The 144,179-nt window shown below is 48.4% G+C and overlaps 1 protein-coding gene and 1 pseudogene across 1 annotated transcript; one reads left to right on the forward strand and one right to left on the reverse strand.

The window, feature by feature from the left end:
* The first annotated feature begins 5,346 nt into the window (after nt 1–5,346).
* LOC125535664 (equilibrative nucleotide transporter 3-like) lies at nt 5,347–92,409 on the forward strand. Its single transcript, XM_087541129.1, has 10 exons — nt 5,347–5,409; nt 5,545–5,649; nt 71,152–71,307; nt 71,384–71,527; nt 71,633–71,730; nt 71,802–71,982; nt 80,404–80,409; nt 85,770–85,924; nt 86,005–86,244; nt 92,016–92,409. Exons 1-10 carry the CDS (start codon nt 5,362–5,364, stop codon nt 92,407–92,409), a joined length of 1,527 nt encoding a protein of 508 aa, XP_087397255.1. The 5' UTR covers nt 5,347–5,361.
* LOC147984504 (uncharacterized) lies at nt 34,626–35,669 on the reverse strand (annotated as a pseudogene).
* Nucleotides 92,410–144,179: the final 51,770 nt, after the last annotated feature.

Raw genomic sequence — 144,179 nt, forward strand, 5'->3', positions numbered from 1 at the left:
AATATCTTAGCTAGTGAGCATGTGCACAGAATATCTGGGTACTACAATCGCTTGAATCAAGTGGGTGTTAATCTTCCAGATAAGATAGTGATTGATAGAGTTCTCTAGGCACTATCACCAAGTTACTAGAACTTCATGGTGAACTACAATATGCAAGGGATAACGAAAATGATTCCCAAGCTCTTCGAGATGTTGAAATCGGTGAAGGTAGAAATCAAGAAATAGCATCAAGTGTTGATGGTTAACAAGACCATTAGTTTCAAGAAAAAGGGCAAGGGATAGAAAGGGAACTTCAAGAAGAATGGTAAGCAAGTTGCCACTCCCGTGACGAAGCCCAAAGCTATACCCAAACCTGAAACTAAGTGCTTCTACTATAAAGTAAAAGGTCACTGGAAGTGGAATTGCCCCAAAAACTTGGCGGATAAGAAGGATGGCAAAGTGAACAAAGGTATATTTGATGTACATGTTATTAATGTGTTCTTTACTAGTGTTCATAGTAGTCCATGGGTATTTGACACCGGTTTAGTTGCTAAGATTTGTAACTCGAAACGGGAGTTGCAAAATGAACATATACTAGTTAAGGGCGAAGTGACGATGTGTGTTGAAAGTGATTTCAAGGTTGATAAGATCACCATCACACACTCCCTATACCTTCTGGATTAGTGTTGGACCTAAATAAATGTTATTTGGTGTTTGCGTTGAGCATGAATATGATTGAATCATGTTTATTGCGATATGGTTATTCATGTAAGTCAGAAAATAATTGTTGTTGTGTTTACATGAATGAAACCTTCTATGGTCATACACTCAATATAAATGGTTTATTGAATCTCGATCATAGTGATACACATATTCATAATATTGATGCCAAAAGATGCAAAGTTGATAATCATAGTGCAACATATTTGTGGCACTGCCATTTATGTCATATTGGTGTAAAACGCATGAAGAAACTCCATGCAGATGGGCTTTTGGAATCACTTGATTATGAATCATTTGATGCTTGCAAACCATGCCTCATGGGCAAGATAACTAAAACTCCGTTCTCCAGAACAATGGAGCGAGCCACTGACTTATTGGAAATAATACATACCAATGTATGAGGTCTGATGAGTATTGAGGCTTGCGGCGAGTATCGTTATTTTCCGACCTTCACAAATGATTTGAGCAGATATGGGTATATCTACTTAATGAAACACAAGTCTGAAACATTTGAAAACTTCAAAGAATTTCAGAGTGAAGTGGATAATCATTGTAACAAGAAAATAATGTTTCTATGATCTGATCACGAAGGCGAATATTTAAGTTATGATTTTGGCCTTCATTTAAAACAATGTGAAATAGTTTCACAACTTGCGCCACCTGGAACACCACAGCATAATGGTATGTCCGAACGTCGTAACTGTACTTTATTGGATATGGTGCGATCTATGATGTCTCTTACCGATTTACCACTATCGTTTTGGGGTTATGCTTTAGAGACGGCTGCATTCACATTAAATAGGGCACCATCTAAATCCGTTGAGACGACACCATATGAACTGTGGTTTAGCAAGAAACCTAAGCTGTCATTTCTTAAAGTTTGGGGTTGCGATGCTTATGTGAAAAACCTTCAGCCTGATAAGCTCGAACCCAAATCGGAGAAATGTGTCTTCATAAGATACCCAAAAGAAACTGTTGGGTACACCTTCTATCACAGATCCGAGGGCAAGATATTTGTTCCTAAAAATGGATCCTTTCTATAGAAGGCGTTTCTCTCGAAAGAAGTGAGTGGGAGGAAAGTAGAACTTGATGAGGTAATTGTACCTTCTCTCGAATTGGAAAGTAGCTCATCACAGAAAACCGTTCCCATGATGCCTACACCCACTAGTGAGGAAGCTAATGATAATGATAATGAAACTTCGTATAAAGTTACTACTAAACCTCGTAGGGCAACTAGAGCACGTTCAACACCAGAGTGGTGCGGTAATCCTGTTCTGGAAGTCATGTTACTAGACCATGACAAACCTACGAACTATGAAGAAGTGATGATGAGCCCAGATTCCGATAAATGGATTGAGGCCATGAAATCTAAGATAGGATCCATGTATGAGAACAAAGTGTGGAATTTGATGGACTTGCCCGATGATGGGCAATCCATAGAGAATAAATGGATCTTCAATAACAAGACTGACGCTGATGGTAATATTACTGTCTACAAAGCTCGATTTGTTGTGAAAGGGTTTCAACAAGTTCAAGGAGTTGACTACGATGAGACCTTCTCCTCTGTAGCGATGCTTAAGTCTGTCCGAATCATGTTAGCAATTGCCGCATTTTATGATTATGAAATCTGGCAAATGGATGTCAAAACTGCATTCCTTAATGGATTTCTTAAAGAAGAGTTTTATATGATGCAACCAGAAGATTTTGTCGATCCTAAAGGTGCTAACAAAGTGTGTAAGCTCCAGGATCCATTTATGGACTGGTGCAAGCATCTCGAAGTTGGAATATACGCTTTAATGAAGTGATCAAAGCATATGGTTTTATACAAACTTTTGGACAAACCTGTATTTACAAGAAAGTGTGTGGAAGCTCTGTAGCATTTCTGATATTATATGTGGATGACATAATGTTGATCGGGAATGGTATAGAATTTCTGGATAGCATAAAAGGATAATTAAATAAGAATTTTTCAATGAAAGACCTCGGTGAAGCTGCTTATATATTGAGCATCAAGATCTATAGAGATGGATCAAGACGCTTGATAGGACTTTCAAAAAGCACATACCTTGACAAGATTTGAAGGAGTTCAAAATGGATCAATCAAATAAAGGATTCTTACCCGTGTTACAGGTGTGAAGTTGAGCAAGACTCAAAACCCAACCACGGCAGAATATATAGAGAGAATGAAAGTCATTCCCTATGCCTCAGCCATAGGTTCTATAAATTATGCTATGTTGTGTACCAGACCTATTGTGTACCTTACCACGAGTTTGGAAAGGGGGTACGATAGTGATCCAGGAGTGGATCACTGGACAACGGTCAAATTTATCATTAGTTACCTAAGAGGACTAAGGAAATATTTCTCGGTTATGGAGGTGATAAAGAGTTCATTGTAAAGAGTTACGTCGATGCAAGCTTTGACACTAATCCAGATGACTCTGAGTCTCGATCTGGATACATATTGAAAGTGGGAGAAATTAGCTAGATTAGCTCCGTGCAGAGCATTGTAGACATAGAAATTTGCAAAATACATATGTATCTAAATGTGGCAGACCCGCTGACTAAACCTCTCTCATAAGCAAAACATGATCACACCTTAGTAATCTTTGGGTGTTAATCACATGGCGATGTGAACTAGATTACTGACTCTAGTAAACCCTTTGGGTGTTGGTCACATAGCGCTGTGAACTATGGGTGTTAATCACATGGTGATGTGAACCGTTGGTGTTAAATCACATGGCAATGTGAACTAGATCAATGACTCTTGTGCAAGTGGGAGACTGAAGGAAATATGCCCTAGAGGCAATAATAAAGTTGTTATTTATTTTTCCTTATATCATGATAAATGTTTATTATTCATGCTAGAATTGTATTAACCAGAAACTTGATACATGTGTGGATACATAAACAAAACACAGTGTCCCTAGTATGCCTCTAGCAGACTAGCTCATTAATCAAAGATGGTTAAGTTTCCTAACCATAGACATGTGTTGTCATTTTACGAACGGGATAACATCATTAGGAGAATGATGTGATGGACAAGACCCATTCATTAGCTTAGCATAATGATCGTTAAGTTTTATTGCTATTGCTTTCTTCATGACTTATACATATTCCTTTGACTATGAGATTATGCGAGTTAGTTGTGGGATGATGCATTACGGAACGAGAAAGAGACTTGCCGGTAACGAGATTGAACTAGGTATGAGGATACCGACAATCGAATATCAGGCGAGTAACATACCGATGACAAAGGGAATAACGTATGTTGTCATTGCGGTTTGACCAATAAAGATCTTCGTAGAATATGTAGGAACCAATATGAGCATCCAGGTTCCATTGTTGGTTATTGACCGGAGATATGTCTCGGTCATGTCTACATAGTTCTCGAACCCATAGGGTCCGCACACTTAATGTTCGATGACGATTTGTATTATGAGTTATGTGTTTTGGTGACCAAAGATTGTTTAGAGTCCCGGATGAGATCACGGACATGACAAGGAGTCTTGAAATGGCCGAGAGGTAAACATTGATATATTGGACAATGGTATTCGGACACCGGAACAGTTCCAGATCGTTTCAGGTATTTTTCAGAGTACCAGGAGGTTACCGGAACCCCTGGGGAAAGTATTGGGCCACTATGGGCCATAGGGGGGAGAGAAGGCATCCCACAAGGGGTGGCCAAATTGGACTAGGGAAGGGGGCGGGGGCCCCCTTTCCTTCTCCTTCTCACTCTCCTGCCCCTTTTCCCCCTCCATGAGAAGGAATAAGAGGGGGGCGAATCCTACTAGGACTGGGAGTCCAAGTAGGACTCCCCCCACTTGGCGCGCCCCCTAGGGCCGGCCTCCTCCCTCTCCCTCCTTTATATAGATGGGCAGGTCACCCCTTGGTGACACACCAATTGTTCCAAGCCGTGTGCGGTGTCTCCCTCCACGGTTTACTCCTCTGGTCATATTCATGTAGTGCTTAGGCGAAGCCCTGCGCGGATCACATCACCATCACCGTCACCACGTCGTCGTTCTGAGGAAACTCTCCCTCGACACTTTCCTGGATCAAGAGTTCGAGGGACGTCATCGAGCTGAATGTGTCCTGAACTCGGAGGTGTCGTACGTTCGGTACTTGATCGGTTGGATCACGAAGACGTTCGACTACATCAACCGTGTTAACCTAATGCTTCCGCTTTTGGTCTACAAGGGTATGTGGACACACTATTCCCCTCTTGTTGCTATGCATCTCCTAGATAGATCATTAGTGATTGTAGGATTTTTTTTGAAATTGCATGCTACATTCCTCAACAGTTGGGTAGCAATTTTGTAACCGGTTATTGATCGGGTTGTTCACCTAAATGTATATAGGGGGATTTGAGGGTTCAGTTGTAGATACTCTTACAAGAAAGAAAAAATACGTTAAGGGTTAGATTACATGTGTGCTTAGCGTAGCAGTTACTTTCACGAACTAGTACTTCTGCCCTGGATGTTCTATTCTAACCGAGAAAGAGGCGTAGTTGTGTCGTCTGATTATCCTAAGCGTATATGCTAGCTAGGGACTTTTATTAGTATGTTCTTTCATGACGCTTTCGATGCTAGCCGTCCCAAAGTCTTTCTTTTCACATTTGTGTTGCTTGTTCTCGTGCTACAGGGCCACCAAAGCGAACTAAGCATGGCGCACGACGAAGTTGATCATCACGGAGTGCACACAACTCAGGAGGTTTGTTACATCATGGATCACCATTTTCCTCCTGAGATAATTTTGTGCTTGATTTCTCTCTCCCTTGAATCACCTCAAACATCTATTTATTTCTGCAAGCACATACAATATATATGATATGCATGCGTTGATCAGGGAAAGAGTTTGGGCGTTTTCATCTGCTGGCTTCTGGGCAACGGATGCCTCTTCGGGTACAACAGCATGCTCACCATCGAAGATTACTTCGTCCACCTCTTTCCAGTATAACAAACTTTTACCAGTATATGAATGTTTTTCTTCTTCCACTTTGAGTATGCCACACACACACGCACACACAAAACTAACTTTTGACACTTGTAAATTCAGAACTACACTACAAAAAAAAGACACATCCGTGACATTTTGGCCGAACGAAAAAAAATTCTGTCATACATATGAAACTTCTATGACGATAATTGTGACAAAACCCGGTTTCATCATAGATGTGGTGGGCTCCTACTTCTATGACAAAAAATCATGACAGAAAATGGGCTTTTCGTCCTGGGCGGGATGGAGACGCAGCTGCATGACATTCTTTGGGACGTCCATGACGGAAAAAACCATGGTAGAAGCGAGGGGGAGGAAAATTTTGCGGAGTTCCCAGTTACGGTGGGCGGTCGGGGGCCGATCGATGCGCGTTTCTCTCGTACACGTACGCGCGTGTGTGCGAGGCGTTGGCTCTAACTGAACCTGAGCAAGGCGTTGGGCTCTAACTGAACCCGAGTGATTGCACTGCAGGCTACGCGTTACTGAACCCGAGCGATCGATCGATGGATGTTAACTGAACCCGATCGAGCGATTCCTTCGCTGATGCTGCTAACTGAAGCCGATCGATGCTGCCTCTGGGATGAACAGTGAGCGTTGCGGGGGGGGGGGGGGGTTTAGATGAATAGTGAGCGGTGGTGTTGCCTCTGGATGAACTGGACCCCGTGGTGTGGTGGGGGGCTGGATGAACAGTAGACGGTGGAGGGGTGCCCGTGGAGGGGTGGTTGAACAGGACCCCGTGGTGTGGAGGGCTGGATGAACAGTAGACGATGGAGGTGTCGGGGGTTAGGTGCGACATATGCCAAAGGATGGCTTATCATGGTGGGGGCGAGTAGAACGTCGCCGGTGCCTGGAAACGGGATTAGGCAAAGGCATGCACATCGGCGAATCTTACCCAGCTTCGGGGCTCTCCGGGGAGATAATACCCCTACTGCTGCTCTGCGGGGTCTCTGCATGATCACTATGGCAAAGGGTTTACACGATTGCTCCTTGAGCTGTTTCCTCGAGGTAGGAGAAGGCAAGGCTAGCTCTCTCCTCCCTATATGGTCTGGTCTAGTGCTAATGGATTCGAACCCTTTACATGGGTGCCCTGGGGGGTTTATATAGGCCTACCCCCAAGGGTACAATGGTAATCCGGATGGGCGCGGGACTAGCCGTCGGTTTCTCCGGCCTCCGTCTTCTCCGCCGACTGCTGGGGCCCGCCGACTGGCGAGCCCTGGTGACCGGCCCGGTACGGCGCCGACAGGCCATGTCCGCCGCTGGCGGGTCTTGCCGGCTGCTGATTAGTGTAGCCGTGCTTCTAATGACGCGGGCTTGGTCATGGGGTCGTGGCAACAGCCCTGCCGCCTGGCGGGCGATCACTATTGCCACTCCCCGTCACATCTGGTTAATGGCGCGTGGGCCCCGAGGGAGGGGCTGGCCGACTCTCGAGGGCCGACTCCCAACGGGTCCGACTGGGGGCACTCTCGCTGTCTTCTGGAGTCCCGCTGATTGGTGGGGCCCGCCGCCTCAGGGTCATACAGACAAGCCGTCGTGGGTACAGGATCCTGCACACTGGTGCTGATGTCAGGGCTGGCATGGCAACAGTGCCGCGCCGGACGGAGAACTCCGCGGGTACGGCGTACTGTGGCCATGCCTGCCTTTGGAAAGGGGTGGGAGTGAGCTTCACTGGAGCCACTCCCCGTCCCGTCCCTCTTGATGAGGGCATGGGGCTTGTTGGCGTTGCGGGCTGACTCTCCATGGCCGGCTTCTCTGGAAGTCGTCAGTCAGGAGTCGGCTCCTCCTAAAGTCATCCTTGGGACTCGGCCGCGAGTGGGCAGTCGGTTGCCTTGCCGCCGACTTCTCAAAAGGCGGCTCTTCATCCCGGGGTCTTGAGGGGCGCAGCCTGCCCCAATGTCTTGAAAGGTTCTGGGACCCGGGTTAGCCTACCCGTGGCCCATTACTCCGACAGTAGTCCCCGAAGCTGATGAGGCGCCATGGACGATCGGCCTTGGAGCCTCAGCAGTTTCTCTTTCCGGGTGCCTGAGACATGAATCTTGCTTGACTTCTACCGGGCCGACTAGAAGGAGTCGGACTCGCTCAACTCTGATTTTACGCAACATTCCAGACGCCGCGGCGGGATCTAAATGGCGTGCTGGCTAAGCTTCCAGGCCGCCGCCTGTTCCGGGCCTGTCACGTGGCAACACGCGGCCGGGCCAGTCTGCCTGCCCACGCGCGTGACGGGACATGCCCACAGGCGGGGCCCGCCACTACCACGCCTCGGCGCACGAGCGGATCCGCTGCGGCCCGAGCAGACGGTTGGGATTCCCAAAAAGTTACTGCGCGCAGTAACTTTGGCGTGGGAACGTGGGGGTCGTGGGGTCGTGGGCATAGTAAATCCCACGACCGCCCCCTCGGCTTCGCAGCCCATGAGGCTATAAGTAGGGGGAGGAGGGGGCGCGACAGAGCACGCGCGCCCCTCCTCCACGCTACTCCTTGCTCTGCTTCTTGCTCTTCTCCGCACTGCCGCGCGCCCAAGCTTTGCCGAACGCCGTAGCGATCCGCTCACGATGAGCTCTTCCTCCGCCGCCGTGCCTCCCTCGATGCATTCCGGCACCTGGGACGGCTCGGAGGTCCATGACGACCACATCGAGTTCCTCCGCCAGACTCGTCGGCTCCCCGACGAGAATTACGTGTGGGTACGCCTTGCACCGAAGGGGGAGATCTCTCCGGCGCCGGAGGAGGGCGAGCGGGTCGTCTTCCGCTCGCACTGCCTGTGCGGCCTGGGGCTGCCGACGAGCAGCTTCTTCCGCTCCTTTCAGGAGTTCTACGGCCTCCAGCCGCACCACCTCACGCCCAACACAGTGGTGCTGCTGTCCGCCTTCGTCGCCCTGTGCAAAGGCTTCCTCGGAGTCCTCCCCACCATCGAGCTCTGGGGGGAGTTCTTCTACTCCAAGCTCGACACCCAGGCCGCCGGCGTGCCGGCTCAGTGCGGTGCGTTTATCGCCGTGCGGAGGTCGGGAGCCGACAACCCCTTCCCCACCATCAAACTGATAAAGTTGGTGAAGATGTGGCAGCGATCGTACTTCTACGAGAAGAGTGTCTTCGCGGAGGGCGATTGGGTCAATCTACCGGCTGGGAGGCTGCCCAACTGGTCATACCGGGCCAAGTCGCTGACACTTGCGGGAGCCGGCGCCGTCACGTGACTCCGAGTGTTGACGCAGTCGGAGGGCTTGACTGGTCCGGATCTGCTGGCCGCCTTCATGACGTGCCGAGTTCTCCCGCTCCAAGGTCGCCCCCACATGATATGCCAAATGAGCGGGCACCGTGACCCGAGTCGGATGTGCACCAAGGACGTGCCTCACGAGGAGGTGGCCTACATGGTGAACTACCTCTCGGACAACAAGCTCCTGGAGGATTGGCGGTTCGGCAAGGAGTCGTACTCTCACGCCAACCCCCCGCCCGTAGTGAGTTGCCCTTTTCCTTTTTCTTTGAGTTGTCTTCTTTCTTGCCGAGTTTGCCTTGTCCGACCTGACCAGTTGGCTTTGGTCAGAATCCCCTCCTCCATCCATCAGCTGGCACCGCGGGGCCGGCTCGCGAGTTCCTCACCGACCGGGCGGAGAGCGACGTCGACGACCCCGATCTGGGGGCAGCGGCTTTGGAAGACGACGCCGAGGGTGGAGGTGGCCCGCGGCTCGGAGCCAGTCTAGAGGACTGGCCTGATGATGATGAGGAGGTCGTCCCCCGCCACCGGCCAGGAGCCGGTCATCCCGGCGCGGCCTCTTTTGCCGCGCTGGGTGCTCCAGGCGGCGGGAAGAAGCACAGGGCTGTGCCGACGTTGTTCGGTAGTGTGCCGAAGAAGCCCAAGAGCTCAGCTGCGGCGACCAAGCGGGACGAGGCGGCCACGAAGGCCATCCACTTCCGCAAGGAAGTAAAGAAGCCGCCACTGGTCTACGTGTGAGCATTCTATCTTTACGCTTTTATTCCTTTTTTGTGGCCTTTGTCTGAGATTTTACTTGCTCCTCATGCTTCAGGGCTCCCCTTACTCTTGAGAGGGTCGTCGCCGCCTCCGTTATGGGGTCGGCGAAGACGTCCGCCACCACTCGGCGGATTGACCCCGCCGATGACCTCCGGGAGGCGACGGAGCGGAACGCGCGGGAGAAGCGCGACGAGGAAGAAGCCGCCTGCCGGGAGAAAGCGGAGGCCGAGAAGGCGGAGGCCTCCGCCCTGAAGAAGCTGGAGGTGGCCGAGGCCGCCGCTGCGGCAAAGTGGCCAGCTGAGGAGGCCGCGCACCGCCAATCGGTGGTGTTCGTCATCTCGCTGAACTCTGCGCCACCACCTCCGGAGTTCACGGGGCAGACTGGGAAGCCGGTGGCGAGAACCCCATCATGTAACGGGAAGGCGGCGACGCCTCCACGCCGGACGTGATCGTTCCGCCGCCGCCTCCACCGCCGTCTGGGAGCGCGCAAGGCAAACAGCCGGCGGACCCGCCGGTGCCGCCGACTGAAGATGAGGCCGTGGCAAGGCTGCTCCTTCAAGTCGGCTCGCCAACGCGTCGTTGTCTTGAGAAGGCGACTTCGGCACCACGCCCCTTGGAGACCGGCACCGCTAGCTTGACGATTCCAGATGCCGAAGCGACGAGCACCGCGCCCATTGGGTGGGTGCGAGGAGGCGGCACGGGCCCGCTGAACCAGGCGCTTCTGGATGTCCAGACGAAGTTGCGAGCCGAGAGTGACGCCATCCAAAACTGCACCAAGGCGCACCTGGCATCGCGGGCAGCCATCCGGGTATGTTTTCTCTTTTGACTCTGTTTTCTTGTTCATCTCTGTGGGGGCGCGCCAGCACACCCACTGGGTGTAGTCCTCGAGTTTCAGGCCGGCTGCTGAGCAGGCGGCCCGGAACTCCAATTGGTGAGTTCCGGGTACTAACTTTGTCTGAAATACTTGTTGCAGGACTATCACAACCTCCGTGTCACCGCCTTCAACCGCAACGTTGAAGAGACAGGCAAGCGGACCGCCGACTTGTCGGAGAGCTGGAGTGAGTTCTTTTTCTTCTTTGCGTGGGCGCGTTGGCGCACCCGCGGGCTGTAGTCCCCGAGATTCGGGCCGACTACTGAGCAGTCGGGCCAGATCTCCCCGGCGACCTTCTTTGTTGATGACTTAACGCCTTCTTTCTTCTTTCTCTTCAGGGGCCAACGCCACTCTTCAACAGCAGCTGAGCGAAGCCAACTCTGCGTTGCGTGCTAAGGGGGAGGAGTGCAGCAAGCTCGCCACCGAGCGCGATGTGCTGGCCACACAATTGGCAGAGCAGAAGGAGCTGCTCAAGAAGACGCAGAAGGAGGCGGAAGAGGCGGAGGCCACCCTCCTGGCCGAGTTCGCGAGCGAGCGCTCCTCCTGGTCTGACAAGGAGGCATTGCTGACCTCCGGCTTCCACGAGATTGAGGACACCGTTGATGGTGAGTTTCTTTACTTTCTTTCTTCGAGCTGCCGACTGTAAGTCGAGCCGTCTCCTGGTTTTTGACTTGTTCTTCATTCTTTCCGTCTTGGCAGACTTCTTCCTCGGCCACTCGTAGGCCGCCATTCGAGCTATCGAGGCTGACCGTGAGGAGCGGAGGGCGGATGGCATGGAGATCGTCGCTGATGCCCCTCGGACCCTTGACGAGCATATCCTGAGCATCGGGGCTCGCCTTCGGCTGGCTCACCGGATGTTGTGCCGGCTTCAACGTGTCGGCACCCAGGCGATCGCTGCCCTGTGGCCAGACATGCAGGCTCCGTGCACCCTCAGTCGGACCGCCGACTAGCTAGAGGTCGCGGCTGGCCGTCTTGAGGCCTGGAAAGGTTCCTCGGCCCGGGCCGGAGTGCGCCGCGCCCTGGAATTCGTCAAGGTGTGGTATCCAGGGCTGGACCTAGACCGACTAGCCACACTCCGGCCAGAGGCCCAGCCGGAGCTGGCAGCCGCGGAAGACGCTGTCGTCAAGCGCGCCGCGGCGATCGCCGAGTACACCGACACCAGCATCTTCGTCCCCGAGCAGGCTGAGGACGGCGAGGAGGTACCGCCGGAGTGGTTTGGGATGAACCCAGACTATGGCGAGGACTCGACGGAGGTGATCGGCTCCAGCGTCGAGGAGGAAGGCGAGGCGGAGGACGGAGGCGAGACGGAGGCACCAGAAGATGGAGCGGACGGCCAGCCTCAGCTCGACTGTGCCTCCAGCAATGAGCCGCGTGCGACCGAGCCGACTGCCACCGGAGGCGATCAAGGCGAGACTGCCCAGCCGGCCGCCCCAATGCCTGACACCGCCGTCTCCTCCGACCCTCTGAATCCGTCTGCCGCCTCCTAGGCTACCGCCTTATCTTTATTTTACCTGTTTTAGTAGTCTTTGAAGAACTTTGTTAATTCGCACAATTCCACTCGCGGGGTGTATTTTGAACTTTTGCTCGAAGATTCGGCCAAGGGCCTCTGTTATGTAAATATTTATCCGAGTTCTATCTTTTCTTGCACATTGCTCTTTTGGCTTTTTCCTTTGCCTCCTTCCCTCAGTTGCTGTCTTTGTCAGTCGAACAGCCGCTCTGCGGACTGCCGCTGGATCAAATGCTTGGCTACTTTTGGGAAGGCAAGTACTTCGCCGTTTTCAGAGTTTTTTAGCAAGTTGAATAGAAGGCGGCGAGCCGACTGCTCAATAGTCGGTTTGTGAAAAGAAAAAAAAGGCTGGAAGCCGGCCTTAAGCTATGTTTATGCTTTGAGTCCTTAGCCATTTTTCATGTGGACGCCCATTCTTCCTTACTCCTGCCCACCAGACAGTCGCTCTGCGAGCTGCAGCTCCTGGCAGGAGACGGCTTACACGCCACACACTACTTGTCCGGCCGCAGGAAGCATTTCATAGCGCAGGACGGCAAGTCCCCGGGCCGACTACTCGAACCCGGTGTCAAGCGGCGTAACAAAGAGTAACATACTCGTAGGCATAATTCTTATCATATAGATAAAAGAGGGCAGTCCCCGAGTTCGTCTTGGGGGGCCCAAAGTCTTGGTACTTTAATACAAAAGGTAGCGTGGTACATACTGCATCAACTGTAAAATTTCCGGAGGAGATTTGCATTCCATGGCCGCTCCGTTTCTTTGCCGGAATCGTCCCTCTTACGTGATCGGGGCTTCTGAGCGTCGATCAGGTAGTAGGAGTCATTGCCCAGCACTTTGCTGATGATGAAGGGGCCTTCCCAAGGCGCCGACAGCTTGTGCTGGCCGGCTGTTCGCTGGACCAGTCGGAGCACAAGGTCACCTGTTGGAAAGATCTTGGCCTGACCTTCCCGTTGTAGTATCTGCGCAGGCTCTGCTGGTAGATGCTGGACCGGCTGAGTGCCAGCAGCCGGCCCTCTTCCAGCAGATCGACACCGTCTTGACGTGCTTCTTCTGCTTCCTCCTTGGTGTACATGGTGACTCGCGGGGAATCGAACTCTATGTCCGTTGGGATGACGGCTTCAGCACTGTAGACGAGGAAGAAAGGCGTGAAGCTGGTTGACTTGTTTGGGGTTGTGCGCAGACTCCAGAGGACGGCTGGCAACTCGTCAAGCCAACAGCCGACCGAACGCTCCAGCGGTTCGATCAGTCGAGGTTTGATACCAGACAGGATGAGGCCATTTGCCCACTCCACTTGGCCGTTTGACTGCGGATGGGAAACAGACGCTAAGTCCAGTCGGATGCCCTGTGTCGCGCAGAAACGGGCCAAGGCGCCTTTGGCAAAATTTGTGCCATTGTCGGTGATGATGTTGTGTGGTACGCCATACCGAATTGTGATGTCGGAGATGAAAGTCACGGCAGTCGGACCATTCAGTTTCTTAATTGGCTTCGCTTCTATCCACTTGGTGAACTTGTCCACCGTGACAAGTAAGTGAGTTAAGCCACCTCGTGCCATCTTGAATGGTCCCACCATGTCTAGGCCCCAAACTGCGAAGGGCCAGGCAATGGGGATGGTCTTGAGTGCAGAAGCCGGCTGATGCGGCTTGGAGCTGAACTTCTGGCACCCTTTGCATTTTTTGACCAATTCCTTGGCCTCTTCCAAGGCCGTTGGCCAAAATAAACCGTGTCGGAAGGCTTTGGCGACGAGTGCTCTTGAAGCCGCATGGTGGCCGCACTCGCCTTGATGGATGTCTTTGAGAATTGCTTGGCCTTGCTCTGGCTCTACGCAGCGCTGGTAGAGACCAGTGACGCTGCGCCTGACCAGCTCTCTGTTGACTATGGTGTAGGCTGCCGCTCGGCGTTGTACTTGCCGAGCTAAGGTCTCATCAGTCGGTAGCTCTTTGCTCACCAGGAATTTGAGGATGGGCTGGGCCCATGAAGGTGCTGCTATTTCTTCGACTGCCAGAACTGCAACTTGGATGAGGCGGCGGGCTAGAGTCAGCAACTGCTTGTTGGATTCATGAAGTCCCCGGGCCAGCTGGCGTAGCCCTCAGGTCGAGTTCTGGAGTCTTCGGGCTGGCCGCCGTAGTCCCCGGGCCGGGCTCTGCAGTCCCTGGGCTGGCTTCGACTGTGGCGGCTTTGGAGCCATCTGCCAAAATCCTCGTACCGTCTGCCGGAGCTCTGGAGTCAGATCCGACTTCTTCGAGGGGAGCCGGCACAAAGATGGAGTCTGATTCTGGTGAAGGCTTGATAGACGGCTTGAGGAGGCACTGAAGGGCGACGCCGGATGGTATTGCTTGGCGGGTAGAGCCGATTCATGCCAGGGCATCTTCTTGGTCGTTGTCGTTTCTTGGCACATGGAGGAACTCGCACCCCTCGAAATATCCACTGAGTTGTTGCACGAGGAATTGGTAACTCGCCATGTTTGCATCTTTGGCATCCCAGTCGCCAGACGACTGCTGGACCACCAAATCCGAGTCGCCATAACACAGGATCCGGCGAATGCCAAGCTCTTTGGCAAGCCGGAGCCCGTGAATGAGTGCCTCGTATTCGGCGACGTTGTTGGAGGCGGCAAAGTGGATCTGCAGTGCATATTTGAGTTTTTCGCCTTTAGGAGAAGTGAGGACAACGCCGGCTCCCAAGCCGGTACGCATCTTGGAGCCGTCGAAATGCATCCGCCAATGGGTGGAGTCGGGCGCTGGAGGTAGGTACTGTGTCTCGGCCCAGTCGACGAGGAAGTCGGCCAGTGCTTGTGACTTGATGGCGGTGCGGGGCTGGTAGTGGATGGTGTAGGGAGCCAGCTCTATGGCCCATTTGGCCACTCGGCCAGAAGCATCTCGGCTTCCGATGATCTCGGCAAGTGGGGCCGTGCAGACCACAGTGATTGGATGCTCTTGAAAGTAAGGCTTCAATTTCTTGGCAGCAAAGTGCACGCCATAGCACATCTTCTAGTAGTGGGGGTAGTTCTGCTTGGAGGTCCACAGCACTTCGCTCAGGTAGTATACCGGTCTCTGGACAGGTAGCGCCTTGCCTTCCTCCTTGCGTTCCACTATAATGACTGTGCTGAGTACTCGGTTGGTGGCGGCGATGTACAGGAGCATAGGCTCCTTAGGAGTCAGGGCCGCCAGAACAGGTGGAGTAGTCAACATCTTCTTCAACTGGAGAAAAGCTTCATCCGCCTTGTGGTTCCACTCGAAAAAAGTGGTCTTCTTCATGAGCTGGTATAAGGGGAGAGCTTTCTCGCCCAGCCGACTGATGAATCGGCTGATGGACGCCAAGCAGCCAGTGAACTTTTGCACGTCCAGCAGTCGGCTGGGTACCTCCATCCTCTCAATGGACTTGATTTTTATAGGATTGCACTCTATGCCGCGTTCAGAGACCAGGAAACCAAGGAGTTGGCCGGCTGGTACTCCGAAGACGCACTTCTCAGGGTTGAGCTTGATCTGGAATCGGCGCAGGTTCTCAAAGGTCTCCTTGAGGTCTTCCAGCAGTGTTCCACGTTTCTCCGTCTTCACCACCACATCATCCACGTAGACGTGGGCGTTTCTGCCGAGTTGCTTGAGGAGACACTTCTGCATGCAATGCTGAAAGGTGGCGCAGGCATTCCTCAAGCCAAACGTCATGGTGAGGCAGCAGAAGGCTCCACACGGTGTGATGAAGGCGGTCTTCAGTCTGTCAGCCAGGTTCAGCTTGATCTGGTGATACCCCAAATATGCATCCAAGCAGCTCAACAGCTCGCAACCGGCTGTGGAGTCTATCACCTGATCAATTCTCGACAAAGCAAACGGGTCCTTGGGGCAAGCCGTCAATACACATTCGCCACTGCTTGTTCTTCTTCAGTACCAGGACCAGGTTGGCTAGCCACTCTGGAAAGAATACTTCCATAATGAAGCCGGCTGCTAGGAGTTGGGCTATCTCTTCTCCGACAACTCTTCTCTTCTCTTCTGATAGGCGGCGTATGGGCTGCCTGATGGGCTTTGCATCAGATCGGACATGTAACTTGTGCTCGGCGAATTCCGTCGGTACACCTGGCATGTCTTTGGGGGACCATGCGAAGATGTCCCGATTCTCACGGAGGAAATCAACGAGCTTGCCTTCCTATTTGCTATCGAGGTTTGCGCCTACGACAGCGTACCTCTCTGGGTGCTCCGGATCCAAGGGTATCTTCTTTGTCTCTTTGGCCGGCTTGAACGAACCCTCAGCCTCCGACTCCTTGGGGTTAGGCAACACCTCTAGCTGCTTGTCGGCCAATGCCACAACCCGGTCAAGAAGCCGCTTCTCGGCCGCGATCACCAGGGACTCGGCCAACCGACTACTCTCAGCCGCACAGGCAGACGACTGCCGGTAGTCGCCGGCTACGGTCAGAACCCCCTTGGAACTAGGCATCTTCATCTTGAGGTAGGCGTAGTGGGGGATTGCCATGAACTTGGCCAGGGCAGGTCGGCCAAGTAACGCATGGTATGGGCTCTCGAGATCCACCATCTCAAACCAAACTAACTCTCGGCAGAAGTGATCTTTGTCTCCAAAGAGGACGTCCATTAGGATCTTGCCAATTGGTGAGCAGGAAAGGCTAGGAACAATGCCGTGGAACACAGTCCGGCTGTTCTGGAGCTGTCTTTGCTTGATTCCTAACTTCTCCATGGTGTCTTTGTACAGGAAGTTGATGCTGCTGCCTCCGTCTATCAGGACTCGCGAGAAACGAGCAGCTCGTCTATCCGTGGCGAAGGTGGCATCCAAGACCAAGGCATAAGAGCCCGGACTCGGCATCACCTCTGGGTGATCAGCTCTGCTCCAGCTGATAGGCTTCTCGGACTAGTGCATGAATTCTGGTGTCTCTGATGCTACTGCATTCACCTCTTGCTGCTGCAGCCGCCTGCTGCGTCGATCATCAGCCATGCTGGTAAATATCACGTAGGCTCCATGTTCTTCGGGGTACTCGTCTTGTACTGCACCGACTGGCCTGACAGCCGGCTGCTGCCCAGCAAGCAGGGGAGGCTGGAGGCCGTCTCCTTTGGCGATCCTGGTGAGCCAGTGGCACTTCCGGGTGGTGTGGTTCGACGGCTTCGCGCCGCTGTGGAATTTGCAAGGACCATCCAGAGTCCGCTCGTATGAGAATGCCGGCTACCAGTTGGGCTTGCCGCCTTTCTATCGCTTGGGTGGAGGCAGCCCTTCCGGCTGCTGATCTTCGACTGTCGCCACCTGCCGGCTGCTGGAAGCTGGCTGTGGGACCTTGCGCTTGTGGTCGCTCTGCTGTTGTCACCGACTGGCGTCTCCAGCCGGAGTTCTAGGAGCCTAAGGGGCCACTTTTCCAGTCGCACTAACTTGAATCTCCGCCTTCATGGAGGAGTCGGCCATGGCATACTTGTCTGCTATGACTAGCAATTCGTCGAGGGTTTCTGGCTCGTCGCAGAGGAGCTTGTGCTTGAGGAGGGTGCCTTCTCTGCACCCGGCGGTGAAGTACTCGATAGCCTGCACCTCATGCACGCCCTCGCAGGAGTTCCGAAGCTCAGCCCAACGCATGAGGTAGTCGCGAGTCGACTCGTTGGGGCCTTGAACGCACAAGGAAAGTTGACGAGGCTTGGGAGGACACTTGTACGTGCTTGTGAAGTTGCGAACGAATGCATCGGTGAAGTCGACCCAGTTGTTGATGCTAAGGGGCTTCAGGCTGTTTAGCCATGTCCGGGCCGTGCCCTGGAGCATGAGCGGAACGTATTTTACGGCAACACGCTTGTTGCCATTCGCTATGCTGACGGCTGTGGAGTATTCAACCAGCCAATCCTCTGGCTTCACGGAGCCGGTGTACTTGGGCATGTCTCTTGGGAGCGTGAAGCCTTTGGGAAAGGGCTTGTCTCGAATGTGGGGCCCGAAACAAGGCGGACCCAACTCGTCTTCTTCTTCCAGCGCCAGGGATCGGTGAAGTCGGTCGATCCGGTGGCGGGTGTCGTTTTCTCCGACTCCCTCTCGGCGGCCAAGGCGGTCGCCGAGAGTCGGGTGGTCAACAGGCAGCAGGGAGACTCGCCTTTCCTTGCGAGGAGGAGGAGGCGGACAGTCATCCCGTTGTTCCACTGTTCTCGGGCGGCTGTCTTGGTTGCGCTCTATGGTAATGCGAGTCCAACTGTAGCTGACAGCCGGATCCTTGTCTTTTCTTCCTCGGGCGCCGCCAGTCGGCGTACGAGACGTCGCGCCTTGGTCTCGGCATGGAGGCGGGTTGTCATTTTGTCGCTGCGGCGCCTCCGTGCGGCAGCCGGCCTCGTTCTGTGCGGCAGCCGCGTCGAGGAGCCGCTGGACTCGCTCCATCATCAGGCGGCGGTCTTCGCCCTCGAAGTTGTCCAGCTCGTCCGCCGCCGCCTGGGCGGCTCGAATGTTCTCCGCAGGCGTGGCGTACACAGGGCGATTTGCCCCGAACAGGTTGGCGATGGCCACACCGCGCTGCTGGACCGCGCATAGGTGGCTGGGCCCAGCTGGGGCTGGCGAGCCACCCACAGCGCGATCCATCTCACGCTGGTAGGCTTCTGACAAGCGTCTCATGCTTGACAGCTTCTTCGCGCCTTCGACGAGCTGAAGGTGGCGCGCCTCCAACGTCTCCACGCCAGCGTCTTCCGGAATGGGCGCAGTCAGGTCTTGCAGTGCCGCGCCAAGGGGGTCATGCGCTCCTCCGCCAGGAGGCTCGTCATGGCCGATGACGAGCACCTCGGTGACGGTGCTTCCGTCGCTCTTCGCACGAGGGAGCGGCTCGTCGTAGACCACCACATTGGTGGGGAACGCGTCGAGCGACGCGGTGTCGGAGTCGACCAGCATCGGGTTGGTGGAGCCTACAGACTCCAAGTCCACGACAGGCTCACCGGTGACGTGGAGTTGGTCAAGGAGACCCGCGAGGAGGCTCTTGGGGCCGCCCGTGCCTGCGTCGGATGCAGGCTCGTCGGAGAGGCGAACCTCACCAACAAGATCGACGAGGCAGCTGGCTGCGCAGGCAATCTCGGCGCCGTTCAGCGCGTCAGTGCAAACTCCGTCTGGCGTGCCGGGCTGGCTGCGCTCGCCAGGGAGGAAAAGGGTTCCCGTCCAGAGCAGGTCTCCAGACGACGGTGCACCAGGCCCCACGGTGGGCGCCAAATGTCGGGGGTTGGGTGCGACATATGCCAAAGGATGGCTTATCATGGTGGGGGCGAGTAGAACGTCGTCGGTGCCTGGAAACGGGATAAGGCGAAGGCATGCACGCCGGCGAATCCTACCCAGCTTCGGGGCTCTCCGGGGAGATAATACCCCTACTGCTGCTCTGCGGGGTCTCTGCATGATCACTATGGCAAAGGGTTTACACGATTGCTCCTTGAGCTATTTCCTGGAGGTAGGAGAAGGCAAGGCTAGCTCTCTCCTCCCTATATGGTCTGGTCTAGTGCTAATGGATTCGAACCCTTTGCATGGGTGCCCTGGGGGTTTATATAGGCCTACCCCCCAAGGCTACAATGGTAATCCGGCTGGGTGCGGGCCCAGCAGTCAGTTTCTCCAGCCTCCGTCTTCTCCGCCGACTGCTGGGGCCCGCCGACTGGCGGGCCTCGCCGACCGGCCCGGTACGGCGCCGACAGGCCGTGTCCGCCGCTGGCGGGGTCTTGCCGGCTGCTGATTACTGTAGCCGTGCTTCTAATGACACGGGCTTGGTCATGGGGTCATGGCAACAGCCCTGCCGCTTGGCGGGCGATCACTATTGCCACTCCCCGTCACATCTGGTTAATGGCGCGTGGGCCCCGAGGGAGGGGCGGGCTGACTCTCGGGGGCCGACTCCCAACGGGTCCGACTGGGGGCACTCTCGCCATCTTCTGGAGTCCCGCTGATTGGTGGGGCCCGCCGCCTCAGGGTCGTACAGACAAGCCGTCGTGGGTACAGGATCCTGCACACTGGTGCTGATGTCAGGGCTGGCATGGCAACAGTGCCGCGCCGGACGGAGAACTTCGCGGGTACGGCATACTGTGGCCATGCCTGCCCTTGGAAAGGGGTGGGAGTGAGCTTCACCGTAGCCACTCCCTGTCCCATCCCTCTTGATGAGGGCATGGGGCTTGTTGGCGTCGCGGGCCGACTCCCCATGGTCGGCTTCTCTGGAAGTCGTCAGTCAGGAGTCGGCTCCTCCTGAAGTCGTCCCTGGGACTCGGCCGCGAGTGGGCAGTCGGTTGCCTTGCCGCTGACTTCTTATAAGGCGGCCCTTCGTCCTGGGGTCTTGAGGGGCGCAGCCTACCCCGATGTCTTGAAAGGTTCTGGGACCCGGGTTAGCCTACCCGTGGCCCATTACTCCGACAGGAGGGGTGCCCGTGGAGGGGTGGTTGAACAGGACCTGGTGGTGTGGAGGGCTGGATGAACAGTAGACGGTGGAGGGGTGGTTGAACAGTAGCCGGTGGAGTAGCGCGCGGTGGAGGCTGGATGAATAGGAGCCCATGGAGGCTGGATGAATAGGAGCCCGTGGAGGCTGGAGGAGGTCGATGGTGGAGATGAACAGTATCCAGTGGAGTCCCGTTTTGCGGTACGCCACACCCCTCCCGATGAACAGGACCCCCGTTTCGACCGTCGCGCTCTAGCACAAGTCCGTTTCCTCCGTTTTGCGGTACGCCACACCCCTCCCGATCAACAGGACCCCCGTTTCGACCGTAGGAGGTCCGTTTCCTCCGTTTTGCGGTACGCCACACCCCTCCCGATCAACAGGACCCCCGTTTCGACCGTAGGAGGTCCGTTTCCTCCATTTTGCGGTACGCCACACCCCTCCCGATGAACAGGATCCTGTTTTGAACGTGGCCGGTCGAACACAAGGCCGTTTCCTCCGTTCCGCGGTACACCAGGCATCGTTTCCATCGCCAGTTCCGTCCAAGCCCTCCCGATGAACACGACACACTCCGTTGCCTCCCCATGAACACGACGCATTCTGTTGCCTCCCCATGAACACGACGATGACGCTGTTTCTCCGTTCCGACCCAGCCATGTACACGAGCCCTCGCCGTACGTATGCGCGAGTAGGCGTTCGAGACCCCGCCCGTATGTACACATACGTGGCCGTATTTTCTTTCTTGCACACTGACCGTTGTACGTATGTGTACATGCTACGTGCGTGCCTCTACTATGACACATGCGCGCCTCTACATCGACCAGTATATATCTACGTACACTTTCGCGACCAGAATGACAACGCTACGTACGCTTCGACCGGGTGGGTCCCGACTGTCAGGCACTTCCTTGAGTACGAAGATGTAGCTGGTGGGTCCCAGTAGTCAGGGGGCGAATCGATTTGTTTTTTTTTGCCCGGACGCACTTCCTTGCATGTGAAGGTGTAGCTGGTGGGTCCCAGCAGTCAGGGGGGAAACGTTTTTTTCGTGAAATACGGTGGCCCGTCCGGTGGGTCCCCGCTGTCAGGTGGAGGAATAATTATTTTGCACGTAATAAGGAGGCACTTCCTTACTGCGGCCGTGGACCCAGCTGTCAGCCTCTCCACGTACAGTCCACGTCCGATGGAAGTCATTCCTTGACCACGTTGACCACGCCGTGCCGAGAGCACCAGGACGGTGGACGACGGCAAGGCCTAGGAAGGGGACGAAGGGGAGCTGGGGAACACGCGACAGTGGAAGCCCGCGCGGAGAGGAGTACGAGGGTTCACTGGTTCGGCTGCGGTGTGAGGCTGCCGTCGCCGCAGGGCCTGGCCAGCGGTGGGAATAGTAGGGGGCGGTGAGGCCTCCGCGGCAACACAGCCGGCCACGGGAGGCAGGAGCATGTGGCACGACCGGCGCTGCTTTGGGCGGCTGGAGCAAGAAGACAAGAGGTCGAAGAAGCACTACGGCCGTTGGATGTACATCGTACGGTCACTGGATCTAGAATCATTCATATTGACTAAAGTTGACAAAGGCCCCCGTCCCAGTCAACTTAGTAGGCCCACAAGTCAGCCTCCCACCATGGTGGGTCCCATCTAGCAGGGGGAGTATTCATTTTTTTGTGCGTAATAAGGAGGCACTTCTGGTGGGTCCGAGCTGACAGCAGGGGGAACCTTTTTTCACGAAATACGCTAGCCCGTCAGGTGGGTCCGAGCAGTCAGGGGGGAAACGTTTTTTCGTGAAATAAGGTGGCCCGTCCGGTGGGTCCCTGCTGTAAGGTGGAGGAATAATTATTTTGCGCGTAATAAGGAGGCACTTCCTTGCGGCCGCCTGGACCCAGCTGTCAGCCTCTCCACGTACAGTACTCTTCTGATGGAAGTTGGTTGTTGACCACGTTGACCATGCCGCGCCGAGAGCACCAGGGCGGTGGTCTGGACGACGGCGAGGCCTAGGAAGGGGACGACGCGGAGCCAGGGAAGACGCAACAGTGGAAGCCCGCGCGGAGAGGAGTACGAGGGTTCACTGGTTCGGCTGCGGTGTGAGGCTGCCGTCGCCGCAGAATAACAGGGGGTGTGGGTGAGTGGAGGGATGGCCTGGCCAGCGGTGGGAGTAGTATGGGGGCGGTGAGGCCTCCACGGCAGCACAGCCGGCCACTGGAGGCAGGACCAGGCGGCACGGCCGGCGCTGCTTTGGGCGGCTGGACCAAGAAGACCAGAGGTTGAAGAAGCAGTACGGCCGTTGGATGGACATCGTACGGTCACTGAAGCTAGAAACGTTTATTATTGACTAAGTTGACAAAGCCCTTGGTACGCTCCAACTTAGTAGGCCCACAGGTCAGCCTCCGAAACGGTGCGCCCCAGATGTTAGGGGGGAATCATTTTTTGGGCGGTCGAAGCTAAGAATATTCGAGATTGAAGAAGAAGCACGACATCCGTTGGACAGACATCCAACGGCCACTGCTGCTAGAACCGTGTGTTGACTATAATAAGTTGGCAAAGCCTTGCATACGCGTCAACTTATTTTTTTAGGGGACGCGTCACTTAGTAGGCCCACAAGTGTGTGGCAGAGAACTTATAGCCCATTTGCGTTTTATAAGAATGTACAACCCATTTTGGAATTCTAATGGAATTCACAACAGCCCATTTACAGTTTGTTAAAAGTACAACCCATTTTCTAGCTAGGGCAATGATTAATAATTTCAACCAACCGTTGAAGACAGAATTCAATAAAATTTCCCACATTTTGATGGGCTCCGAAATATTTTTATCCCGAAATTTCTAGTCAGATTAAATATAAATTGTATTATGTAAAAATCCAACGAAACATTACGCGTGCAACAATGAAAATTTAAGATTTTCAAAATCCATAAATAATATTTTATAAACTAATTTCGTGTTTGGTGCATTTTTTATAGTTACTGCCCAGTTTTTATAATTACATCCCATTTATTTATTTTTAAATCCCATTTTCCTGTTAAGCCTAATGCATCCCTCCTAGGAAAGATTTGCAGCCTGGCGGGGCGGAGAATAACAAGTGACCTTGCCTGGGTATTCCTCAAAAAGACGTATAGCTGGGCTAGCCATTTTCATCTTGAAAAAATTAGTATCTGGGCTGGATATCTGGCCTGGGCTAGATGGGCCACAGCCCGCCCAGTTAATACCCTGCTCTCCTCTGAACAACAACAAAATCATCGCCAAGAAAAACTCTGCAGTGCTCATGCCTCAAAAACACAAATACTGCTCGAGCTGCTTGGTCCCAGCTGTCGGCCGCACCTTGTGCAATTCTCTCGTTTATATTGACTACATAGGTTGACAATGGATTGGGACTGTGATGTCAGGAAACCACGAGAAAGCAAAAAAAATATAGTTGTACATAATAAGGAGGCACTTGCGTACGTACGGCTATGGCCCTAGTGGGTCCCTAGTGTCATCCAGTCAAAATAAAGCCATCTCCTAAATCCTCATGTTCGTTGACGATGTTAACAATTCTCGGCGCCACGGCGAGCGCAACAACTCGAAGGACAATGGAGAGGGCCTCGCGGGACCTACGGATGGTCTGTTACAACGCCCGCTACGCATTCAGGAAGCCAGGATCATCGGACACCTATGAGCACCTTCGAGAAACTGAGACGGCATGAAACGGTAAAGCCGCGCTTGGGAGCTCTGGTTTATTTCAAACCTATATTAACATACAAGTGTAATTTACTCGTCATCGAAAACAACGCGTAAAATACAGGCGTAATGAAACCGAGGGCCCGAGGTCTCTAAGTAAAACCGGCGGGTTACGCGTGTAATTTGAGAGACCAGTGTATATTTTACAAGCACTGTTATATGGACGACATTACCAGACGATACATGCACGACGTGCGTATCATGCCATCCATGGGAAAGGCTGAAATGACAGCTAACGGCTGGATTAGCAATCATCCGAGTGTCGTTCAGCGTTTTTATCGTGTGTCAAGTACTTCTGATATTTTACTAGTCAAAATCGACCAACCAAGCGCCTTCGCCCGAGACCATCTGCTTTAATTTACAAGCGCCAGTTTTCAAGCGGTTTTGGATGGAAAACGATGATCCAATCACGGCCTAATATCATGAGTTGGTCGGAAGATCATATGGTTTCACGTCTAACCTACCCGACTTGTCGTATAGGCTATGAATGAAACATCAGACGATGAACTTCTTAAGCACGGAAACAACAAAAGAGGATGATCTTCTTAACTAGCAAATCACTGGCATTAGATCGACATGCAAAACAATACGAAGCATTATTCTCAGGAGGCACGGTGAATAGCTCGTGATGCCGCATGCCCCAACATTCCAAGCTCAACTTTGCAATCAAACACAAGGCCTGGCATTACATAGACAATATTCAAAACAAACTCTTAACACAGGAATATCTTAGCGGAGTAACTATTTACTTCTAAACTAAACACAGGAATAGGAAAAAAAACTCGACACTGCTCACAGCAAGGGCGTCCCACTCAAAAATATCAAATGCATGTCTTCTGGCTAACATCAATGAGCAAATTTTGACAAGGTTTTCCAATTCCAATATATTAAACTAATGTCTTCTTGCTAACATCAATGATTAAACTTTGACAAGCTTTTCCCATTCAAAATATGTAATGCCTATGATCGTGGAGTCCTGTCGCTTCTTGCTAACATCAATGATTAAACTTTGACAAGCTTTTCCCATTCAAAATATGTAATGCCTATGATCGTGGAGTCCTGTCGCTTCTTGTAGTTGTTTGGGCACTTCTTGCCCAGGGTACTCCACGTGTTGTTAAAGTGCCAATGGTCTCTGCAGACTAGTCATGTCACCGGTGTCTAATATTTATGGCACCGGCTGTAGCAATGGAGGGATACGGTGCCAAACTAAGAAAAGGTGAAATTGGCACCTGTTTTGGCCTACATAGTGGAAGGCCTAATACTCTGTAAAGCTTCTCGGTCATTCCTTCTGTAATGTAGCGCAAACAATGACTGCTTCTTTCTGCAAAGTGGAACGACCAACTGGACCCAGTAATGCAGCAGTTTTCCTTGGACACATTGGCTCCTTTTGTGTAGTTGAACTAAAATCAAAGTTGGAATAAAAACGAGCTTTAATTTTGATATCCCTGTAAGCAATAAAAGGTATAAGGGAAACAATTACTGAGAAATAACGGTTGATGACTTGTACTCCCAGAAGAAAAACATCTACTGATCTACCTTATCTTAATGGGAAACAAAGCAGGAGAGTAGCAATTCTCAATCAGTGTGATTCATTCATATTAACTGAGACATTATCTTAACAATGCCTTGTTTCAAGATGTATAAAGAACGAAAAAGTAGAAAAGTATCATTCCTAAAACAATGCTACTAATTCATTTTAACAGAGACATTATCTTAACAATACCTTGGTTAAACATGTAGAAAGAACTACAAAGAAGGATAGTACCATTTGTAAAACACTGTAAGTTTGTAACTGATATATAATAACAAAGACATTATCTGAACAATACATTTCTTAAACATGTACTCCGGCCGATCCCTAACAGAAATGGTACTCCTGCCGATCCCTAACAAGTGTTTGCAGTTTTGAACTAAGATTCAGTTCCAGGGTAGAGTGGGCGCAACAACAGTATGTGCTTCCATATACTTATAAAGGGGGTGATGCAGAGTTTGTTGTAACAAAGCAACAAGCATCATGTCTGGGTTGGTTCCATTTTTGTTCACTACTTAATGGGAAAAGACAGCAATACAATAGCTTCAATTCAACATTTATTTAAAACAATACCAATACAAGTAGCACAATGTCTCAAAGCACACTGCACAATCATGTGGATGAAGGCCTGTACTGACCTTTCATGAGACCGACAACGATAAAATACGAATCTGCCAACACGAATAGGAAATCCAATCTCGTTTTGTGCAGTTGCACTGAAATCAAGAAAAGTGTTTCAGGTGGCGAAGCAAAATGTTGCAATAGCAACAAGTTGAATAGATATCCCTGTATAAACGGAGGCAAAAAAGGAGTCAATTACTGGCTAATAAAGGAGGATGAAACATGCGGCCACAAAAATGGTAATCCCGCCAATCCCTAACAAGTGTTGCAGTTTTGAAATAAGATTCAGTAGTTAATTCTGAGAGTGGCATCAATTACTGGCTTATAAAGGGGGTGATGCTGAATTTGTTGTAACAAAGCAACAAGCATCATGTCTGGGTTGGTCCCATTTTTGTTCACTACTTAATGGGAAAAGACAGCAATACAATAGCTTCAATTCAACATTTATTTAAAACAATACTAATACAAGTAGCACAATGTCTCAAAGCACACTGCACAATCATGTGGATGAAGGCCTGTACTGACCTTTCATGAGACCGACAACGATAAAATACGAATCTGCCAACACGAATAGGAAATCCAATCTCGTTTTGTGCAGTTGCACTGAAATCAAGAAAAGTGTTTCACGTGGCGAAGCAAAATGTTGCAATAGCAACAAGTTGAATAGATATCCCTGTATAAACGGAGGCAAAAAAGGAGTCAATTACTGGCTAATAAAGGAGGATGAAACATGCGGCCACAAAAATGGTAATCCCGCCAATCCCTAACAAGTGTTGCAGTTTTGAAATAAGATTCAGTAGTTAATTCTGAGAGTGGCATCAATTACTGGCTTATAAAGGGGGTGATGCTGAATTTGTTGTAACAAAGCAACAAGCATCATGTCTGGGTTGGTCCCATTTTTGTTCACTACTTAATGGGAAAAGACAGCAATAAAATAGCTTCAATTCATCATTTATTTAAAACAGTACCAATACAAGTAGCACAACATCTCAAAGCACACTGCACAATCATGTGGATGAAGTCCTGTACTGACCTTTCATGAGACGACCAACATAAAATATGAATCTACCAACACGAATAGGAAATCCAATCAAGTTTTGTGTAGTTGCACTGAAATCAAGAAAAGTTGCCGGTGTGATATTTAAGTTTTCTATAGCAACAAGTTGAATAGATATCCATGTTTTAAGAGGCAAAAAAGAAAACAATTACCGGCCAATAAAGGAGGATGAAACATGCAGCCACAAAAAGAAGCATCTACCTTATCTTGATGGAAAACAAAGTATAGGACAATAGCATTTCTAGAACGGTTGCATTAATTCATATTAATAGAGAAATTATTTTAAAATAGATCAGTAGTTAATTCTGAGATTAACAAAAGCAAAATAGATGCCTGGGACATGCCAGCACCATGTGCGTCCACACGTATAAATGGGTGATTCAGAGTATGTAGCCAAGCAGCATATATGCGCTGGTCCCATATTTGTTCTCTTTGAACCTTCTTCTTATGTGAGGGCAGCAAATCTAGTTGTGCACAAACTACCCGACCCCCTAGTTTCTTTCCCTTTTCAACAAAGAGATCGGTTCCTTACAGATGTGTGTACTGGGTTACCCCCTTTTTCCCTTTTCGACCTACAAAGCGGCTGGATAGCTAGTCTATACTACTTTCCGCCCCTCCTTTCCTCATTGAACAACGTCCTAGATTCTTGCTCCAGCCCACTGCACCCTTCTTTCCTCTTTGAACCAAGACCTAGATTCGACTACAGATCGAAAAAGATCCACATGCAGCTAGAGCAACGACGGTTTCAAAGAAACTTATACCGTAGGGTCGTCGGGATGTGGCAAGGCGTGCGGCGGGAGGCCGGATCTGCCCACACTACGTACGACAACGAGGAAGAAGGGGTCGGTGGCCCTCCCGCACAGGCGCTGGGTGAAAGAGAGTAGCGCAGCCGGCAGTGGATTGCCTCCCTCGCCGAAGGCGATAGAGTGAACGCTGCACCTCCTCCCCTTCCTGGTGCGACGGGATAGGGACGCCTCCTTCACCCGCTGTGAGGGGGGAGAGAGAGAGAGACAAGAGGCCAATGCAGTCTTGTTTAGATCTGGTGAAGAGAGGGTGAGAGCCTGTGAATATAGCAAACCCTAGCAAATGAACGCTGAGCCTCCAGCGTGTAACATATATGTAGTGCGGCGAGCGTGTGGAGAGTGCAAATCCTAGCGAACAAGCACTGAGGCTCCCGCTTATATATATACTACTGTAGTACGGACTGAGCTCCGGTGCCTTCACTGCACCTGCTTTTGGCTGTATGACAGGTGAGCCAGCCACATTTTGGGCCCACCTGTCGTAAATCCAAAGGCAGGTGCACTAAGTCAATGAAGCTGCGTCCATATAGTACTCTCATGTATACGACTAAAATATAGTGGAGTGGTTTTCTTATTCTCTCCATAACAATCATTTTAAATTGTGTAAGTATGAAATGAAACTCTTTATTTAATATACAGTGAAGAAAACTGGTACTACTTCCAATGAACTAACGACCCACGCCCACGCGTCCTGGTCGCACTTCATCTCCTTCACATGTGGTACACTACCCTCCCTTAAGAAAATTCGACCAAAAACACACACCCACTTCCAGGTCACGAGAGTCGTCGCGCACACACACATAGACATAGACATGCATAACCGTGTTTACGTAAAATTCCATTTCCATCTCCATCTCCAATCATATTTTTCCAACTGGCACATTATTTACATTGTTAATTATATACGCAGCAATATTAACGTACATCATCTCTTGTTTGCGCACGTCGGGACCGCTGCCACGGCCGGTCCTGACCAACCCGAACCCTCTTCATCACTCGCGCGTGCTTCCCGCCCGAAACGGTCAGTGCCGCATTCATGCCCGGCCAGAGCGAACGCGACCTCTCACTAGCGCCGGCATTGAAGCGGCGCGCCGGTCGAGAGAGCGTCGCCCGCACCGCTTCCAGGTGCACGTGGCTGCTCCGCGTTCAAAGGTCGCAATAGCCGGCTACAACATGCGCGATCTCTTCCAGTAGTAAGTTCTTGGGAGTCTGTGCTATAGCTAGCTGTCCTCCCCCAACTCGTCAATCTCTTCCAGTAGTGCTAGTACTCCATGGTGCGATCCATCGACAAGCAGGCGGGAAAGTTATGGTATACTACTCGGTTTGCGGTGAGTGGCATGCCGAGCGACTGTGTGGGGTCGAGCCGTGGAGGAGGGTGAGACACGAACATGCCAGACGTGATTTAAACGTTGGTTTTGCTCGATGGCGCGATCCAACGAAATGAAACGTTGGTTTCTCTCCGTTTCCATTTTTTCTCCGGAAAAACGGAAACTATTCCACTCCATTTTCATTCCTATTCCAAGGTTGCCCTGTTACAACATTCCATCAAATACAAAGGAAACCTAACAGCATGCTGATGCATCTCAATGATTCACAGATCATAGCCAATATTTACTTCACAACTAAATAAAAAAGTTGTGAGAGCGTGTACGATAGAAAAACTACTGATGGGGTCACTACGACTTAAACCCTAAACCCTAAACATGATATAATTTCCTGGGCAGGTAGAACCTGTTGAAGGAAAGACGGCTGGCACCCTCGGATCATACAATGCTTTTGTGCAGTTCCACTAAAATCGACCTGAGCATCCCTCATGGCAAAGATATTGAAGAAGTGTGATTAGAATAATAGTACTGGCACTAGTTCATGAGACATAAACTCATCACAAGTAGAAGCCGGTAGAAGTAGAGAAAGATCGACATGGAGATGGAGCTACAGCAGTGGAGCAAGCCGGCTCCAAAAGGAAGATAGACTACCTGGGACGTCGGGCTGTAGCTAGAAGGGCGGTTGGGACGCGGCATCAGCCCATACCGCGGTGACCCCCGATTGGGACGCACCGACTGTGGGTTTTCTCCCTCGCCGATGTCGACCGCGTCTACACAGAACATTGTTCCCTTCCCCCAGCTGCGGGATCTGGCCCGTCGTTCTATGCTTGTGAAGAGAGCAACCTAAGCAAGCAGGCTTGTAGCTTAGGCTCCTGCTAGTGTATATATAGTGGTTTTATTTTTCTCTCCATATCAACCATTTTATATTGTGTACGTGTCATTCAAGAGTGAAATGATGGTTGCTTCTTCCGACTAACTTACTGTGTGATTTGTCTGCTCCTTAGTGGCCCCTACACGTACTCCCCCTACGTGTATGCCACAGTCACACGTACACATGGACGCAAAAACGCGCGCGATGCCCTAATGCATGCATGTCCGAACACACGACGGAACACACACGGTCACGCTCAAGTGCTCAACCTACATGTGCATGCACACACATACTCAGTCAGGGTGAGCTAGTGACCGTATGAACACCGGAATATATATATATATATATATATATATATATATATATTGAGCGCAATGAGCGTATTATGAAGTCCACTGACCATATTTTTACAAATATACAGTGACAGACAGTGTATTTATCTCGTTTGAAATTAAGCCATATTAACCGGAGAGGAGGCAGCATGGACTAGCATTACTTTGATGTGTCCCGTCAACTTGCCGAACGAGGAGAAGGTTGTAGGATGGGAGAAGCTTGCACGCGGTGGCTCATAGGACAAGGAGAAACTTTTGACTAATGCAAGCTCTCCCTCGCTCAGGCGGTGGACGTGCAACAGTTAATTCGGTGTCAGATTTCTAGAAGCATACACTATACTACTAGTGCTATTATTGTTCGACTTCCCGAATAGCCAAGCACAAAATTTACTAGTAATACTACTATAGTCCATAAAGGTACGTACTATACTAGTACTAGGAACCGGATGGAGGAGCGTCTGCACTCTTATTATAATTTTAAAATGTGATAAAGCAATCTTCAACACATTTGGTTCTCTTCGAGGGTTCTCGCATGTGATAATGGAAGTTGATTGCATGGAACACTCGCCACAATTCTCGCTTAATTCTGGCTCATATCCTGTTACAAATAGTAGCGCTCAGTAATATTTCCTCTTTTTTTGTTATTCACCATGTAAACAGGTCAGCAAACCTTGCGGCGCATCTTCGTGCGAACCGTGCTTGCTGCACTTTGAATGTGGCCGAGAGCTGGCTTGATGAAACACCTCGCTTCCTACTTCTTTTTTTGCGGGGTACCTCGCTTCCTAGTGACCAGTGTCTTGGCTGATCGTCCTAAGAATGCTTATATATGAATAAAGCTCTCTCATTTACCCGCAAAAAAGATTAAGCCATATTAACCGGAAAGGAGGGTGTATGGACTAGCACTACTTTTTGGTGTGTCCCGTCAACTCATAGAACAAGGAGAAGCTTGCAGGACAAGGTGAAGCTCGCTTATGCCTTTTAACTAATGCAACCTACCCTCGGTGGACATGCATCAGTCCATTCGGTGTCAGATTGTTAGAGTCATACACTGTAGTATGCGGAGTACCATCATTGTTTGACTTCACGAAGGGGCGAAGAGCCAAGCGCAGTAGTACGCGTACTTGGTTTTGCACCGTCATACTACTCCACCATCCGTCACAGTTTACAGGGCGCGCTTTATTATGATGCATTTCTCTCAATGCATTTCGACCACCAGAGACACTTTAGACGCGTTTGGTTTAATGCTCAATTAATTAGGGCGTGGTAACCGCAATCAAGTCCACAATTTTCTCTCCATGTACTAATCATTTGTAGGTGTGGTGGGATATTTCGCCCAAATCACGAGTGTCTTGTTCCCCACAGGGACTAGGCGACGACAACTATGCTCGGCTAAATCTAGGTAACACAATTCCGATTATGAAATGCAAGAAAATGAACCTAAACTAAACAAGGTTGTTCCCGAAGATCGTCAAAAAAGGAAATACAAACAGAAAAGGAAGATACAGAACATACTCACTATCTTTTTGCTATTTTTATTAGGCTTCAGAAATTAAAACACTAACACAGACAAACATCAATGACGAAAGGGAATCAACAGGACATGAACACTTTTAACTATTGACATGCAAAAGAGAGAAGAAACAAAATTATAGGACAGAATAGAAATGTTTCACATCACATTCACAGGCACATATTCATATATCACAAGTACTTGAGCAACAGTCTATAGTAAACTGGACACTAATTAGCAAGTGCAGTACATTATTAATCTATTTAACTAGTTCTCATACATAGAAATGAGTGTCACAATGCAATAGTACAAACTCTACTTATCAACAAAGTAAGTAAGAACAACAAATGTCTTCGGACTGAACAAATATCATCTTCACACAACAATATTTCTTTATGAATCACACAAACACACACACACAAATAGAACAACAGCAGGTTTGGTTTGGTGGAGAAGAACAGCAGATTTGTGGTTCAGAAATACTAGGAGCAGCAGCAAGAGGTGTGGGGAGAAAAGAAGCAGCAGCGGGTGTGAGGAGAAGGCTTTAGAAGAAGTGCAGCAGCAGCGCTAGGAGAGATGGGACATCAGCAAGGTACATAGAGAAAGAGAAGAACAACAACAAGGTAAGGGAAGAAGTAGCAGCAGCAGGGTCACAAGAAGAGCATCAGCAGGAAGAGTAGAAGGGCAGCAGGGAGCGGTGAAAGAAGAAAGGAGCAGCAGCAGGAGGCGTTGAGAGAGGGAGCAGTAGCAGAAGGCGTTGAGGTTCAGAAAAGAAGGGAAGCGGAGGAAGTGGAGTAATGGCGCTGGTGGTGAGGGGTGCTGGTGATGTGATGGCGTGGTGGATGGATAGATGGATGGATTCGGGGAGGAGAAGGAGATGGTGCTGGTGGTGCGCGGTGCGTGGTGGAGATGGAATGGATGGATGGCTGGGTGGCGCACCGCTACACTGGCCTCGCCGCGACGGCGGCCGGTGGTGGAGAGGAAGGGGTGAGGGAGAGGAAGAGAGATGCCAGGCCCGATTGGCAATGAGGTGCGGCTAGGGATTTCATTCCCCTCTCTGATCTGCCATACTTGCACATTAGCCCTCCTCTTCTCTTCATTTCTGCCCAAGAAGATCCTCCTCTTCTTTTAGTTTGCTCCCCTACATTACTTCTTTCCTTCACGCTCAGGCCTTGACGCATTTCTTTCATAACCTTCTCTCTTCTCGTTAGCCACATAGTAGAAGTCTTGACGATTATAGTGCCTTTGCGCACTTTTCTACAAAATAAACAATTCACTAGTCAACATTCTCTTTTATGATTATCATTCGAATATTCAACAAGTCATAGCAAGAATGGATGGATATATTTCAATAAATGGTGAATTTGTGTGCCCAAATTGTATATAAGAAATGTGCTTATCAAGTTCCCCCACACTTAAACTTTTGCTTGTCCTCAAGCAAAGGAATATGACAAGAGCTAGATAATGAACAGTGAGCTGACTGGAGAATGTCCCAGTGAAGTAGATCTCCAAACAAAGCATGCTTTGGAATTAGCTAATCAAAATCAATGGTTAAGAGTGCTACAAAGCAATAGGATACTAGTAGACTCAATTATTTTAAACCTTTACAATGATAAAAGTAGATCAACAAGTTCAAATGCTACTTGTGCCAAAGGATTCCTAAAGAGAGCATGATCCCAAAAAATAACTTATTACCAGGAACATAGCATTATGGTTGAAGCACTTATTGAATTTGAAGGAAGTAATGATAATATTTTATCGGTCTCACCAAAGGAACATACCACCGATCCCGAGAACATGGTATACACCTAGCTCGACCAATTATTAGTTTTTTTTGTTTGTCTCCCCAAAGGAACATACCACCGATCCCGAGAACATGGTATACACCTGGTTCGACAATTACAATTTTTTATAATATAATTAACTCCTATCCGATCCAACCAGATTTCACAAGCCACCGATCCAGGGAACATGACATGCTACTGTTAGGTAAGATCAGATTATTATTCATTATAAGAAATACCTTTTTTTAATGAACAACACATAAGCACAAAAACAGGAATCCTCACTTCTCCATGTCTAGTTCACATGCTACCAATCCAGGGAACATAGCATGCTAATCCATAGTGGTTAGGTGATTGCTCTCAATGGGAACACACTTAGAACAAATTCAGCATCTAAACATGGTGATCTAGGTGTATCATAGTAAATGCAGAAAATGACGAAGTTTTCTCGTGTACTAGGGATTTGAGCTCTCAAAACTAATAGTTCTCACTAATTTCAGCAAAGCACGCATGGTGTAGATCACTAGTTTACAAGGCATTCAGAAATCAAGTTCATAAATTTACATCAAGCACGATGCCAAAGGTGAATTTCAGCTTGACAACAAGTAATAACTGGCTCAAGCAACCCAACTAGCAATTGAATTCAGCATGTATTTATGATGTTCAGAATGGGTCATGAAACAGCTCACCGGAAACTATGAAGTAGCACTCGCTTGATCACTCTCTAAGCTGCAGCTCTTCTCCTTTGCTTCTCTATCCTCATGCCTACTCCAGCTTCACTCTTCTTCGTGTGTGCTCCTTGCTTCTCCTCATCACCATGCCGTGAATCCACCGGGGTCCCAAGGAATGTCACCTCGAACCTGGTCAGCATGTATTGATTCGTGCACAAGCAAAAACCTGAAAGAACACTCCACAAAAGAGACAATGCAAGCGGTAGGGATAATACCCTTCAAGTCATCAATCGAGTATCCAATTACATAAGCATAGCTATAAAGCACATGTTTAGGATGGTAGAAATCAGCAAAGTCAACACTAACATGAGGATGATATTTATCATTAAGCTCAAGACTAGCATGGGAATGATATGTTTCATTAAGCATAGGGCTATCATGAGGAAAGTAATTGTGATCATCATGAATGAGCAATGCCACCAACAGTGTATGTATCATCATATCCAAGCAAATGATTTTTCAAATCAATCTTAAGTGATGGCATCATGTAATGCAAGGTAGAAGCAAATAAATCATACAGACTCATGTCATCAAGAGGATTGGGTAAACCTGACACATCATGCTCATTTATGACAGTAGGCCAATGAATCTCAGGTTCTTCATCTTCATCTACAGCAGCTTCTTGTACTTCTTCAGGAGTAGTAGATGATGAGTCTTCAACTTGATCACTTGGGAATTGCAGCTCTTGATCATCTTGTTTCTTGTCTTCTAGTTCATCTTCTTCAATCTGAGGTATCTCTTACTCAAGGTACTTGCTATCTTGCTCAGCTAGATGTGATGGTATTGGAACCTCACATGCCTCAAGGGATATCCCGGAACACTCAGCTCAAGGAGGGAAGAGATAGTACTTCCAGCGTTGATGTTCTTCTCAATCTTCCTTACTTCTTCCACTAGCTCCTTTCCACTCTTAATCTTCCTCATTTCCTCAAGTATCACCTTCCTAATAGGATCATCCTCGGAACTCCAAGTGAACTCGAGACTCAAAAGTGTGAGCTTGTCTATGTCATCGAACTCATCTTGTGTGGGCACTTGCACATGAGATTGCACAACAGGTGCATGAGTTGTTGGTTGACCAAGTGGAGGACCATTTAACTCCATTGGACACATCTCCTGGTGCTGCGGTATATGAGTAGGAGGTGAATAAATCTGTTGTGGAGCATAGTTGTTGCTCTCCTCATTGTACCTAATTCCCAGGGTTGTTGCTCCTATATGACATATTCTGGTTTTCAGGCCACCCATATGAGTAATTGTTTTGGTATGAGCTAGGCTATGGGGCGAAGCTCATGCCATAACAATCGGGAGAGTGAGAGTAACCACGCTGACATTCAGCGGGTGAATGGCCCTAAAATCCACAAATATGGCATGTAGGAGCAACATAAGGATGACCTCTAGAATAAGGATCATAATAGCTAGCCCTATCCTCAAAAACTACTTCTCGTTGCCGAGCTAAATCATCTAATCGATGGGAAATCTTACTTATCAGTTCTTGAATAGTTTCTGTGTTGTTTGTAGTGTTCCTCGCATCTCCGAGACAATCTGAATAATATGCCATAACTGAGTAGATAGCTCTAACCTGCAAAAGGAAAAGAAAACAAAAAGATACTAACTAGAACAGGGGTTAGTGGTTAGAGATATATCACAAATATATGGCACAAACTAGAAAAAGAAGAAAAACCTAGTCTATAGCCTGACACAATCGCTCGACGCTAGTCCCCGGCAACGGTGCCAAAATGATCATTTGTAGGTGCGGTGGGATATTTCGCCCAAATCGCGAGTGTCGTGTTCCCCACAGGGACTAGGCGATGACAACTATGCTCGGCTAAATCTAGGTAACACAATTCCTATCATGAATGCAAGAAAATAAACCTAAACTAAACAAGGTTGTTCCCAAAGATCGTCAAAAAAGGAAATACAAACAGAAAAGGAAGATACAGAACATACTCACTATCTTTTTGCTATTTTTATTAGGCTTAAGAAATTAAAACACTAACACAGACAAACACCAATGACGAAAGGGAATCAACAGGACATGAACACTTTTAACTATTGACAAGCAAAAGAGGGAAGAAACAAAATTATAGGACAGAATAGAAATGTTTCACATCACATTCACACGCACATATTCATATATCACAAGTACTTGAGCAACAGTCTACAGTAAACTAGACACTAATTAGCAAGTGCAGTACATTATTAATATATTTAACTAGTTCTCATACATAGAAATGAGTGTCACAATGAAACAGTACAAACTCTACTGATCAACAAAGTAAGTAAGAACAACACATGTCTTCGGACTAAACAAATATCATCTTCACACAACAATATTTCCCCTATAACTGTGCACGGACAGTCTGAGCCACGGGCACCACCACACTAAGCAAGGCAAGGGAGGTGAGCCAAGGTAAGGCCGAAGCTCAGGAGAAGCAGAACGACGCCAAGACCAAGACCACAAAGAGCAAAGGGGACGAAGCGGACCCCCCGGCAAGATCCTTGCCGGGAGGCGGTTTTAGCAAACCCGACAAGACCCTAGTCGTGGCAGCTCGCCCCACACCTATGGAGTGAGTCACCCTTGAGTCCACTGCCACCATGGGGCAAGGATTCGGGAGACATCCCCGTGGTGGCATGCGGATCTTTGTGAAGACATTCAAGATCAGATACACCCTTTAGAAGATGATGATCCTTGGCGGGATCCCAGCCAAGGAGGACCACAAGGCCCCCGGCAAGAGCCTTGCCGGGGATGACAGCAGGCGCCATGGCAAGACCCTTGCCGGGGCTCCGGCAAGGCCCTTGCCAAGAACACCCGTTGGGCCACCATCAGGCCCACGCCAGTCAAACCTCCACCGCTGTTCGCATGCAGCTGCCGACCCAACCAGCTGGGCAAGCACCTGCGTGGCGGCATGCGGATCTTCATGGAGACCCACCACTGCGCCACCTCAGCTGCCTGCCTGCGTACATGGCATCGTGGGCGCCACTGGCCAGGGCGCGTGTCGACTTGAGAGGGAGCGGCGACGGACGAGACAGGGCTCTCCCCCATCCCCGATAAAGCAAGGACACCTGGGCAAGACGCATTAAATGCGCCTTGTCATGTAATGCAAGGGATAACCTCACATCACTGTACCCTTTCCACCTCCTGTGTGCCACTGTGGCAACCCCTTTCCTATAAAAGGAGGCCCGAGGCGACCAGGAGGAGGATTCGGCTTTTTGGAGCTCCTCACGCCCCATAGCTAGCTCAAGAACACAGATATACAATCCACCAAAGCAGGAGTAGGGTTTTACGCATCCTCGCGGCCCGAACCTGGATAAACGAACCGTGTGCTATCTGTTTGATCCGCTCTTCTCACAACCCCGCGCCCCACAACCGTAGTAGAGATTCTTGTGATCCCATAGGTGTCGTTCCCACCGACATCTTTGGCGCGCCAGGTAGGGGGCGCAGTTGTGAGAATCGGCTTTACCAGTTAGTTCGATGCTTCTTCATCATCATGGCGCCCAAGAAGAAGACGACGGTGGTGGTTGGCCTGTCGGAAGCCGGACATCCCGTCCCGACGGGGGCGAGCAGCGGACCGGTCGCAGAAAGGACCTGGGGCGTCGTTCGCGAACACCAACACCGTCCCAGCAGCTGGAGTTTGCGAGGCGGCGATTTTCGTGTGCTTGGTAACGGGCCGCACGCCGCCAAATCCAAAGACGGAGCCAGGCCCTCCGCGGGTGGCGCGGGGCCTTCCAAGATCGCTGCCACCCCGCCCGAAGGCGATGCGAGGGCCTCCAAGACTCCCACGCCGGCGCCGACGGCGCGCTCCTCTCAAGCGGCGCACGACGAACGGCATAATCACGCCGAAGACCCCGGGCATCGCCGCAGGAAGAGCCCCGAGCGCCACTCCCGGGAGGTAGAAGACCTGCCCGCTCGCTGAGGCGCTGGTGAAGATGGCATGCGACCACGGGGTCGTGATAGAGCTCCTTCTGACATGGTCAGAAGTCGAAGCGCGTCGCGATCCGTGCAGGTTTCGCTGCCACCAACGCCAACAGAAGCCCTGGCACGCGCGCAGTTGCTCCTTGATTTTCCTCCCACTACGGGGAAACTCGACGAATGGAGAGCCACTATCTGAAGCCTTGTTGCGGTGGCCAAGAAAGACGAACCGAGTCCGGTGGAGCCCCCGGGTCGACGCTCCGACCGAGTCCCGCGCACCAGTGGCAGGAAAGCCGGCAGCTCCACGACCACGGTGCACTCGCCTCCTCCTCGCCCGGTACCACGAACGCCAGCCCATCGCGACGTTACGTGCGATGAAATCTCCATAGTGTCGTCCGATCCGCGGACCCACTGTGACCAGCGCCAAGTCCTTCGGGAACGAGAACATGAAGACGCTCGAACCACTATCGAGCGCCGGCGCGGAGCGCGCCACCAGTCAGACAGGCGAGCAGGGCCTGCTGTGAACCACCCGGCACCGAAGAGCCCTGGAGGCCTACCTTACGAGGTAGGCTGTCCGGCTTTTACCCATGAGCTGCGGCAGTTCCAGTGGCCCACTCACCGCACCTTCAAACCTGACATGGGCGAAAAGTACAGCGGCAAGACCCACCCGTCCGAGTTCCTCAGCATCTACACCATTGGGATGCAAGCTGGCGGAGCCCGCGATGATAAGGTTCTTGCGAATTACTTTCCGTTGGTTCTTAAACCCAACGCCATGTCATGGTTGATGCACTTGCCGGTAGACTCTATTTCCTCCTGGTCGGATTTGTGCCATGAGTTTGTGGGCGCCTTTATTGGAGGCCACCAAGCCCATGGCCAAGCGAGCGACCTGCACGTCATTCCTCAGAAGGGAGGCGAGAGTCTCCGCAAGTATATACAGAGGTTCAGCCGGATACAGTACAATATCCCTGATGTTCACCCTGCCGCCATCATCAGCGTGTTCCATCAGAACGTGCGTAACCGCAAGATGCGCGAAGAGCTGGCAATGAACAAGGTGAAAGATGTAACAGAACAATATGTTCTTGCTGACAGATGTCCCCGGCTGAAGAGGGAAGGAAGTACCCCCGCGAAGACGCCGGCGTGGAAACCGACTCCTCAGATGAAGATACTGCCGCCCCGGCGAAGAAGGGCCGGCGCCGCAACAGGAAGCGCAAAGGTAAAGCCGTGCTTGCCGTCGAGGGATCTGATGACACCGGCTCCACCAAGAAAACCAAGGCAGATGACCCCGGTAAGGAAATTGCCGGATATATCGCCTGCCGGGCCTTGGCGGTTGCTGAGAAGCTAGGAAACTCCGACAAGCGATACTGCAAGATCCATCGCACCAAAGGCCATGCTCTCCAAGACTGCCGACAGGTTGAGCTCCTCGCTGAGAAGGAGAGTGCTGAATATGAGAGGCGGGACAAGGAGAAGGGCCAAGACGGTGCTAAGGGGTCCGGCAAGAAGCGTGACGGCCAGGCGGGCCGTCGCGGCAAGGATAAACAACAGGAGAGGCCCACCCGGGGCCGTGACAAAAAGCCAGAAGACGACGATCACGAAGAGGACGACGAATCCGATGACCAAGAGTTTCAGAAAGCTACAGAGGCCATGTGCATCGACGGCGGCGCCTCGCTGCATACTTCTCACCGCCAGCTTAAACAGTGGGCGCGAGAGATTACAGCGACAGAGCCATCGTTTGATGCCCAAAGGCCGCTGAAGTGGTCCAGCACACGTATCATTTTTGACACTGAGGATCACCCTGATCGCACTACTGCAGTCGGGTGCTTGCCATTGTTTTTTTCACCAACAATACGCAACCTCAAGGTGACAAAGATGCTAGTCGATGGCGGGGCCGGTCTGAACTTGATCTCGCCTGCCGTGATCGAGAAACTGCAGATTCCTGATGGAGACCTCGAAGAGACGGGCATGTTTCAGGCGGTCAACCCGGGAAGAAGCCAACCTAAGGGAAAGGTCACGCTGCCCATGACTTTTGGAAGCAATCTAAACTACAGGACGGAGAGGATCGTGTTTGATCTTGCCAAGATCCCCTTGCCTTACAACGGGATCCTTGGCCGCCTAGCGCTGGCCAAGTTCATGGCGGTGTCACACTACGCCTACAACACCCTGAAGATGCCAGGACCTGTGACGATCATTACCATCCCCTCCGATAAGAAAGATGCGCTAATTTGCGCTGACCAACTATACCAGCAAGGAGTTGCAGCAGCTGCCGCCACTAGGGCACTTGCTCCTGCCGCTGGGACCCCGGGAGGGAAGAAGAAGAAGAAGAAGAAGAAGAAGAAGAAGAAGAAGAAGAAGAAGACCGGTGGGACCTCGGACACCCACTCCGGCAAGCGCACCTCTTCGGAGGGTAGCACTCCCATCGAGGACGTGCCAGAGAGCTCCACTGGCGGAAACAAGAAGCCCAGGGCCATACCGCCGGGAACCAAGAAGGTTTCTGTCAATGAGGACGGCACGGGAGGGGCGTTCACCATAAGCTCCACCCTTGACGACAAATAGGAAGACGCGCTCGTCACCTTCCTGCGGGCGAATGTCGATGTGTTTGCATGGCAAGCTTCCGACATCCCCGACGTTCCCAGGGAGGTGATTGAGCACCACCTTGCTGTCTGTCCTCATGCGCGGCCCGTCAAGCAGAAGGTCAGAAAGCAAGCTTTGGAACGACAAGAGTTCATCACAGAGGAGATCCGGAAACTGGAAGCAACGGGTTTGGTAAGAGGAGTGCTCCATCCAATGTGGTTGGCCAATCCGGTCGTAGTGCGCAAGGCTAATGGGAAGTGGAGGCTGTGTATTGATTACACAGATATCAATAAGTCTTGTCCTAAGGACCCCTTCCCGTTGCCGCGCATCGACCAGATTGTCGACTCCACAGCTGGGTGTGATCTGTTGTCATTCCTCGATGCCTACTCCGGCTACCACCAGATCATCATGACAAGAGAAGACGAAGAGAAAACAGCATTCATCACCCCATGTGGTACGTATTGTTTCATGCGGATGCCTTTTGGGCTGAAGAGTGCTGGTTTGACGTTTGCAAGGGCGGTCCAGATTGGTTTTGAACCCCAGCTCCAAAGAAATATGGAAGCTTATATGGATGACATAGTGGTCAAAACCAAGGACAGGGCAACCCTCATACCGGATTTGCAAGAAACATTTGCAAACCTGCGCAAGATCAATCTCAAGCTAAACCCTGAGAAGTGCGTCTTTGGCGTCCCGTCCGGCAAGCTTCTCGGGTTCTTTGTATCACAGCGTGGGATAGAGGCCAATCCGGATAAGATGAAAGCTATAGAGCAGATTGAAGCACCCAAGCGAATCAAGGATGTGTGTCGGCTTGCTGGTTGCGTCGCCGCCATGGGCAGATTCATTTCCAAGTCTGTCGAGCGCGCCCTTCCCTTTTTCAAGATCCTGAAAAAGGCGGGCCCGATGGAGTGGACGCCAGAAGCCGAAGCAGCATTGCAAGATTTGAAGAAGTACCTCTCCTCCGCGCCAATACTAGTTGCACCTAGGCCACAGGAGCCAGTTGCTGCTATACCTGGCGGCAATGAACCAGGTGGTCAGCGCCGCACTAGTGGCGCAGAGAGAGGTTGACGACGAGGTAATGGCAGCGACAGCGCCCGACACCACCAATGCAGAGATGACACAGCCAGTTGAAGTGCCGCCGAAGAAGAAAATGATGCAGCACCCGGTCTACTTTGTTAGTTCCCTCCTGCAGGGAGCTAGATCAAGGTACTCCGGCGGGCAGAAACTGCTCTTCGACCTTCTTATGGCCTCGAGGAAGCTGCGTCACTACTTCCAGGCACATGAGATCACTGTCGTCACTCGCCTCCCTCTGCAATGGATATTGCACAATCCAGATGCAACGGGAAGAATTGTGGAATGGGCACTGGAGCTGTCCAGCTTTGGCCTCAAGTTTGAAAGTACTTCGACGATTCAAAGCCGAGTCCTGGCGGAGTTCATTGCAGAATCAAGAAGCACATCGTCAGGGGCGACTCGCAACTCGTCGTCAAGCAAGTCAACAAGGACTACCAGAGCCTGTTTATGAAGGCCTATGTCGATGAAGTGAGAAAGCTGGAAGAGCGTTTCGACGGTATACAGGCTGAATACGTTCCCCGAGCGGAGAACGATATTGCCGATTACCTGTCAAAACGCGCTGCCCTCGAGCTACCTGTGGAACCAGGTACCTTTGTGCTCCAGCTAACTCAACCATCCGTTGATCCATCAATAGAGCAGAACAAGAGGAGGAAATCAGGACCTGGAAAGTACTTTCCCGCCGAGCTCCCCGGAGCCGCCGGCAAGGATGTTGCCGGGGACGCTGAACCTGCCACGGGACGGCTAGCTCCGGCGGAGCGTCAAGCTCTTGCCGTCGAGACAGCCGCTCCCATAGCGGAGGAAATGCCTTTAGTCCTCGCTGTCGAGCCCCAGGCTCCAGCGTGGGCACAACATACCGTCGATTCCTCCAAATAGGGGAACTTCCTGAAGAGCAGGAAGAAGCGGAAAAAGTAGCCCGTTACTCTACCATGTACCAGTTCGTCGATGACGTCCTGTACAGAAAGAGGCCGAACGGTGTGAAATTGAAGTGTATCCCTCGGGAGGAAGGACTGGAGCTGTTGGCAGAGATACATGGAGGCATATGTGGATCCCACATCGGGTCAAGGGCCCTTGCCGGCAAGGCATTTGGGCAAGGCTTCTTCTGGCCCACCGCCCTCCAGGATGTGACGACACTAGTCACCAGGTGTGAAGCGTGTCAGTTCCATTCAAAGAAGCTTCATCAGCCAGCTCAAGCCCTTCAAACCATTCCTCTCTCCTGGCCCTTCTCGATCTGGGGGCTCGACATACTGGGCCTTTTCCCCCGCGCTATCGGGGGCTTTGAGTACTTGTACGTTGCAATCGACAAGTTCACAAAGTGGCCGGAGGTGGAGGCAGTGAGGAAGGTCACAGCTCAGTCACCGTCAAGTTCTTCAAGGGACTAGTGTGCCGTTTTGGTGTACCCAACAGGGTCATCACCGACAACGGCACACAGTTCACAAGCCGCACCTTCATGCAATATATCCAAGACCTCGGCAGCAAAGTCTGTTTCGCTTCCATTGCTCACCCACGAAGCAATGGTCAAGATGAGAGGGAAAATGCTGAAGTACTGCGAGGCTTAAGGACCAAGACCTTTGACAGGCTGCACAAGAGTGGAAGGCGCTAGATTGATGAGTTGCCGACGGTTCTTTGGTCGATCAGGACGACGCCAAATCGAGCCACCGGCCAGACACCCTTTGCCCTAGTATACGGGGCAGAAGCAGTTCTCCCCACTGAAATCATATACGGGTCACCTTGAGTGCTCGCTTATGATGAGCTTGAGCAAGAGCAACTGCGGCAAGATGACACAATGCTCCTTGAGGAAGATCGTCTTCAGGCGGCTGTGAGAGCAGCACGCTACCAGCAAGCCTTGCGCTGCTACCATAGTCGCAAGGTTCATGCCCGAAGCCTTGAGGAAGGCGACCTTGTCCTTCGGCGCGTTCAATCGTCCAAGAATTCCAACAAGTTGACGCCAAAGTGGGAAGGCCCTTATCGGGTAATACGAGTCACCAGGGCCGGCGCTGTCCGCCTGGAGACCGAAGATGCCGTTCCGGTGAGTAACTACTGGAACATTGAGCATCTTCACAAGTTTTACCCGTGAGGCACGGCTTGCCGGGCCCCCCGGCAAGCCACCTTTTGTACAAGCATTGCCGATGAGGCATGTAACCCTTTGTACAAAGCCAGGCGCAGACCCTGAGCATAGATAAATGAAGCGCTGGCGCCCTAAGTTATAGCATGCATGCTAGGTCGAGTCTCGTCCTTGGTTAGGGTTGATAGTGCTTAGCGGCGACTAACCCGTAGCTTAGAGGTCGAGTGTGCATCTCTTTGTCTTTCTTTTTTCTTATTTGGTTCACAGGACACATGGATATCTGTGCTGAACCACTTGGGGAGGAAAAGAAGATGAACAGACCAGCATCTAGCCCCCGGCAAGCCAGCATTGCCGGGGGCTGCAAGAGCAAAGATTCACCCACGGCGAACCAGGGTTGCCGGGGGCTGCATCTTCAGATAAGTTCTCCATCCCTTATCATGCATTCCATTATGGACTGAGGTATGTGAAACCTCGTTTTCGCCTAAGCTACCATGATCCCATAACTCTAGGCCCTAGGGCTCGTTCCTGGGGCCAAGTTTGGTCGTAGTCGCGACAGCGCAAGGATGAAACAAGGAGCTAGAACCCGCCTCATCCCTGCCTCCGCGAAAGGCGTGAGGAAGGTCGAGCGAAGTGGGGAGACGGCAAGGCATGCTGCCGGGCAAGGAAATGTTTATCTTGAAGATATCAAGGATTTAATCCTTGTCATGGGTTCCACCCGCAAACAAATGACCCGGCAAGCATCCCTTTTTCATTAAAAACATTCCACTCAGGTACAGTCCATAGGGAATGAAAAACATGAATGATGGGATTACAAGTTTTAAATTCAACAAAGGCCCGAAGGCTTACAAACTAAAAAGAGATAAGGTGCCTGTAATCCCTTTCTTGTCCCTCTCCTCAGGAGGTAGGTCAAGGAGGCGAAAGAGACAAAAGGAGCGCCTAGGTGAGCTACGGGTGGCAGAAGACACCAAGAGAACATCTTGGTGGCCGTCCAAAGGATGGATGGTGATGGCGGCACCGGAAGCAGAGCTCGAAGACGAGGCGGCAGGACGTCAGCACGCGTCGAAGCCGTCGGTGCCCGCGTACTCCGACTTGACGGCCTTGCCGCCCGCCCTCTTCCTCTTCCGCAGCCTCCCAACGCCGGCCGCCCAAGGAGACGATCCCGAGAAGTTCAGGGAGCCGGCGACACAGATGATGGGGTCGCCGGTGCCGCACGGAGCGGCGCCCGACACCTAATCGGACCCGTCATCCTGCCGCCTACTACCCTCGTCGTCGCTGCCGCTGTCCTCCTTGTCACTCCCGCCCGCGGAGGAGTCTTCACTATCAGAAGAGCTCTCCACGCAGCACCTTGCACGGGTCCCAAAATACCCGAAGACCTTGACGGAGAGAAGGCCACCCTCCATCAGCTTAAAATGGAGAGTGAGCCCCTCTGTCAAGCGGTGGATATGAGCAAACGTGTTCCATCCCCGACAAAGATACATCACATGAGGGGCGGGGAAGTCGACACGGACCCGCGTGCCGCTGATCCCACAGCCCCTCATGTGCAGCTACAGCGACTCCGGCAGATCCAGCTCCATCTCCCGTGCGAATGGAGTCGGGAGGCGAAGGCGACGGCGAGGCGGCCGGTGTAGCCTGACGAATAACTCGCAAGGGTCATCCCCAATGTGGCCCTCCCTGGGGGGAGGAACTGCTGGCGGAGGCGAGGCCGGCGCGCCGCCCCGTCCTCCTCTTCCCCGAGCGCCTCGGCCTCGCCCACGGCCTCGCCCCCTCCCCCTTCCCCTCGCGGCTGGCTTTGCCACCGCGGGTGCAGGAGAAGGAGGGACGCGTTGTCGAGCGGCGACCCTCACCGCCACCGTTGAAGGACCAGGATTCCCTCTCTCCATGGCGGATGGAAGGGGGGAGCAGAAGCTGAAGGAAGGAGGAGATGAAATGAATGCGGGACGCCATCCCCCTCCCGCTCTTTATAAAGGAACGGGGTGGGGGCTCGGCCGCCCCGCTCAGCAAATCAAGACGCGAAAGGCGCAGGGAACTGGGACCGACCCGCCGTCCCAGCCCGCGGCGGCCCAGTTTCCCGCCTCCACCGTTCGCCACCCCAAGCGCATGAGAGCCACATGGCAGGCGTGCAGGACCGAGGCAGCGGGTGAGGCGACCTCTCCCCACCCCGTGATCGTGGGAGTGGACGCCTTGAAGACCATGCCTCGGCCCCGTTCAGTAAATGGGCCGCGCCTCCACGCCTCCCTCCGTTTATGGGGAAGGCGCGAACCGCCCCCTTTACTATGACGTGACGCATGCATGCAGAGCTCAGCCCCACGCATGCCGCCCACGTCACACACGCCTCCCCATGCCGTGCCACGTGCGGGAAGCATGGGAAGCGCAACGCGCGAAGAGACTTACCACGGTAAACACCGCCCTGCCTGCCCGCGCACCATTTTGGCCCTAGCCCAACAACGCGATTGCGCTTACGTGTGGCCCAGGCCCGGGGGCTCCTGTCAGTGTACAAAAAGAGGGGTACACTTTTTGTACCCGTATAACTGTGCACGGACAGTCTGAGCCACGGGCACCACCACACTGAGCAAGGCAAGGGAGGTGAGCCAAGGTAAGGCCGAAGCTCAGGAGAAGCAGAATGATGCCAAGACCAAGACCACAAAGAGCAAAGGGGACAAAGCGGACCCCCCCCGGCAAGATCCTTGCCGGGAGGCGGTTTTAGCAAACCCAGCAAGACCCTTGCCGTGGCAGCTCGCCCCACACCTACGGAGTGAGTCACCCTTGAGTTGTCGGGACCCCGATCCTAAGTCACACCGATCTAGCATGTAACACATCATATCACTTTGCAGCCTCACGCACGGTATTCCCACGGGTGCCACCTTACCTGGCCCGGGACCGTTTGCGCCTTTTGGCTCACATATATGATAGTGTCACTAGCATCCATATGACAAAGAACCCGGGCCGACATGTCTAGTCGTGAACCCAAAGCGGTGCTAACCTATGGGGACAGGCATACATGAATCACATCGAGCATGTCGGTCAACAGCATATGAATCCGGGCTGTAGCACTGGGCTAACAGGACTCCGGAAGTCACCGCATGACATTTCCCCGAAGGGACAGACATAGGAACGAAGTGAAACACATGCCGGCCAGTCAAGTGTCCTGAGCAGTAGTGCTCGGCTAGCAGGACTCCGGTGAACCGGGCTGTAGCGGACTACTATGGCTCAAGGAAGCACTAGACTACATTTCCCCATAAGAGAGGCTGCCAAGGATAAACAACCAGATTGTCGGATCCCACACATAGCAATACACGTTACACGTACGCATAACATGCAAGTATGTGCTGTACAACATGGCATCACAACATAACGCAAACTCATATAGATAAAGGCCCAAAAGAGCCACATAGCATTAAGTACAAGCAAGGGTCACATGACCCATCATTCGGAGCATACAAGCAACAAGCGGAAGCATTACATGTCTGAGTACAGACAACTACAAATGAAAAAGGCTGAGGAGCCTGACTATCTACAACATCCGATCAAGATCGTAGCTGAGGTACAAGCTACTTGTCGAAGTCCATGTAAACTAGTAAGACCGAAGTCTCCGCTGCAAAAACATAAATAAAGCAACATGAGTACAAAGGTACTCATCAAGACTTACATCAGATCCTATAATACCTGCACTTGTATCAAGAAGGTAATGTGGAGTTTAGTTGCAGCAAGCCAGCTTTGACTCAGTGGCTATCCTGTACTACGACTGCTGGTAACTCTTTTGAGGTGGCGCACACGAGTCCACTAATCACCACGTCAATACACTACTATGGATTCATTCCCGTCTTCCTACGAGAAGGCCATCAATAGCACTCACACTTGTCTTGAGCATTTTAGAGTATCCACTTCAAGTTGTCTATGTACCACGTAAGCATCCAAGAAGTCCGTAACCGAGGACACGGCTATTCGAATAGATCATGATAACCCTGCAGGGGTGTACTTCTTCACACACGCTCTCACCACTTATCACCATGTACACGTCATGTACCTTGGCAACCTTCAAGCGGAAGCCTGGCGAGGGTGTCGGCCATGACCTGACTAACCACACAGGACTCTAGTCCAGGTTTATCGCCTATTCGGGTTCCATCCGTAAGGAGATCCGGCCGGGGTGTCGCTCACGGCCCCAAACGATGTGTGCAGGGTTCCCAAGCCCACCTCGCCGGATGGATCTATGCTTGGTACATCGTGCCACTTGTGCCTAGTCTGTCCCAAGCCCACCTGGCCGGGTGCCACTTTGTAGACTACTAACACTACCTACAAACACCAGAAACTAATTGCAACTCCTGGACAAAGATCAAGTTGGTTAATAAGTCGAGAGAGCTTGGAGTTCCCGGAGCCCAATGTGTGGTAGTAGCTAGTCATTGGACAACATACACAGAACTCAGTGCTTAAGGACGGTTCCAGTGAGACAACCCACCATGTACTCCTACATGGCCTCTCACTGCTACCTTTACCAAATCGTGTTCACACGCTTAACTCTCAGCACCAGAACATATCGTACCACTCCAATTCATTCCCGATGAATCAGACCTGACACAACTCTAAGCAATAGCAGGCATGGCATGGCAAGAAAACAACATGTCTCAATCAACTCCTACACATGCTAGTGGGTTTTAACTATTTACTGTGGCAATGACAGGTCATGCAGAGGAATGGGTTCAACTACCGCAGCATAAAGTAGCAGTTGAATCGTTGTTGTCCTAATGCAATAATGAGAGCAGGAGCGAGAGAGTAGGATTGTATCGGAATGAACAAGGGGGTTTGCTTGCCTGGTAGATCAACAGGGGGGCACTGCTCCACTGATAGGTACTATCGAACACTTCCCGGAGTAGGACCTATCGAGAAGGAACGGTGTTGGAAATCAAACACAAGCATATGCAGCATTATGATGCATGAACATGGCATGAGTATGTGATGTTGTTTGAGCTAATGCAACTAGCATTCATTTGGTTAAAGTCCATTTGAACTAAAGATTCAAATGCACCTTTAACATAAGCTCTTAGATATGCCATAAGTGTGTTTTCATATATACAGCATGTTTAGATAGTTTGTCATGCATGAAAATGGTACAGATGGATAGATTGAATTTTTCTAATAATTTTTCATATATAAATTATTTCAATCTGAGCTACGGTTGAATTTCTATGAATTTTTGAAGTTTATATCATTTTTTGGAATTTCCTGATTTATTTTAATACCAGAAAATGATATATTGCGTCAGCATGACGGCAGCATTGCGTCAGCAGGTCAAAGGAGCTGTCCGAGTCAAACCTGACATGTGGGATCCACACGTCAGTGACTCAGTTAGTTAACACGGGGTTTATTTAGGCTAATTAGGATTAGTGGGCGCCGGGCCCACTGGTCAGTGACTAACTAGGTAACTAACCTAGGTTAATTAGTGCTAATCTAATACTAACTAAATGTCAGGGGGTGGCCCACGCATCAGTGACACAAGGGGGAGGTCAAACTAGGCCCACCCAGTCAACGGTCAGCGGGGTCAAAGCCACCGGCGGCTTGACGCCGGCGAGCCAGACACGGCGGAGGGCCTCGGATTTCGCCCTCCGGCGACCATTTGGATGGCGGAGACCACCGGCGAGGAGCCAGCGCTCGTCCGCATCATCCGGAGCAAGTGGGAGAGGCGAGGACGGCCGGAGCTCGCCGGAGCGGAGCTCGGGGCGGCGGGTGGAGCACGGGCTTCAAGCGGAAGCGGCTGTGGGGCACGGGGAGGCCACCCGAGGGGCTCTGCGGCACCCTCGTGGCACCAGGAGCACGGTGACGTGCTCGGTTGCGGCTGGCTCGGCCCCTGGCCGCGGTGGCGCCATGGCCGGCGGCGAGGTGCTACGGCTTCGGTCGAAACGGCGGCTGCGATGATCGAGAAGCAAGGGGAAAAGGGGCAAACGACGATGGAGCTCACAGCGGTCGCAGAGGGCGTCGAAGCGGGCTCGGGGAAGCGTTGGTTGCCGCGAATTCGACGGCGGCGATCCACGGCGGCCGAGGCCAAAGACGAGCGCGATGAGGACGCTACGGTGCATCCCGGCTTGCCTGGGTCGGTGGAGAAGACGAGGACGACGTCGCAGAGCTCGTAGACACGTCAGAGGGATGAGGCGGAGACGGTGGCCGCGGCAGCAGCGATCGGCGGTGACGAGCTCGCTCGGATGCGAGGAAAGGGAGAGATCTAGGGGAGGAGGGAGAGCGAGAGAGAGTGCGAGAGGTCCGGGGGAAGTGCGTGGCGTCGTCGGGGGCCTCCAGCAGCGAGCGGGGAAGCAGGAGGTGGCCGGCGCGTGCTCGCGCGCGTCGGGCACATGCGCGCCGTCCTCCTGGCAGGAGGTAGGCGACGACTGGCGTCGCCAGTCGGCTGGGCCAGCTAGAGGAGCTGGGCCGCCAGCTGGGCTGCCGGGCAAGTAAGGCCAGGTGAGCTTTCTCCATTTTGTTTTCTTTTCTATTTTCTGACCTTTGTTTTGATTTAATAAAAATACTAAATCAAGTTATTTTCTTCTGAAATTTTTTGCAGGGGCCTAAAGGATTATTCCAAAGCCCCTCACCAAAATTCAGAATTATTGGACAATATTACATATATATAAAAATATTTATCCAACGCAAATAATTACGAGATTAATTCCAAATGGCCAAAATAAATATTTATGAGCTCCTAAACATATTGGTTTGAAATTTTACCTCTGCCCAATATTTTCAGAGAGAGACATGAACATTTTCTTGGACCCTTTTGGAGCAATTTTTATCTGGGTCATTTCGAGAAATGATTTCTGAGGGTTTTACAAATCCCCATTTCAAATTTAAATGAAATTTAAACGTGATGCACACATGACTAGCTAGCCTAGGTCATACCAGAACTAGGGATGTGACAACTCGCCCCCACTCGGAAGAATCTCGTCCCGAGATTCAGGAGTCGGCGGGAAGGAAGCGGGGTACTCAAGTCGAAGACGATCTTCACGCTCCCAAGTAGCTTCTCTCTCAGAATGATGAGACCATTGAACCTTGAGAAACATGATGTTATGACGTCGGGTGACATGCTCTGCTTGATCAAGGATGCAAACAGGGTACTCTCGATAAGTGAGGTTATCTTGGAGATCAAGCGTTTCGTGGTCCACTCCGCGGATGGGATCCGAGAAGCAACGCCTGAGTTGAGAGATGTGGAAGACATCATGTACTCGAGAAATATGTGAGGGTAGTTCCAACTGGTAGGCAACCTCTCCTCGTTTAGCGAGAATGCGAAAAGGACCAATGTAACGAGGAGCCAACTTGCCTTTGATACCGAAACGATGGGTACCCTTCAAGGGAGTAACCCGAAGATAAACCTTGTCGCCAACTTCATAAGCCACTTCCTTATGACGACGGTCATACTGGCTCTTTTGACAAGATTGGGCTGTTTTCAAATTCTCACGAATGATGCGAACTTGCTCTTCTGCCTCCTGGATCATATCCGGTCCAAAGAATTGTCTTTCACCGGTTTCTGACCAGTTCAAAGGTGTTCGACATCTTCGTCCATACAGAATCTCAAAAGGAGCTTTCTTGAGGCTGGTTTGGTAGCTGTTGTTATAAGCAAACTCGGCGAAGGGAAGACACTTCTCCCAATCCATACCTAATGAGATAACACAAGCTCTAAGCATGTCTTCAAGAATCTGGTTGACCCTTTCCACCTGACCACTTGATTGAGGGTGGAAAGCGGTACTGAAGGAAAGATGGGTGCCCATGGCAGTTTGGAAACTCTCCTAGAAATGAGAAGTGAAAAGACTACCACGGTCTGAATTGATCTCTAGTGGAACACCATGAAGTGATACTATTCGAGAAATATATAAGTCAGCGAGCTGACTAGCAGTGATACTCTCTCGAACGGGTAGGAAGTGAGCCACTTTGGAAAGATGATCAATGACTACGAAGATAGCATTATTCCCTCTCTTGGTCCTGGGAAAGCCAGTGATGAAGTCCATACCAACTTTATCCCATTTCCACTCAGGAAAAGCTAAAGGTTGAAGAGTGCCAGCAGGTCTCTGATGCTCTGCCTTCATGCGACGACAAACGTCACAGTTAGCAATAAATTGAGCAATTTCTCTCTTCATCCTAGTCCACCAGAACCTCTGGCGTAGGTCCTGATACATCTTAGTACTACCAGGATGAATCGTGAGAGGAGATTCATGCGCCTCCTTAAGGATTAATTATCAAAGATGTTGATTCTTGGGAACCACCAAGCGACTCTCAAAGAAAACAACACCACGATCATCTATAGAGAAACTACCACCAACTCCCTTGTTAATGTTTCTCTTGATCCGGGAAATTCCCGTATCCTGCTGCTGAGCAGAGATGATTTGATCCACAAGAGTAGGTTTCGCCACCAAGGTAGAAAGGAATCCGTGAGGAGCAAGGTGGAGGTTAAGCTTACATAATTCCTCATGGAGAAGTGGTTCGCCCTGCTGCAACATGAGATTGTTGCAATAGGACTTACGACTTAGTGCATCAGCCATGACATTCCCCTTACCTGGGGTGTAGGTAATCCCTAAGTCATAATCTGAGATCAACTCCAACCAACGTCTTTGCCTAAGGTTCAAATCTGGTTGGGTGAAGATATACTTGAGACTCTGGTGATCGGTGTAAATCTCGCAACGTTTACCGAGAAGGTAATGTCGCCATGTCTTAAGTGCATAGACTACGGCTGCAAGCTCTAGATCATGTGTAGGATAATTCTCCTCATGTGGATGCAACTGTCGAGATGCATAGGCAATCACATGGCGATCTTGCATAAGAATGCAACCTAGTCCCTGTCGTGAGGCATCACAATAGATAACAAAGTCCTTAGTGAAGTCCGGTGGCACAAGTATGGGAGCAAAAGTCAGGCGTCTTTTCAGTTCCTGAAAACTGTGCTCACACTATGGGGACCACTCAAACTTTTTATCTTTCTTGAGAAGTTCCGTGAGAGGTTTGGCCACTTTGGAGAAGTTATCAACGAATCGGCGACAATAACTGGCTAGACCAAGGAAACTCCTAACTTGCTTAACTATTTCAGGCGGAGTCCAATCAAGAACGGCCTGAACTCTTTCGGGATTGACAGCAATGCCCTTACCAAAGATTACGTGGCCGAGATAGGTCACTTCTGGCAACCAAAATTCGCACTTGGAGAACTTGGCATAAAGGTGGTGCTCTCTGAGTTTTTCTAACACAAGTCTAAGATGTTCGGCATGCTCTTCCTCGTTCTTCGAGTAAATAAGGATATCATCGAGGTAAACCACGACGAACTTATCTAAATACTCCATGAAGATCGAGTTCATCAAGCGAGAGAAAGTAGCTGGAGCGTTGGTTAGACCAAAGGACATGACGGTGTAATCGTACTGACTATAACGAGTGACAAAAGCCGTCTTAGGAATATCCCCATTTCTGATCTTGATTTGGTGGTAGCCTAACCTCAAATCCATCGTGGAGAAGACTGAGGATCCAGCGAGCTGATCATACAGATCGTTGATCCTGGGGAGCGGATACTTGTTCTTTATCGTGACCAAATTAACTGGACGATAATCTACAACCATTCGGTCTGTACCGTCCTTCTTCTTGACAAAGAGGACGGGGCAAGCCAGGGAGAAGAACTAGGACGTATGAAACCCTTTTGCAAGGATTCATCGAGTTGTTTCTTAAGCTCGGCTAGTTCTAAGGGTGCCATCTTGTAAGGTCTCCTAGAAATTGGGGCGGTTCTGGGGATAAGATCTATAACAAACTCTACATCTCTGTCAGGTGGAATACCTGGCAGTTCTTCTGGAAAGACATTCGGAAAGTCGTGGACTACCGGAATATCTTCAAGGTCGGGAAGAGGGCTGGCATTTAGAGAATATAGTTGACGCCTTGCAATTTTGGTGGAGACAGTGACTACCTTGCCAGAGGGGTGTGTGAGCTGAACAGACCTGGTGTAACAGTCAATCTTGGCATAATGAGCTTTCATCCAGTCCATACCCAAAATGATGTTAATATCTGAAGACTTGAGGGATATTAAGGAAGCTAGAAATACAAGTCTGTCAGCATGTATTTCATTGCCATAACTTATCCTAGAAGTTTGCCACTTGGATCCAGGAGTTTGAATGAGTAGTGGGGAGGGCATATCACAAAATGACATGTCGTGCAAACGGGCATAACTTTCGGAAATGAAGGAGTGAGATGCCCCGGTATCGAATAGAACCGAAGCTAGGTGACAGTTGACAAGGAGTGTACCAAGAACGACATCTGGATCATCATGAGCGTCTTTAGCTGAGACGTGATGCACACGTCCAAGTTCAGTGGGAGCTGACTTGGCACTGATCATCTGGTATGAAGGCTTACTACCACGGCCAACAGACTTCTCGGGCTGGGGTGGAGCAACACGAGTCTGGGTGCAAATACGGGCAATGTGGCCTGGCTCTCCGCACTTGTAACAAATCTTGGAGGTAGGACAAGGACCCGCATTGACAAGTGGTCTACCAATAGGCATGGGTGTAGCATATGGTTGAACTGGGTGAGGTGCCACACAAGAAGGCCTTGGTGTATAACCGGGTGGAAGAGCGGAGTTCGAAACCCAAATCCGGCGCTTCTGAGAACTAGAACCGGAGGAAGAACCCAAATCACGGGTGTGCTTACGAGATTCCTGTAGGTGAGTTGAGTTGTCTCTACATTAATGGCCTTGTTCACAAGAGCGTGGAATGTATTGCAACAATGCAAGTGGAGATCACGACGCAACTTGGGGTTGAGACCCTTCCGGAACCTAGTCTGCTTCTTGGCATCTGTGGACACTTCTTCTGTAGCATAGTGGGCAAGGTTCTCAAACTCTCTACTGTAAGCATCAACAGCCATCTTACCCTGGGTGAAACTGCAGAACTCTTCTCTCTTGCGATCGATGAGGGCTTCAGGAATGTGATGCTCGTGAAAAGCCTCAGTGAAATCTCTCCAGGTAGGAATTTGACCAGCTGGAAGCATAGCCTCATAGTTCTACCACCAGAGACTAGCAGGACCTTCCAGGTGATATGCAGCATAAGTGACCTTGTCACTTTCAGCTACGTTCACAGAACGCATCTTGTGTGTGATACTATGGAGCCAGTCATCTGCATCGAGTGGCTCAATGGAATGATGGAAGGTGGGTGGTTTTAGATCAATGAAATCCTGGATGGTCGCTGACTCTTTGCACCGATGTGCGGTGTTCTCCTCGATACGTGCCAACAAGCGGTTAGACTCACGCTTGTTCCTCCCCATCTCTATCATGAACTCTGCCAATGAAGGTTGGTCGGGAGGATCCTCCTCATCCCTACCACCTCCGTGGTTTAGGCAACGAGCAACAGAACTTCGGTTAACTGATGACATCCTGAGAAGCGGAACCAAGGACGAGGTCAACAACAACTATAGGATGCAACATGTAGCACAAGGAAATTTAGTATCTCTCAAACTCCCAGGACAATTCCGGCAGCATAACGGCAGTAAAATGCTCAGAATGAGACATTCTGCGAAAGACGGGGTAGCACCATACTCAACATCATCACTCAAGGTTCTGAGATATTACTAAACAGGCTACACCAGAGGTACTCGAACTGGGATATGACTTTGATCAACCAATCCTAAGAGACTATGGAGTAGTAACACGTGATCCTGATAGACAGAAAAGAAAGCCTAGTTCCTTAACCCCGTAGGAAAGATAGGATGACTCAGATCAGAAGGGCATGAGATATAAGGAGTAAAAAGAGCCTTATGTTCCCTTCCACAATCAATTCCCTTACATAACTAAAGAATTTCTAGACTCAACTTCGACCAGGTTGGCTTGGAAATCCTACAAGCAGTCAGGCTCTGATACCAAAGCTGTCGGGACCCCGATCCTAAGTCACACCGATCTAGCATGTAACACATCATATCACTTTGCGGCCTCACGCACGGTATTCCCACGGGTGCCACCTTACCTGGCCCGGGATCGTTTGCGCCTTTTGGCTCACGTATATGATAGTGTCGCTAGCATCCATATGACAAAGAACCCGGGCCAAGATGGCTAGTCGTGAACCCAAAGCGGTGCTAACCTATGGGGACAGGCATACATGAATCACATCGAGCATGTCGGTCAACAACATATGAATCCGAGCTGTAGCACTGGGCTAACAGGACTCCGGAAGTCACCGCGTGACATTTCCCCGAAGGGACAGACATAGGAACGAAGTGAAACACATGCCGGCCAGTCAAGTGTCCTGAGCAGTAGTGCTGGGCTAGCAGGACTCCGGTGAACCGGGCTATAGCGGACTACTATGGCTCAAGGAAGCACTAGACTACATTTCCCCATAAGAGAGGCTGCCAAGGATAAACAACCAGATTGTCGGATCCCACACATAGCAATACACGTTACACGTACGCATAACATGCAAGTATGTGCTGTACAACATGGCATCACAACATAACGCAAACTCATATAGATAAAGGCCCAAAAGAGCCACATAGCATTAAGTACAAGCAAGGGTCACATGACCCATCATTCGGAGCATACAAGCAACAAGCGGAAGCATTACATGTCTGAGTACAAACAACTACAAATGAAAAAGGCTGAGGAGCCTGACTATCTACAACATCCGATCAAGATCGTAGCTGAGGTACAAGCTACTTGTCGAAGTCCACGTAAACTAGTAAGACCGAAGTCTCCGCTGCAAAAACATAAATAAAGCAACATGAGTACAAAGGTACTCATCAAGACTTACATCAGATCCTATCATACCTGCACTTGTATCAAGAAGGTAATGTGGAGTTTAGTTGCAGCAAGCCAGCTTTGACTCAGTGGCTATCCTGTACTACGACTACTGGTAACTCTTTTGAGGTGGCGCACACGAGTCCACTAATCACCACGTCAATACACTACTATGGATTCATTCCCGTCTTCCTACGAGAAGGCCATCCATAGAACTCACACTTGTCTTGAGCATTTTAGAGTATCCACTTCAAGTTGTCTATGTACCACGTAAGCATCCAAGAAGTCCGTAACCGAGGACACGGCTATTCGAATAGATCATGATAACCCTGCAGGGGTGTACTTCTTCACACACGCTCTCACCACTTATCACCACGTACACGTCATGTACCTCGGCAACCTTCAAGCGGAAGCCTGGCGAGGGTGTCATCCACGACCTGACTAACCACACAGGACTCTAGTCTAGGTTTATCGCCTATTCGGGTTCCATCCGTAAGGAGATCCGGCCGGGGTGTCGCTCACGGCCCCAAACGATGTGTGCAGGGTTCCCAAGCCCACCTTGCCGGATGGATCTACGCTTCGTACACCGTGCCACTTGTGCCTAGTCTGTCCCAAGCCCACCTGGCCGGGTGCCACTTGGTAGACTACTAACACTACCTACAAACACCAGAAACTAATTGCAACTCCTGGAAAAAGATCAAGTTTGTTAATAAGTCGAGAGAGCTTGGAGTGCCCGGAGCCCAATGTGTGGTAGTAGCTAGTCATTGGACAACATACACAAAACTTAGTGCTTAAGGACGGTTCCAGTGAGACAACCCACCATGTACTCCTACATGGCCTCTCACCGCTACCTTTACCAAATCGTGTTCACACGCTTAACTCTCAGCACCAGAACATATCGTACCACTCCAATTCATTCCCAATGAATCAGACCTGACCCAACTCTAAGCAATAGCAGGCATGGCATGGCAAGAACACAACATGGCTCAATCAACTCCTACACATGCTAGTGGGTTTTAACTATTTACTGTGGCAATGACAGGTCATGCAGAGGAATGGGTTCAACTATCGCAGCATAAAGTAGCAGTTGAATCATTGTTGTCCTAATGCAATAATGAGAGCAGGAGCGAGAGAGTAGGATTGTATAGGAATGAACAAGGGGGTTTGCTTGCCTGGTAGATCAACAGGGGGGCACTGCTCCACTAATAGGTACTCTCGAACACTTTCCGGAGCAGGACCTATCGAGAAGGAATGGTGTCGGAAATCAAACACAAGCATATGCAACATTATGATGCATGAACATGGCATGAGTATGTGATGTTGTTTGAGCTAATGCAACTAGCATTCATTTGGTTAAAGTCCATTTGAACTAAAGATTCAAATGCACCTTTAACATAAGCTCTTAGATATGCCATAATTGTGTTTTCATATATATAGCATGTATAGATGGTTTGTCATGCATGAAAATGGTCAAATGGATATATTGAATTTTTCTGATAATTTTTCATATATAAATTATTTCAATCTGAGCTACGGTTGAATTTCTATGAATTTTTTAAGTTTATATCATTTTCTGGAATTTCCTGATTTATTTTAATACCAGAAAATGATATATTGCGTCAGCATGACGGCAGCATTGCGTCAGCAGGTCAAAGGAGCTGTCCGAGTCAAACCTGACGTGTGGGATCCACACGTCAGTGACTCAGTTAGTTAACACGGGGTTTATTTAGGCTAATTAGGATTAGTGGGCGCCGGGCCCACTGGTCAGTGACTAACTAGGTAACTAACCTAGGTTAATTAGTGCTAATCTAATACTAACTAAATGTCAGGGGGTGGCCCACGCGTCAGTGACACAAGGGGGAGGTCAAACTGGGCCCACCCAGTCAACGGTCTGCGGGGTCAAAGCCACCGGCGGCTTGACGCCGGCGAGCCAGACGCGGCGGAGGGCCTCGGATTTTGCCCTCCGGCGACCATTTGGACGGCGGAGACCACTGGCGAGGAGCCAGCGCTCGTCCGCATCATCTGGAGCAAGTGGGAGAGGCGGGGACGGCCGGAGCTCGCCGGAGCGGAGCTCGGGGCGGCGGCCGGAGCACGGGCTTCAAGAGGAAGCGGCTGTGGGGCATGGGGAGGCCACTCGAGGGGCTCTGCAGCACCCTCGTGGCACCAGGAGCACGGTGCCGTGCTCGGTTGCGGCTGGCTCGGCCCCTGGCCGCGGTGGCGCCATGGCCGGCGGCGAGGTGCTACGGCTTCGGTCGAAACGGCGGCTGCGTTGATCGAGAAGCAAGGGGAAAAGGGGCAAACGACGATGGAACTCACAGCGGTCGCAGAGGGCGTCGAAGCGGGCTCGGGGAAGCGTTGGTTGCCGCGAATTCGACGGCGGCGATCCACGGTGGCCGAGGCCGAAGACGAGCACGATGAGGACGCTACGGTGCGTGCCGGCTTGCCTGGGTCGGTGGAGAAGACGAGGACGACGTCGCATAGCTCGTAGACACGTCAGAGGGACGAGGCGGAGACGGTGGCCGCGGCAGCAGCGATCGGCGGTGATGAGCTCGCTCGGATGCGAGGAAAGGGAGAGATCCAGGGGAGGAGGGAGAGTGAGAGAGAGTGCGAGAGGTCCGAGGGAAGTGCGTGGCATCGTCGGGGGCCTCCAGGAGCGAGCGGGGAAGCAGGAGGTGGCCGGCGCGTGCTCGCGCGTGTCGAGCACACACGCGCTGTCCTCCTGGCAGGAGGTAGGCGACGACTGGTGTCGCCAGTCGGCTGGGCCGGCTAGAGGAGCTGGGCCGCCAGCTGGGCTGCCAGGCAAGTAAGGCCAGGTGAGCTTTCTCCATTTTGTTTTCTTTTCTATTTTCTGACCTTTGTTTTGATTTAATAAAAATACTAAATCAAGTTATTTTCTTCTGAAAATTTTGGCAGGGGCCTAAAGGATTATTCCAAAGCCCCTCACCAAAATTCAGAATTATTGGACAATATTTTATATATATAAAAATATTTATCCAATGCAAATAATTACTGGATTAATTCCAAATGGCCAAAATAAATATTTATGAGCTCCTAAAAATATTGGTTTGAAATTTTACCTCTGCCCAATATTTTCAAAGAGACATGAACATTTTCTTGGACCCTTTTGGAGCAATTTTTATCTGGGTCATTTCCAGAAATGATTTCTGAGGGTTTTACAAATCCCCATTTCAAATTTAAATGAAATTTAAACGTGATGCACACATGACTAGCTAGCCTAGGTCATACCAAAACTAGGGATGTGACATGAGTCCACTGCCCCCATGGGGCAAGGATTCGGGAGACATCCCCGTGGTGGCACGCGGATCTTTGTGAAGACATTCAAGATCAGATACACCCTTTAGAAGATGATGATCCTTGGCGGGATCCCGGCCAAGGAGGACCACAAGGCCCCCGGCAAGAGCCTTGTGGGGGATGACAGCAGGCGCCATGGCAAGACTGTTGCCGGGGACCCGGCAAGGCCCTTGCCAAGAACACCCGTAGGGCCACCATCAGGCCCACGCCAGTCAAACCTCCACCATCGTTCGCATGCAGCTGCCGACCCAACCAGCTAGGCAGGCACCTGCATGGCGGCATGCGGATCTTCGTGGAGACCCACCACTGCGCCACCTCAGCTACCTACCTGCCTACATGGCACCGCGGGCGCCGCTGGCCAGGGCGCGTGTCGACTCGAGAGGGAGCGGCGACGGACGAGACAGGGATCTCCCCCGTCCCCGATAAAGCAAGGACACCTGGGCAAGACGCATTAAATGCGCCTTGTCATGTAATGCAAGGGATAACCTCACATCACTGTACCCTTTCCACCTCCTATGTGCCACTGTGGTAACCCCTTTCCTATAAAAGGAGGCCCTAGGCGACCAGGAGGAGGATTCAGCTTTTTGGAGCTCCTCACGCCCCATAGCTAGCTCAAGAACACAGATATACAATCCACCAAAGCAGGAGTAGGGTTTTACGCATCCTCGCGGCCCGAACCTGTATAAACGAACCATGTGCTATCTGTTTGATCCGCTCTTCTCACGACACCGCGCCCCGCAACCGTAGTAGGGATTCTTGTGATCCCATAGGTGTCGTTCCCACCGACAATTTCTTTATGAATCACACAAACACACACACACAAAGAGAACAACAGCAGGTTTGGTTTGGTGGAGAAGAATGGCAGATTTGTGGTTCAGAAATACTAGGAGCAGCAGCAAGAGGTGTGGGGAGAAAAGAAGCAGTAGCGGGTGTGAGGAGAGGGCTTCAGAAGAAGTGCAGCAGCAGCGCTAGGAGAGATGGGACATCAGCAAGGTACAGAGAGAAAGAGAAGAACAGCAACAAGGTAAGGGAAGAAGGAGCAGCAGCAGGGTCACAAGAAGAGCAGCAGCAGGAAGAGTAGAAGGGCAGCAGGGAGCGGTGAAAGAAGAAAGGAGCAGCAGTAGGAGGCGTTGAGAGAGGGAGCAGCAGCAGAAGGCGTTGAGGTTCAGGAAAGAACGGAAGCGGAGGAAGTGGAGTAATGGCGCTGGTGGTGAGGGGTGTTGGTGATGTGATGGCGTGGTGGATGGATAGATGGATGGATTTGGGGAGGAGAAGGAGATGGTGCTGGTGGTGTGTGGTGGGTGGTGGAGATGGAATGGATGGATGGCTGGGTGGCGCACCGCTACACTAGCCAGGCCGATGCGGCGGCCGGTGGTGGAGAGGAAGGGGTGAGGGAGAGGAAGAGAGATGCCAGGCCCGATTTGCAATGAGGTGCGGCTAGGGATTTCATTCCCCTCTCTGATCTGCCACATTTGCACATTAGCCCTCCTCTTCTCTTCATTTCTGCCCAAGAAGATCCTCCTCTTCTTTTAGTTTGCTCCCCTACATTACTTCTTTCCTTCATGCTCAGGCCTTGACGTATTTCTTTCATAACATTCTCTCTTCTTGTTAGCCACATAGTAGAAGTCTTGACGATTATAGTGCCTTTGCGCACTTTTCTGCAAAATAAACAATTCACTAGTCAACATTCTCTTTTATGATTATCATTCGAATATTCAACAAGTCGTAGCAAGAATGGATGGATATATTTCAATAAATGGTGAATTTGTGTGCCCGAATTATATATAAGAAATGTGCTTATCAAGTACTGTACTACTACGGAGTGCCTGCACGTGTGTACCCGGGGTGGAAGCACTGCATGCATGTGTGTACGCATTATTCCCTCTAGTAATAGATGCCGTGCTATAACTACCAATGCTATTTTTCAGGCCGATCGCTAGTCGCCTTGGTCCCGCGGATTTTTTTTATTTTTTCTGAAGCGCGCTGTATAATCAGTGACTGATGGAGTAGTATGAGCGGATTCAAAGAAGAGCGTATTGATGGTTGCTTCTTCAAAGCAACTTACAGTGGGAAAGGTGGGGCTTTTGATTTGACTGCTCATTACTCACTATTAATGTGGCGCAACGACTGGGCTGAGTCTCCCATGCGGTTGTGCACTACCCCCTCGGTTCTTAAATATACTCCGGAGTATTTGTCTTTCTAGAGATTTCAATGAGTGACTACTCAAATATTTGTCTTTTTAGAGATTTCAAATGGACTGGCACATACGGATGTATATAGACATATTTTAGAGTGTAGATACACTCATTTTGCTCCATATGTAGTCACTTGTTGAAATCTCTGTTAAGACGAATAGAATATTTAGGAACGGAGGGAGTACACATATGAAGCAAAATGAGTGAATCTAAACTCTAAAATATGCCCGTTTGAAATCTGTAAAAAGACAAATATTTAGGAACGAAGGAGTATAATTTTGTGCATGGCACATGGACCCGGATGATGAAGGGGCTTCTGGCAATGCTATCAAGCTTCCATCATTTGTTTACATAATTGACGTACTATACAAATAATTTTCCAGCGACATGAAATTGTACAATGGTGTGAGCTTTCAGCTTTTGTTTCGCGTGTCTTGCCATCGATGCTCTTTCAGAAACAATACAAAACTAACTTTCTTGCTAATGCATGTCAATTATTAGCAGATCAGAGCTAATAATTACATCACAACTGAAGACAAAGTTGTGAGAAGGTGTTAAACTAAAATTGATCCATGCTTTCATTGGCAGCAACGTCCCCCCAGCTCTGTCTAAATCAACAAGGCATGTTGGGAAAAAAAGTAGCTGTCTGGAGCATGCAACATTCCGATCATTTTGTGCAGTTCCACTAAAATAGAGCTGAGCGTCCCTGTTCCAAAGATATCAAGTGTGATTACGATAATAGAGGAGTGCTGATGAAGCAATAAACACACGAATAGAAGCCGGTCACCTTTGCAGTCTCTCTTAAGACTAACTAGTTGGAGAAGATTAGGCTCGGAGTTGGATGAGGAGGATAGAGCAAAACCAATCTCCCTTTGTGCAGTCGCACTGAAATGTAGAGACGTTGCACGTGTGACATTTTAGTACAACTGCACAAAACACTCTTAAGAAAAAAGTGGTTTGTGCAGTTCACCAAAAGGTCGCAATAGCAACGAGGTGAAATGGATAGCCCTGTTTGCAAAAAAGAGGTAGAAAGGAAACAATTACTGGCCAATAACAGTTGATGACACATGCGACGACAAAAAGAAGCATATTCCTTGTCCTAAGGGAAGATAACAACACGGTTGTGTTTGTCTAAAACGGTGTGAGGACGATAATGCAATATGGAAAGTACACCGGACGAGCTACGTTTTGGGCAAAGAACTATGGAAGATCCACATGCAGCGACGTGGGAAAACGGGCAGTGGAGCAAGGCCGGAGGGGATACCTGGAGGTCGTCGGGATGTAACTAGGTGAGCGGCGGCGGGCGGAATCTGCGAGCAGGTGGCGTAGGCCCTGCCGCGCCGGAGCTTGGTCAGAGAGAATGGCGTGTACCGCAGATCGGGACGTGCTGCCTCGGCGCCGTCGAACAGAGAAATGATGCACTTCCTCCCTTTCCCCCGCCGGACGGGATGCGGCCGGATCAGTGACCAACGGTGAGAGAGAGAGAGGCCACCACACTCCCTTTCCCCCAGCGGACGGGATGCGGCCGGATCAGTGACCAATGGTGAGAGAGAGAGAGAGGCCACCGGAGACTTGTGTGAGATACTCTGAAGAGCGGACTACCTTTTCCTCCATAAAAATCATTTTATATTCTGTGTATGTGCCATTGAGCGCAATAACTTTATTTAAAAATAACGCGGCAACGCGTCAAGTCAAACTTTGTGTGCGGTAAAGAAGGAGCTGGGGGGCCTACACACACCGTGGGTGAACGACCTAAAGTGAAAAGACGAATTTGCGCGATGGAGCTAGAGAATGCTGAGGGAGGGTGAGAGGGATGCGGGCGTGTGCATGCACAAGAGCAAGTTAGCGCTAGCTACAAAGATAAGAGAGTTGTGTGGGTGTAAAAGACGAATATATATCATATATACTTCATTATAAAAAGTGAATTCAGATATTTGAAGAATTTATCATAGTGTTTCAGACCGACGGATGTGTGAACATATATAACGGTGATACACATGGTGTGGTTATGAACATGGTATACTACATTTAATATATTTTATCTCTACTCTTATAAAAAACGGAGTTGTTGATGATGGTGTGCCTGCCATCCTGCATTATAGGTCGTCTGATTTATATCTGGCGGATAGCAAGGAAACTATGATGGTTGAAGTTGGCAACAATCATAATTGTAGATTCTTATTGAAATAGAGAAACGAATTCAAATTTAGTTCGAATTGCAACGGTAGTATAGACATTTGGAATGCACTAAAATGTTGGTATGAGTAGGTTACATGCATTATACAGCAAGCGAAAAAATTTAATCGGACATAACATGGATTCATACTCCCTCCTTACATGCATTATATAGGGCGTAATGAGATTTTTAAGACCGCCTTTGACTATTGACAAGATTAATAGTACATGACATGCACAATGTGAAAATTATATCATTGAAAGAACCTTTCACAGACGAATTTAAAGGTGTGCTTTGTGTAAGTTGCATGTCATATATCATTGCTCTAATATTTGGTCAAAGTTAGCATCGAAAAACGCATTAGGCCCTATATAGATGGAAGGAGGGAGTAGCTTTGAATAGCATTTGTATAGTAAAACGGGGCAAGACTCTCTCTTTGTGTGGTGTGAATAGTTTTATTTTTTCGTTTTCTTTTTGGTTGAGGGAAGTGTGAATTGATTTGGTACGTACAAGTACAATTTTACTAGACATTAGGCTTGTCCCTAAAATTCAACCGGCGTCTTGTTATATCCCGAAAATTCAGATATCGTGCTCCCAAAACTGGCGCCTTCACAACCCGTGCCTTGCTATCCCGAAATTACAACGTGCGCGAAAACTCCCTCCAGCTGCCAAATCCCGACATGCGAAATCCCCCTTCTAACCCTGGGCCGAAAGGGCCGCTAGTTCAAATTAGTGGGGGGTACTTTTGTAACACACCCTACATTTTGGACAAGCGCGTTCCTAAGTCATGCTTGACCCCCTCCCATCGCCCCCTTTTCGCCATTCAAAATCCCAGGCTGCCATAACCTCTCCGCTCCAGCCGCGAAACCCCACCCTCCTCCGTCCACCACGTCACCGCTGCCCAGCCGAAGCCTCTTGCCTGACGACGTCATCCACTGCAACAGCTCGATGTCCCTTGTCCACCTCCCCGGATGAGGATCCGTCGTCCATCTCACCGTCCCGCCAGTTCAGCCGCCCCGTCCTCCACCTCCAAGGAGCTGCTCCGACAATCGCCTCGTCTATCGCGGCTACTCCATCCCCACAGCGCCGCCTTAACCTGCTCCACCGGAACCGCAGCATCCTCACCGACTCCTCGGACGAAGCCGAGGCCTACTCGGCGCCACCAAAGAGGTAGTACACTCATCGCATCGCACCTTCTCCTTAACTCGACCTCCCGGCACCGATGGTACTCCATCCCGCACCCCCATGGAGCGGCTACCTTGAAGCCGGCGCCGCGGGCGACATCTCCATGGCGGCTCTCCCCCAGTGCGAGGCCCATTCGGCGGCGGCGGCCATACCAGTCAGATCTGTTGCTGCTGCTTCGGCTCTCGCTCGATCGCTCGCTCGCCCAGCTACTGCTGCTGCTCTCCCCCTCGCTCGTGCTGCTGCTCTGCTCCGATTAAGCCACACTTCAGTCGACTGAATCGACTTTTGGGTCAGTCAATTTTCAGGGGTTGGGGGGGCTCGCCGGAGTTAAGGAAGAACCACCCGTAGCAGGGACGGGGGCTCGCCGGAGAGGTATCCCACTATCTATCTTAGGGATCAGGGTGGGGGCGGGGGGCCTAGAGGGCTGGCCGGGGCGGCGGTGGCGAGTTGTTTCGGGGCGGCGAGGCAGCGCCGGGGCCGGCGGCGAGGCCGGTGGTGGCTGGCGGCTCAGGGGGTGCAGGTTGAAGATGAACTACAGGCCCTCCCTAAACTACATGTCATGTGCCTCTCTTCTACCACTGCGTTCAGTTTCGACAGTAGCATTCAGATTCCACAGTAAATTTCAGTTTCGACAGTTAAGTTTGGAGTCAACAGTTTTTACCTCATCTGTTGTAGTCAGGTGGTTTTTGGTGATGTTAATTTTACATCCATTTTACATCATCTATTGGAGATGCTATTAGAATCCCACTTGAGATTGACGATGTATGTCTTGTGCTCCTTCAGCCTTGACGTCTTACGGCTCACTGGAGCTGCTCCAACGATAGAATGATCCATCACAATAGAGCAGTGCCCTGGACGCCGTCTACAGATTCCTCAGATCTCCCTACACACCTCTGACAGCCACCTCTGCCTCAACTTCTTCAGCGACCAACCCAATGATGCTGAGGTCGACATGGCTACGGCAAAGAGGTTGTACACTTGTTGCATCACTTATTACTATACATTCACATCGATCCATTAGGGCTATTTTGGCTCAACGGAAAAACATCGATCCACTGGTTGTTACCATCACTCTAAATTTTTGCATGCCCTCCTTACATAATCTCACCATATTTTTTTTGTATGCATGTCAGATATTGTACACAGTAATGCTGAACATGTAGAGAAAAATAGAAGAGTTTTGCGTGGCAATACAATGTCATGCAGACATCGCTCCATGGTGGGTTCAATGGCAAACCCTCCCCACCCCTCTCCAGATTGTAATCCAGAGGAAGATATCTGTTCTGAGGCGGATTCGAACGCCGCTGACCACTCCTATTTACCCCCAAGGTGTTTGCTCTACCTTGGCATGATGATGTTAGTCATATCATGCATATGTTGCCTTGTAGTGCCTACTTTTGACATCATATATGTCATCTGCTTAGTTTAGACATGTTTTGTAATGCCACCTGTTTAGTTTCTATATCATATATGGGAATTATGCAGTCTCATGTCTTTTAGCCAGCTATAATATATGTGAAATGTGCAATGCCATCCTGTTTAACCAGGCATCATATATTTGAATGATATCTTGCCCATTATTTTCTTCATTACATTTCCATTTGTCGACAATGTTTGTACATTAAACTACTCTTCCTGTGAATCAGCCATTTGGGTGGGAGATGGAAAAATCTGGAGTGAAAACAAGGCCTTCAGAGCAGACAGTGCTACCTGTCGAAGCAGATCTCTTGTTGGGTCCCGATAGCTCCTCGGAGATGGATTAAGAGATAGATGACCAGTCCTATTCCCCCACTGAGGTGTATGCTCTAACTTGGCACGGTTATACTGCTCATATCATGCATACGGTGTCTTGCATTGCATAGTTTAGACATCATATACACAATATTCAACACCATGTTCTTAGTTCAGACATCATATCGAATGCCCTCTGTTTAGCATATAAATCACATATGTGAATTAAATGATGCGATCCTAATTACTTAGATAACATGTAGGTGAATTATGTCATGCAATCTTGTTTAGTTATTCATCATATCTTTGAATTATGTTATGCTATGCTATCCAGTTTAGATAGACATCATATATGTGAAATTACGTCATGCTATCCATTTTAGTTAAACAATATACATGTCAACTACTTCATGCCCTCTTTTTTCCACACTATCTATTGCATCTGTCTCTCATACAATGTTTGTACATTCAACTATGTTTCCTGTTTATCAGCCATTTGAATTGGAGCGGGTGATGTCAGTATCTAGCGGACTAAAAACACGGTCTTCAAATAAAACAGTGCTACCTCTTGGTGGAGATAGCACCCTGGTTGTACATGCAGAAGAACCAGCCCTACCACACATAACCCAAACTCTCGCAGATTGTACCCCTACTACGATGCACAGAGAACCAGCTTCACCCAATCTAACCCCAACCCCAGCCGATAGTAACCCAGTTCCTGTTGACACAGCACCATCTCCACCACAGAGCTCCCAAACAAGAGCATTTAGTAAGGTAGCTCCAGTGCCCAAAGGGTAGTACTATCACGGCGAACCCCAACTCCACCAGTTAGTACGCCTATTCCTGTGGAGGAAGCACAACCAGCTAGTCTTAGTTTAGCATCTATCACATTTGATGTTGTTAAATCATATGTGTGTATCTTCCCATCTTGGAAATATTATACTGAAGATGAAGGAAAATGCCAGTTGCAGGTGTTTTTCCAGGAGTTATGTGTAAGTAATGTTATTCATGGAAATTACTTTGCTTCGTCCCATACATCCTTCCTCCATGATGGTTATAATACAGCAAATTTTCCCATTTTTCTCTATAGAGAAGGACCGATTTGGAAACTCAGGATGAGGTAACCTGTGCTCATACCTCTGCTATCTTTAAGAATGCTTGGTGGCAGTATCGGAATTACCCGGAGAAAACGTACTTCACCAGCAAAGAAACTCATCAAATTCCCTTACGTTCTCCTGAGACACATTTACTGGACGATGACTGGGAACGCCTTGTTCTGTACTGGTCCCGAACCAAGAATGTGGTAAGGTCTATGAGCTCATTTTCTATTTTTAAGTATTATATTCTTGCGTCTTACTATACTCTGTTCATGTAGAACAAGTGCCTAAACCTGAAGAACAAATGTTCTAATTTAAGATTCCATTGCTACCATACGACATAGATATATGTTTGTTTGATGCTTTTATTATGTACTAGTACTTGGCAATAGAAGACTTGGTAGTTTAATCCTGTCCACCTTACTAATGAACTGGTTCACCGAAATGAGTTTCATATACTAGTACATGCTAAACTTGTTATGTGTCTGCTTGTTTCTTCTTTTAGAATGCTGACAGAATATTGGGGAAGAGTGCCTTATTAAGCAACGATAAAGGAAGTAATGCAGATAAGGTTCAGGATAGTGACACATCATGTCTTGGTTTAGTGTTGGAGTTACTGGCCACTACCGATTGCACAAGCTATTCAAACTCACTATCTGAATCAGTTCGGTTTCTTGAGTCTCAACTACAAGCTGAAAGACATCGATCAGCTGTGCTGCGACAAGAAGCGGAAGGACTGCGAAAGTCCCTGGAGCATTCAGATGCATACTTTCTGGTGCAACAGCAAGCGTTGGAGGATTTTAGCACCAAATAGGACAAAGCTAATCAACTTGCTAAGCTTATTGCCAGCATGGTGGATACCCAGGATAACGTTTCTTGAGCTCTTCTGAAGTTGTTTCAGATATGCTCTTGTTTTGCTGCCGCATTTATTTGCACTGGTGGCCAATTTTGATGGCCAGTGTATATGATATGCTGCTTTGTTCCCTATATTTGCACTGGTGGCAAACTTTGATGCCCAGTGGATGTAATATGTGTAATAGCCGTGATAGCCTAGCGTTAGTTGCTTGCTTATTTATTTCCTTGTTGTCTTGTTTATTTGTTTGCTTGTAGTCATTGCAGTTCTTTTTCCGCGGTTAACTAGTGGCTGCGATAACCTATTTTTTAAAACTAGGCCACAATAACCATGGGCTAATATTTACTGTAGTGACACTGGGCCTCCTACGGGCCTTAGAAACAGTGGGCCTTCTACAGGCCGTAGAAACAGTAGGCCTTCTACGGGCCGTAGAAACGATGGGCCTTCTACAGGCCGTAGAAACAGTAGGCCTTCTACGGGCCGTAGAAACGATGGGCCTTCTACGGGCCGTATCATCAATGGGCCTTATACGGGCCGTATGATCGATTGGCCAAACATGGGCCAATAACAGGCCGCATTATGGCCGTAAACGGGCTAGAGTTGGAATCGTCCATTCATGGGCCGGCCGTAATGGGCCATCGTTAATAGGCCGTATTTGATGACGCTATGAAAACGGCCCAACGTATTAATGAACCACAAACGGGCCGACTGTAACCACGGGCTGAAATTGGCCCACAAGCAGAAAATGACAGTAACGGGCCGTAAGTAAACGAATGCTGAAAATGAGCCCAAGAATAAATGGGCTCTGAGAAGGCCGAAAGATAACATGGGCTGGAAACGGCCCAACGGAATAACGGGCCGTTAATGGGTATAAAGTGATACACTGTTCATTACGGGCCAGTTTCACCACAGGCCGTTAATGGGTGTAAAGTGATACACTGTTCATTACGGGCCAGTTTCACCATGGGCTGTTAATAGGCCAAGAGTTACATAGGGCCTCATATGGGTCGAAAGACATCATGGGCCATACATGGGCCAGAAGTGAAAACGGGCTGGAATCATATTGGATGGCCCAGATGACGCTACTGGGCCTAATTCGGATAGGGCGTAACGGGCCTTGGGTTAGCGGGCTGTAAATGGGCTATATGCGAATAGGCCGTTAACAGGCTTTCCATGGGCCGGCCCGCCACCTTTTGACTAAGTCAAACGGGCCGAACTTTTCACAGGAATGGGCCTCTGTTGGGCTGTGCCACATGTCGACGTATCATAGGCGCCTATCTGACCCACTGACGAGCTGACATGTGTTTCGTCCGGCCAATAAGAATTTTACATGTGGAAATTTCCCATTGGTCGGGGTTGTTAACGGGTTATCGGATCCAAAACTCGACCCGATAGCTTAATGGCGTTCCGTTACGGTGGATGCCACGTGCCGGTCACCCTTGACAAAAGCACTTCTGTGACACGCGATTTATCGTCATGGAAGTGGACACTTCCTGATGATAATTTTGGTAATGTCATGGAACACTTGTATGACAGCACAGGTATGACTATCTTGATTCTGTCATAAATTTGTCATGGATGTACAAGCATGACAAAAAAAGCGACCTACTGTGACAAACACGTATCATCACAGAAGTGTATTTTTTGTAGTGCTACCATCCGGTTAGAGCTATCACTCTCACCTATCAGCCGTTTGTGCTCGTGGTAGTTTTGGTGTTTTCCTACCACGAGGTGAATGTAAACACCAGGGTGCACAACTTGGTGGGGTACTCACTCTTCTTCCTCGGCTCAGTCGCACTCATCATCATAAGCACATCTTCAGAAACTCAGTGGTTTGAACCATTAAACATTGACTGCTCGATTCCTCTCCCCTACGTCGTAGCTGGATCTTGCGACGTTGGGAAGAGGTGGAATCACAACTTTCACCGGTGTGTGTACGATTGTCGCGGTGTTCGGCGTCGCGGAAGGTCACGTCGAAGGTGCCATGACCGGGGACCTATGCTTGATGTGCCCGGAGTTCATGCAGGTGCACATATAGGGTTTTTGTACTAGCGAGGCAGTTTGTTTTTGTGTAGGAAACATTTCTTTTTCTTTGAGAAATAGTAAATTGATATAACTTGTTTGGATCTAGTCATTTTCTGCTGGCATGGCTGCATCAGGCGCAATAATGTCGGCAAGGCTCGTTACGAAAGCAGCCTTTGAGAAATCCAGAGACAACCTTCGCAGGGGAGCTAGTATGTCGCATCAAACCACCAATTCATTCTGAGTTTTTGCTTATTCATGCTCATATCTTACTATATTGCAATGTTGTTCTTCGCTACATCATGCTTCTTCGAGATGATGTGTGTCGTGTTGTATGCCCACGTCTTCCCCAAGCGGCCAATAGTGAAATTCTACCATGCAAAGGCGGCTTCCAAGGGATCTCTGACGGTCGCCGCCGACCTTGCTGCCGCCGGCCCCCAAAGACACCCAAAACCATCGGTACCCCCCTCAACGCCAGTTGAAAACTGTAATCTAGCTCCCGGCAGACGGCAAATGAAAGATCCATACGTACATTCCAGGCCGAGGACGTGAAGGAAATATGCCCTAGAGGCAATAATAAAGTTGTTATTTATATTTCCTTATATCATTATAAATGTTTATTATTCATGCTAGAATTGTATTAACCGGAAACTTAGTACATGTGTGAATACATAGACAAAACAGAGTGTCGCTAGTATGCCTCTACTTGAATAGATCGTTAATCAAAGATGGTTAGGTTTCCTGACCATAGACATGTGTTGTCATTTGATGTGATGGACATCATTAGAGAATGATGTTAATCAAAGATGGTTTGGTTTAGCCCACTATGTCCAGGAGGAAGGAGAATCAACAACCCACTGGGTGTGTCGGGTTTTGAAGATTTTGCATTCGTCAAACCGCATCAACGCTGACACAGCCGTTTTAACATTGGAAGGTAATTGCCGGTTTGCACCGTTGAAACTGAAGTTGGGACGGCTCAAACGCCATTGTAATGACATGGGAACACTTATGGCGGCTCTGGTGAAATATGCCAACTCTGATAGTAACACAGACCCCGAGTCTGAGGATGACAAGACAGGGAAGGGAAAAAAGAGCGGTAGCACCAAGCAGCAGCAACATAATCCGGCGGGTCATGGGAACAATGGTAAACGCAAGGCAGATAATAGCTTGGACTTTGTGGCTAACACCAACGCCCAGGATAACGGTCAGCGGTGTAAGGGTAAACCGCCCCAGCGGGGTGGAGGGTTAGGCCCCAATCTGGAGCGCCTGTTAAACTAGCCTTGCCCAAAGCATGGATCAAAGGAGAGGCCAGCTACGCATCTTTGGAAGGATTGCTTCATCATGCGGGAGTTCAAAATTTCAAATCTCTTTCAATATGACAATGGACCGCCCGGGGGTTCAGGAGGCGGTTTCCATGGGCCGAGTTATGGTGGTGGCAGTTCCGGTTTAGGATTCTTTTTTTCGAGGGTACGCAAATTGCGTACCTTAGCTTTATAGAAGGACAGAAATAAGACATACAACAACGTCAACCATTCGCTGCAGAGAACGAAGATGACCAACTCCATAGCCGGTTCGTACAAGGACAACCAAACACAACAATACAACTACGACACAAGAAGCCTACCCAACACCAAGCCCCTTGTCATGTCTCGGCCGACACTGAAGACCTCCGAAGAACAGCAACTCCAGCTTCCTTGGAGTAGCCAGCGACGACCGTACATGGCGCCGAAGGAGAAAGATCCGGGTAGCGGTGAACACCGGAGGAGCACATCATGGGACCTCGAGTCTCCCAGCAGAATGCTCCCAACAGAGTAACAACCTCAAAGACATTGCCATCATGCTGATCCTACGAATCAGGGCTTTCGCCCCGGAGACAGCTGCCGATACGAGGTCGCGAGGAAGATGGCGTTGCACTCGACGAAGCCTCCAGGAAGGTAAATGACACCCGCAGGTGCCATCAACGCCGATCAGGCCACAACCGAACAGGATTTTCATCCGTAGCTCTGCACATCTCCAAGTCTCCAAGATCCCGGCCAGTCCCGATCAGATGCCTCGCACCGCCGTCACCGCAATAACTTGCCATCGAAGCCCCCCTCACCATCGAGGGATTCCAAGGAAACCAAACCGGACATGGCCATCAGAGCAGCCAGGGCAACCAGGGAGGTTACAACCATCAAGGGAATCAGTAGCAGCTGCAATCGGGTTATCATAGCAATCCAAAGCAGTTGAATAGTGGGCAGTACCATGTCTTCACCACTAGCTTATGTAAGCGCGATCAAAAGCTTCATAAAAGAGCTGTGAACTCTGTTGAACCGGCGGTACCTCGTTATCTGTGCTGGTCTGAATAGCCCATCCTGTGGAGTCGAGAGGAGCATCCACCCCGGGTTGAAAATCCGGGTCATCTGGCTTTAGTGGTGGCACCTCAGCTTTGGGGGTATAAATTTACCAAGGTGTTTATGGCTGGAGGAAGCAGTATCAATATCCTTTACTATGAAACCTTTCGTCGCATGGGGTTAACAGATAAGAATCTTAAACCGTTGAACACTGTTTTTCATGGGGTAGTGCCTGGTAAATCGGCATACCCAGTTGGCAAGATAGCTTTGGAAGTTGCTTTTGGAGACGATCATGATTCAAGATCAGAGGTGTTGACTTTTGAAGTGCTAAAAATCAAGAGTCCATATCATGCCCTGTTCGGACGACCGGCTTATGCTAAGTTCATGGAAAGGCCCTGTTATGTTTATTTGCAGCTTAAGATGTCGGGTCATAAGGGGACCATCACGGTGCATGGGAGTCAGAAGATTGCTTTGGAATGTGAAGAAGGTGATGCAGCTTATGCTGAGTCGGTTTGTGCTACAGAGGAGCTAAAATTTTATAAGGACAATGTTGATCCGGCAGATATGGCCTCTCTGAAAAAGCCAACTATTGAGAATGATCCGGCACTGAAATTTAAATCGGCTGAGGAGACTAAGCTGGTTGACTTTGTTCCTGGCGGTTCATCCAAGCAGTTCAGCATCAGCGCTAACCTGGATCCGAAATAGGAAAGCGCGCTCATTGAGTTCATCCATGAGAATCAGGACATCTTTGCATGGAAGCCTTCTGACATGCCGGGTGTACTGAGGGAACTCGCTGAGCACACCCTTAATATAGATCCTAAGTTTAAACCGGTCAAGTAGTTTCTTCGCCGCTTCAATGAAGAAAGGCGTAAAGCTATTGGTGAGGAGATAGCCCGGCTTTTGGAAGCAGGGTTTATTGTGGAGGTCTTTCACCCTGAGTGGTTAGTTAATCCGGTGCTGGTACTTAAGAAAAACGGCACTTGGCGTATGTGTGTGGATTACACAGACTTAAACAAAGCCTGTCCAGCTGATCCCTTTGCTCTCCCTCGTATCGATCAAATTATTGATGCTACGGCAGTTTATGACCGTTTGTGTTTTCTAGATGCTTATTCTGGTTATCATCAGATCAAAATGGTAGTTAAGGACCAGGAGAAGACAGCCTTCATAACTCCCTTTGGAGCCTTCTGCTATGTATCTATGCCTTTCGGGCTCAAGAGTGCCCATGCAACTTATCAGTGTTGTGTCTAGAATTGTCTGCATAAACAGATTGGGCGCAATGTACATGCATATGTGGATGACATTGTGGTCAAGTCCAGAAAGGAGGAGACACTAATAGGTGACTTGAAGGAAACTTTTGATAACCTCCGGGTTTATAAGATGATGCTTAATCTGGCCAAATGTGTCATTGGTGTACCGGCAGGCAAGCTTTTTGGTTTTCTGGTGTCTAACAGGGTCATTGAAGCTAATCCGGAGAAGATCACGACTATCACGTCTCTGGCTAAACCGGCGTGCATTAATGACGTTCAACGTTTGGCGGGCCGGATTGTAGCCTTAAGCCGGTTTATCAATCTCCTTGGAGAGAAGGCTATCCCTTTGTATCATATGCTAAAGAAACATATCACTTCGTCTGGAGTGATGCTGCTGATGAAGCGCTTGAAGATCTGAAGAGATAGTTAGCCAAGCCACCTGTCCTTGCGGCTCCGGTTGATAAGGAGCCCTTATTGCTATATGTGGCTGCTAATGCCCGAGCTATTAGTGTGGCTATTGTTGTGGAGCGCCAGGAGGCTGGGAAAGAGTATCCGGTTCAACGGCCGGTTTATTATATCAGTGAGGTGCTTATCGAGTCCAAACAGAGACACCCACATTGGCAGAAGCTGGTGTATGGGGATTTTATGGCAAGCCGGAAGCTCAAGCATTATTTTCAGGGTCATCCTATCACAGTGATCAGATCAGCCCCTTTGGAGATATCATCCAAAACAGAGAAGCAACTGGCCGGATTGCTAAATGGGCTATTGAGCATGGACCTCATGGGCTAAAGTATACACCTCGCACAACAATCAAATCCCAAGCACTTGTGGACTTCATCAATGATTGGACAGAGTCACAAGAACCGGAGGAAAAGCCAGACAACACTTATTGGACTATTCATTTTGATGGGTCCAGGCAATTCGAGGGCTCGGGGGCTGGAGTCATATTAACTTCCCCACGAGGTGATAAGTTTTGTTATGTTCTCCGTTTAATGTTCCCTTGTACTAACAATGCAGCTGAGTATGAGGCCTTGCTCCATGGTCTTCGGATGGCTAAGGAAATGAGCTTAAGCCGGGTTAAGTGCTTTGGTGACTCGAACCTGGTGGTTCAGCAGGTATCTGGCACTTGGGATTCCAAGGATCCACTCATGGAAGCATATAGACGAGAGGTGGTTGCAGTGGCTGGTCATTTCAAGGGTTATCAAGTGGACCATATAGACCGGCGGAAGAATGAAGCTCCAGACACTTTAAGTCGCTTAGGCTCTCAACGTAAACTGGTGCCACCCAATACCTTTCTCGATGTACTGCATAATCCATCAGTGAAGATACCTACGGAGGAGGATTTGGCTGTGCCCGACCCAGAGGCTCAATTGGTGGCGGCTCTTCATGTTATTCTAGATTGGACGGTCCCGTACCTGGCATACATGAACCGGGGCGAGTTACCATACGACGAAACCTTGGCCCGGCAGATAATCCGGCGATCCAAGCCAATGACCATTGTCAATGGGGAGCTACATCACTGTAGCGTCACAGGAGCATTTCAGCGTTGTCTCTCTCCTCAAGAAGGTTGTGAGATTTTGCGTGAGATCCACAAGGGAGATTGTGGTCACCACACCGGTTCAAAATCCTTGGTGGCTAAGGCCTTTCGTTACGTCTTCTATTGGTTGACGGCTCATGTTGATGCTGAGGATTTGGTAAATAGGTGTGATGGTTGTCAAAAGTTGGCATGCCACGCTCATGTTCCGGCTCAAGAATTAAGAATGATTCCAATAACTTGTCCGTTTGCAACTTGGGGGCTCGATATGGTTGGACCTTTTAAGAGGTCCAAGGACAAGAAGACCCACCTACTGGTGGTGGTTGATAAGTTTACCAAGTGGGTCGAGGCAGAGCCAGTCAGTAAGCGTGATGCGGCCACGGCGGTTCAATTCATCAAAAAGGTGATATTCCGGTTTGGCTTTCCACACGGCATTATCACTGATAATGGTACTAATCTATCGAAAGGTGCTATGGAAGAATTTTGTCAACGTGAGCACATCCGTCTTGACGTGTCATCAGTGGCTCACCCCCAATCTAATGGTCAAGCAGAAAGGGCCAATCAAGAAATTTTGTGAGGTATCAAACCCCGGCTTATGTTTCCTTTAAAGGGGACGTAGGGTTGTTGGGTGGAGGAGTTACCTTCCGTGTTATGGAGCATCAACACCACACCAAACAGATCTACGGGTTATATGCCTTTCTTCATGGTTTACGGAGTAGAGGCAGTTCTCCCTAGTGACATACGTCATGACTCGCCCCGTGTGGCGGCTTATGTTGAAGCTGATAATGAAAAAGCGCATCGGGACTCATTGGACCTGTTAGATGAGGAGCGTGATCTTACGGCGGCACGTTCGGTGATTTATCAACAAGATCTGCGACGTTATCACAGCCGCCGGGTTAAAACGAGAACTTTTCAAGAAGGCGATCTGGTGCTCCGGCTCATCCAGGATCAGACTGATATGCACAGGTTATCCCCACCTTCGGAAGGGCCTTTTGTGGTCAGCAAAAATTTTCACAATGGATTATACTACTATATCGATGTTCGAGAGCACCAAGACTCACGTAAATCGGAGGAGGAGACCCAGTGGCCGTGAAATATAGCTCATCTTCGGCCTTACTATACTTGAGCCATAGGCTCTTTTTTATGTACATAATTATGACAATGTATATATTATAATCAATATAATAAACCGGAGCCTCAGCTAAAGCGGGTCCTCTGTTGTTTTTACATCATATGTGTTTTCATGGAGGCTTCTGTTTACAAAGTAGAATTTTGTTGATCTGGCTTGTAAAGCCACACATATAAAAGGAAATCACTAGGGGGCTTGGTCATATCTGAACCTTAGCTACACCTCTTGATCGACTTAGGGCCAAAGGGAAATCACTAGGGGGCTTGGTTGTATTCACACCATAGCTACACCTCTTGGTAGGCTTAAGGCCAAAAGGAAATTATGTGGGGCCAAAGAGAGTGTTGCACCAGCACAGCTCAAACATAGGCACCCACCGGGCACAGCTCAAATATTGCTTGGGGGCTCTTTGCTTCTCAAATAACAAAGAGTCTGCACCCTTGTAATAGGCTATCAAGCCAGGCTTGGAAGCCAGGTGTATTCACCTAAAACCCCGGGTTATCCTGCCTCTTTAAGTAAGCCACTCCGTCCAGGTAAACATCGTATGACCCATCGAACGTTTGACAAGTCAATCTCATAGACCCTGAAGTTGTCAAAGTTAAAACGATGATTGGTTAAAGATTGAGGTCCATCTTAAAAGGCTTTGTAAAATGGTTTAACTCAGTGGCGTGACAACCCATGAAAAGCCTCGATTTAGGGCCTGGTAGCCCATGAAAAGCCTCACATATTCTTCTTGTATTTTTTTCCAAAGTGTTCCTTCTCTTTTGATAAATTTCATAAGTATTTTCTGATAAACCGGTGTTTATTACAACCCGGCATGGCTTACAATGCTAAATTATTAGTACATGATGAGTTATCATCCGGCCTTTATCGTTCCAGTCTGGTTTTGACTACAAGTCACCAGTTTTATATGGATAAAACCGGTGTTTATCATAACCCAGTACGGTTTTATCGTAAACCGACAACCGGGAAGGAGTCATCTATACTCCAGCTTGGTGTCATCACCCTTTAATAATAGCCATGGGTCAAACAATGAGGTAACAAGTAATTTATTCTTTATTTTATATCTGGTTGTTTTTAAACAGCCTTGGCTTTACAACTAGCCTATATTTGGGTATCATGACCCGTCCAGCGGTAAACCGCCAGGACCCCTTCAATCTCTTGTATGCAGGAACAAGTTAAAATACAACCACTGCGGATTATGCATATAATAAAGATCCCAAAAGCACGGCGAGTTATCAGTATCAAGCAAAACAAGTATGCTCGATGGCATAACAGACAAGTGTTTGAACTAGCCTATTACAAGGCATTTTAATGCCTACACTCGATAATTGTTTCAGTAAATAATGGTAGGATGCGACAGACTAAACCGGCCTCCGGTTCAGGATTCATCACCAGGACGACTTGAAGATTGAGGGTCATGTTGAGTCGGTGCATCCTCCTCCTCTCTACCCAGTGGCTAGAAACCAATTATTGTCCAATCGATTCCAGTTAAAGATTGGAACACGGCTTCTTCACTTATAAGGGTGGAAGGATCAATGTCAGGGGCATAAGTGTGCTTACGAATTGGCAGAACAAGATCTTCTACATCATGTGTTGGCGCAGGATATCTTTTCTGATCAGCATCATAAACCAGCTGGTAATGAGATAGATCCGTTTCATCCGCCAATTTGCTCGCTATGGGTCGCGGTTCCCTTGTCGGCCTTCGAAGATCATCATTATTGAATTCTGAACCGTCTTCCTTTACACTGGGATAGCCTTGGCCAATATCTGCCGGTTCAAGATCTGGAATCCATGCCTTGGCCCAGATTAGCGCAGTCAGCGCGCCTGACCTTGCAGCTGATCTTTTAAGTTCATCCAACCGGGCAGGCAACATTGACAGCTTCTCGATGGTTTCTTTTATCAGCGTTGGAGGCGGCCTGTTATAAGCAGCAGCGCAAATAGCCCGTTGGGATCTGGAATACAACTGCTCTATCAAAGTATAGGCAGCCTTCAACTTCATCCGCATGTCAGAGCCCAGATGGGTAATGCGGGTCCCTGTGACATTGCAAGCATCAGTAAACCGGTAATTCATATGGTAAAATGACTTGAAAAACATCAGATGCGGATACTTACCAAATAGAGCAGAGGTCATAGCATTTATTTGCCACTTTAAGCCGGTCAGTTCTTCGACCACTAGTTTAAGGGCTGCATCTGCATCTTCGGCCTTCTTTACTAAAGCGGCCTTCTCCATGTCCCAATCTGCACGTTCCTTCTTGAAGTTTTCCTTCAGCTTCTCCATGGCTATTAAGGCATTGGTCAATTCCTCTTTGGCTTTAGAAGCCTCCGCTTGCTGAGATTTGATGTTCTCTTGAAGATCGGCGGTTTGGGCGTCCTTTTTGCTCAGCTCAGCCTATAAAGAACAGACATGTCATCAACGGGCTATATATATTTGAAGTACCAAGAGTATAACAAGTTATGCACTTTGCACTTGGGGGCTAATGCCTACTCGCTTCATTCTAGAAAATTATTTCATGTCCCAAGTATAATGCAAGCATCATTCTTGGCACTTGGGGGCTAATGTACATCTGCTCAAAAGTAACAGTGGTTAAAGTCCCGTTTCACCTTGGAAAGGTAAACCGGCCCTTGGGGACTACGCAGGCGAAAGTTGCGAGGATACAATGCTAAAGTACCGGTTCATTTTTAAAGGATCAACCGACCATTGGAGGATAAAGTATGCAAAAGTGCGGTATTATGAAGTCTCGGTTTTTGATTACTATTATAAATCGGCCCTTGGGAGCTACTAGAATTGGTACTGACAATTGGACTTAAGAGAGAAAAAGATTGGTAATTACCTCATAACGTTCCTTCATTAAGTTCACTAAACCGGCTTCGTGATCACGGTTTGTGTACAGGCGGTTTAAAAAACCAGAATGGAGCTCCTGGGCGTTGAGGTGCGCATAGCTTGATAAATCGGTACTCCATTTGCCTTTCTCCATGGCAGCACGTTCTTCTTTGGCGCTATGTTTTGCTAAGGCAACAGGATGGCTAGGGGAGGTGTGGCCAATGCCGGTAATGATAACATCAGCTTCCTTGTCACCAGCGGCCTTTAATAGAGTTGATGGAATATCAGTAGCCTTAACCGGACTAGACAGTCCATCATCAGTATGGACTGGACTTGCCGGTTTATCCGCTTGCACTGCGGTATCAACTTCTACTTGTTCACTAAAGACATGATCTGGAGGTGGCGGGTCATCAAGCATGGCATCATCATTTGCTCTTTCCGGTTCTAGAATTATCTCTGGCTCAACAATCACATGGTCATCAGACGGTTTATCTACACGACCCTTCTTACTGGGTCTCGACTTGGCTCTGAAAGAGAAAGATATACACATCAGTATAGCACATAAGCATAAAGCGTCAAAAAGAGACAACTTAAGACATTTTACCCAGGGACGGTCTTGAGGGGTGGAAGTTGTGTGGCAGTTGATTCGCCGGATGATGAAGGTGGCGTTCCCTGATAATTCGAATCGGACGGATTAAGAGGCTGTCAGAAATAACCCGCCTTGGGGTAAGAAGTATTGGATGTATTTGAAACCTCAGATTGGCGCTTCCGAACCGGAGTATTTGGCAGATTGGTGGAAGTGATTACTTGGCTGCTATGACGGGTTGTGCGGCGAGCTTCGTGTTGCTGCTTCTTCAAAAGAAAGTTTGGGTCCAAGTAAGGTAGGGGGTGAGAAAATCTTACTTCCCGGATTGCTTGACGGATTTTTTGTGTTGGCAGAGGATCTGAACCGGAGGAAAGGATAATTACCTCTGCGTCGTCAGCTTGGCTGCCCTCGGCGTCATCCTGATAAATATCATTGTCAATGAGGTGTATGAAAAGTGAACCAAGAGAATCAAGTTCTACCTCTGCATCCGGTTCATTAGGGTCTTCATCAAGCTCTAAACCGATTGGCTCAGTTGCCTTCCTCTTAGCAGATTTCTTGACAGCCTTCGTTTTAAGACGAGGAGCCTTAACCGTTTTCTCCTGAGGTTAGTTTTTCCAGAACGAGTCATCACCCTGTTTAAAAGATGAGCAGAGGGTATTAAAAGTTGCACAGTTCAGAAATATCAGGTATAAAGCGGAAGCGAAACAATTCTTACAGCGGGCGGTTTGTTCTATGTGTAAAAGGGACTTAGCCCGGTCTTACTACAGACAGCTTCCGGTTCATTCAACATTTTCTTGACAGACTCAGTAACTTCATCATCTGTTAGCTGAATGTCAATATGACGTTGGGAGTCTTTTACGTCACCGGTATACTCGCACATTAAACCGGAGCGGCGACTTAATGGCAAGATACTCTAGGATAGCCAGCAATGAACAAAGTCCACAGCTGTTAAACCGTTGGCCATGAAAGCTCTAAGCTTGGCGAGTTGTGTTGCATACGAGGCCCGTTCCTTGGCACTTAGTCATTGCGGAAGCGGATGAGTGTTGGTAAGCCGGTGAGCACGGTAACCTGACAGAGGGTTCTCATCTTCAGGAGAAGTGTCCTTGCAATAGAACCAAGTCTGATTCCAATCCTTTGGGTGATTGTGAAGTTTGGTGTGAGGAAAAATAACATCCTTCCTTTTCTGAATGGAGATGCCACCGAATTCAGTATTGGGCCCGTCTACGATTCTGTGCGACGGTTTAAGTGGAAGAAATCCCGGAGCAGCTCGACAGTTGGCTCTTCTTGTAGATAGGCTTCACAAAACACCTGAAAGTTGCAGATATTGGATACAGAGTTGGGTCCAAAGTCTTGAGGGTGGATCTGAAAGCTAGCAAGTACATCCCGGAAAAACTTGGATCCAGGCGGTTTAAAACCACGGCCCATATGATCAGCAAACACTACTACTTCGCCATCTCTGGGGGAAGGAGGATTTTCTAGACCGGGAACTCGCCACTGGATTTCATTCTTCTTCGGTAAGGTGCCAATTTTGACACATCCACTCAGTTGCTCCTCAGTAACCCGGGAAGGTGCCTAGTTATAGGAATAGAATTGTTTGGCCATTGCAAGTGAAGAGCTGGAAAAGATTACTGCCGGTTTATGATTCATAAATGACAACGCATAAAGTGTAACAGGTTGAGAAAAAAGGAATTCAAGCATGTAGAATTGTTAAATCGGAGGCAGTTATAAACCGCCTACGATAGAGCGTTTATAAATGGTAAAGCGATGAGAAGTTTACAAGGGGGCTAATGGCATATGATATATTACTTTCTACAAGGATAGACCGCCTATGCAGATAAGGAAGATACAGATCTAAGGCAAAAATGACTAAGTGAGGAAAAACTGGTTTCACAAGATTGCATTGGAATTTTGGATCTACCGTAAGTCAGGAAAAGAAAAAATATCTAGACCTAAAAAGTTTGGTCCCGAAGCAGTTCACAAAAGGTCCAGATCAAGTTCTTATGTGTTTAAGGTTTGGTTTAATGGCCGAGATGAGTACCATAGCTACTGCACGGAACACGTCAAGCTCGAGGTCTGCTATCTATGGACTAACGAAGAACCCGAAGAGAGCGCCTTGAACCCGTATGAACCCTAAATGGATCTACAGAGGATAGAGGGAAAGGCTTACAGCAGTTGTTGAAGCAGCGGAGGTGTGCCACGTTTCGCTGGTGCGATCAGGTTGATGTAGCGGCCAACGGTGAGGCAAAGGTGAAGCTCGACGACGGCAGCGGCGCTCGGGTGCAGGGACGTCGCGAGGAGGAAGAAGAGATGGAAAGGCAAAGGAAAGAAAAGGAAAGGGGTCCTCAGCCCTATTTATAAGGGTAAAGAGATAAGCGACAGGCGAGGGAATTGAGGAGCCCAAATAATGGATAGATAACGAGGTTGTCATTTCGATTGTTGGATGCTCATTAATGAAAGGGTATCTTTGACTATAAATGAACAGGTGATGTCATGGCGGTTTATTACAGATCTGTAGGATGACGTCACCGCGATTTACAAGATTTATGTGAAGGTGCAAAGGGAGGAATTCTTCTAAGTGTTGAAGATTGACATGAACAAGTTCAAATCAATCTGGGGCCTAATGTTGGGGATATTACTACTAGACATAAACCGACCAGGAGAGGCCGGGTTATCCTCGGGATAATTACCTTACTTGAAGCCCATGAAGCCATGAAGGATGGCGCTTCATGGAGGCCCAAGGCCCAAAGGCGGGTTAAAGCCCGTAGATGTAAACCGACATTGATGTATGCTTGTATGATAAGATAGGAGTAGAGATCGAACCGGACACGTTTATGATCCGGCCTCGAGACTCTGTAAACCGGCGGGCGTCGACCTATGTATATAAAGGGGTGACCCAGCGGCGGTTTAGGGACAGCACACAACAACTCGAGAGCCAGGCAAAGCGGATTCGCTCCCTGGTCATCGAAACCCTAGCAATTCCATCACAACTGGAGTAGGCTTTTACCTTCATTGTAAGGGGTCAAACCAGTATAAACTCTCGCGTCCTTTGTCCTCTTTAAACCTCTTTAAGCTAACCCATAGAGATGGCTCCATGACTAAGTCCTTTCACGAGGACATCCGTCGTGACAAAAACCACGACAAGACCCATCCATTAGCTTAGCATTATGATCGTTTAGTTTTATTGCTATTGCTTTCTTCATGACTTATACATATTCCTCTGACTATGATATTATGCAACTCCCGAATACCGGAGGAACACTTTGTGTGCTATCAAACATCACAATGTAACTAGGTGATTATAAAGATGCTCTACAAGTGTCTCCTATGGTGTTTGTTGAGTTGGCATAGATCAAGATTAGGTATCTCTGGGCCCTCTCGGTAATGTAGATCACTATAAGCCTTGCAAGCAATGTGACTAATGAGTTAGTTGCGAGATGATGCATTAGGCAACGAGTAAAGAGACTTGCCAGTAATGATATTGAACTAGGTATGAGGATACCGACGATCAAATCTCGGGCAAGTAACATACCGATGACAAACGGAATAACATATGTTGTTATGCGGTTTGACCGATAAAGATCTTCGTAGAATATGTAGGAGCCAATATGAGCATCCAGGTTCTGCTATTGCTTATTGACCATAGATGTGCCTCGGTCATGTCTACATAGTTCTCGAACCCATCGGGTCCGCGCGCTTAACGTTCGATGATGATTTGTATTATGAGTTATGTGTTTTGGTGACCGAAGTTTGTTCGGACTTCCGGATGAGATCACGGACATGATGAGGAGTCTAGAAATGGTTGAGAGGTAAAGATTGATATATTGGAAGGTTATATACGGACACTGTAATGGTTCTGATAAGGTTCGGGGATTTTTCGGAGTACCGGGAGGCTATCGAAACCACCCGGGAAAGTTAATGGGCCTAATGGTCCATAGTGAAGGAGAGGAGGCAGGCCACGGGAGGTGGCACTCGCCCCCCTTGCCCAATCCTAATTGGACAAGGGGAGGGGGCACGACCCCCCCCCTCCTTCTCCTCCTCCCTCCTTTCCCCTTTCCCCTTTCATTTGGTTGGAAGGAGGGGGGCGAATCCTACTTGGACTAGGAGCCCAAGTAGGACTCCCCCCTTGGCGTGCCCCCCTTGTGCCGACCACCTCCTCCTCCCCCCTTTATATATGGGGGTGGGGGCACCCCAAAGGGGCACCAAGATTTCTCTTAGCCGTGTGCGGTGCCCCCCTCCACGGTTTACTCCTCCGGTCATAGTGTCGTAGTGCTTAGGCGAAGCCCTGCACGGATCACATCACCATCACCACGCCGTGGTGCTGATTGAACTCTCCCTCGACCCTCTACTATATCAAGAGCTCGAGGGACGTCATTGAGCTGAGCGTGTGCTGAATACGGAGGTGACGTACGTTTGGTACTTGGATCGGTTGGATCATCAAGATGTTCGACAACATCAACCGCGTTAACATAACGCTTCCTCTTTGGGCTGTGAGGGTACGTGGACACACTCTCCCCCTCTCGTTGCTATGCATCTCCTAGATAGATCTTGCGTGATCGTAGGATTTTTTTTGAAATTGCATGCTACGTTTCCCAACAGGATGACCCAGCCATCCCTGAACGTTTGAGGAACAAGCACATCCTTATGCAGAACATGGACTATGCCTTGGACATGTTCCTCATCTACCTGCTGACGTTGTCCGTCTTCCTCGGATTTCTCGCCGAAGAACTCGGATCACACAGCTTGGGCTCCTGGTAATTAAGCCACCATCCCATTTTAGCATGCATCCAGATTTTGCTTACTACTACGAAGGATGGAATGAAAACACGCGCAGGTACGCGCTGGTGCTGATCGCGACCTACAACGGCTCAGACCTGGTCGGGAGATACGTGCCTCTGGTGGAGATCATCAAGGTGACATCCCGGAGGGGGCGGATGGCCACGATGCTAGCCCGGTACCTGCTCCTCCCGGTGTTCTACTGTGCCGCCAGGTACAGAGGGGAGGCCTGGATGGTCGCGCTTGCGTCGGCTCTCGGACTCAGCAACGGGTACCTGATACGTCCATTTTGCATCATGTTTTCTTACTGTTATTTATAATGTTTTTACCCATAATAATGCTTTTTGGAGTAATTCTAATGCCTTTTCTCTCATAATATGCAAGCTATACACAAAGAGGAAGAATTCCGGCATCTGGAAAAGCTACGTCAGGCCACCTATTCTGCACAACTCCAAACAAGCTGAAACTTCTCAGATATTTTTTATCAATTACATGATGAATATTGGAGCAAATAACTACCAGAGGGGGCCCACCAGGTGGGCACAACCCCCTTGGGTGCGCCAGGGAGCCCAGGCGCGCCCTGGTGGGTTGTGCTCATCCAGGCCCACCTCCGGTGCCCATCTTCTGGTATATAAGTCATTTTGACCTAGAAAAAATAAGGAGAGGACTTTTGTGACAGAGCACCGCCGTCTCGAGGTGGAACTTTGGCAGGAGCACTTTTGCCCTCCGGCGGAGCGATTCCGCTGGGGGAACTTCCCTCCCGGGGGGGATCATCGTCATCTTCATCACCAACAACTCTCCCATCTTGGGGAGGGAAATCTCCATCAACATCTTCAATAGCACCATCTCATCTCAAACCCTAGTTCATCTCTTGTGTTCAATCTTGTTATAGGAACTATAGATTGGTGCTTGTGGGTGACTAGTAGTGTTGATTACATCTTGTAGTTGATTACTATATGGTTTATTTGGTGGAAGATTATATGTTTAGATCCAATATGTTATTTAATACTCCTCTGATCTTGAGCATGATTATCATTTGTGAGTAGTTACTTTTGTTCTTGAGGTCACGGGAGAAATCATGTTGCAAGTAATCATGTGAACTTGATATGTGTTCGATATTTTGATAGTATGTATGTTGTGATTCTCTTAGTGGTGTCATGTGAACGTCGACTACATGGCACTTCACCATATTTGGTCCTAAGGGAATGCATTGTGGAGTAGCAATAAGATGATGGGTTGTGAGAGTGACAGAAGCTTAAACCCCAGTTAGCGCTATTCCGTAAGGGACCGGTTGGATCTAAAAGTTTAATGCTATGGTTAGAATTTATTCTTAATATGTTTCTCGTAGTTGTGGATGCTTGTGGGAGGGTTAATCATAAGGAGGAGGGTTTTTCAAGTAAGAACATCACCTAAGCACCGGTCCACCCACATATCAAATTATCAAACTACCAAACACAAATTGAACCAACATGGTGAAAGTGACTAGATGAAATTCCCGTGTACCCTCAAGAACGCTTTGCTTATCATAAGAAACCGTTTTGGCATGTCCTTTGCCTCAAAAGGATTGGGCTACCTTGTTGCACTTTTGTTACTACTATCGTTACTTGCTCATTACAAATTACCTTGCTATCAAACTACTCTGCTACTTATAATTTCAGCACTTGCAGACATTACCTTGCTAGAAACCACTTGTCATTTCCTTCTGCTCCTCGTTGGGTTCGACACTCTTACTTATCAAAAAGAGTTAAAATTGATCCCCTATACTTGTGGGTCATCAAGGCTATTTTCTGGCGCCGTTTCCTGGGAGTGAAGCTCCTTTGGTAAGTGGAATTTGGTAAGCAAACATTTATATAGTGTGCTGAAATTTATTGTCATCATTTAAGGGGTTTGTTCGGGGTATCTTCACCTCAACCGGAAGAGAAGTGGTTTAAATATCACCCACCTATTAAAGAACTATACTTTACAATGTTGATCCAGTTGTTCCTTCTGCTTATATTGAGAAACCACCTTTCCCTATTAGGAAAAAGGAACATGCTAAAGTTTCAACTGTGGTCAACAAAATCTGTATTAGAACACCTAAACCTGATGAACAAATCAAATTTGAACCTAGTATTGCTATGGTTAAAGATCTCTTGGAAGAAAATGTAGATGGGCATGTTATTTACTTCTGTGAAGAAGCTGCTAGAATTGCCAAACCTGATAAAAAGGACAAACGTAGACCTGTTGCTGGCATGCCCGTTGTCTCAGTTAAAATAGGAGATCATTGTTATCATGGTTTATGTGACATAGGTGCTACTATGAGTGATATTCCTTACACCTTATATCAAGAAATTATGAATGACATAGCACCCGCTGAAATAGAAGACATAGATGTTACTATTAAACTTGCTAATAGAGACAGTATCTCACCAATTGGGATTGTTAGAGATGTTGAAGTCTTGTGTGGGAAAATAAAATACCCTACTGATTTTCTTGTTCTTGGTTCCCCACAAGATGACTTTTGTCTGATTATCTTTGGTAGACCTTTCTTGAACATTGTTATTGCTAAAATAGATTGTAAGAAACAAACTTTCGGTGTTTGTTTTGGTGATGAGTCTCATGAGTTTAATTTTTCCAAGTTTAGTAGAAAGCTTCATGAAAAAGAATTGCCTAGTAAAGATGAATTAATTGGTATTGCTTCTATTGCTATGCCTCCTACTGATCCACTAGAAAAATATTTGCTAGACCATGAAAATGATGTACATATGCATGAAAGAAATGAAATAGATAAGATTTTATTTGAACAACGTCCTCTCCTTAAACACAACTTGCCTATTGAAACTCTAGGAGGTCCTCCTCCACCTAAAGGTGATACTGTGTTTGAATTAAAACAATTGCCAAACACTTTGAAATATGCTTATCTTGATGAAAAGAAGATATATCCTATTATTATTATTATTATTATTAGTGCTAACCTTTCAGAACATGAAGAAGAAAGATTATTGAAAGTTCTAAGGAAGCACCGAGCTGCTATTGGATATACTCTTTATGATTTAAAGGGCATTAGTCGCACTCTATGTCAGCACAAAATTAATATGAAACCTAATGCTAAACCCGTTGTTGATCATCAACGTCGGTTAAATCCAAAAATGAAGGAAGTGGTAAGGACGAAAATCTTAAAACTTCTGGAAGCAGGTATAATCTATCCTATAGCTGATAGTAGATGGGTAAGTCCTATTCATTGTGTCCCTAAGAAAGAAGGTATAATTGTTGTTCCTAATGATAAGAATGAACTTAATTGATTTTAGAAAATTAAACAAAGCAACTATAAAAGATCATTACCCTCTGCCTTTTATTTATCAAATGCTTGAAAGATTGTCTAAGCACACACATTTTTTCTTCCTTGATGGATACTCTGTTTTTTCACAAATACCTGTTTCTCAACATGATCGAGAAAAGACCACTTTTACTTGTCCCTTTGGAACCTATGCTTATAGACATATGCCTTTCAGTTTATGTAATGCACCTCCTACCTTTCAAAGATGTATGACTGCTATATTCTTTGACTTTTATGAAAATATTGTTGAGGTTTTCATGGACGACTTCTCTATTTATGGGAAGTCTTTTGATGATTGTTTAAGCAATCTTGATCGAGTTTTGCAGAGATGTGAACAAATAATCTTGTCTTGAATTGGGAGAAGTGCACTTTATGGTTAATGAAGGCATTGTCTTGGGTCATAAAATTTCCAAAAGAGGTATTGAAGTGGACAAAGAAAAGGTTGATGCAATTGAGAAAATGCCATGTCCTAACGATATAAAAGGTATTCGTAGTTTCTTAGGTCATGCTGGTTTCTATAGGAGATTTATCAAAGACTTTTCTAAAATTTCTAGGCCTCTTACCAATCTTTTGTAAAAGGATATTCCTTTTGTTTTTGATGATGATTTTTTACAAGCCTTTGAAACCCTGAAGAAAGCCTTAATTTCTGCACCTATTGTTCAACCACCTGATTGGAACTTGCCTTTTGAAATTATGTGTGATGCTAGTGATTATGCTGTTGGTGCTGTTCTAGGACAAAGAGTTGATAAGAAACTGAATGTTATTCATTATTCTAGTAAAACTCTAGACAATGCTCAACGAAATTATGCTACTACTGAAAAGGAATTCTTAGCAGTGGTGTTTGCTTGTGATAAATTTAGACCTTATATTGTTGATTCCAAAGTAATTGTCCACACCGATGATATTGCTATTAAATATCTCATGGAAAGGAAAGATGCTAAACCTAGACTTATTCAATGGGTTCTCTTGTTACAAGAATTTGATTTACATATCATTGATAGAAAAGGAGTTGAGAACCCCGTAGCTGATAATCTATCTAGGCTTGACAATGTGCCTGATGACCCACTACCTATTGATGATAGTTTCCCCGATGAGCAGTTAGCTGCAATAAATGCTGCTCATAGTACTCCTTGGTATGCTGGCTATGCTAATTACATTGTTGCTAAATATTTACCACCTAGTTTTACATACCAACAAAAGAAAAAAATCTTCTATGATTTAAGACATTACTTTTGGGATGACCCACATCTTTATAAAGAAGAAATAGATTGTATTATTAGATGTTGTGTACCTGAGCATGAATAGGAACAAATTCTACGGAAATGTCACTCTGAAGCTTATGGAGGACATCATGCTGGAGATAGAACCTCTCACAAGGTATTGCAATCTGGATTTTATTGGCCTACTCTCTTCAAGGATGCTCGTATGTTCATCTTATCTTGTGATGAATGTCAAAGAATAGGCAATATCGGTAAGCGTCAAGAAATGCCTATGAATTACTCACTTGCTGTTGAACCATTTGATGTTTGGGGATTTGATTACATGGGACCAATTCCTTCCTCTAATGGGTATACACATATTTTGGTTGCTGTTGATTATGTTACTAAATGGGTGGAAGCTATTCCAACCAGTAGTGTTGATCACAACACCTCTATTAAAATGCTTAAGGAAGTTATTTTCCCAAGGTTTGGAGTCCCTAGATATTTAATGACGGATGGTGGTTCACACTTTATTCATGGTGCTTTCCGTAAAATGCTTTCCAAGTATGATGTTAACCATAGAATTGCATCACCTTATCATCCTCAGTCTAGTGGTCAAGTTGAACTTAGCAACAGAGAAATAAAATTAATTTTTCAAAAGACTATCAATAGGTCCAGGAAGAATTGGTCTAAGAAATTAGATGATGCACTTTGGGCTTATAGAACAACATATAAAAATCCTATGGGCATGTCTCCTTATAAAATGGTTTATGGAAAAGCTTGTCATCTGCCTCTTGAGTTAGAACATAAAGCATATTGGGCAATCAAAGAGCTCGATTATGATTTCAAACTTGCTGGTGAAAAGAGGTTATTTGATATCAGCTCATTAGATGAATGGAGAACCCAAGCTTATGAAAATGCAAAATTATTCAAAGAAAAGGTTAAAAGATGGCATGACAAAAGAATCCAAAAGCGTGAGTTTAAAGTCAGAGAATATGTTCTTTTGTACAACTCTCGTTTCATATTCTTTGCAGGAAAACTCCTCTCAAAATGGGAAGGCCCCTATGTTATCGAGGAGGTTTATCGGTCTAGAGCCATCAAAATAAATAATGTCGAAGGTACTAACCCAAAGGTTGTCAATGGGCAACGAATAAAACATCATATCTCTGGTACGCCCATTAATGTTGAAAGTAATATTATCCAAACTATGACACCGGAAGAACACATAAAAGAGTCCTTCTGGAACACTCCAGAATCGTGAAAATAAGGAGGTGCATGATACGGTAAGTAAATGGAATCCGAAAAATCCGCAAAAATATTTTTTGTCAGTTTTGGAATATTTAGAAAAATAGGAAAATAAGAAACTACTGGGAAGCATACCTGGTGGGCACAACACACCAGGGGGTTGTTCCCACTTGGGACACCTTCCAAACTCTGTTTTTCTTCCATTTGCTTGTTCCCCAAGATGAAAAGTCTATATATACTCCCCGAACCAGTTGATCATCGTATCGCGGAGAAATCCCCTGTTCTTCTTTCTTGCTGTTTTCTATGCAGTTCTGAAAATATGTCGTCCCAAGACTCTAACGGAGACAACTATGACTCACATCTCATTGCTGGCCCAAAGACCTATGGGGACCTATCTCGTTATGGTCAAACTACAGATGACGAGGAGGATGCTCACTTGATGAGGATCGGTGATTCAAGCTCGGAGGAGGAGGATGTTCCTCTACCTCAACCTGGGGGTATGCACGTGGAGTTCAAGAAGTCAAGTCTCCCTAAGAAATCTAACCGGTCTAAAAACCAATCTATTCCTTTTCATTTTCAGCAGAAAAGCAAAAGGGATCTATGTGACAAGATCTTGAAGCTGGAGCTGGAAGTTGATGATTTAAAGGAGGAAATTTCTCTCCTTAACTACAATATGAAAAAGTTGAAGGCACAATTACCATGACCACCATCATCTTCACCACCAAAAGAGAATTGAGTATCGGCTATGGGTACTCCCCTTGGCTTCCGCCAAGCTTGGGGGAGGTGCCCCGGTATCATATCATCCCACTATCTTTTTGCCTTTACTTATTTTAGCTCGATCTTTTGCTTTAGATGAATAAAAGTTTAGTTCGATCCTTTCCTTTCGAGAGTTTGCTTAGTGATCTATCCTTGTAATCGTGTGCAAGATATATAATAAAGTTAGTTTGATTTTTTTTCTTTCTTTACTTTCATGTTGCAATAAAAAAGGAAATAAATCAAGAAGATCATATACTAATCTTATGGTAGGTGATGAAACCACAAAAGGAAAAGTATAAGTAGAAAATTTTATTAGAGATTGACAAACATAGCATTAGTCCATGATGCAACTCATGAAAGAGTTAATAAGGGAATAGAAGATACATATATAAATATACTATCCTAGAAATCTTTTGTGATTGTGAGCCCTCATCAAAATATTATATGCCAAAATTATTGACATTGGACAAGGAAGACAACTTAATGGTTTATGTTTGTTTATATTTGTTGGGGAACGTAGTAATAATTCAAAAAAATCCTACATGTCGCCAAGATCAATCTAGGAGATGCTAGCAACGGGAGAGAGGGAGTGCATCTTCATACCCTTGAAGATTGCTAAGGGGAAGTGAGGGAGTCCTGGATTAGGGGGTCTCCAGACAGCCGTACTATATCCTTTGGCTGGATTGTTGGACTATGAAGATACAAGATTGAATACTTCGTATCGTGTCCGGATGGGACTCTACTTGGCGTGGAAGGCAAGCTAGGCAATACGGATATGTATATCTCCTCCTTTGTAACCGACCTTGTGTAACCCTAGCCCTCTCCGGTGTCTATATAAGCGGGAGGGTTTTAGTCCGTAGGACAACATACAATCATACCATAGGCTAGCTTCTAGGGTTTAGCCTCTCTGGTCTCGTGGTAGATCTACTCTTGTACTACCCATATCATCAATATTAATCAAGCAGGACGTAGGGTTTTACCTCCATCGAGAGGGCCCGAACCTAGGTAAAACATCATGTTCCCTGCCTCCTGTTACCATCCACCTTAGACGCACAATTCGGGACCCCCTACCCGAGATCTGCTGGTTTTGACACCGACATTGGTGCTTTCATTGAGAGTTCCTCTATGCCATCGCTAGAAGGAAGGACGTCACGTCTCGTCTTTAAAGATGGTACTACTGTCGAGGGAGCTTTGGCTGTCGGCCAAACTCTCCGGCTAAGCGGTTTCATCATGACCGCCTGTTCGGCCGCCGCGTCGACGATGACTTCTCGGGTCATCGAAAACAGCCTCCATGTCAAATCGGCACTCGCCGAACAGATGGATCCAATAGAGCTCACCTCCTTAAATGATCTCTTAGATCGCATCGCCGCCCTGGGAGTCGCTACGGACTATGATCGGATTGGGCTTAAACCCGATCAAAGGGAGATTAACTCTCCACCGGTCACCCATCATATTGCAGTGGTGGAGGAACAATGCAGCGACCTTTCCTCCATCTTGAGGACCAACTATGTCTGGATTCCCGAGCTCTCTGAGCCGGGCGCCCGTTCGCAGGAGGACAACACCCAATCCCTGGACTTAGAGTCAGGCAGCGGGCCAGGGTTATCGGGTCACACCCCGGAATCAGAACTTTCAAAATTGGAAATTCCTCGGCCCCTGGATCCCAGATCAGGTGAGGGTTCGGGTTCAATTTCACCCACCCACCCAAACATAAGCAATCTTTCCCACATCAGGCAAGAGCCCCATGAAACAGTACATCACTACTGGGCCAGATTCCTCCTTGCGATGAACAAGGTTAAGGACTGTCGCGAGGAAGACGCAATCTTATTTTTCCGCAATAATTGCACGGACAAGGGAATCCTTAACGCCATAAATCGCCATGAGATAACATGCTTCGCTAACTTGGCGTCCATAGTACGAAAGTACTGTGTGGTGGAAAGTGCCTGGAAAACCGAAACAAACTTTTGGGATAGTCCGGCCCTGAACACAAACCCAGTCCGAAATAAAAGGGTGCATTATCACAATACACCCGGGTTAACTACCAAAAAGCAAAAGCCCTCTACGGGGCAAGGAACCGTACTAGAGGGATGGCTCAACGGACCCTGCAAAATTCATAGTACAACGGATGCAATACCAACGCACAGCCTTAGAGCATGTTGGATACTCCGGCAGGTGGCCAAAAGTGGTGAGGATCTACTCCTCCCAAATACCACAGAGCACCATCCCGTGGACAACAATACGGTGTTAACGGTCTTTGAGACCTTCACGTCAAATAATAGACGCAAGCGAACACTCCGCAGCATGGACGAAATCTGCCACGTAGCAGCAATAAATCCTTGGAGTGACACGGCTATTACCTTCAATGCCAGTGACGAACCTAAATTCCGAACAGCCTGAGCACCAGACGCACTAGTCCTCGGCCCAATCGTGGACGGCTTTCGACTCACCAAGGTACTCATGGACGGCGGCAACGGATTAAACCTCATCTATGAGGAAACTCTTCAAAAGATGGAAATAGACTGGAGCCGCGTTGAGCAAAGTAGCACAACCTTTAGAGGAATCATCCCCAGTCGGGAAGCACGTTGTGCTGGGAAAATCACACTAGATGTGGTATTCGGCACGCCGGATAATTACAGATCCGAAGAAATTACATTCCAAGTGGCCCCGTTCAGCAGTGGTTATCACGCTCTTTTAGGACGGGAGGCATTCACAATCTTCCAAGCCGTACCACATTACGGGTACATGAAGCTGAAAATGCCCGGGCCCAACGGAATCATCACTCTCGCTAGCGATCCAGACACAGCACTCCGCACCGAAAACAAAATAGCCGCTTTGGCCCTTGAGGCATTATCCGAAGCCCTCTCGGCCGAGGAATTAACTACGCTATGCTCCACAGTGGACCGGGATGACGTGATACTCGACAAGAGATCCAAGTCCACCTCTTTTAAACCAGCGGATGAAATAGTCAAATTCCAAGTCCACCCAACGGACCCTACAAAAACAACCTCCATCGGGGCACAGCTAAGCCCCACTGTGGACGCCGCACTACGAGAGTTCCTGCGCGAGAACTGGGACATATTCGCCTGGCATCCCTCAGACATGCCAGGAATTCCACGTAGGCTGGCCGAGCATAGCCTCAATATCCTAAAGGGATTCAAGCCGGTCAAGCAAGCTCTTCAGCATTTCTCTGAACCTAAGAGACAGGCCATGGGAGAGGAACTAGCCAAGTTATTGGAGGCCAGATTCATCAAAGAAATAAAACACCCAGACTGGCTAGCAAACCTGGTGATGGTACCAAAGAAGGACAAATCCTGGCGCCTTTGTGTAGACTTCGAAGACCTCAATAAAGCTTGCCCAAAGGATCCCTTCCCCCTCCCACGCATCGATCAATTTTTTTCTACCGCAGGACACGAGTCATTGTGTTTCCTCAACGCATACTCTGGTTGCCACCAAATCAAGATGGCGGAGTCCGACCAAGCCGCAACGGCATTCATCACGCCATACGGTCCCTTCTGTTTTAACACAATGCCTTTGGGCTCAAAAACGCCGGCGTAACATATAAGCGCATGATTCAGACATGTCTGGAGAAACAAATCGGCAAAATAGTAGAGGCATACATAGACGATGTGGTCGTCAAAACCAAACACGTCGACTCTTTGATAGACGACTTGAGGCTCACATTCGACAACCTCCGAACATATGACATCAAGCTCAATCCGGAAAAATGCGTTTTCGGCGTACGGCCGGAAAGCTCCTGGGATTCATTGTCTTCAGTAGAGGTATTAAAGTTAATCCGGCGAAAATCTGAGCGTTGTCACAGTTGGCTACCCCAACAGACCTCAAACAAATCCAGAAGCTAACTGGATGCGTGGCGGCTCTAAGCCGCTTTATCTCCCGCTTGGGAGAAAAGGCTTTACCCCTTTATCGCCTCCTTCGGTGCACCGAACACTTCGAATGGATGGACGCGGCCACAGCCGGATTGGAAGAAATAAAGGCCATTCTAGCAACCAACCCGATCCCGGCCGCACCAAACATCGGCGAACCAATGATGTTGTATATTGCGGCAACTCATCAAGTTGTAAGCACGGTGCTCGTTGTCGAATGGGAAGTGGACGGACACAAATTCCCTCTTCAAAAGCCGGTATACTATGTATCCACTATCCTCACTCCATGCAAATCACGGTACCCGCATTACCAAAAAATAGCATATGCGGTATTCATGGCATCACGGAAACTACAACACTACTTTCAAGAGTGTTCGATTACAGTAGCCTCGGAAGTTCGACTTAATGATATTATCAACAACCGCGACGCTACGGGCCGGATTGCCAAATGGGCTATTGATCTCCTCCCATTCGACATAACATACAAACCTCGCCGAGCCATTAAATTGCAAGTACTGGCTGACTTCGTCGCCGAATGGACGGGGCCGAACTCCCTAAAGAGTACGGCGCATACTCCAATTGGATCATGCACTTCGACGGTTCTAAAATGTTGGCCGGTCTAGGGGCTGGCGTCGTCCTGGCGTCCCCAACCGGAGATACCGTTCGGTACATACTACAAATATTGTATACAGATTCCAACAATGCAGCCGAATACGAAGCTCTGTTGCATGGTCTTCGGATGGCAGTCTCCATGGGCATTCAACGCCTGGAAGTGCATGGGGATTCAAACCTCGCAATATCCCAAATAAACGGAGATTTTGACGCCAAGGATCCAAAAATGGTAGCCTATCAAAATGTCGTCCTAAAAATGTCAGCTCGGTTCGAGGGACTCTAATTTCGCCATGTGGCTCGGGAAAACAATCAGGCGCCGGATATCCTCGCCCGCATCGGCACAAAACGCGATGCGGTCCCTCCCAACATATTTCTGGAAAGGCTCTTCAAGCCATCCATAGCATGGGAAGGGGACATCGGTAACAACAGTCCGTACCCGGCCAAAATACCCGATACCGAACTCTCTGACACAATCGGAGGCTCCGCCACCGAAATAACACCTTCAGCCCACGAAATAATGGCCATTATTGCCCCCTGGGCAAAACCATTCCTGGCCTACCTAACTAGACAGGAACTTCCGGAGGACCAAAATGAGGCACGCTGCATAGTGCGGCGATCCAAGGCCTACAGGGTCCATGAGGGAGAATTGTACAAGAAAAGCACTACCGGAGTCCTTCAAAGGTGCATCTCCGAAGAGGAAGGGCGGAATCTTTTAGCAGAAATTCATGCCGGACTCGGCGGCCATCACACCGCAGCCCGGGCTCTTGTAAGCAAGGCCTTCCGTACAAGATTCTATCGGACAAGACTTGGTCCAATGTTGCGCCGGTTGCCAGCTCTTTGCAAATCAAAGCCACATGCCACCCACCGCCCTCCAAACAATCCCCATTACATGGCCCTTTGCGGTCTGGGGGCTTGACATGGTTGGACCCCTTAAAGGGGGAACCCACAAGAAAAAATACTTATTGGTCATGGTGGATAAATTCACCAAATGGATAGAGGCTAAACCGGTTAAAACAGCCGAATCCGGACCGGTGATAGATTTCATATCCGGGGTTGTACACCGTTACGGCGTCCCCCACAGCATCATCACTGATAACGGCACGAACTCAAGGCCGACGAGGTAAAACTCTGGTGCAGCAAAATGGGCATCAAGCTCGATTATGCTTCAGTCTATCACCCACAAACCAACGGTCAAGTCGAACGAGCAAACGGTCTTATAATGAGCGGCATTAAACCCAGATTAGTGTGTTCCTTAACGGAGTCTGACACGCACTGGGTAGAGGAGCTCGACTCCGTACTTTGGGGGCTGTGGACCATGCCGAATTGTAGTACCGGATATACACCATTTTTATGGTGTACGGCGTAGAGGCAGTCTTGCCATGTGACATAATTCATGACTCACCTCGAGTGCGCATGTACGAAGAAAGAGAAGCCGAGCTCAATCGGCAGGACAGTCTGGACACCTTGGAGGAAGAGCGCGACGTAGCCAAAGCCCGTTCCGCATTTTACCAGCAACAAGCTCGCAGATACCAAAGCAGAGAAGTACGAGCCAAAACTTATAACATTGGCGAACTAGTTCTACGCCTATCGGATAAGAAAAAGAATAGGCTCGAGCCCAAATGGGAAGGTCCCTTCATTATCGACCAAGTTCTGACCGGTGGAGCGTACCGACTGCGGGATGCATCGACTAGTCGACTCGAACCAAACCCATGGAACGCAGCCAGGCTCCGAAGATTCTACGCCTAGCACTGGACTCTATGTTAGTCCCCTCCCTTTGTCCATTTTCTGCATATGCATCATCTATCTTGTTTCCCTTTCTTTCTTTTTCTTATTATTTCTCTAGGCCTTCAAGGGACACCTTGTGCTTCACTTGTACATTACAGATGCGCTAGCCGCACTCTCCATACCTGGGGGCTTCTTTCACAGAAGCTTAAATTTTTACCTGGGCCTCACGCCCAACACATGTGTTATACTTCCGCATGTACCTTTTTTCACCATTATATGCATCGATATGACTTAAGTTTTGGCCAAGCTGGGTTGCCTGGCTCTTGTATTTATGCCCTACGTTCCCGTTAATTCGGCTAGGGCATAAGGGGAGCACCTCTGTTATTGTTACTGTCGGGTCAGCCGGATGTGTACCTCAGACTGGGTGAAGCCGAAAGCTAGCGTTCTTAAGGGAATATTCGGTCAGTGAACAAAAGATGACTTTTATTTATTATCCATATCTGCCCCTAGATGCTTTTTCTGTGTTTCTTATCGCAGTCCGAACATGCACTTTAGGGCATGCTTACCCAGGGAAAGGAACCCTTAATGGAACTATTCTCCCTGGAAGATGTTTCTTACTACCCATGTAATATAACATAACTAGTTGGGCAGTTGTCTCATAAAGCACTAATGACCCCTACGCCTGGTCTCCACGCATACCCTGGTTCTTATATAACTGAGCGGGTATTCGGATTCACTCCGGACTATCGGGCTCGGAGGTTGAAGCGAAAAGGTCTGCAACGACAAATGATCTACAATTTGGCTAGAAGGCATTATACATGTCACTTTAATTACATAGTCATGCAGACTGACTAAACTCCTCTTCTATACCATCTAACAGGCGGTCTAGCTTACAATCCTGTTGGCAGGCCTCGGCCATGTGATTTGGGTCTACCGAGTCTTCACCATGGCCCAGGCCTCTCTGGCACCCTGTCGGCAGGCCGATATCTTCCATAATCGGAGGCGCCGCCATGCTCCCTTGAGCTTCTCCGTAAGCTCTGCAACGCCCTCTGGCAAGGAGACAGATGGCCACAAAGCCTGGGCAACACCTTGCATCACCTGCCGAACTTGTTCGTGCAGATGTGATAGCTCGGACAGAAGATCACCCGCAGACCCGGGCATTTCCTCCGCGGGACGACCCGTCAGCATACCTACAGGCATAATGCTGTTAATCGACTTCTTCGCCGAACTCCTTTAGTAAGATTCGTTCAAGCACTTACTAAAAATGCCGCGCCGAAGCCGCTTATTCTCCTTCTCGGAGTCCACAAGCTGGCCCCAAACGTCTTTTAGTTTAACGTTCAGCTTAACATTGGCATCTTGAAGACTGTTTTTCTCGAGCATAACCTTACTCAGCATGCATTTGCCAGCCTCTAGCTATCGCATAACATGATGGTCCCCTGGACTTTCTCCGGACTCATCTGCAAAATCAATTGTTAGATCTGCAGACACGCCGCACACTATATGGTAATCACCATTCTTTAAAGTAAATGTTACCATCGCGAGGCTTTTTCTGTTCCTGCAATGCGGCAAGAGCGGCCCCCGGTTGGGTCTTGCATTCCTCCAGCTCCTGGGACAGCCTAGTATTCTTCTCTGTAAGAACCTGCACATTATAGATGATCCTTAAATCAGTTCTGCTAACTGTTTCAAGTCTCAGGGGCTACTGATACATATAAATCGTCAGATTTACTCACCCGTACATCCTTTACATAATGATTCGTGGCTCTGGCTAGACCATCTTGAGCAGCACGGAGGTACGCCCCTCCAGAATTGAAGGCGTCGAACGCCTCTGGTGAGAAACAAGCGTCCAGGAGTATGGCCCGGTGGCGCCTATGATTCATGGCGCTTTCCACTTCTGAGTTTGTAGCGGACAATCTATCTGCATCCTCTGTCGGAGGATTATCCAGCGCCTACCCCATATCGCCTTCCGCCTCTATGTCCGGTCCTGGCGCCCGACTGGTGGAAGCTTGATTGGCAGCATCGCCGGACATATTTTGGCAAGCGTTCTTTTTGTTAAAGAAACGCGGGCGTCATTACATTTCAAAAAAGACGACAACCACGGAGCAGGGTTTTTCCTATACATTTGCGCCGGCGTCTCCGTCCTGACCGCCTTCCTTTTTGGCCTACCCGGCCTCGGCACCTCTTGTTGGCGAGTTGCCGCTGGTTCAGTAGGGCGTCCCGAGTGCCTTCCCTGTAAAAGATGCCATGTGTATATGGTGGGTGAAGTGCCTAAAAGGGGATCCTAGTTTTGGAGTTGGGACTTTTTGATTTTTCTTACCTGTGATGCAGGAAGCAGTCCGGGATAGTCGGTCGTAATGGCCACCGGGGTATCGTCGCAGCTTAACTGATAGAACTGCCGGTCTATCAGTTCCACGGAGATAACCGGATCTTCTTCGAGTCCGGAATCGATGGCCCGGTCAGGGTCCTCTGGTTGTGGAGAAGGGCTGCTGACCTCCTTTATGGCTTCTCGCAGTTCCTGCCGCAAGGTGGCAAGGTGAATACTTACGACTAAGAATGCGGGAAAAATGGGAGCAGGGAAATATAACTTACCCAACTTGGAGGATTGTACATAGAGAATCCATCCCGTGGCTTGATGCGGGTGAACTCCTCTTCCTCGCCCTTGAACTGTTCGGACAGAATCTTCGCTAGAGCGGCAGCATTGTCCGGACCCTTACGCCCGCAGCGGGTGGCGTCATCCGCCCTGTTATAACACCACAAGGGGTGCCCACGATATTGGAGTGGCTGCACTCCCCGCATTATGCAAATCGACATAACTTCGATTATTGTCAATCCGGATCGAGCTAGTGCTATGATCCGGTTCATCAGATAGAGGACTTCTCCATTGTCTTCCGCCTGGGGGCTCCGTGGGCGCCAACTTCGGCGCTTCTTTAGAGGAGCATTGTTGAACTCGGGCAGACCCCGCCGAACAGGGTCTGGAAGGGGGACGTCCTCCATATAAAACCATTCTGAAGGCCAGTCTTCGGATGGCTTCTTCGGGGTACTGGACAAATATCCGGTATGGGCGATGCGCCATACTTCGGCTCCGCCCACTTGATAAAGTGATTTCCTCTGTGTGCGAGGGACAAGGCAAAATAGCCTTTTCCACAGCTCGAAGTGAGCCTCGCAACCCAGGAACAACTCGCCGAGAGCAACATAGCCGGCGATGTGTAGGATGGAGGCAGGGGTGCGATTGTGTAGTTGGAGGCCGTAGAACACCAGGAGCCCGCGGAGGAACGGATGAATTGGAAATCCGAGTCCCCTTAGTAAGTAAGGAACAAGGCAAACCCGTTCCCCCATGGAGGGACAGGGAAAGTTCTCCGCTTGCTCCCCGCCATTGTAGGTGGCGAGACCGGCTCGAACGGGCACCATGTACGCCGGAGGGAGAAATCCCTTAGTCTGCAGCTCGACTAATTGACTGTGCGGGACTGAACACCTCTCCCAATCACCGGGCTTAGGGCTACGGGGGCGGGAGGAGGAGCTGCGGAGGTCAGCCATGCTGGAATGGATCTTTCCGAAGCACGCTCTGATGAATTCTCGCTGGGTGAGGATGATATGGATTGGATCTAAGAAGCCCCATCCCTTTAATAGACAATTTATTTATCTGGCTAGGGGGGCGAATGTAAAAATGCCCTGGCGCCTCGTATTCATTCGACGCGAGGAAGATAGCCCTTATTGGGCACAGAAGCCAAGAGATTCAACATTTATGGAGCCGGACACTGCTTACGAACACTTGAAAGTTGGAGAAGAACCCGCTCTGCAATGCCGAAGACAACACTGCGCGCCGGACTCATCGTCATTGAAGCCTGGTTCGGGGGCTACTGAGGGAGTCCTGGATTAGGGGGTCTTCGGACAGCCGGACTATAACCTTTGGCCGGACTGTTGGACTATGAAGGTACAAGATTGAATACTTCGTCTCGTGTCCGGATGGGACTCTACTTGGCGTGGAAGGCAAGCTAGGCAATATGGATATGTATATCTCCTCCTTTGTAACCGACCTTGTGTAACCCTAGCCCTCTCCGGTGTCTATATAAACCGGAGGGTTTTACTCCGTAGGACAACATACGATCATACCATAGGCTAGATTCTAGGGTTTAGCCTCTCTAATATCGTGGTAGATCTACTCTTGTACTACCAATATCATCAATATTAATCAAGCAGGACGTAGGGTATTACCTCCATCAAGAGGGCCTGAACCTGGGTAAAACATCGTGTTCCCTGCCTCCTGTTACCATCCGCCTTAGACGCACAGTTCGGGACCCCCTACCCGAGATCTGCCGGTTTTGACACCGACAGGAAGCCTTACAAGAATGCGGTTGATGGAGTCGTACTCGCGGCGATTCAAATCACAGAAGATCCGATCCAAGCGCCGAACGGACGGTGCCTCTGCGTTCAACACACGTACATCCCGGGGACGTCTCCTCCTTCTTGATCCAGCAACAGGAGAGGAGGAGTCGAGGGAGAGCTCCGACAGCACGACGGCGTGGTGGTGGAGCTTGCGGTTCTACGGCAGGGCTTCGCCAAGCACTACGGAGGAGGAGGACGTGTAGGAGGAGGCAGGGCTGCGCTAGGGGAAGGGGTGTGGCAGCCCTCCCACCCCCCACTATTTATAGGGGAAGGGAAGAGGGGGCCGCGCCCCTAGATGCATCTAGAGGGGGGCGGCGGCCAGGAGGGGGAAACTTGCCCCCCAAGCAGGTGGGAGGCGCCCCCTCCCCCTAGGGTTTCCAACCCTAGGCACCTTGGGCCCTTCGGGGGCACACCAGCCCACTAGGGGGCTGGTTCCCTCCCATATTCAGCCCATTTAAGTCCTTTGAGGCAGGTGGCCCAACCCGGTGGACCCCCGGACACCTTTCGGTGGTCCCGGTACAATACCGATAACCCCCGAAACCATTCCGTCGACTGAAAATGGACTTCCCATATATAAATCTTCACTTCCGGACCATTCTGGAACTCCTTTTGATGTCCGGGATCTCCTCCGGGACTCCGAACAACCTTCGGTAACCACATACAATTTTCCATAACAACTCTAGCATTACCAAACCTTAAGTGTGTAGACCCTACGGGTTCAGGAACCATGCAGGCATGACCGAGACATCTCTCCGGCCAATAACAAACAACGGGATCTGGATACCCATGTTGGCTCGCACATGTTCCATGATGATCTCATCAAATAAACCATGATGTCGGGGATTCAATCAATCGCGTATACAATTCCCTTTGTCCATCGGTATGTTACTTGCCCGAGTTTCGATCGTCGGTATCCCCAAACCTCGTTCAATCTCGTTACCGGCAAGTCTCTTTACTCGTTCCGTAACGCATGATCTCATGGCTAACTCCTTAGTCACATTGAGCTCGTTATGATGATGCATTACTGAGTGGGCCCAGAGATACCTCTCCATCATACGGAGTGACAAATCCCAGTCTCGATTCATGCCAACCCAACAGACACTTTTGGAGATACCTGTAGTGCACCTTTATAGCCACCCAGTTACGTTGTGACATTTGGTGCACCCAAAGCATTCCTACGGTATTCGGGAGTTGCACAATCTCATGGTCTAAGGAAATGATACTTGCCATTAGAAAAGCTCTAGCAAGCGAACTACACGATCTTGTGCTATGCTTAGGATTGGGTCTTGTCCATCACATCATTCTCCTAATGATGTGATCCCGTTATCAACGACATACAATGTCCATGGTTAGGAAACCATAACCATCTATTGATCAACGAGCTAGTCAACTAGAGGCTTACTAGGGACAATTTGTGGTCTATGTATTCACATGTATTACGGTTTCCTGTTAATACAATTATAGCATGAACAATAGACAATTATCATGAACAAGGAGATATAATAATAACCATTTTATTATTGCCTCTAGAATATATTTCCAACAGTCTCCCACTTGCACTAGAGTCAATAATCTAGTTACATTGTGATGAATCGAACACCCATAGAGTTTTGGTGCTGATCATGTTTTGCTCGTGGAAGTGGTTTAGTCAACGGATCTGCGACATTCTGATCCGTATGTACTTTACAAATATCTATGTCTCCATCTTGAATATATTCACGAATGGAGTTGAAGCGGCGCTTGATGTGCCTGGTCTTCTTGTGAAACCTGGGCTCCTTGGCAAGGGCAATAGCTCCAGTGTTGTCATAGAAGAGAGCCATCGGGCCCAACGCATTGGGAATTACTCCTAGTTTGATGATGAACTCCTTCATCCAGACTACTTCATGTGCAGCCTCCAAGGCAGCTATATACTCCGCTTCACATGTAGATCCCGCCACGACGCTTTGCTTGCAACTGCACCAACTGACTACCCCACCATTCAAAATGTACACGTATTCGTTTTGTGACTTGGAGTCATCCAGATCTGTGTCGAAGCTAGCATCGACGTAACCCTTTACGACGAGCTCTTCGTCACCTCCATAAACGAGAAACATATCCTTAGTCCTTTCTAGGTACTTCGAGATATTCTTGACCGCTGTCCAATGTACCATACCGGGATCACTTTGGTACCTCCCTACCAAACTTATGGCAAGGTTCACATCAGGTCTGGTACATAGCATGGCATACATAATAGAGCCTATGGTTGAGGCATAGGGAATGACACTCATCTTTTCTCTATCTTCTGCCGAGGTCGGGCATTGAGCCATGCTCAATCTCAAACCTTTCAATACGGGCAAGAACCCCTTCTTGGACTAATCCATATTGAACTTCTTCAATATCTTGTCAAGGTATGTGCTTTGTGAAAGACCAAGGAGGCGTCTCGATCTATCTCTATCACTAAAAAAGGCACATCCGTGACATTTTGGGCCGAACGAAATTTTTTTCCTGTCATGCTTATGCCACTGCTATGACGATAATTGTGACAAAACCCGGTATCATCATAGATGTGGTGGGGTCCTAATTCTATGACAAAAAATCATGACAGAAAAAATGGGCTTTTCGTCCTGGGCGGGCCAGGGACGCAGCTGCATGACATTCTTTGGGCTGTCCATGACGGAAAAAACCATGGTAGAAGCGAGGGCGAGGAAAATATCGGGGAGTTCCCGGTTACGGTAGGTGGTTGGGGGCCTAGCGATGCGGGTGGAGGGCTAGTTGAACAGTAGCGTGTGGAGGGCTGGTTGAACAGTAGCGCGTGGAGGGGTGGTTGAACAGGACCCTATGGAGCGGGCCGGTTGAACATTAGCCGGTGGAGGAGCGCGCGGTGGAGGCTGGATGAACAGGAGCCCATGGATGAACAGTCTCAGCTGGAGGCTGGAGGAGGTCGACGGTGGACGAACAGTAGCCCGTGGAGGTAGTCGACGGTGGAGATGAACAGTAACCCATGGAGTCCTGTTTTACGGTACGCCACACCCCCCCCCCCGATGAACAGGACCCCTGTTTTAACCGTAGCACTCCAACACAAGTTTGTTTCCTCTGTTTTGCGGTACGCCACACCCCTCCCGATCAACAGGACCATTTCCACCATAGGAGGTCCGTTTCCTCTGTTTTGCGGTCCGCCAGACCCCTCCCAATGAACAGGATCTTGTTTCGACCGTGGCCGGTCGAACACAAGGCTGTTTCCTCTGTTCTGCGGTACGCCGGGTGAGGGAGTCCTGGATTAGGGGGTGTTCAGATAGCCGAACTATACCTTCAGCCGGACTCCTGGACTATGAAGATACAAGATTGAAGACTCCGTCCCGTGTCCGGAAGGGACTTTCCTTGGCGTGGAAGGCAAGCTTGGCGATATGGATGTTCAGATCTCCTACCATTGTAACCGACTCTATGTAACCCTAACCCTATCTGGTGTCTATATAAACCGGAGGGTTTTAGTCCGTAGGACAACATACACATCAACAATCATACCATAGGCTAGCTTCTAGGGTTTAGCCTCTCTGATCTCGTGGTAGATCTACTCTTGTACTACCCATATCATCAATATTAATCAAGCAGGACGTAGGGTTTTACCTCCATCGAGAGGGCCCGAACCTAGGTAAAACTTCGTGTCCCTTGCCTCCTGTTACCATCTGGCCTAGACGCACAGTTCGGGACCCCCTACCCGAGATCCGCCGGTTTTGACACCGACATTGGTGCTTTCATTGAGAGTTCCTCTGTGCCGTCGCCGTCGGGCCCGATGGCTCCTACGATCATCAATGGCAATGTAGTCCAGGGTGAAACCTTTCTCCCCGGACAGATCTTCGTCTTTGGCGGCTTCGCACTGCGGGCCAATTCACTTGGCCATCTAGAGCAGATCGAAAGCTACACCCCTGACCGTCAGGTCAGATTCGGAAGTTTAAACTACACGGCTGACATCCGCGGGGACTTGATCTTCGACGGATTCGAACCACTGTCGAGCGCGCCGCACTGTCATGACGAGCATGATCTAACTCTGCCGCCGAACGGTGCCCTGGAGGCCGCACCCGCATCGGCTCCGACCCTTAGTTCGGAGCCAACCGCGCCGATCGAGGATGGGCGGTTGGACGCCACCTCGGGGGCTGTAATCCCAACGGCGGTTGAGCCGAACACCAGCCCCGTACTCTGCAAGACTCGTGACTCCATGGAGCCAGATTCTTCTCCGGACTCCGAACCCTCCGCGCCCCTGCCGATCGAATCTGATTGGGCGCCGATCATGGAGTTCACAGCCGCGGACGTCTTTCAGCACTCGCCTTTCGGCGATATCCTGAAGTCACTGAAGTCTCTCTCTTTATCAGGAGAGCCCTGGCCGGACTACGGTCAGCAAGGTTGGGGTACGGACGATGAAGAAATTCAAAACCCATGCACCACCCACTTCGTAGCCACTGTCGACGACTTAACCGACATGCTCGACTTTGACTCCGACGACATTGACGGTATGGATGCCGATGAAGGAGACAATGAAGAACCAGCGCCTATTGAGCCCTAGAACGCCACCTTGTCATACGACGTATACATGGTGGACACACCAAAAGATGACGATGAAGAGCCGAAGGACGCACCGAAGGATTGTTCCCTCGAAAAGCAGTCAAAGCGGCGACGCAAGTGCCGCCCCAAATCCCGCCTCGACAGAAATAGCGATCACACAGACCCAGCGCTGGAGCAGGGCGAACCGCTACCGGACAACGGCAATCCGGATAATCAAACCACACAAACAAACCCTATCAAGGATAATGGTCCGGACGACATAACGCCGGACAGGCACCCGGAGCAGCAGAACGCCCGTAAAAGGCTTGTTGCCACCGCGAGGAGCCTTAAAAAGCAGAAGCGAAGGCTCAAGGCCGCGCAAGACACACTCCAATTTAGATGGAGCAAAATACTCAACATTGCAGCAAGGTACGGTGACAATCGCCCCTCCAAGAGCTACCCAAAGCGGAAGCTGCTACCCGAATACGATGAGGAGGCCGCAGACCCCCCACAACCAAATATCGAAGCAGCCACCTGGTCGGATAGACGACCCCTCTACCAACACAGAGCGGCATACAACGCCGCTCACAATACAACACATGACCCAGGTGAGGGTTCGCACCCAAAGGACGGCGCAACAAGATCCATCTATGGACCACGCAAGCACCCCCCCAGCATACAATGCAACACAACGAATATCCGAACAACGCGCTACACCCAGCTACAGGGGTGCCGCAGACCCTCTATGTTTCACGGACGAGGTGCTGGACCATGAATTTCCAGAGGGATTCAAACCCGTAAACATAGAGGCATACGATGGAACAACAGACCCCGGGGTTTGGATTGAGGACTATATCCTTCATATCCATATGGCTCGAGGAGATGATCTCCACGCCATCAAATACTTACCCCTCAAGCTCAAAGGGCCAGCTCGTCACTGGCTCAAAGGCCTCCCCGAAAGCTCCATTGGAAGTTGGGAAGAGCTCGAAGACGCCTTTCGGGAAAATTTTCAAGGGACTTATGTCCGACCTCCGGATGCGGATGATCTGAGTCATATAACTCAGCAGCCCGGAGAGTCAGCCCGAAAGCTTTGGAATAGGTTTCTTACTAAAAAGAACTAGATTGTCGACTGTCCGGACGCCGAAGCCTTAGCGGCTTTCAAGCATAGCATCCGTGACGAATGGCTCGCCAGACACCTCGGCCAAAATAAGCCGAGAACGATGGCTGCATTAACAAACCTCGTGACCCGCTTTTGTGCGGGTGAGGACAGCTGGCTAGCCAGATGCAGCACTAGCGACCCTAGTACATCGGAAGTTAGAGATGGAAACGGGAAATCACAGCACAACAGCAATAACAAACGCCGGAATAAAGAAGACAACACGAAGGGCACAGCAGTAAATGCCGGATTCAAAAGCTCTCGGCCAGGTCAAAAGCCGCCCACTAAAGGCACCAGGGATGAACTGTCCAGCCTCAACAAAATTCTGGACCAAGTATGTCAGATCCATAGTACCCCGGGTAAACCTGCTAATCATACCCACAGAGAATGTTGGGTCTTCAAGTAGTCCGGCAAGCTCAATGCCGTACACAAGGGGGAGGACACACCAAGTGAAGACGAGGACGAGCCCCCCAAGCAAGACACGGGGGAACAAAAGAAATTCCCACCAGAAGTCAAAATAGTAAACGTACTACACATGATCAAGGGAAAAAACAATGCGGCACCCCCAGGAAAATATACCCAAGTGCCTGTCACCTCGAAGTCCTGCCAATGGTCATCTCAACCGATCACTTTCGACCATCGTGATTACTCAGCAAGTATCCGACACACAAGATGGGCTGCCTTGGTATTAGACCCAGTAATTGGCGGATATCACTTCACACGAGTCTTGATGGACGGCGGCAGCAGCCTAAACCTAATATACTAGGATGCAATCCGCGGGATGGGGTTAGACCCAACACAAATTCGCCATAGCAATACTACCTTTAAAGGAGTAACGCCAGGCCCAGGGGCTCGTTGTACGGGCTCTCTCCTACTACAAGTTATATTCGGCTCCCCCGATAACTTCCGTAGCGAGCATTTAACCTTCCATATCGCTCCGTTTCAAAGTGGCTATCAAGCACTGCTCAGGCGTGAAGCTTTCGCTCGCTTTAATGCAATACCACACTACGCCTCCCTCACACTCAATATGCCCGGTCCATGCGGCATCATTTCAATACAGGAAATATCAAGCGATCTCTGCGCGCCGAAGAGAGTGAGGCTGCCTTGGCAGCCACACACTAAAGGCGCCCGGACTAGCCAAAGCGCCCCATAGTTCGTCAAGACCTCAGACACAACTAATCGAGTCCGGCGCCGCTACTTATACAGAATAAATGGTCACACCCTATTTACAAGGGGCTCAACGCGCACAGACATGTGGTCATTCCTCCTCATCTTGAATTATGCATAGTTTCTTCAATTATCTTTTTGCACGACAACCTTTTTCACCTAAATTCCTCTCTTTTACAGACGATCATCGTGCCACACCCGTCCAGGATACGGCACAACGGAGACACAGGCGCAGACGTGCAGCAGGGACCCGCTCCAGGGATTCTTTTTAGATTAAGACCCTGCGTAAACCTTTTTTACTGTCTCTTGTTGATACATATCCACCGTTGAGAAGGATGCTGACGTCTTGGCATGTGGCCACGCCAGACCAATGCACGTACCTGGACATAAGGGGCTTCTTACGAAGACCATTATTTAGGCCCGGTTTATGCCACAAAGACCGAATACCTTAGGGAGTGTTCGGCGTCGCAAGTTTGGCCCTATATGCATCAGCTCCGAATCATTGTCTTTGGTCAAATGTTGGGTTTGCCCGACTCCTGTGTTTTGGTGCCTTACGTTCCTCTTTACCGGCTAAGGTAGCACCAAGAGAACTACTGCGATTGTGCCCTGGTTCATCCGGACGAGCACCTCAGTAGAGAAAGCCGAAAACTGACTATCATGATCTAGTGCGAGACTGGTCAACCACTTGATGACCCATGGGAATGTTAGAATTCCTCCGCCTTACCGAAGGGCCACTTTCCAGCCAGGCATATACGCATCCCGGGATCGGGAGAGTGCGGAGCCACCAGGGGCTATCTAGTAGCCCCGCTGTCAAACTCCTATGGCTAAGTGAAAGTGTTAAAGCATTATAGTCCAGTTGCCTCGCTCGCTCCGCTATCACCTCCTTAATAGGACCAAGACGTTGGGTTAAGTGTGAACGCGTGTTTCTGCGAACACCTCCGCATTATATGCGTGGGGGTTGAAGCCGACGAATGCAATCTTTCAGGTTATACACATGTATACATAAACGGCTGCCCAGGAGGCATCACATTACTTTCAGGCAAAAGTTTAAAAGTAGCCTTATGAAAATTTATAAAAGCATTTCGCTTACAATGAGATTACATGTCACTCAAACATAATATTTTTTGAGCACTGGGTCTCTATCAAACGAGCACCCTCAAGAACTTCCTCAAAGTAGTGCTCAGCAGCCCTTCGACCTATGGCCGAATCATGCGGTGCAACAGTGGTAGCATCCATCTCTGCCCAGTATGCTTTAGCACGGGCAAAGGCCATTCGTGCGCCTTCTATGCATGCCGACCTCCTCATCGCATTTATGCGCGGCACCACGTCAAGGAACTGCTGCACCAAGCTGAAATAGCTGCTCGGTTTCGACCTTCCCGGCCATAGCTGATCCACAATAGACCTCATGGAGAGTCCGGACAACCTATTTAGTTCGGCCCATTCGGCTAATTGGTCCATCAATGAAAGCGGACGCTCGGGAGAAAGGAACTTTTTCCAAAATAGCTGGTCTACTTCACGGTCCGTCTGACTCTGGAAGTATTTGGCCGCATCGGCAGCGCTCGCCGCCAAATCCATACACATCCTCCGAACTCCACAGCCGATCCAGAGGGGCATACCGTGGATCTCCGAACTTCCTCTGCAGCATAAAGGATTTCCCGGCTACAATATCCCCAGCTTCCCGCAGCTCCTCCTTCTTTGCCCTCATAGCAGAACGGAGGTCTTTTCCCGTTGCAGCAGCCTTCTCAAGGTCCGATGCCTTCACCTGGTTTTCCTTTTCAAGAGCCCGGCAACGGTCGACGGCGGCTTTTAATTCTACGGCCATATTAGCCATATTATCCCCGGCTCCCGCCATGCGCGGCCTTCTCAGCTCGCAACTCTTCGGCCGCCTTCAAAGCAGCCACATTACCCAATCTCGCTTGTTCCATGGCTCGGGCAAGTTCCGCCCGCAAGGCTTCAACAGTGGCAGCTCCATCTGCAGTAATAACATGTTAAATATACTGGCTTCATGCTGCTTTTATCATGCGGCGTTTACCAGATAATAACACCTATCCCTGCGCCTCGTCAAGCCTTTTGTTAACAAGCTCGATGTCGGCGTCTGCCGCATCCAACTGCCGTTCTAAATGGGCAAACTCGCGAGCCCGGCTAGCCACCGGAGCTTCCATCACCTGCACATAAAGGCAGTATGGTTATTACCTGGGAATATGATCCTCTGTTCGTCATCGTTTCCGACGACGACCAGAGTCTCAGGGGCTACTATCTACACAGGGCACACCTAGTATGTGCAGGACTATCATACATTATTTTACGTACCTCAAAGCCTGTCAGTAGACTCATAAAAGCTTTATGCAATCCGCTTTCGACGGACGAGATTCTCTCCATCACCGTATTCATCAGCACACGGTGTTCATCTGAGATGGCCGCTTGCCCCACCAACTCCCTCAGAACATCTGACCGCACACTAGACGGTGCCGGACTCGTTTGTCTGCTCTCTTCGGGTGCCGGACACTAGGAACTTCGGGGGTCGACGGGATTATCTTCTGGACTCGCCGGACTCGGAGAGGCCCTCCGCGACGACACTTCAGGGTCACCCGCTTCCGGAGTGGAGGAGTCCGGAGCTAGATCATGGAAATCTAGCACATAGTAAAACATCAAGCCCCTGACAAAAGGATCCAATGCAAGGCCTAGACCTCGGAGGAAGTGGGAGACGAACACGACGCTCTCGTTGGGTTCGGGGGAGGGAACGGCCTGCCCCCGGGGAGGCAGCCGATGCAGAATCTCGGCGGTCAGATATCTGGCCTCCCTCAACTTTTGACGTCTTCTTCCGTGATGGAAGAAGGCACCCATCGGCCTTGAAGGCTAGATCCGGACATGACTGAAGGTTCGGAGCACCTGACCTGAACTTCGGGCGTTTGAGCTTGAGGTGGGGGAAGGATTCGATTGAGCACAGGAGGGAAAAATAAAAGGCCTCGTCCCTTTATAAAGAGGGTGGATATCGAGCATCCTCCCCGTGTCCGTTTGGACTTGCCTATGATCTAGGAGTCCTAGAAGCTGTTGGGTTACCCACACCTGTATTGATGAGAATCCCGGAATAAGGGGACACGATCTCTGCTTTAACAAGACGTGCCAAGGAAACCGCCTCGCATGACGCGCTAAGATGGGACAGTAAAACGGTTCGAATAAAAGCTTGGCCGTGGTGTGATGTCACACTACGGAGTACGTCAGCAGATTAGATTTGTGTAAATATTATTCTCTCTATGGCAATATGTGGAAACTTATTTTGCAGAGCCAGACACTATCTTTGTGTTCAAAATCTTCTATGAAGTACTTGGAGGAGGAACCCGCCTTGCAATGCCGAAGACAATCTGCGCGCCGGACTCGTCGTCATTGAAGTCTGGTTCAGGGGCTACTGAGGGAGTCCTGGATTAGGGGGTGTTCGGATAGCCGAACTATACCTTCAGCCGGACTCCTGGACTATGAAGATACAAGATTGAAGACTCCGTCCCGTGTCCGGAAGGAACTTTCCTTGGCGTGTAAGGCAAGCTTGGCGATATGGATGTTCAGATCTCCTACCATTGTAACCGACTCTATGTAACCCTATCCGTAGGACAACATACACATCAACAATCATACCATAGGCTAGCTTCTAGGGTTTAGTCTCTCTGATCTTGTGGTAGATCTACTCTTGTACTACCCATATCATCAATATTAATCAAGCAGGAAGTAGGGTTTTACCTCCATCGAGAGGGCCCGAACCTGGGTAAAACTTCGTGTCCCTTGCCTCCTGTTACCATCCGGCCTAGATGCACAGTTCGTGACCCCCTACCCGAGATCCGCCGGTTTTGACACCGACACCAGGCCTCGTTTCCATCGGTTGTTCTGTCCAAGCTGATTGGCTCCCAATGAACATGACGATGCATTCCGTTCCAACCCAGCCGGTTGCCTCCCCATGATCACGACGATGGTGCAGCTTCTTTGTTTCGACCCAGCCATGTACACGAGCCCTGGCCATCGTATGCGCAAGTAGGCATTCGAGACCCCGCCCGTATATACGTACGTGGCCGTATTTTCTTTCTTGCACGTTGGCCGTTGTATATATGTGTACATGCTAGGTGCGCGCCTCTACTACGACGTGCACGCCTCTACATCGATCAGTATGTACGTACACGTTCGCGACCAGAATGACAACGCTACGTATGCTTCGACCAGGTGGGTCCCGACTATCAGGCACTTCCTTACGTGCGAAGATGTAGCTAGTGGGTCCCAGCAGTCAGGGGCGAATCATTATTTTTTTTGCCCGTAATATGGACGCACTTTCTTGCGTGCGAAGATGTAGCTGGTGGGTCCCAGCAGTCAGGGGGAAACGTTTTTCTCATGAAATACGGTGGCCCATCCGATGGGTCCCTGCTGTCAGGTGGAGGAATCATTATTTTGCGCATAATAAGGAGGCATTTCCTTGTGTGCAGCCGTGGACCCAGCTGTCAGCCTCTCCATGTACAGTTCATGTCTGATGGATGTTGTTCATTGACCACGGCGCGCCGAGAGCACCAGGAAAGGAACGACTCGGAGCCGGGGAAGACTCGACAGTGGTTGCCCACGCAGTGGGGAGTACGAGGGTTTACTGGTCCGGCTGCCATTGCTGGAAAATAATAGGAGGTGTGGGTGAGTAGAGGAATGGTCTGGCCAGCAATGGAGTAGGGTGGGGCGGTGCAGCCTGTGCGGCAGCACAGCCGGCTATGGGAGGCGGGAACAGGCAGTCCCACCAGCGCTGGTTTGGGCGGCTAGAGCAAGAAGACCAGAGGTTGAAAAAGCACTACGGCCATTGGATGGACATCATACGGTCTCTGCAGCTAGAATCATTTATATTGAGTAAGTTTACAAAGCCATTGGTACGCGTCACCTTAGTAGGCCCAAAGGTCAGCCTCCGAAATGGCGCACCCCAGATGTCAGGGGAGGAATCATTTTTTGGCCGGCTGAATCTAGAATATCCGAGATTGAAGAAGAAGCATGACATCCGTTGGATGGACATCCAACGACCACTACTGCTAGAACTATGTGTTGACTATAAGTTGACAAAGCCTTGCATACGCGTCAACTTACTTTTTTAGGGGACGCGTCAACTTAGTAGGCCCACAAGTGTGTGGCAGAGAACTTATAGCCCATTTGCGATTTGCAAGAATGTACAACCCATTTTTGAATTCTAATGGAATTTACTGCACCCCATTTACAGTTTGTTAAAAGTACAGCCCATTTTCTAGCTAGGACAATGATTAATAATTTCAACCAACCGTTCAAAACAGAATTCAATAAAATTTCCCACATTTTGATGGGATTCGAAATATTTTTATTCCGAAATTTCTAGTCAGATTAAATACAAATTCAATATAAATTTGTATTACGTAAAAATTCCAACGAAACATTGCGCGCACAACAATTAATAAAATTAAAAATTTCAAAATCCAGAAAAAATATAAACTAATTACGTGTTTGGTGCATTTCTTTATAGTTACTTCCAGTTTTTATAATGACATCCCATTTATTATTTCTTAAAGCCCATTTCCTTCTTAAGCCTAATGCATCCCTCCTCGGAAGGATTTGCAGCCCAGCGGGGCAGAGAATAACAAGTTGACCTTGTCTGGGTATTCCTCAAAAAAAGTATAGCTGGGCTAGCCATTTTCAGCTTGAAAAAAATTAATATCTGGGCTAGATATCTGGCCTGGGATAGACGGGCCATAGCCCGCCCAGTTAATACCCTGCTCTCCTCTAAACAACAACGAAAACATCGCTCAAGAAAAACTCTACAGTGCTCACACCTCAAAAACACAAATACTACTCGAGCTGCTTGGTCCCAGCTGTCGGCCACTCCTTGTGCAATTATCCCGTTTATTACTACATAGGTTGACAATGGTGTGGGACCGTGATGTCAGGAAACCGGGAGGAAGCAAAAAATATTATAGTTGTATATAATAAGGAGGCACTTGCATACGTGCTGCTATGGCCCTGGTGGGTCCACACTGTCATCCTCTCCAAGTAAAGTCATCTCCTCATTCGTCATGTCCGTTGACCATGTTGACAACGCAAGACGGCGGCGCCACGGCGAGCGCAACAACTCGAAGGACGACGGAGAGGGCCTCGCGGGCCCTATGGTGAAGGAAATATGCCCTAGAAGCAATTATAAAGTTGTTATTTATATTTCCTTATATCATGATAAATGTTTATTATTCATGCTAGAATTGTATTAACCGAAACTTAGTACATGTGTGAATACATAGACAAATAGTGCGTCCCTAGTATGCCTCTACTTGACTAGCTCGTTAATCAAAGATGGTTAAGTTTACTAGTCATGGACATGTTTTGTCATTTGATGAACGGGATCACATCATTAGAGAATGATGTGATGGACAAGACCAATCCATTAGCTTAGCATAACGATCATTTAATTTATTGCTATTGCTTTCTTCATGACTTATACATGTTCCTATGACTATGATATTATGCAACTCCTGAATACCGGAGGAACACTTAGTGTTCTATCAAACATCACAACATAACTGGGTGATTATAAAGATGCTCTACAGGTGTCTCCGATGTTGTTTGTTGGGTTGGCATAGATCGAGATTAGGATTTGTCACCACGTGTATCGGAGAGGTATCTCTCGGCCCTCTCGGTAATGCTCATCACTATAAGCCTTGCAAGCAATGTGACTAACGAGTTAGTTGCGGGATGAAGTATTACGGAACGAGTAAAGAGAGTTGCCGGTAATGAGATTGAACTAGGTATGATGATACCGACGATCGAATCTCCGGCAAGTAACATACCGATGACAAAGGGAACAACGTATGTTGTTATGCGGTTTGACCGATAAAGATCTTCGTAGAATATGTAGGAACCAATATGAGCATCCAAGTTTTTCTATTGGTTATTGACCAGAGATGAGTCTCGGTCATGTCTACATACACTAGTGCGTGTCGGTCCTAAACAAACGGTTTAAAACCCCTTTCTGCGACGACATCTGGAACCGTCGCCAAGTGAGTGTGGGCGATAGGGGGGTCCTTCCACACCACCCAGAAACCATCGGGGATATGCCCTCCTGACACACACGTTCAGCAAAATGAGGTCGTGTGCGACCGACGAGTGCTCAAATATGGAAATACGTACAATAGAGCTAAAATACAATTATACGACAAAATTGTTTCCGGTCGCAAGTACATCCCACACAGTCGGGCCCCGCTAAACGTTTCCGTTTGTATATACATCCCACACAGTCGCTACAAGGAAAATGTTTCCGTTCACAGGTACATCACACACATTTTTTGCTGTTAAATCATTTGTGATAGCGTTGCTACTGCACATGATATTAATAATTTCATCGTTTGCGTTATTGAATGCATCACACACGGTGCGTAGGAAGAAACTGTGTGGCAAAGGCTGTCCATCACACACACTTTTTATGTGATAAACGTTTGCGCAAGGTGGCCTAACGCAAACGGTTTTCAAGGTGTATGCAATGGAGACTGATCGCACACGTAGTGGATCCTAGAAACATTTCTGATCTCCACGTATATCGCACACGTTTCGCTTTCGCAAACCGTTTGCAGTGTAATCCCTATTTAATCCATAATTAATCCAACTAAACTCTAATTTAAAAATCACATGTTATGAATTTGAAAGTAGGCAATAACTTATTTCATATCAAACCATGTTTATTACCAATATAGGTTCAACCACGAATCCATAATTCAATGCACAGGTGCATATACTGAAGAACTACATAAGCACCAAGTAAAGAATGATGAACCACAGTTGTACTAAAGACTGTAAAGAGAGAGGCGAAAGACATTCTGGTTGCTGGAGAAGGTGAAGCGCAATGCCCATATTGTGCCCTTCTCCATGCGTAAGACGCGCATGACTCTAGGCCAACCCTTGTGATGGCTACTCGTCCATCCTTCATTGTCTTCATTAGGACTTTTCGATGCTCATTGTAGTCTAGATGAAATACTTTAACCTTCATTGCTGTAACATCCCAAAATTGTCCCAATTTTGGAATGTTAATAATAAGATAATATTAACTGAATTGCTATGATTTTTAGTAAATTAAGAACATTTGAGCCTTGTTTCAAAATTTTGACTTTAGATTTCTTCTCGTTCCGACTCCTATGAAATGTTTTGAAAACCATATTCAATATTAAGGAGTGAGAATAAAAGAACTTTCTCAAATATGGTTTATGAATATTTCGTTCGGAGTTCCATTTGAAATTAGATCTTATTTGGAATTTTAATGCCATTTAAATGTTTCCAATAAACTTAATGAGAGGAGATAATGTGACTTCTCCAAAAAAGGGAAATATTTAAAATGGTACAACTATCATTTTGTGAATTTGCAAAACTCTACATTGAATTTATTTTAGTAATTTAATTATGACCATATAGCATTAATAGTAGTTGTGGACAAAATTAATTTTGTTAAATTCTTAAGCTATTTTTTGTGGACTATAAATATTATTTAGGTTAACTTAAACATTTTTATTTCTGTTCTAGATACACTTTGTTTGTACGCTTACAATTTTTTTCGTTGGGATTCTACACACTTACATAAGCAGTTAACTGCATTCTGTTCTAAGCCTCCTTGTCTCAGCCCATCTATCTCTTATAATGTTTTTGTTTTCTTTCTTTTCTCTTTCCTTTTTTTCATTTTCCACTTGGGCCTAGTTCCCCCACTAAGGCCCATGTTATTTTTCCTTAGCCGAAGTCCACGCAACCCCCTCTTCTTTCTCCATGCGTTCATGAGCAGCAGGAACAGAAAAGAAACGCCATGCATGCCGTTTTCTTCTCTTGCGCATCAATTCTTTCACCATTTCAATTTGCGTCCAATACAAGAGTTATTCTCCATGAAACGACAAACCCATTCAGGTAATTAAAACCCAAATATTGCTGCCTAAGTTAGACGAACGGATCCGTGAAACGTGCATGCACAAACAACCATTAATGGCCCATTGAGCTCCCTTTATCTTCCCCTACATGATCCCTCTGCCTTTATAAATTGACCCCGACGAGCGCACCCAAGTCCGCTCTTCCCCAATACCGAAACCCCCGTCTCTCTCGCATCAATTTTAGAGTAATTCTTCACCGGAGTAACCCACCACCGCGGTACGTTGAAGATTGCATAGAAACCAGAGGACTAGAGGCCTTATTTTTCTTCCTTCATTAGTATTTAGCCAGGTTGCAGCCCTCTGAACCATGGTACCACTCGGTTTTGCAGCTGGTGCACGAGAACGGTGAAGCCCCAGCTCCGCCGCCGCCCCGACGAACTCCGGCAGCCCCTTTGCAGCGCCATAGGATGCGAGCGACCTCATCATGCCTCCGTCGTATTCTCTGTGTCGCCATGAACACCGTCCTGCACCACAACATCACCGGAGGCCACCGTGTCTCCGGAGCCTTGCTAGCCCGAGCCGCACGCCGCGCGTCTCCGGTGACATGGCCGCCCAACTCCTGTGAGGTCTTCCCCTCGTGTTCTTCACATCGTTGTTGTTTCTTAAAAAAAAGCGAAGGGGTATCAGCCAATAGGAACTTGACACGTGGCCGATTATTCTTAAACTCGTATTGATTTTCAGGAAACACCGTAACTTTGGAACCTTGTATCTCTCAAACCATATGTCCGATTTCAACAAATAAGATATGCCCGGATTCACTGGAACCTGTAGTTTATTATAAAACTATAAAATTTCACTTTTGGAAAATTTAGAATTTAGTTTTGATTTAAATGATAACTGAAGTGTTTTTGCTATATCTTTTATTCTGTAAATCATATGTAAATGTTATATATATGAAAGTTGGACCTTAGGACCTAACCTTTCTGTTGGAACTGATGGATTAATTTTCCAACATATTTTAGATGTTGTTTTATCATCAACACCTTAATTTGACCTTCTTTGATCATCGTTTAATAACTTTGTTGAACCGAAAATTTAATCATAGTATAAATATCTTAGATTGATACCCGGGGAACCTCTCTGGTCATATGTCATCATTATACAAATATGGACTTAGAAAATGTTACATAAATTTTGTAACATAAACCTTATGCCACCAACTCCATCTATCATCTTCATCGGACCCAAGTCAATATTCCAATCAAACCAATTATAGACTTTGTCATAGAACATTGCCTCACAACCCTTCAACAAATGATCCTAACTTGAATCAATTTGATCCAACACCAGAATATGAACTATGTCATATTTTCAATCAAGCCAACTTGATTCTATCTCAACCCTAACCATGCCCTAAAAATTATGATAGTGGCAATCAAATAAATTGTGTTGTTATTTGGATCTTCATTTGGATGTTTATTGTGTGTTGAATGCTTGCTTGAATCATTATTATGTGAATGTGGATATGTTGAGTGTCTTACTTGAGTTATTTATCGCGTTAGATTGCGACGAGTGCGAAGGTGAATTCTACGAGGAGGTAGAACCTTGTGATTACGAAATCGAAGGCAAGTTGCAACTTGATCATTCCCTGTCCTATGTTTTCATAATATGCATGCAATCTTTTATTACTATGCATGTTTTAATAAAACATTTTGCAAACAACTATTGCTAGCTAAAGCCCTAGAAACTAGCTATGCTTAGCCATGCTTACAAAGAAAAGGGTTGGGAATCAAACAAGTTTTAGTGCCCTCCCTTGGGGTAACGTTTTGTGAAAACTACTGAAAAATAAAACTATATATTATTTTACTTCTACTCCCTGGGCGGAATGGTATGTCGGGAGCATCTACAAGTGATTGCGCCCATCGGGTTCTTGCTGTGAATGCGCCCGACTGGGGTCATGCACACAGGTTTTGGTGGGGACCGCCGTCCAGGGGAATGAGATCTTCCAAGTACAATTTGATGTAGCTTCCAGTACAGCCACATGCTACTATGGGCTCTGGCTTAGCTTAGTACTAGCGGGAAACCCTTACCTCAGGACCGCCATCGGAGAGGGGCTTTCATTGCCTAAGTTGCGGGCGGCTTGGTCAGGTATAGGGGGTTGTTACGGAAAGGCTTCGTCACAATCTCCTCCTAGTCATACACCCAAGTGTGTAACAATAAACGGGGTTGGTTGTGTCATGTGGGGAACGTGTACGACCTCTGCAGAGGGTTAAACCTAATCGATTAGTCGTGCCCCCGGTTACAGGCAATTTGAGCAACTGAAGACTTGGACTGAAGAAGAATCTCCCCTTTCGTTTCTAAAAGTCTATTTTTTAAGGGTTAAAGTTGAGGAATGAGCACAGTGAATGTGTTTCACTTCAACCTTATGTATATTTTAAAAACTATTTTGGAGAATGAGCACTGATGCGTATATCCAAGTGTCTCACTCCTATCTTTTATACTAAAAAAACTAATTCTATTTCAAACAAAGTTTACAAAATTTAGTATAGTAGAAAATTGGCTTTATGCAAAGGAACCCTCCACCAATACTTACCATGCATATATAATTTGTTATACTCTCCTTTGCAACTTGCGAGTACATTCCACATACTCATCTGCACCTGTCGTGTGCAGATCTCAACAGATTAAGAAACGATAGGGTTATGATCTACACTCAATGAGCCCAGTGGCGTTGATGGAGCATAACTTAGCGACTACGTATAATTCCCCTGTATTATCTGCTAGCTTGAGCTGTGCCTAAGGTATGATATATATGGATCTACCCTTGTAGTTTTAGTGCCCTCTCTTGGTAACATAAACCTGGCAGATAATACAGCGGAATTATACATACACTACTAGGAAAAGGGCTACTAATGACGCACCAATTTTGCCTACTAATGGCACATCGCTGGTGCGCCATTAGTATCACGCCTCTAGTATTTTTTACTAATGGCGCACCACTAGTGCGCCATTAGTATCTGGTATACTAATGGCGCACCACTGGTGCGCCATTAGTATAGGCCATGGTGCGCCATTAGTATAGGCCACTGGTGCGCCATTAGTATAGGCCACTGGTGCGCCATTAGTATTTTTGAATTTTGAAGGCGGGAAAATAGTAGTGGCGCACCGTCTAACCCCCACCGTGCGCCATTGCTATTTTTGAATTTTGAATTTGGATCTGGATCGTGATTTTTTTGCCCATTTTTTGTTCTTTTTTTTGCTCGTTTTTTGGCATGATATTATTTCAAATTTTGTTCCTGTTTTTGGATCTTGTACGTTCTTTTGCCGTGTTTTTTGCCGGAGAGGAGTTCGCCGGAGAGGAGGAGGAGGAGGTCACCGGAGAGGCGTTCGCCTACATCGCCGGAGAGGAGGAGGAGATCGTTGGAGAGGAGTTCACCGGAGCATCGGAGAGGAGGAAGGAGAAACCATGAGGGGATGGGAGGAGAGGAGGGAGGAGGAGCTCACCGGAGAGGAGGGAGGAAAAACCGTGAGGGGAGGGGAGGAGAGGAGGGAGGAGGAGGTCGCCAGAGAGGAGGAGGAGGAGGTCGCCGGAGAGGAGGAGGGTAGTATGGTGGAGAAGAGAAGGGAAGATGGAGTGGAGGAGAGGAGGAGATGGAGTGGAGGAGAGGTGGAGTGGAGGAGAAGAATGAAGAGGTAAGGAGGAGAGGACCACGCCCAGCCATATATACGGCATAGTAATGGCGCACCGCGGGCAGGTGCGCCATTACTATTTTTTTATATTTTTTTTATTTATTTTGAATTTTGAAGGCGGGAAGATACTAATGGTGCACCATGGGCAGGTGCGCCATTAGTAACTTTATTTTTATTTTTTTGACTTATTTTGAATTTTGAAGGCGGGAAGATAGTAATGGCACACCATGGGCAGGTGTGCCATTAGTAAGTTTGAATTTTTTTGCCTCCGCAGATTTTAAAAGCCCCGTAACTTTTTTTCCGTTAGGTTTTTGAGGATTTTAAAAATGTTTAACGGGGGTCCCCCTGTTAAATTCGGATGTAACTTTTCGAGTAGATGATTTTTCATATAAAAAACTTTTTCATCCGAGTTCGTACACAAAAGTTATGCCCATTTTACAAATTCTCGAGAGATTTCGCAAATAAAGTCGAAATTCATATTTGTAAATTTTCACAACAACTAGACCACATATCACATGGGAAACTTATTTTTTTAATTTTTTTGACATTTCCATCATTTTTTTATTTTTTTTTAAACTGAAAAGGCGGTCCACGGGGGTGGGGGGGTGCATTCGGTGGAAGTGGTGGCCAAGTTACTAATGGCGCACCGTGGCATGGTGCGCCATTAGTAGTTTTGAAAAAATTAAATTTTTTTTACTAATGGCGCACCAACACATGATGCGCCATTAGTATTTAGTAATGGCGCATCACATGTACAGTGCGCCATTAGTGTCCATATTGGCTATAGTTGTTTTTGTAGTAGTGGTAGTTGCTAAGTTAGGCTCCATCAACGCCACCGGGCTCGTTGAGTGTAGATCATAACCCTACCGTCTCTTAATCTGTTGAGATCTGCACACGACAGGTGCAAATGAGTACGCGGAATGTACTCGCAAGTTGCAAAGGAGAGTATAACAGATTATATATGCAGGGTAAGTATTGGTGAAGGGTTCCTTTGCATAAAGCCAATTTTCTACTATACTAAATTTTGTAAACTTTGTTTGAAATAGAAATAGTTTTTTTAGTATAAAAGATAGGAGTGAGACACTTGGATATACGCATCAGTGCTCATTCTCTAAAATAGTTTTTAAAATATACATAAGGTTGAAGTGAAACACATTCACTGTGCTCATTCCTCAACTTTAACCCTTAAAAATAGACTTTTAGAAAAGAAAGGGGAGATTCTTCTTCAGTCCAAGTCTTCAGTTGCTCAAATTGCCCGTAGTCGGGGGCACAACTAATCGATTAGGTTTAACCCTCTACAGAGGTTGTACACGTTCCCCACATGACACAACCAACCCCGTTCATCGTTACACACTTGGGTGTACGATTAGGAGGAGATTGCGACGAAGCCTTTCCGTAACAACCCCCAATACCTGACCAAGCCGCCCACAACTTAGGCAATGAACGCCCCTCTCCGATGGCGGTCCTGAGGCAAGGGTTTACCGTTAGTACTAAGCTGAACTAGAGCCCATAGTAGCATGTGGCTGTATTGGAAGCTACATCAAACTGTACTTGAAAGATCTTATTCCCCTGGACAGCGGTCCCCACCAAAACCTGTGTGCAAGACCCAAGTCGGGCGTATTCACTACAAGACCCCGATGGGCGCAATCACTTGTAGACCCTCCCGACATACCTTTCCGCCCAGGGAGTAGAAGTAAAATAATATGTAGTTTTATTTTTCAATAGTTTTCACAGAACGTTGCCCCAAGAGAGGGCACTAAAACTTGTTTGATTCCCAACCATTTTCCTTATAAGCATGGCTAAGCATAGCTATTTTCTAGGGCTTTAGCTAGCAATAGTTGTTTGCAAAATGTTTTAGTAAAACATGCATACTAATAAAAAAATTCATGCATATTACGAAAACATAGGACAGGGAATGATCAAGCTGCAACTTGCCTTCGGTTTGGTAGTCACAAGATTCTACCTCCTCGTAGAATTCACCTTCGCACTCGTTGCAATCTAATGCGATAAATAACTCAAGTAAGACACTCGACATATCCACATTCACATAACAATGTTTCAAGCAAGCATTCAACACACAATAAACATCCAAATGAAGATCCAAATAACAACACAATTTATTCAATTGCCACTATCATAATTTTTAGGGCATGGTTAGGATTGAGATAGGATCAAGTTGGCTTGATTGAAAATATGACATAGTTCATATTCCAGTATTGGATCAAATTGATTCAAGTTAGGATCATGGGTTGAAGGGTTGTGAGGCAAGGTTCTATGACAAACTCTATAATGGGTTTGATTGGAATATTGACTTCGGTCCAATGAAGATGATAGATGGAATTGGTGGCATAAGGTTTATGTTACCAAAATTTATCTACCATTTCCTAAGTCCAAATTTGTATAGTGATGGCATATGACCAGAGAGGTTTTCTAGGGATCAATCTAAGAGATTTAACGTAGTGTCAAATTTTATTTTATCGATGTTATTAAACAATAACCAAGAAGGCCAAATTAAGGTGTTGATGGTAAAACATCAACTAAACATTATTGAAAAATTATGCAATGAGTTCTAATAGGAAGGTGAGGTCCTAAGGTCGAACTTTCATATAATAAACATTTTTATATGATTTATAGATTAGAAGATATAGCAAAAATACTCAATTTAACATTTGAATCAGAACTAAATTTGAACTTGCCAAAAACTGAGATCTAATTTTTTTATAATAAACTAGATGTTCCAGGGAATCCAGGGATATAAAATTTGTCGAATTCGGACATGCAGTCTAGGAGATATGATTTTCCGAAGTTTAGGTATTTTTTAGGAAATCAATACGAAATAAGGATTGAGCCGCCACGTGTCACGACCCAATAGGCCAATACCTCTTCATGTGTTATGGCCCAAGTGATTCAGTTCTAGCGATTGAACTAACGAGAACAGGAAGGAGAGACTCATAGGGAAAAGAAGTTCGGTGAGGCGGCGGGTGGCTGTGGTGGTGAGGGCGTCGCGGGCGTTCCGGTGACGGGCGGGATTCGGAGAGCAGCGAGTGGAGGACAGTGGAGAGGAGGTCGGGGCGGACCCGGGGAACAACGCGGCTGGCTCGTCCTCGTCCTTGGGCGCGGTGGGAAGCCGCCGGAGTCATGAGGAGTTCCGGTCGGTCGCGTGCGCCTTGGAGCCCATGCTTCCGCTAACCAAACTAAAATTTATTCATGTCAAAACGATGCCTACAGCGAATAGAGAGGAACTAGAGAAGGAGAGGGTCCGGGTCACCTTGAGCTCGTCGTGGTTGTGCGCGTACGGCTATAGGAGGACGGAACTCCGGCAAGGAATTACTCTGGAATTGAGGCGAGAGAGACGGTGGTTTCGGTATTGAGGAAGAGCAGAGTTGGGTGCGCTCGTCGGGGTCAATTTATAGAGACAGAGGGGTCCGGGAAGATAAAGGGAGCTCAACGTGGTCATTAATGGCTAATTGTGTATGTATGTTTCACGGATCCGTTCGTCTAACTGAGGCAGCAATGTTTGAGTTGTAATTACCTGAATGGGTCTGTCGTTTCATGGAGAATAACTCTTGTATTGAACACAAATTGAAACGGTGAAAGAATTAATGTGCAAGAGAAGAAAAACGGCAGTCATGGCGTTTCTGTTTTGTTCCTGCTGCTCATGAACGCACGGAGGAAGAAGAGGAGGTTGCGTGGACTTGGGCTAAGGGAAAATAACATGGGCCTTAGTGGGGACTAGGCCCAAGTGGAAAATGATAAAAAAAAGAAAGAAAACAAAAACGTTATAAGAGATAGATGGGCCTGGCTTAGAAAATAATGCAGTTAACTGCTTATGTAAGTGTGCAGAATCCCAAGGAAAAAAATTGTAAGCGTACAAACAAAGTTTATCTAGAACAGAAATAAAAATGTTTAAGTTAACCAAAATAATATTTATAGTCCACAAAAAAATAGCTTAAGAATTTAACAAAATTAATTGTGTCCACAACTACTATTAATGCTATATGGTCATAATTAAATTACTAAAATAAATACAATGTAGAGTTTTGCAAATTCACAAAATGATAATTGTACCATTTTAAATATTTCCATTTTTTTGGAGAAGTCACATTATCTCCTCTCATTAAGTTTATTGAAAGCATTTAAATGGCATTAAAATTCCAAATAAGATCTAATTTCAAATGGAACTCCAAACGAAATATTCATAAACCATATTTGAGAAAGTCCTTTTATTCTCACTCCTTAATATTGAATATGGTTTTCAAAACATTTCATAGGAGTCGGAACGAGAAGAAATCTAAACTCAAAATTTTGAAACAAGACTCAAAAGTTTTTAATTTACTAAAATCATAGCAATTCAGTTAATATTATCTTATTATTAACATTCCAAAATTGGGACAATTTTGGGATGTTACAAACTACCACCCTTAAAAGAAATCTCGTTCTCGAGATTTGTAGAGGCTAGCAAGAAAATAGGTTAGGGTTTGGGTTCCTTGGGTTACTTTCCCAGGGTTTGGCATAACATCACCAGGCTTGCGGTTTATCCTTCACATCTCGTCTGGGGGATGTCTTCCACTGGTACAATTCCTTATGCTTGTGTCACTTTGGCATATACGTACACACCATCACTGAGTCTCAACAATGTTGGGCCTTGATAAGAAATATCCTTCCAGGGTGTCAGGAGCTACCACCCTTAAAAACATACTTGCAAAGGATTCCACAATTTCTATATTCCATGATGGTTCTTAATAAAGCTCCACTCAGTCACAACTAAGCTTTTCCGCTAAAGAACAATTTCTCGCTCAAAGTCCATAAACTCTAAAATCACTAATGAGACTCTCGTGGTGGTCAATAGCTTCCGATAGAATCCCCTCAAGATTCTTCTTGTTTCATCCGGAACGTTCAACCTACGTTAGGCACGGATGCCTGTCTATCAGGGTAATATGTCTTACCATTCTATGGTTTTAGGCTTGTCATATCAACACTCTGCTAGAGTTTCAAGTCTCTCTGATTTACCAATCAAACATACTAAAGTATATAATAAGAGTCTCTAGTATGGTGATGAATCCATCCCGTACTCAAATCTTTACTTCATATGTAGACCGGTGAATCGCGTATTCTAACACTCGGTCTTTCTCACTCCTCTTAAAGAGGTCTTCACGTGCAAACTAGTAAAACACTTTTTGGTGACATTGATCCTATGCAGGTGGTTTATTCGAGTAGGAATGATAATCATACTCCTTGCACATAAAATCCTTGTTACATCCTTTTACCTCTCTTACAACTTCAAGTTCAGAACATAGCTTATTACAAGTGCAGCCATCCACATAGATTGGTATGGTCAAGCATTTATCCTCCAACCTTATTCATTTGTGCTCCTTGAGAAGCTTTAGTCCATCTGAAATCGTGCGATGTAATCCTTGAAATCATTAATCCTATCTTTCTTCGTGGTGGCCATGAACTTCATGTACATCAGCTCAGCATATACTTCCTTCAAGTACTCCTGGGCATGACGGAGTCTGGCTTCAAGGATTTCCCCAATCTGACATATGGCTTCCATAGTAGCTTCATGAACAGAGTCGAAGAAGGTGGTTCGAGGTACTCAGGAAATGAAGAAGTACTGCCCAGTAGTCTTTGGACAAACTCCTTTTTCACGAAAGAGGTGTACTTCCACGTACCAAAGTTTCACTCCATTTTCAATGAAAGGATAACCCTTGTAGACTGCATGTCCTTCAAGGTGAATATGTCCCATCATATCCTTCAGGATCTTTGGAAAACCATGGTCACTAGTCAAAGTCATGACCATTGCCCTTGTGGAATGACTCGTAAAGGGTTGCCATCTGTAGGTAAAAGGGAAAGGTGGAGTTCAAATCAACAAGGTATGTATCTCCTTCGAAGAAGTGTGGCTTGTCCATGAGGAAAAGTTTAGCGGTTGGTTCGTCCATGAGTTCAAGGTTTTGGTCTAGGTGAGGTAGAGCGTAGGGAGGAAGAGAGATGGATACACACACCGCAATCAACAAACAACTCCTATCTCGTTGTCTTAGCATTTATAATAGGCTCGTTTACTATGGTTTCGTCATCAATTTTGCAGTTTGAGAGGAGATAATGTGACTTCTCCAAAAAAATGGAAATATTTAAAATGGTACAATTAGCATTTTGTGAATTTGCAAAACTTTAAATTGAATTTACTTTAGTAATTTAATTATGACCATATAGCATTAATAGTAGTTGTGGACACAATTAATTTTGTTAAATTCTTAACAATTTTTTTTGTGGACTTTAAATATTATTTAGGTTAACTTAAACATTATTATTTTTGTTCTAGATAAACTTTGTTTGTACGCTTACAATTTGTTTCCTTGGGATTCTGCACACTTAGATAAGCAGTTAACTACATTCTGTTCTAAGCCTCCTTGTCTCAGCCCATCTATCTCTTCTAACGTTTTTGTTTTCTTTTTTTTTCATTTTCCACTGGGCCTAGTTCCCCACTAAGGCCCATGTTATTTTTCCTTAGCCCAAGTCCATGCAACCCCCTCTTCTTCCTCCATGCGTTCATGAGCAGCAGGAACAGAATAGAAACACCATGACTGCCGTTTTCTTCTCTTGCACATCAATTCTTTCATCGTTTCAATTTTGCGTTCAATACAAGAGTTATTCTCCATGAAACGATGGACCCATTCAGGTAATTAAAATCCAAACATTGTTGCCTCAGTTAGACGATCGGATCTGTGAAATGTACATGCACAAACAGCCATTAATGGCCACGTTGAGCTCCCTTTATCTTCCCGTATAGGATCCCTCTGCCTCTATAAGTTGACCCCGACGAGCGCACCCAACTCCGCTCTTCACCAATACCGAAACCCCCGTCTCTCTCGCCTAAATTCCAGAGTAATTCCTCGCCGGAGTTCCATCCTCCTACAGCCGTATGCGCATAACCACGACGAGCTCAAGGTGACCCGGACCCTCTCCTTCTCTAGTTCCTCTCTATTCGTTGTAGGCATCGTTTTGACATGAATAAATTCTAGTTTGGTTAGCAGAAACACATGCTCCAAGGTGTACACGACCGACCGAAACTTCTCACGACCCCAGGGGCTTCCCACCGCACCCAAGGACGAGCCAGCCGCATTGTTCCCCGGGTGCGCCCCGACCTCCCCTCCACTGTCCTCCACTCGCTGGTCTTCGGATCCCGCCCGTCACCGGAACCCCCGCAAGCAGTTACTGAAACTCGGTGTGACCGAAAAGTTCAAATCGGTTGCACCGAGATTGAAAACCTAGATCGACTTAGTGATCTTGGTATGACCGAAATGGATGAACCGGTCAGACCGAAACACACAAAGAAGTTTTGGAAGTTTAAGTCTATGACGAATCGGTGTCAGGACCCCGATTCCAAGTCACATCGATCTAGCCGGTAACACCTCATATCACTTTGCGGCCTCACGCACGGTATCCCACGGGTGTCGCCTTACCATGGCCCGGGACCGTTTGCGCCTTTTGGCTCACGTATATGATAGTGTCGCTAGCATCCATATGACAGAGAACCCGGGCCGACATGGCTAGTCATGAACCCAAAGCGGCACAGACCTATGGAGACAGGCATACATGAATCACATCGAACATGTCGGTCATCAACGAGTGATTCCGGGCTGTAGCACTGGCTAACAGGACTCCGGGGAACCCCAGGCTGTAGCAGGCTAGGCAGGACTCCGGAAGTCACCGTGTGACATTTCCCAAAGGGACAGACATAGGGACGAAGTGAAACACATGCCGGCCAGTCAAGTGTCCTGTACAGTAGTGCTGGGCTAGCAGGACTCCGGAGAACCGGGCTGTAGCGGACTACTATGGCTCGAGGAACACTAGACTACATTTCCCCATAAGAAAGGCTGCCAAGGATAAACAACTTGATTGTCGGATCCCACTCATACCATGCATTTCAATCATACACACAATATGCCCGATATGAGTACATACAACATGGCATCACAACAAAACTCTACAACTCAAGTACTTTATTTAAAGGCTCCAGAGAGCCATACATAACATGTTCATACAGATAGGGGTCACATGACCCGACACTCAAGTCATACAAACATACAAGCACATGCGGAAGCAACTAGTCTGAGTACAGACTCTAGAAAGAAAGAAGGCTTCTCGAAGCCTGTCTATCTACATAGGGCCCTCCATGGCCAGGATCACCACCTGGGTGGCTAGTCACTCGTCGACGTCAAGGTCTACATAAAACCCATCAGAGGGGGCAGTGTTGTCGTCTGAAAACAATAAATAAGAAAACATGAGTACAAAGGTACTCAGCAAGTCTTACATCAGAACCTACTATACATGCTTATTCTCAAGAAGGCGGTGGGGTTGATGCAGCAAGCCAGCTTTGACTCTTGGCTAAGCTATCCTATGGAACTCCACCAGTAAATAGTTTTCGCACACGAGTCCACTACTCACCAACACAATACTCCACCGGGGATCCTCCCTCGTCATCCTATGAGAGGGCCATCCTCGGTACTCACACTTATCTTGAGTCTTTTAGTAGTATCCATTAACTTGTCTATGAACTGTATAGGCAACCAAGTAGTCCTTTACCGCGGACGCGGCTATTCGAATAGTTTATACCCTGCAGGGGTGTACTTCGTCATACACGCTTTCACCACTTACCGCCGTTTACACGACATGTACTCGGCAACCTTCAAGCGGAAGCCCAGCGAGGGTGTCGGCCACGGCCTACCTAAACACTAAAGTCTCTAGTCCAGGTTTATCGCCTATCCAGGTTCCATCCGCAGGGAGTCCGGCCGAGGTTTCCACATACGGCCCCGAACGATGTGAACAGGGTTCCCGAGACACCAAACGGGTGACTCGGTACACCGTGCCACGGTGTATCTACCGCAACATAGCCCACCCCTAGGGTCAGCGCTACGCACGGCCGCCAACACATAACCTACAAACACCAGAAACTAATTGCAACTCCTGGACAGAGTACTAGGGTGATTAAGAAGCCGAGAGGGTCCATTGGTTTCGGGCCCAATGTACGGTAGTAACTGCATCTTAAATCACACATACAGATCTCAGTTCTTATGGACGGCCTCAACGAAACAACCCACCATGTACTCCTACATGGCCTCTCATCGATACCTTTACCAAAACATGTTCAATACATCCCTCATATTACCGACATAAGCATTTCACTCTAGCTCATCACCCAGATGAACCAGACCTGACTCAACTCTAAGCATAGCAGGCATAGCAAGGTAGGAATCACATACATGGCTCAATCAACTCCTACACATGCTAGTGGGTTTCATCTAGTTGCTGTGGCAATGACAGGTCATGCAGAGGATAAGGGTTCAACTACCGTAGCACACAGCAGTTTGAATCGCGATGTCTTAATGCAGTAAACAAGAGCAGGAGCGAGAACATGGGTGGTATCAGAATGATCAATGGTTGCTTGCCTGATGGAGTGGTAATGGGATACTGCCCCTCAGTTGGATACTCGTGAATATCCTCGGAGGCAGAACCTACCACGAAGAACACATCGGAACACAATCAACACATGACGATATGCAACAATATGATGCATGCTATGACATGGCAATATGATTATGTCTTGGCCTAATGCAAGCTAAAATAGGAAGGGACGAACCCATTTGAATCAAAGATTCAAATATTAGCTCATTAAACATGGCATTTATAGTGCATTTCCTTATTCTGCTTAAACAGCAAGGTAAACTTGTTTTGTCATGCATGAAACCATTACACATGGATAGATTGAATTTTTCTGATAATTTTTCATATATAATTTATCTCATTTGGAGCTATGGTTGAATTTCTATGAATTTTTGAAGTTTGAACTATTTTATGGAATTTCCTGAATAAGAATAAATCCAGAAAATCAATTACTGCGTCAGCAACGCGTCAGGGTGACGTCAGCAGGTCAAAGGTGCCAGTCCAGGTCAAACCTGACTGGTGGGGTCCACTGGTCAGTCTCTGTGCACTAACTACGTTTAGTTAGCCTAATTAACTAGCAGGGCCCACTAGTCAGTGACTATACTAATTAACTAACCTATTTAGTTAGCACTAACAGAGTAATTAGTCGGGCGGGGCCCGCATGTCGGTGAGAGAGAGGGGGGAGGTCAACCCACGTCAGCAGGTCAACCTCGCTGGTCAGCGGGTCAAAACCTGCCAGCGTTTAGCCGCCGGCGAGGCCAGACGCGGTGGCGCGCTGCGGAAATTGCCCACAGGGCACCAATTGATGCGCGGAGAGCAGCTACGGGTAGCTGGGAACGAACCGCGGCGTTTGGTGGTGGTGGTTGGGCTCGGGGTGGCCAGAAACATCGCCGGCGACGAGCCTTGCGGTCGCCGGAGTCGGGCGAAAATGAGCCCGAGGCTACAGGGCACGGCGAGGCGTGTGGTGAGGTGCGTTGTGCCCCTAGGGATGCAGTGAAGTAGTTAGACTAGGTGGCGTGGCCGGTGTTTGGCCGGAGACACGTCGGCGACGAGCTCCACGGCGGCGCGTGCGGGTGAGCTTCGTGTGCTCGTTGTGGTGCACGAGAAGAAGAACGGGGAGGATGGGGAGGTGCAGCAGCTCACGGCGATCACGTAGAGGCAGACGGCGCGGTCGGGGACGAGTCGATGCGGCGGCGACGTCGAAAGGGATCTCCGGTGATGCTCGGTGAAGATGAGGTCGAAGAAGACGTTGCAGAGCGTGTGAGCGCTCGGGGCTCAGCTGCTCGACGGAGTCGACGATGGCGGAGAGGATGGACACGGTGGTGCAACACGGGGACAACGGTGGACGCGGTTTCACGGTGGCGTGAGCACGGCAGCGTCGGCCATGGCGGAGGAAGAGCGATGGAGAGGGACCAGGGGGGAAGTGCGGAGTCTGCGAGGTCGGGGGATGCAAGGGAGTTCGTCCCACGTCAACAGGTCGACGAGGGGAGCGGCGAGGCGGCGGCAGCTGCGTGGCGCGCATGCGGTGCTCGTCGTCGAGCACCTGCCTGCTTGGCCAAGCCAAGCTGCTCGCTGGCGGGGTGGCTGGGCTGGGCCGGCAGGTGGGCCTGGTAGGTGGCGCCAGGTAAGTTTTTCTGTTTTTTTGTTTTCTTTTCTATTTTTTTTCTGTAGCTTTAGGGCTTTATTTAAAATACCTAGGCACTTTCTAAAATCCTGAAAATAATTGTGGGCTCTGTTGGGATTATTCCTAACAGCCCTGACTTAATTCCAGAATTATTTGAACATTTAAAATAGTTATTAGCATTTAAATGTCCAAAGGCAACATACATATGATTTAATCCGGTGACCTTTTGTTGACCTAGAAAATTGTGCACCTATTTTGCCAGAGGTTCTAACCCAAGGCAAAGAGGGTGAACATTTTAGAAGGGCATTTTAGGTTCATTGAAATTATTTTTAGTAAACCCTAGTTGATTTCAAGAGGGGTGCTGGGGGTTCTGCCTTCCCCATTTCAAGTTTCTGATGAAAAATAAACATGATGCACACTCTAATGCATGGACTAGCTAGGGTGTGACAACTCACCCCCACTCAAAAGAATCTCGTCCCGAGATTTAGGATCCTCTGGGAAGAAGGTGGGGTACTCGAGTCGAAGACGATCCTCCCTTTCCCAAGTGGCTTCTTCCTCGGAATGATGTGACCATTGAACCTTGAGAAACTTGATATTATGACGTCGAGTGGTACGCTCGGCTTGATCAAGGATACGAACGGGATATTCCCGATAAGAGAGGTTATCTTGTAGATCAAGCGTTTCATGGTCCACTCCACGGATAGGATCCGCGAAGCAACGCCTGAGTTGTGAAACGTGGAAGACATCATGAACTCTGGAAAGATGCGGAGGTAGTTCCAATTGGTAGGCAACTTCTCCTCGTTTAGCAAGAATGCGAAAGGGTCCAATGTAACAAGGAGCCAATTTGCCTTTGATACCGAAACGATGGGTTCCCTTTAACGGGGTAACCCGAAGTTAAGCCTTCTCGTTGACTTCATAAGTCATAGGCTTATGTTTACGATCATATTGACTCTTTTGACGAGATTGGGCTGTTTTCAATTTCTCACGAATAATGCGAACCTGCTCTTCTGCTTCCTGAATCATATCCGGGCCAAAGAGTTGTCTTTCCCCGGTTTCTGACCAGTTAAGAGGCGTTCGGCATTTTCGTCCATAAAGAACTTCGAAAGGAGCTTTGCCCAAGCTAGCTTGATAACTATTGTTATAAGCAAACTCCGCGAATGGAAGGCATTTCTCCCAACTCATTCCGAATGAGATAACAGAAGCTCGGAGCATATCTTCCAGAATTTGATTAACTCGCTCTACTTGACCACTTGATTGGGGATGGAAGGCGGTACTAAAGGAGAGACGAGTTCCCATAGCATTTTGGAAACTTTCCCAAAATCGAGAGGTGAAGAGACTCCCACGGTCTGAGTTAAGTTCCAATGGAACACCATGAAGAGACACTATTCGGGAGATGTATAACTCAGCTAGCTGGCTAGCGGTGATACTCTCACGAATAGGTAGAAAGTGGGCTACTTTGGAAAGTCGGTCGATCACAACGAAGATGGCATTATTCCCTCTCTTGGTCCTGGGAAACCTAGTGATGAAATCCATACTGATTTTATCCCATTTCCATTCAGGAATAGCCAAAGGTTGAAGGGTGCCAGCAGGCCGTTGATGCTCTGCTTTAACACGACGACAAACGTCGCAATTAGCAATGTATTGAGCGATTTCTCTCTTCATCCTAGTCCACCAAAACCTCTGGCGTAGGTCTTGATACATTTTGGTACTACCGGGATGAATGGTGAGAGGGGATTCATGAGCTTCCTTAAGGATCAGTCGCCTCAGGTTTCGCGCCTTTGGAACCACCAGGCGATTCCCAAAGTATACGACACCTTGATCATCAATGGAGAAACAATTCGCGACTCCTTTCTTAATGTTTCTCTTAATACGGGAGATTCCCGGATCTACCTTCTGTGCCTTGATGATCTGATCCGTAAGGGTAGGTTCCGCCACCAGGGTGGATAGGAATCCTCGAGGAACAATGTGAAGGTTTAGCTTACGAAATTCCTCATGGAGAAGTGGTTGACTTTGTTGTAACATCAGGTTGTTACAATAGGACTTACGGCTTAGCGCATCAGCCATGACATTGGCTTTGCCCGGGGTGTAAGTTATTCCTAAGTCATAGTCCGAGATCAACTCGACCCAACGTCGTTGCCTGAGATTCAAATCTGGTTAGGTGAAGATATATTTCAAACTTTGGTGATCGGTGAAGATCTCGCAACGATTACCGAGAAGGTAATGTCGCCAGGTTTTAAGTGCATGGACTACAGCTGCAAGCTCTAGATCATGTGTAGGATAATTTTCCTCATGTGGGTGTAATTGCCGTGAAGCATAGGTAATTACCTGACGATCTTGCATGAGTATGCAACCTAGTCCTTGTCGCGAGGCGTCGCCACAGATAATAAAGTCCTTGGAGAAGTCTGGTGGTACCAGTACGGGGGCAAATGTCAGGAGTCTTTTCAGTTCTTGAAAACTGATCTCGCACTGTGGAGTCCACTCGAACTTTTTATCTTTCTTGAGGAGTTTAGTTAGAGGTTTAGCAACCTTGGAGAAATTTTCGACGAAGCGGCGGCAATAGCTCGCTAAGCCAAGGAAGCTCCGAACTTGCTTGACCGTCTCAGGTGGAGTCCAATCAAGGACGGCTTGAACTCGCTCGGGATTGACAGCAATACCCTTACCAGAGATTACATGGCCTAGATAGGTCACTTCTGGCAACCAAAATTCACACTTGGAGAATTTGGCATAAAGGCGATGCTCTCAAAGTTTCATCAATACCGGCCTTAGATGTACGGCATGTTCCTCTTCATTCTTGGAGTAGATGAGTATGTCATTGAGGTATACTACGACGAATTTATCCAAGTACTCCATGAAGACCGAGTTCATTAACCGAGAGAAGGTAGCCGGGGCATTGGTTAAACCGAAGGACATGACGGTGTACTCGTATTGGCCATAACGAGTAACAAAGGCCGTTTTGGGAATGTCCCCGTTTCTGATTTTGATTTGATGGTAACCCAACCTCAAATCCATCTTGGAGAAGAATGAGGATCCAGCGAGCTGATCATACAGATCGTTGATCCTGGGAAGCGGATATTTGTTCTTGATGGTGACCAAGTTGACAGGTCGGTAATCCACAACCATTCGATCCGTTCCATCCTTCTTCTTAACGAAGAGGACGGGGCAAGCCCAAGGAGAGGAACTAGGACGGATGAAACCCTTGTTCAAGGACTCATCGAGTTGGTTCTTAAGCTCGGCTTTTTCTAGGGGTGCCATCTTGTAAGGTCTTCTAGAAATTGGAACGGTTCCTAGAACAAGGTCTATCACAAACTCGACATCCCTGTCAGGTGGAACACCTGGCAGTTCTTCTGGAAAGACATCCGGAAAGTCTCGGACTACCGGAACATCTTCAAGGTCTAGAAGGGGGTTGGCATTTAGGGAGTAAAGTTGGCGCTTGGTCACTCGAGTTAAGACATTAACTGTCTTGCCCGAGGGGTGGGTAAGTTGAACGGTTCTAGTGGCACAATCGATCTTAGCATAATGAGCTGACATCCAGTCCATACCCAAGATGATATTTATGACGGAGGACTTGAGAGCTATTAAGGATGCAAGGAAGACAAGTCTATCGACAAGAATTTCGTTCCCATGGCTTACTCTAGAAGTTTGCCATTTGGAACCCGGAGTTTGAATTACCATGGAAGTGGGCATGTCGTAGAATGTCGTGTTATGCAATCGAGCATAGTTCTTGGATATGAATGAATGAGATGCTCCAGTATCGAAAAGAACAGATGCCGGATGGCAGTTAACAAGGAGCGTACCAAGGACGACGTTAGGATCCTCATGAGCCTCCTCGGCTGAAACATAATTGACATGGCCACGTGCAGTGGTGACCGGCTTGGCGTAGAAAGTCTTCCCCGCTGGCTTACCACGGCCAATGGACTTTCCAGTTTGATTGGGGTTGTTGTTCTGGGGACACTCTCGGCTATAGTGACCCGGCTCTCCACACTTGAAGCATGTCACCACATTGGGGAGTGGGGCAGCATTAGCAGCGGGGCCACCATAGGGCTTGGGCGGTGCAAATTGTTGGTTGGGACGAGGCGCCTCAAAGGATGGCCTCGGAATGAACCTGGGTGGCAGTGCCGTGCTTGGAAACCACACCCGGCGCTTCTGAGCCCCAGAGCCGGATGAAGAGCCAAAATCACGGGAGTGCTTGCGTGAAGCGTCATAATCAGTCTGGCCTGTCTCAGCACTGATGGCTTTATTGACCAACTTCTGAAAGGATGTGCACTCGTGCAGACAGAGATCGCGGCGAAACTCAGGGCTAAGTCCCTTGCGGAACCTTGCCTGCTTCTTAGCGTCAGTAGATACCTCTTCAGGAGCATAACGTGCCAGATTCCCAAATTCACGACTGTAAGCATCCACAGTCAGTCTTCCTTGGGTGAAGTTGCAGAACTCCTCCCTCTTGCGATCCATGAGACCTTCCGGAATGTGATGCTCACGGAAAGCCTCACTGAATTCAGCCCAAGTAGTGATTTGACCGACCGGGCACATAGCTTCGAAGTTTTCCCACCAAAGGCTAGCAGGGCCTTCGAGGTGATAGGCAGCATAAGTAACCTTGTCGGCTTCGGCTACGTTGGCAGAACGTAGCTTGTGGGTGATGCTGCGAAGCCAGTCATCCACGTCGAGGGGCTCGACGGAATGGTTGAACTTTGGTGGGTACAGCTTGATAAAGTCATTGATTGACACCAAGTCATTTCGCGGGTGGCGTGCAGTGTTCTGCTCAATCCGCTCCAGCAGGCGGTTAGTCTCACGCTTGTTTCTTTCCGCCTCTAGCATCACTTCGGCCAGAGAAGGCGGGTGAGGCAGATTTTCACCTCTAGCTGCACTGGCTTCCCCCTGCTCCAGGACAGCAGGGTTGCCGCGGGTGTTGACCATCCTAGGAGAAAACAAGACAACGGTTTAGACAAGGATGGCTCAAACTTAGCAAGGAAGTGCAGAATGTAATGGATAACACGGAATGCAGAGATGTTCATCCGTATGTCATGGTAATATAAAACTGCCATATATATACCAACGGTCATACACATCATACATTGTTTAGTACAAGCCCAGGCTACAGTACAACTATGATGAAAGACGTTACATCTCATCGGAGGCATTCCAAGCTCCTATACATTATTTGTCTACACCTCTGGAATCGATTACACGCCAAGTCATATTCCACAAGTCACACAAGACAGTGGAGATACAACTACTACAATACTAGTGGTACTACTACTAACTCAGACAGCTCCGTAGTAGTCCTCATTGAAGTCACCTCCATAGCCTGGAAGTTCAACGTGATCATCCGGAAACAGACGGTCTTGAGGAGCCTGTGGACCATAGGGGCTAGGATGAGGTCTTGGACCAACAAACGGTGGCCTGCGGGGACCACGGGGTGGGGTGATGCCTCCCACATCATGCCAATCCACCATGTCTGGCAGAGCTGATCTCACAGGATACGGATCCCTTGTATCCATACATCCAGCTTGCACCGCAGGTGCAAACCAAGTCAATGTGGCCCAATGATCAGCACGGGTATTGAAAAGCTCCAACCTCAAGGCCCGATTCTCTCGGTCCTTATCTTCGAGCATCTCGGCAGTGGTACGAGTTAATGAGTCCTCCTGAGTGGAGTCAGCATAGATGGCGTGAAGATACCCTTGCGCTCCTGGAAGTGAAGCTGGCATGTAACGGAAGTCGGTGTTTCGAAGCAGGCCAGTCCGGACTCGCATGATGGTCATCATGGAATAGGCAGCATCCTGCACAGCCATCTCAACGGTAACCCCGAGTCCATAGGAACAGTGAAGGGGCTCGGTAGATCCAGGATAAGAAGGAAATATCCTGACGGTGCAGAAATACTGGCTTTGGTTAAAGTCACGGAACTGCTCTTGGACAGTGTATTCGGGATACCAACGGTAACCTGTCTCGATCATGACCCGGACTAACATAGCAGTATGACCGGGCACGTCGAGGCGCCTGGTCAGGCAAACCACTTGGTTTTGAGGACGGTTGGCCATCTGAAAGCACAACCACAATGCAAAGACATTAGAATTTCTAGGGAAAATTGGACAGCATAACGGCTGTAAATGCTCAGAAAAAGATTTGAGACATCCACAACAGTTCACAATACCACTCAACAACATCATATCAAGGTTCTGATTCAATTAGCAACATACTAAGAATAGTAGAAACTGAACTGGGACTTGTAACAACAATCCTATAAGCTACTACGGATTAGTAACACGTGAACCTGATAGAGGAAGAGAGCCTAGTCCTTAACCCACGTTGAATGAGGAGAGAATGACTCAGATTAGAGGCATAGGTAAAGGAGTAAAAGAACCTTACGTTCCCTCCCACAATCAATTCCCCTACATATAACTAGAGCATTTCTAGACTCGACATCGTCCAGTTTGGCTCAACGAACCTACAGGCAGTCCGGCTCTGATGCCAACGCTGTCAGGACCCCGATTCGAAGTCACATCGATCTAGCCGGTAACACCTCATATCACTTTGCGTCCTCACGCACGGTATCCCACGGGTGTCGCCTTACCATGGCCCGGGACCGTTTGCGCCTTTTGGCTCACGTATATGATAGTGTCGCTAGCATCCATATGACAGAGAACCCGGGCCGACATGGCTAGTCATGAACCCAAAGCGGCACAGACCTATGGAGACAGGCATACATGAATCACATCGAACATGTCGGTCATCAACGAGTGATTCCGGGCTGTAGCACTGGGCTAACAGGACTCCGGGGAACCCCGGGCTGTAGCAGGCTAGGCAGGACTCCGGAAGTCACCGTGTGACATTTCCCAAAGGGACAGACATAGGGACGAAGTGAAACACATGCCGGTCAGTCAAGTGTCCTGAACAGTAGTGCAGGGCTAGCAGCACTCCGGAGAACCGGGCTGTAGCGGACTACTATGGCTCGAGGAACACTAGACTACATTTCCCCATAAGAAAGGCTGCCAAGGATAAACAACTAGATTGTCGGATCCCACTCATACCATGCATTTCAATCATACACACAATATGCTCGATATGAGTACATACAACATGGCATCACAACAAAACTCTACAACTCAAGTACTTTATTTAAAGGCTCCAGAGAGCCATACATAACATGTTCATACAGATAGGGGTCACATGACCCGACACTCAAGTCATACAAACATACAAGCACATGCGGAAGCAACTAGTCTGAGTACAGACTCTAGAAAGAAAGAAGGCTTCTCGAAGCCTGTCTATCTACATAGGCCCCTCCATGGCCAGGATCACCACCTGGGTGGCTAGTCACTCATCGACGTCAAGGTCTACATAAAACCCATCGGAGGGGGCAGTGTTGTCGTCTGAAAACAATAAATAAGCAAACATGAGTACAAAGGTACTCAGCAAGTCTTACATCAGAACCTACTATACATGCTTATTCTCAAGAAGGCGGTGAGGTTGATGCAGCAAGCCAGCTTTGACTCTTGGCTAAGCTATCCTACGGAACTCCACCAGTAAACAGTTTTCGCACACGAGTCCACTACTCACCAACACAATACTCCACCGGGGATCCTCCCTCGTCATCCTACGAGAGGGCCATCCTCGGTACTCACACTTATCTTGAGTCTTTTAGTAGTATCCATTAACTTGTCTATGAACTGTATAGGCAACCAAGTAGTCCTTTACCGCAGACGCGGCTATTCGAATAGTTTATACCCTGCAGGGGTGTACTTCGTCATACACGCTTTCACCACTTACCGCCGTTTACACGACATGTACTCGGCAACCTTCAAGCGGAAGCCCAGCGAGGGTGTCGGCCACGGCCTACCTAAACACTAAAGTCTCTAGTCCAGGTTTATCGCCTATCCAGGTTCCATCCGCAGGGAGTCCGGCCGAGGTTTCCACATACGGCCCCGAACGATGTGAACAGGGTTCCCGAGACACCAAACGGGTGACTCGGTACACCGTGCCACGGTGTATCTACCGCAACATAGCCCACCCCTAGGGTCAGCGCTACGCACGGCCGCCAACACATGACCTACAAACACCAGAAACTAATTGCAACTCCTGGACAGAGTACTAGGGTGATTAAGAAGCCGAGAGGGTCCATTGGTTTCGGGCCCAATGTACGGTAGTAACTGCATCTTAAATCACACATACAGATCTCAGTTCTTATGGACGGCCTCAATGAAACAACCCACCATGTACTCCTACATGGCCTCTCATCGATACCTTTACCAAAACATGTTCAATACATCCCTCATATTACCGACATAAGCATTTCACTCTAGCTCATCACCCAGATGAACCAGACCTGACTCAACTCTAAGCATAGCAGGCATAGCAAGGTAGGAATCACATACATGGCTCAATCAACTCCTACACATGCTAGTGGGTTTCATCTAGTTACTGTGGCAATGACAGGTCATGCAGAGGATAAGGGTTAAACTACCGTAGCACACAGCAGTTTGAATCGCGATGACTTAATGCAGTAAACAAGAGCAGGAGCGAGAACATGGCTGGTATCGGAATGATCAATGGTTGCTTGCCTGATGGAGTGGTAACGGGATACTGCCCTTCAGTTGGATACTCGTGAATATCCTCGGAGGCAGAACCTACCACAAAGAACACATCGGAACACAATCAACACATGACGATATGCAACAATATGATGCATGCTATGACATGGCAATATGATTGTGTCTTGGCCTAATGCAAGCTAAAATAGGAAGGGATGAACCCATTTGAATCAAAGATTCAAATATTAGCTCATCAAACATGGCATTTATAGTGCATTTCCTTATTCTGCTTAAACAGCAAGGTAAACTTGTTTTGTCATGCATGAAACCATTACAGATGGATAGATTGAATTTTTCTGATAATTTTTCATATATAATTTATCTCATTTGGAGCTATGGTTGAATTTCTATGAATTTTTGAAGTTTGAACTATTTTCTGGAATTTCCCGAATAAGAATAAATCCAGAAAATCAATTACTGCATCAGCAACGCGTCAGGGTGACGTCAGCAGGTCAAAGGCGCCAGTCCAGGTCAAACCTGACTGGTGGGGTCCACTGGTCAGTGTCTCTGTGCACTAACTACGTTTAGTTAGCCTAATTGACTGGCATGGCCCACTAGTCAGTGACTATACTAATTAACTAACCTATTTAGTTAGCACTAACAGAGTAATTAGTCAGGCGGGGCCCGCATGTCGGTGAGAGAGAGGGGGGAGGTCAACCCACGTCAGCAGGTCAACCTCGCTGGTCAGCGGGTCAAAACCTGCCGGCGTTTAGCCGCCGGCGAGGCCAGACGCGGTGGCGCACTGCGGAAATCGCCCACAGGGCACCAATTGATGCGCGGAGAGCAGCTACGGGTAGCTGGGAACGAACCGCGGCGTTTGGTGGTGGTGGTTGGGCTCGGGGTGGCCGGAAACGTCGCCGGCGACGAGCCTTGCGGTCGCCGGAGTCGGGCGAAAATGAGCCCGAGGCTACGGGGCACGGCGAGGCGTGTGGTGAGGTGCGTTGTGCCCCTAGGGATGCAGTGAAGTAGTTAGACTAGGTGGCGTGGCCGGTGTTTGGCCGGAGACACGTCGGCGACGAGCTCCACGGCGGCGCGTGCGGGTGAGCTTCGTGTGCTCGTTGTGGTGCACGAGAAGAAGAACGGGGAGGATGGGGAGGTGCAGCAGCTCCCGGCGATCACATAGAGGCAGACGACGCGGTCGGGGACGAGTCGATGCGGCGGCGACGTCAAAAGGGATCTCCGGCGATGCTCGGTGAAGATGAGGTCGAAGAAGACATTGCAGAGCCTGTGAGCTCTCGAGGCTCAGCTGCTCGATGGAGTCGACGATGGCGGAGAGGATGGACACGGTGGTGCAACACGGGGATGACGGTGGACGCGGTTTCACGGTGGCGCGAGCACGGCAGCGTCGGCCATGGCGGAGGAAGAGCGATGGAGAGGGACCAAGGGGAAAGTGCGGTGTCGGGGGATGCAAGGGAGTTCGTCCCACGTCGACAGGTCGACGAGGGGAGCGGCGAGGCGGCGGCAGCTGCGTGGCGCGCATGCGGTGCTCGCCGTCGAGCACCTGCCTGCTTGGCCAAGCCAAGCTGCTCGCTAGCGGGGTGGCTGGGCTGGGCCGGCAGGTGGGCCTGGTAGGTGGCGCCAGGTAAGTTTTTCTGTTTTTTTGTTTTCTTTTCTATTTTTTCTGTAGCTTTAGGGCGTTATTTAAAATACCTAGGCACTTTCCAAAATCCTGAAAATAATTGTGGGCTCTATTGGGATTATTCCTAACAGCCCTGACTTAATTCCAGAATTATTTGAACATTTAAAATATTTATTAGCATTTAAATGTCCAAAGGCAACATACATATGATTTAATCCAGTGACCTTTTGTTGACCTAGAAAATTGTGCACCTATTTTGCCAGAGGTTCTAACCCAAGGCAAAGAGGATGAACATTTTAGAATGGCATTTCAGGTTCATTGGAATTATTTTTAGTAAACCCTAGTTGATTTCAAGAGGGGTGCTGGGGGTTCTGCCTTCCCCATTTCAAGTTTCTGATGAAAAATAAACATGATGCACACTCTAATGCATGGACTAGCTAGGGTGTGACAATCGGGGACTCCGAGTGCTCCTCACACAGAGTGGTTCGAATCTGACTT

Source organism: Triticum urartu, chromosome 2A (genome assembly GCF_056163025.1).
Source record: "Triticum urartu cultivar PI428250 chromosome 2A, HENAU_Tu73, whole genome shotgun sequence".
Lineage (NCBI taxonomy): Eukaryota > Viridiplantae > Streptophyta > Magnoliopsida > Poales > Poaceae > Triticum > Triticum urartu.

Bases quoted from the DNA above. Each gene is read 5' to 3' on its own strand.
- LOC125535664 (XM_087541129.1), top strand. From the start codon at position 5,362: ATGGCGCACGACGAAGTTGATCATCACGGAGTGCACACAACTCAGGAG. The intron at 71,308-71,383 runs ATAAGCACATCT...CCTACGTCGTAG, and splicing joins GCTCAGTCGCACTCATCATC to CTGGATCTTGCGACGTTGGG. The intron at 86,245-92,015 runs GTTTTCTTACTG...TTTTCTATGCAG, and splicing joins ATACGTCCATTTTGCATCAT to TTCTGAAAATATGTCGTCCC.